This window comes from Pristiophorus japonicus, unplaced genomic scaffold, assembly GCF_044704955.1.
Source record: "Pristiophorus japonicus isolate sPriJap1 unplaced genomic scaffold, sPriJap1.hap1 HAP1_SCAFFOLD_277, whole genome shotgun sequence".
Taxonomy (NCBI): Eukaryota; Metazoa; Chordata; class Chondrichthyes; family Pristiophoridae; genus Pristiophorus; species Pristiophorus japonicus.
This window is the reverse complement of record NW_027252527.1, coordinates 697,393-841,571: the sequence shown is the minus strand read 5'-3', so window position 1 is coordinate 841,571 and position 144,179 is coordinate 697,393. Positions and strand designations below refer to the sequence as shown.

At 46.8% G+C, this 144,179-nt stretch overlaps 1 protein-coding gene across 4 annotated transcripts; it reads right to left on the bottom strand.

The window, feature by feature from the left end:
- Positions 1–27,577: 27,577 nt before the first annotated feature.
- On the bottom strand, positions 27,578–117,856 carry trit1 (tRNA isopentenyltransferase 1). Of its 4 annotated transcripts, XM_070871698.1 has the most exons (12): positions 117,667–117,856; positions 115,206–115,343; positions 102,806–102,904; positions 100,894–101,063; positions 94,126–94,268; positions 90,082–90,193; positions 83,005–83,114; positions 81,928–82,005; positions 72,892–73,001; positions 34,837–34,954; positions 29,041–29,108; positions 27,748–27,835 (listed from the first exon to the last, which is right to left on the bottom strand). In XM_070871698.1, exons 1-12 carry the CDS (start codon positions 117,784–117,786, stop codon positions 27,827–27,829), a joined length of 1,275 nt encoding a protein of 424 aa, XP_070727799.1. In that variant the 5' UTR covers positions 117,787–117,856; the 3' UTR covers positions 27,748–27,826. The 4 variants fall into 4 exon arrangements, with proteins under 4 accessions (XP_070727800.1, XP_070727798.1, XP_070727796.1 ...); XM_070871697.1 differs by lacking the exon at positions 29,041–29,108 and having other exon boundaries at positions 27,579–27,835; positions 102,806–102,884; positions 115,213–115,343; XM_070871695.1 differs by lacking the exon at positions 29,041–29,108 and having other exon boundaries at positions 27,580–27,835.
- Between the last annotated feature and the right edge of the window lie 26,323 nt (positions 117,857–144,179).

The window sequence follows — 144,179 nt, the reverse complement described above, 5'->3', positions numbered from 1 at the left end:
TGAATTCAACAGGCGAGATGATGCCCTCTCGCAACAGCCGGTCCAATTCGCTCTCGATTTTCTCCCGCATCACATACGGCACCGCTCTGGCTTTGTGATGCACTGGCCTGGCGTCCAGGGTGATGTGTATCCCCACTTTAGTGCCTTTGAAAGTCCCGATACCCGGTTGAAATAGTGACTCGAATTGTTGTCGGACTTGTGAACACGAACTTCGCTCCACCGAGGACATTGCGTGAACATCCCCCAATTTCCAGTTCATCTCGGCTAACCAGCTCCTCCCCAACAGGACGGGACCATTGCCCGGGACAATCCAGAGTGGCAGCCGGTTCACTAGCCCATTGTGTGTGACAGCCATCATTGCACTGCCTAGCACCGGAATGATTTCCTTGGTGCAAGTCCTTAATTGTGTCTCAATACGTTCTAATTTGGGTCTACTGGCTCTGAGTGGCCATAGCTTCTCGAATTACTATGAGTGACTGTTTGGCCCCAGTGTCCAGCTCCATGCATACTGGGATGCCGTTCAACAAAACCCTCATCATCATTGGTGGCGTTTTGATGTATGAACTGTGAATATTCGCCGCATGGACCCGCTGAACCTTGGCGTCCATCGATTTGCCCCAAAAGTCATCCTGCCTCAAAGAACCCTCTTCTGGTCCCTCTGTCTCATATATCGGTCTGGTTGCAGGTTTTCTACACATTCGAGCTAAGTGGCCACTGAGATTGCAGTTTCTGCAGACAAACTGTTGGAATCTGCAAGATCTGGCTGAGTGTTTTCCCCCACACCTCCAGCATGAGTTAAAGTTTCCATTGTTAGAGACAAAGGGACCATGGCCAGGAATTCCACGCAGACTGTCCCTTTGAGTACTCTTAAGTATCCTATTACTGGGTGTCAATGGCCCCATCCCGGGCCGCATTGTCCACTGTGATGGCGTGAACGTCCGTCAAGCCTGCCATTGTCTTGTTGAGAACCTGCTCTGGGATCTATTGCTGCCTGGTAAATGTCAGACTGCCCCTGCCTGCCTGCGGGGCTCCGAGTAGCATTTATGATGTTGACTCCCTAATCAATCGCCACGTTAGAGGCAGAATTGCGCATGTAAATCATTTTCATCTCTTCCTCCCCCTCCATGAAAGTTTAAGCTAACAACGCTGCCGCTTCCAAGGTCAAGTCCTTGGTCTCAAATAACTCGTGAAAAATTCCTGCATGACCAATGCCCTCAATAAAGAAGTCCCTTAGCATCTCCCCCCTGCAAGCGTCTGTGAACTTAGAGGCTGGCCAAATGCCGGAAGTCCGCTACAAAGTCTGGTATGCGCTGTCCTTCACAGTGTCGGTGAGTGTAGAATCTGTGTTGAGCCAGGTGTATGCTGCTCGCTGGTTTGAGGTGCTCCCCGATTAATTTGCTGAGCTGCTCAAAGGTTTTGTCCAACAGCTTTTCGGGTGCCAGTAAGTCCTTCATGAGCGCATAAGTCTTTGGCCTGCAGCTGGTCAGGGGGTGAGCCCTTCGCTTGTCGGCCGCTGCATCCCCCAGCCAGTCTTTAGTTACGAAGCTTTGCTGAAGCCTCTCGACAAAATCGTCCCAGTCTTCCCCAACTCAGTACCGTTCCTCTGTGCTACCGGTGGCCATTCTCGTGGGTCATGAATTCCCGTTTCTCGCCGCCAATGTAAAGTCCTTACTCTACAGCATGAAACCACACGAGACACATTCCAGGGACAAGGCCACTCTGTGACCTTAGCTCTTTATTACAGGACTCCAGAAGTGATGACCCTGCGTGGGACCTCCCTTTATATACCTGTGTGGTCAGGTAAGGAGTGTCTCCCACAAGTTCACCCCCTGTGGTTAAGGTGTGCATCTAAGCTGAATGCATACAGTAATACAGTGGTGTTACATTGTGGTTACAAACATGACAGAGTTAATCGTAACACTCGGGAAATGCTTGATCCCAGAGCTAACCGCTGTTGTACTGATGGGAGGAGGGACGATATCAAGGCAACGTTCTCCTTCTCACTTTAGTATTTCCCTCTAACCCTCCTATTAATATATTTATTACAGAGCATCAGAATCTGGGAACGCCTGCCACCACCATGGCTGAAGGTCCAAACAGGGGAGAAGATCCAACATCTTCAACCAGAATGAGAATGGACACAGGTAGGTTCACAAAATACTTTTCAATATAATTTCTCTCTTGACAAAGAGTCCAGATGTCGTGCAGGATCCTGAGCTCTTGGGTAGCGGGAACATAACGTAAGAAATAGGAGTCAGCCACTCGGCCCTGAGAGCCTGCTCTGCCATTCAATTTGATCATGGCTAGTCATCCACCTCAACTCCACATTCTCACCCTATCCCATATTCTCAGATTACCTTAATATTCCTAAAATCTATTGATTTCTGTCTTGCATATACTCAATGACTCAGCATCCACAGCCCTCTGGGGAAGATAATTCCAAACTTTCACAACACGGAGTGAAGATATTTCTCCTTGTCTCGGTCATTAATGGTTGATACCATAGTTCTAGACACGCCAGCCAGTGGAAATCACCTCCCATCATCTACCCTGTCAAACCCCTTCAGAATTTATGTTACAATGAGATCATCTCATGCAACAGGACAGCGGTTGAGTATAAAAAGAGGGGGTGAGTGACCATCGACAGGGACACTGCAGTCACAGGTAGAGGGAGCCAATGAGTCCAGTAGATACCTGGTATTGGGGACAGTAAAGTAGACAGAAACAGTAACTCAGAGGAGGGGCTTCCTGAGCAACAGTGTGACAATAGGAAGCAGGAGGCCACCCTGAGTGTTGTGGGCGAGAGATTGAGAGCAAGTAACCTACATGACTAGAAGATGCCTTGTTACATAGTTAGGGGAATAGGCTGCTTCTGGTGACAGAGGGAAGATCATCTTGGAACAGCTATGACCGTTTTCTGGGAAGGCAAGAAGAGCAGAAATACATTTTAGAAAATAATTTTCAATACATGAGCGTCGCTGGCAAGGCAGCATGTATTGCCCATACCTAGTTTCCCTTGAATAGATGGTGATGGGTCACCTTCAATCACGGCAGTCCAAATGGTGAAAGCACTCTTTCAGTGCTGTTGGGTAGGGAGTTCCAAGGTTTTGATCCAGCGATAATCAAGGAGTGCAATATATGTCCCAGTTCAGATGTGTGTCATTTTAAGGGGAACTTGGATGTGATGGTGTTCCCTTGCACCTGTTGCCCTCGTCCTTCTAGGTGGTGAAAGTCATGGGTTTGGGTTGTGCTGTGGCCAATACTTGGTGAGTTACTGGAGTGCATGCTGTAGACAACTCAATATAGTGTCCGGTACACCAGTGGTGGAGGGAGTGAATGATTAATCCAATGGATAGGGTACTGATCAAGCACACTGTGGGGAAGAGCAAAACTAGAGGCCATCTCTACAAGACTGTGAGAAGAACTTTCCGAGCTCCCAGAGCTGAAGACACACTGGAGAGAGTTTAAGAGAACATAAGAAATAGGAGCAGGAGTAGGCCGTATGGCCCCTCGAACCTGCTCCGCCATTCAATAAGATCATGGCTCAACTCTACTTTCCCACCCGATTCGCCATAGCCCTTGATTCGCCTAGACTTAAAAATGTATATCTCAGCCTTGAATATATTCAGAGACACAGCATCCACGGCCTTCTAGGGCAAAGAATTCCACAGATTTCCAACCCTCTGAGTGAAGAAATTCCTCTGCATCTGTCTTCAATGGCCTTCCCCTTATCTTGAAACTATGCCCCCTAGTTCTAGACACTCCAGCCAGGGGAAGCAAGCTCTCAGCATCAACCCTGTCCAATCCCCTTCAGTTCACCTACGCAGTGAGTGGAAAGGGGTTTCGGAAAGTATCCCACCCGCTGACATTGTGACCACGGGCCTTTGATTCCACTCATTTTCTTTAAACCTCTTTTTAAAGAAGAGAAAGACTTGCATTTATACACCACTTTTCACGACGACCAGACTTCCCAAAGTACTTTTGGAGTGTAGTCACTGTTGTAATGTAGGAAATGCAGCAGCCAATTTGTGCACAGCAAGCTCCCAAACACAACAATATGTTAATTACCTGATACTCTGTTTTAGTGATGTTGATTGTGGGATAAATATTGGCCCCAGGACACCGGGGATAACTCCCCTGCTCTTCTTTGAAATAGTGCCGTGGGATCTTTTATGTCCACCTTCTCTGTTTAATATCTCATTTGAAAGACGGCACCTCCAACAGTGTAGCACTCCCTCAGCACTGCACTGGCGTGTCAGCCTGGATTTTTGTGCTCAAGTCCCTGCAGTGGGACCTGAACCCACAACTTTCTGACTCAGGGTTAAGAGAGTGCTACCCACTGAGCCACAGCTGGCACTTAAAATCTGAGCCAGTGGGTTGTGAGTCGCAGAGCCCTGTGTCCAATGAGGGCAACAGCGGCCCACATCCTCCCCTGGCCCCAAGCCATGAACAAGGGATGGCACAAAGTCGCGTCCTGTGGCTCATTCAATCAGACGGCGCAAGTCCCACCCCTCGGGCTCTCTGATTGGTTGGAGGACCCGCCGCTGGCTCGTTCCTGCAGCCCAGCCCCATTTGCCATTGGTCGGAAGCTCCCGTCAATCAGACTGTGCGCCTGGGTCATGTGTCCCTCCAGCACACATCACCAAACTGACCAATCCCCGCGCAGGGTCTGCATGGGCGGACTCTTGGGTTTGGGTTTCCCTTTATTTTCCCCCCCCCCTCCCTCCCCCCGTGATTCCCTACACAACTCGCTTTGAGTCACAGATCACGGCTCTGTAACGGACACAAACGTTTTTCCCCGGAAGGCCCCGCACCGACTCCACACCACAGGATCCGAGCGCACAAGCGCAGCACCGAGTGTGGGGGTGGGCCGTTTAGTGTCCTCTGGGCATGCGCAGTTACTACCCTTGGCAGCAGAGAGGGAGCACTTTGCCGGACTCTCAGCTATCACTCACCCATGAGGCAGCGCGACCACTGCTAAGACCCAAGCAGTGCTGAGAAAAGGTCATCGACCTGAAGTATTAACTCCGTTTCTCTCTCCATTGCTGCTGCCTGACCCACTGACATTTCCAGCCTTCTCGGTTTTTATTTCTTATATTACAGGATAAGTAGGCAAAATTTTGAGATGGGTTTGGATTTCAGCACAGGAGAGGAGGGAGAGTGTGTGGGAGGGGGAGGGAGAGTGTGTGGGAGGGGGAGGGAGAACGTGTGGGAGTTCCGCAGGGGGAGAGGAGGAGAGAGAGTGTGTGGGACAGGGATGGGGGAGGGGGGGGAGGCAGAGGAGGGACAGTACGTGGGAGGGGGAGGGAGAGTACGTGAGAGGGGGAGGGAGATTTACAGCTTTGGGGGAACAAGAGAGGGCAGAATGTTCCATAGAAACTAGAATTGTCTGTTCTTAATTAATGATGTAATTGGCATCACAGAGACATGGCTCCAGGGTGACCAAGGCTGAGAACTCAACATCCAGGGGTATTCAACATTTAGGAAGGATGGATGAGAGGAAAAGGAGGCGTGGTGGCGCTGCTGGTTCAAGAGGAAATTAACGCAATAGTAAGGAAGGACATTAGCTTGGACGATGTGGAATCGGTATGGGTGGAGCTGCGAAATACCAAAGGGCAGAAAACGTTAGTGGGAGTTGTGTACAGACCACCAAACAGTAGTAGTGAGGTTGGGGACAGCATCAAACAAGAAATAAGGGACGTGCGAAATAAAAGTACAGCAGTTATCATGGGCGACTTTAATCTACATATTGATTGGGCTAACCAAACTGGTAGCAATGCGGTGGAGGAGGATTTCCTGGAGTGCATTAGGGATGGTTTTCTAGACCAATATGTCGAGGAGCCAACTAGAGAGCAAGTCATCCTAGACTGGGTGATGTGTAATGAGAAGGGACGAATTAGCAATCTTGTTGTGCGAGGCCCCTTGGGAAGAGTGACCATAATATTTTAGAATTCTTTATTAAGATAGAGATTGACACAGTTAATTTGGAAACTAGGGTCCTGAACTTTAGGAAAGGTAACTTCGATGGTATGAGGCGTGAATTGGTTAGAATAGACTGGCAAAGGATACTTAAAGGGTTGACGGTGGATAAGCAATTGCAAACATTTAAAGATCACATGGATGAATTTCAGCAATTGTACATCCTTGTCTGGAGTAAAAATAAAACAGGGAAGATGGCTCAACCATGGCTAACAAGGGAAATTAAGGATAGTATTAAAACCAAGGAAGAGGCATATAAATTGGCTATAAAAAGCAACAAACCTGAGGACTGGGAGAAATTTAGAATTCAACAGAGGACGACTAAAGGTTTAATTAAGAGGGAGAAAATAGAATACGAGAGGAAGCTTGCAGGGAACATAAAAACTGACTTCAAAAGCTTCTATAAATATGTGAAGAGAAAAAGATTAGTGAAGACAAACGTAGATCCCTTGCAGTCGGATTCAGGTGAATTTATAATGGGGAACAAAGAAATGGCAGCCCAATTGAACAAATACTTCTGTTCTGTCTTCACGAAGGAAGAGACAAATAACCTTCCGAATATACTAGGGGACAATGGGTCCAATGAGAAGGAGGAACTCCGTATAAAGTGGGAAATTGTGTTAAGGAAATTGATAGGATTGAAGGCCGATAAATCCCTGGGGCCAGATAGTCTGCATCCCAGAGTACTTAAGGAAGTGGCCCTAGAAATAGTGGATGCATTGGTGATCATTTTCCAACAGTCTATCGACTCTGGATCAGTTCCTATGGACTGGAGGGTAGCTAATGTAACACCACTTTTTAAAAAAAGGAGGGAGAGAAAACGGGTAATTATAGACCGGTTAGCCTGACATCAGTAGTGGAGAAAATGTTGGAATCAATCATTAAGGATGAAATAGCAGTGCATTTGGAAAGCAGTGACAGGATCGGTCCAAGTCAGCATGGATTTATGAAAGGGAAATCATGCTTGACAAATCTTCTGGAATTTTTTTGAGGATGTAACTAGCAGAGTGGACAAGGGAGAACCAGTGGATGTGGTGTATTTGGACTTTCAAAAGACTTCTGACAAGGTCCTGCACAAGAGATTGGTGTGCAAAATCAAAGCACATGGTATTGGGGGTAATGTACTGACGTGGATAGAGAACTGGTTGGCAGACAGGAAGCAGAGAGTCGGGATAAACGGGTCCTTTTCAGAATGGCAGGCAGTGACTAGTGGAGTGCCGCAGGGCTCAGTGCTGGGACCCCAGCTGTTTACAATATACATTAACGATTTAGATGAAGGAATTGAGTGTAATATCTCCAAGTTTGCAGATGACACTAAACTGGGTGGCGGTGTGAGCTGTGAGGAGGGCGCTAAGAGGCTGCAGGGTGACTTGGACAAGTTAGACGAGTGGGCAAATGCATGGCAGATGCAGTATAATGTGGATAAATGTGAGGTTATCCATTTTGGGGCAAAAACACAAAGGCAGAATATTATCTAAATGGTGGCAGATTAGGAAAAGGGGAGGTGCAACGAGACCTGGGTGTCATGGTACATCAGTCATTGAAAGTTGGCATGTAGGTACAGCAGGCAGTGAAGAAGGAGAATGCTATGTTGGCCTTCATAGCTAGGGGGATTTGAGTATAGGAGCAGGGAGGTCTTACTGCAGTTGTATAGGGCCCTGAGTGAGGTCTCACCTGGAATAGTGTGTTCAGTTTTGGTTTCCTAATCTGAGGAAGGATGTTCTTGCTATTGAGGGAGTGCAGCGAAGGTTCACCAGACTGATTCCAGGGATGGCTGGATTGACATATGAGGAGAGACTGGATCAACTGGGCCTTTATTCACTGGAGTTTAGAAGGATGAGAGGGGATCTTATAGAAACGTACAAGATTCTGATGGGACTGGGCAGGTTAGATGCAGGAAGAATGTTCCCAATGTTGGGGAAGTCCAGAACCAGACATAGTCTTAGGATAACGGGTAGGCCATTTAGGACTGAGATGAGGAGAAACTTCTTCACTCAGAGAGTTGTTAATCTGTGGAATTCCCTGCCACAGAGAGTTGTTGTGGCCAGTTCACTGGATATATTCAAGAGGGAGTTAGATATGGCCCTTACCGCTAAGGGGATCAAGGGGTATGGAGAGAAAGCAGGAAAGGGGTACTGAGGGAATGATCAGCCAAGATCTTATTGAATGGTGGTACAGGCTCGAAGGGCCAAATGGCCTACTCCTGCACCTATTTTTCTATGTTTCTTTATATGTTTCTATCCTGCACTTCCAGTGCTGACTTTTATAAATACACTTTACAAGGAAAACCCAAGAAAGAGTATTCCAGTGAACTGATTGGCTTTAACCAGTTACACAGCCTGAAAAAGCATCGCACCATTCACAGCGGGAAGAAACCGTACACTTGTGTGTGTGGACAAGGCTTCAACTAATCGTCCAACCTGGAGAGACACAAGGACACCTACACCACGGAGAAACTGTGGAAATGTAGGGACTATGGAAAGGAATTGAAATCCCCATCCTTGCTGGAAACTCATCGACGCAGTCACACTGGGGAATGCCCTTCAGCTGCTCCGTGGGTGCGAAGGGATTTGCTTGGTTATCCAACCTGCTGACACACACACACAAGCGAGTTCACACAGGGGACAGGCCATTCACCTGTGGGAAGGGATTCACTCTGTTAGTTTGTCTCCGGAAACACCAGCGCGTTCACACTGAGGACAGGCCATTCACTTGCACAGAGTGTGAGAAGGGTTTCACTCAGACATCAGGCCTCCAGAAACACCAGCGTGTTCACACCGGGGAGAGGCCATTCACCCACTCCGTGAGATTCCCAGATTCAGCAATCTGCGGAAAATGGAGATTGAGTATACCATCACGGACTTGGCCTTGAATGTGAGCTGGTTGGGCATGAAACGGAAACTCAGTCAGCCCTTTTCACACACTAACAATGAGCAATCAGGTGCTACAAAGGGATGGAGATCTTTGAGGGTAGCAGTTATGTCACTGGACTATTGGTACAGAGAATCTCAGTTCTGGGGACTCGTGATACAATTGGGATAGTTGTCCCACTTACTTGTCAAACCACAGCCTGACAGTCATATTCACAGAATCGTACCTTTCAGCCAATGTCCCAGACCCCTCCATGTCCCTGGGTATGTCCAGTCCCACCAATAGGACAAACACTGCAGAGATGGTAGAACAGATTAGGAGTGGCCGTGGGAGTCCTCAACATTGACTCCGGACCCCGTAAAGTCTCATGGATTCAGGTTAAGCACAGGCAAGGAAACTGCCTGCTGATTACCATCTTCCATCCTCAGCTGATGAATCAGTACTCCTCCATGTTGAACACCACTTGGAAGAAGCATTGAGGGTAGCAAGGGCACAGAATGTACTCTGTTTGGCGGCCTTCAATGTCCATTACCAAGAATGGCTCAGTAGCACTCTGACCGAGCTCGCCGAGTCCTGAAGGACATAGCTGCCACACAGGACCTCCAACACGAGGGAAAAACCTACTTGGCCTCATCCTCCCTATCTACCTGGCAGAGATTCATCTGTCCGTGACAGCATTGGTAGCAGTGATCACTGCACAGTCCTTGTGGAGACGAAGTTCCGTCTTCTCACTGAAGACGTTCTCCATTGTGTTGTGTGGCACTACCACCGTGCTAAATATGATAGATCTGTTCTGAATCTAGCAGCTCAAAACTGCATTCATGAGGCGCTGTGGGCCATCAGCAGTGGCAGAATTGTATTCCACCACAATCTGTAATCTCATGGCCCGGCATGTCCCCCCCGCCCCTCAAGCCAGGGGACCAACCCTGGTTCGATGAGGAGTGTAGAAGATCATGCCAGGAGCAGCACCAGTCGTACCTAAACGATGAGGTGCCAACCTGGGGAAGCTGCAACTCATGACTACATGTATGTTAAACAGCAGAAGCAGCATGCCATAAACAGGGCTAAGCGATCCTACAATCAACAGATCAGCTCAAAACTCTGCAGTCCTGCCACATCCAGTCATGAATGGTGGTGGACCATTAAACAACCAACGGGAGGAGGCTCCATGAACATCCCCATCCTCAGTAATGACGAAGCTCAGCACGTGAGTGCAAAAGACAAGGCAGAAGCGTTTGCAATCATCTTCAGCCAGATGTGTTCCCCCTAAGGTTCTCACCATCACAGAAGCCAGTCGTCAGCAAATTCGATTCACTCCATGTGATATCAAGAAATGGCTCAGCGCACTGGATACAGCAAAGGCTATGGGCTTCGATAATAATATACAGCTCATGTGCAGACGCAGAAAATCCTACCCAGACCTAGACATCATATACAAAGATGCAGACAGCTCATTTTAAAGACTCAGACAGCACCAACAAAACAGGAAGCTCCTACATCGATATAACAGGTCTTACAGGGACCCCAGACAGCTCCTATATAGACTCAGCTGCTCCACGGTGACACGTTGAGCTGCAACACAGGCTAAGACAATCCTATACAATCCCAGGGAGCACTGGGACTGACCCAGGACCTTCTACACAGACAAAGAAAGATGTACACAAGCCCAGACAGTTCTGAGAAAGGCTCAGATTAGAAACATGGAAAATAGGTGCATGAGTAGACCATTCTGCCCTTCGAGCCTGCACCACCATTCAATAAGATCATGGCTGATCATTCACCTCAGTACCCCTTTACTGCTTTCTCTCCATACCCCTTGATCCCTTTAGCCATAAGGGCCATATCTAACTAACTCTTCAATATATCTAACAAACTGGCCTCAACAACTCACTGTGGCAGGGAATTCCTCAGATTAACAACTCTGAGTGAAGAAGTTTCTCCTCATCTCAATCCTAAATGGCTTACCCTTTATCCTTAGACTATGTCCCCTGCTTCTGGACTTCCCCAACATCAGGAACATTCTTCCTGCATCTAACCTGTCCAGTCCCATCAGAATTTTGTATGTTTCTATGAGATCCCCTCTCATTCTTCTAAACTCCAGTGAATACAGGCACAGTCGATCCAGTCTCTCCTCATGTGTCAGTCCTGCCATCCCTGGAATTAGTCTGGTGAACCTTCGTTGCACTCCCTCAATAGCAAGAACGTCCTTCCTCAGATTAGGAGACCAAAACTGAACACAATATTCCAGGTGAGGCCTCACCAAGTCCCTGTACAACTGCAGTAAGACCTCCCTGCTCCTATACTCAAATCCTCTTGCTATGAAGGCCAACATACCATTCACCTTCTTCACCGTCTGCTGTACCTGCATGCCAACTTTCAATGGCTGATGTACCATGACACCCAGGTCTCGTTGCACCTCCCCTTTTCCTAATCTGCCACCACTCAGATAATATTCTGCCTTCCTGTTTTTACCACCAAAGTGGATAACCTCACATTTATCCACATTTTATTGCATCTGCCATGCGTTTGCCCACTCACCTAACCTGTCCAAGTCACCCTGCAGCCTCTTAGCTTCCTCCTCACAGCACCAACCAGCTTAGTGTCATCTGCAAACTTGGTGATTTTACATTCAATTCCTTCATCTAAATCGTTAATGTATATTGTAAACAGCTGGGGTCCCAGCACTGAGCCCTGCAGCACCCCACTAGTCACTGCCTGCCATTCTGAAAAGGACCCGTTTATCCCGACTCTCTGCTTCCTGTCTGCCAACCAGTTCTCTATTCACGTCAGTACATTACCCCCCAATACCAAGTGCTTTAATTTTGCACACCAATCTCTTGTGGGATCTTATCAAAAGCCTTTTGAAAGTCCAAATATGCCACATCCACTGGTTCTCCCTTGTCCAATGTACCAGTTGCATCCTCAAAAGATTCTAGAAGATTTGTCAAGCATAATTTCCCTTTCATAAATCCATGCTGACTTGGACCGATCCTGTCACTGCTTTCCTAATGCGCTGCTATTTCATCCTTAATGATTGATTCCAACATTTTCCCACTACTGATGTCAGGCTAACTGGTCTATAATTACATGTTTTCTCTCTCCCTCCTTTCTTAAAAAGTGGTGTTACATTAGCTACCCTCCAGTCCATAGGAACTGATCCAGAGTCGATAGACTGTTGGAAAATGATCACCAATGCAGCCACTATTTCTAGGGCCACTTCCTTAAGTACTCTGGGATGCAGACTATCCGGCCCCAGGGATTTATCAGTCTTCAATCCCATCAATTTCCTTAACACAATTTCCCACCTAAAGGATTTCCTTCAGTTCCTGCTTCTCACTGGACCCTCGATCCCCTAGTATTTCCGGAAGGTTATTTGTGTCTTCTTTCGTGAAGACAGAACCAATGTTCAACTGGTCTGTCATTTCTTTCTTCGCCATTATAAATTCACCTGAATCTGACTGCAAGGGATCTACATTTGTCTTCACTAATCTTTTTCTCTTCACATAGCTATAGAAGCTTTAGTCAGTTTTTATGTTCCCAGCAAGCCTCCTCCCATACTCTCTTTTCCCCCTCCTAATTAAACCCTTTGTCCTCCTCTGCTGAATTATAAAATTCTCCCACTCCTCAGGTTTGCTGCTTTCTCTGGCCAATTTATATGCCTCTTTCTTGGATTTAACACTATCCTTAATTTCCCTTGTTAGCCACGGTTGAGCCACTTCTCCCATTTGATTTTTACTCCAGACAGGGATGTACAATTGCTGAAGTTCATCCATGTGATCTTTAAATGTTTGCCATTGCCTATCCACCGTCAACCCTTTAAGTATCACTCGCCAGTCTATTCGAGCCAATTCACATCTCATACCATCGAAGTTACCTTTCCTTAAGTTCAGGACTCTAGTCTCTGAATTAACTGTGTCACTCTATCTTAAATGAAGAATTCTACCATATTATGGCCACTCTTCCCCAATGGCCTCGCACAACAAGATTGCTAATTAGTCCTTTCTCATTACACATCACCTAGTCTAGGATGGCCAGCCCTCTAGTTGGTTCCTCGACATATTGGTCCAGAAAACCATCCCTAATACACTTCAGGAAATCCTCCTCCACCGTATTGCTACCAGTTTGGTTAGCCCAATCTATATGTAGATTAAAGTCGCCCGTGATAACTGCTGTACCTTTATTGCACGCGTCCCTAATTTCTTGTTTGATGCTGTCCCCGACCTCACTACTACTGTTTGGTGGTCTGTACACAACTTCCACTGACATTTTCTGCCCTTTGATATTCCGTAGCTCCACCCATACCGATTCCACATCATCCAAGCCAATGTCCTTCCTTACTATTGCATTAATTTCCTCTTTAACCAGCAATGCCACCCCACCTACTTTTCCTTTCTGTCTATCCTTCCTAAATGTTGAATACCCCTGGATGTTGAGTTTCCAGCCTTGGTCACCCTGGAGCCATGTCTCTGTGATGCCAATTACATCATATCCATTAACAGCTATCTGCGCAGTTAATTCGTCCAGCTCATTACGAATACTCCTCGCATTGAGGCACGGAGCCTTCAGGCTTGTCTTTTTAACACACTTTGCCTCTTTAGAATTTTGCTGTAATGTGGCCCTTTTTGCTTTTTGCCTTGGGTTTCCCTGCCCTCCACTTTTACTTTTCTTCTATCTTCTGCTTCTGCCCCCATTCTACTTCACTCTGTCTCCCTGCATTGGTTCCCACCCCCTGCCATATTAGTTTAACCCCTCCCCAACAGCACTAGCAAACACTCCCCCTAGGACATTGGTTCCGGTCCTGCCCAGGTGCAGACTGTCCAGTTTGTACTGGTCCCAGCTCCCCCAGAACCGGTTCCAATGTCCCAGGAATTTGAATCCCTCCCTTCTGCACCACTCCTCAAGCCACGTATTCATCTGAGCTATCCTGCTATTCCTACTCTGACTAGCACGTGGCACTGGTAGCAATCCTGAGATTACTACCTTTGAGGTCCTACTTTTTAAACTTAGCTCCTAGCTCCCTAAATTCGTCTCCTATGCAGACCCAGTCAGTTCCATGCACAGAATCAGAAAACTCATTTCACAGACACAGAGGCCTACAAGATCCCACACAGACGCAGATATATCCTACAAAAACACACACTGCTCCAACACTGACACAGGTAGGTCCTACATAGACAATGGTAGCTCCTATACAGAGTCAGCAGTTTCTACATAGACCTAGACAGCTCCTATATAGAACCAGACAGCACCTACACAGATTAATGCACCTCTCATGCAGACTGAAACAGCGCCTTCACAGACAGAGGGAGATCCTACACAAACTCCAAAATAGACCCAGACTGCATCCTTCCTGTCCAAAGTACTTGAATGTGTTGTTGCCTCCCAAATCATCTTTCCATGAATTCAATGTTTGAATCTCTTCAATCTGGCTTTCGCCCTTGCCACAGTACCGAAACTGTTCTCATTAAAGTCACAAATGACATCCTTTGTGACCATGACAAAGGTAAGCTATCCCTCCTCGTCCTTCTGGACCTGTCTGCAGCCATTACCACAGTTGATCACTCCATCATCCTCCTGCAACGCCTCTCCACCATCGTCCAGCTGAGTGGGACTGCACTCGCCTGGTTCCATTGTTATCCATCTAATCGTAGCCAGAAAATCTCCAGCAATGGCTTCCCTTCCCGCCCTCACATCATTACCTCTGGTGTCCCCCAAGGATCTGTCCTTGGCCCCCTCCTATTTCTCATCTATATGCTGCCTCTCGGTGACATCATCCGAAAACATGGCGTCAGTTTCCACATGTACGCAGACAGCACCCAGCTCTACCTCACCACTTCTCTCAACCCCTCCATCTCTAAATTGTCAGATTGCTTGTCCGATATCCAGTACTGGATGAGCAGAAATTTTCTCCAATTATATATTATCTTTGGTCCCCGCCACAAACTGCATTCGCTAACCACTGACTCTATCCCACTCCCTAGCATCAATCTAAGGTTGAAGTCTGTTCGCAACCTCTGTCATATTTGACCCTGAAGTGAGTTTCCAGCCACATATCCGCGGCATAACTATAACCGCATTTTTCCACCTCCGTAACATTGCCCGCCTCCGCCCCTGCCTCAGCTCTTCTGCTGCTGAAACCCTCATTCATGCCTTTGTTACCCCTAGACTTGACTACTCCAACTCACTCCTGGCTGGCCTTCCACATTCCACACTACGTAAACTTGAAGTCATCCAAAACTCAGCAGCCCGTGTACTAACCTGCACCAAGTCATGATCACCCTATCATTCCTGTGCTTTCTGACCTAATTGGCACCTTGATTTCAAAATGATCATTCTTGTATACAAATCACTCCATGGACTTGCCCCTCCCTATCTCTGTAATCTTTTTCAGCCCCCGCCCCAAAATATCTGCACTCCTCAAATTCTGGCCTCTTGAACATCCCTCATAACTGCTCAACCTTCGGTGGTTGTGCCTTCAGCTGCCTGGGCCCTAAGCTCAGTAACTCCCTCCCTAAACCTCTCTGCCTCTCTACCTCTCTTTCCTTTAAGACGCTTGTTAAAACCTACCTCTTTAAAACAAGCTTTTGATCATCTGCCTTAATTTCTTCTGTGGCTTGATGTCAAATTTATCTGTTTGCCTGTAGCACTGCTGTGAAGCGCCTTGCAACTTCTTACTATGTTAAAGGCACTGTATAACTAAGTTATTATAATCTACAACGAGCTAGGCAGCTCATGGTTGGGAAACCCAGTCAGCTCCTAAAAAACATAGAAAGCTCCTATACATATATGGAGAGCTCCTACGCCGACAAACAGGTGGTGGATGGAAAAAGCACAGGAGATACAGCAGCTGGTCGATAAGGCATGATGTGCGAGGATTCTTCATCGCAGTCAAAGCCACCTACAGTCCAAACACCCAAGGCCCCACCCCACTGCTCACCAAGAACGGGGAAACACTCAATGACACCGAGGCAGTCAGGGCCCACTGGAAGGAACACTTTGAAGATCTCCTCAAATCGAGACTCTGCCTTTGACCAGAGTATTCTCGACTCCATCCCACAGCATGCTATTCGCCACCATCTCCGTAAAACCCCAGCACTGCATGAGTTAGAAAGAGCCATGACAACTTAACAAGGCTACGGGAGTGGATAGAATCCCTGCTGAGGCACTGAAGCATGGCGGAGAGGCACTGTTGGTGTGAATACATGACCTCATCTCTCTTATCTGGAGGGAGGAAAGTATGGTGGCAGATCTGAGATGCAGCGATCATGACCATCTTTTTAAAAAGGGACAAGTCCAACTGTGGCAACTACAGAGAAATCTCATCAGCCTCTGGGAAAGTGATCGCTAAAGTCCTCAACCATCTTCTCCCCGTGGCTGAGGAGCTCCTCCAGGAGTCACAGTGTGGATTTTGTCCCCGACGGAGCACAACGGACATGATTTTTGCAGCGCGACAGCTGCAGGAAAAATGCAGGCAACAACATGGCCTTCTTCGACCTTACAAAGGCCTTTGACACCGTCAACCACGAGGGTCTATGGAGTGTCCTCCTCCATTTCGGATGCCCCCAAAGGTTCATCACCATCCTTTGCCTGCTCCATGACGACATGCAGGCCGTGATCCTTACCAATGGATCAATCACAGACCCAATCCATGTCCGGACCAGGGTCAAACAGGGCTGCATCATTGCCCCAACCCTCTTTGCAATTTTCCTCACTGCCATGCTCCACCTCACAGTCAACAAGCTCCGCACTGGAGTGGAACTAAACGACAGAACCAGTGGGAACCTGTTGCACCTTTGCCATCTCCAGGCCAGGTCCAAGACCACCACAACCTCTGTCGTCGAGCTACAGTACGTGGATGACGCCTGCGTCTGTGCACAAAGTCTGCACTCCAGGACATAGTCGACGTATTTACTGAGGCGTACGAAAGTATGGGCCTTACGCTAAATATCCATAAGACAAAGTCCTCCACCAGCTTGTCCTCACTGCACAGCACTGCTGCCCAGTCATCATGATCTATGGTGCAGCCCTAGACAATGTGGACCATTTCCCATACCTCGGGAGTCTCTTATCAACAAGAACAGACATTGACAACGAGATTCAACACTGCCTCCAGTGCAGCCTTCAGCCGCCTGAGGAAAAGTGTGCCCTCAAAACTGCCACCAAGCTCATGGTCTACAGGGCTGTAGTAATACCTGCCCTCCTGTATGGCTCAGAGACATGGATCATGTACAGTAGACACCTCAAGTCCCTGGAGAAATACCAACGATGCCTCCACAAGATCCTATAAATCCCCTGGGAGGACAGACGCACCAATATTAGCGTCTTCGACCAGGCCAACATCCCCAGCATTGAAGCACTGACCGCACTTGATCAGCTCCGCTGCGCAGGCCACATCATTTGCATGCCAGACACGAGACTCCCAAAGCAAGCGCTCTACTCGGGACTCCTGCACGGCAAACGAGCCAAAGGCGGGCAGAGGAAACGTTACAAGGACACCCTCAACGCCTCCCTGAAGAAGTGCAACATCCCCACTGACACCTGGGAATCCCTGGCCAAAGATCACCCTAAGTGGAGCGAGGGCACTGAGCACCAAGTTTCATCGCCGACAGCATGCAGAAATCAAGCGCAGGCAGCGTAAAGAGCGTGAGGCAAACCAGTCCCACCCACCCTTTCCCTCAATGACTATCTGTCCCACCTGTGACAGGGACTGTGGCTCTTGTATTGGACAGATCAGCCACCTAAGTACTCAATTTAAGAGTGGAAGCAAGTCTTCCTCGATTCCGAGGGACTGCCTATGATGATGATGACAACAGTGAGCTCCTACACTGACAGTGAAACATAGAAATCTACAGTGCAGAAGGCAGCCATTTTGGCCCATCATGTCCACGTCGACCAACAAAGAGACACACGGCCCTCGGTCAACAGCCCTGAAGGTTACATATCAATCTATGTGATACACTCATAACAAAGGATGAAACGGAGTACTGTGTACAGTGAGAAAGTGTGACCTTAGATACTGTGTGCTTATATACTGTGTTCCCAAGGGATGCTGGGATCCCTTGGGATGCCAACAGGTGGGCCCACTGGTGGTCAGGTATCATGCAGGTTACAAGGGGTTAAATACATAACATCACTCCCCCGTGAAGTCAACAGTACACTTATTTACAAGGAGAGACGATCTGGGGCTTTACGCTCCCTTGTTGATCGTTTTGGTACAAATGCAGGTGTGGGTGGGTTGGTCAGTTCTTCACTGGGCTGTTGGGCAGCTGGCCTTGCCAGGCTGCAGGGGATGGCGAGTTCAGTTTCATGGTCAACCATGATGTCAGTTGCCACTTGTGTGTGTGTTGGAGGGTAACAAAGTTGGTGGTGTCTTCTTCTGGTTGTTCGTAGCTGTTGATGAACTGCAATTTGATTTGGTCCAAATGTTTTCTGTGAGTTTGCCATTGGCCAATTTGACCTGAAACACCCTACTGCCCTCTTTGGCAATGACCATGCCAGCGAGCCATTTGGGGCCATGTCCATAACTGAGTACACGGGATCATTGATCTCAATATCATAGAAATTAGGTGCAGGAGCAGGCCATTTGGCCTGTCGAGCCTGCACCGCCATTCAATAAGATCATGGCTGATCATTCAACCTCAGTACCCTTTTCCTGCTTTCTCTCCATACCCCTTGATCCCTTTGGACGCAAGGGCCATATCTAACTCCCTTTTGAATATATCTAACGAACTGGCCTCAACAACTTTCTGCGTGACAAATTTGCACGGTCATGGTACGCACTTTGTTGATGCCCCTTGCCCTCCATGTGATCATGGAGCTCAGGGTGGACAAGAGAGCGCCTTGTGTTAAGCACCCTTTTCATGAGCAGCTCGGCTGGGGAACCCCGGTGAGTGAGTGGGGTCTGGTGCGGTAGCTGAGCAGCACTCGGGACAGCTGGGTCTGCAGGGAGCCTTCCGACACACATTTCAAGCTTTGCTTGATGGTCTGAACTGCCCGTTCTGCCTGGCTGTTGGATGCGGGCTTCAACGGGGCAGATGTGACGTGTTTGATCCTGTTGCGGGTCATGAATTCATTGAATTCAGCACTGGTGAAGCACAGCCCATTGTTGCTGACTAGGACATCTGGCAAGTCGCACGTGGCAAATATGGCTTGCAGGCTTTTAATAATGGCCGTGGATGTGCTTAGACATTATTGCACACTCAATCCATTTTGGGTAAGTGTCTACGACAACCAAAAACATTTTGCCTAGAAATGGGCTCACAGTCTACGTGGATCCTTGACCACGGTTTGGAGGGCCACGACCACAAACTTAGCGGTGCCTCTCTGGGTGAGAGCAAGTGTTGCACTGGTGCACGCATGACTCTAAATGTGAGTCAATGCCAGGCCATGACACATGGGATCTGTCTATGGCTTTCATCATTACGATGCTTGGGTGGGTGCTGTGCAGTTCACATATGAACGTATCTCTGCCTTTCTTGGGTAGTGGGTAAAATTATGGAATCAATTATTAAGGATGTCATAGCAGCACATTTGGAAAAAGGTGACATGATAGGTCCAAGTCAGCATGGATTTGTGAAAGGGAAATCATGTTCGACAAATCTCCTGGAATTTTTTGAGGATGTTTCCAGTAGAGTGGACAAGAGAGAACCAGTTGATGTTGTGTATTTGGACTTTCAGAAGGCTTTCAACAAGGTCCCACACAAGAGATTGATGTGTAAAGTTAAAGCACATGGGATTGGGGGTAGTGTGCTGACATGGATTGAGAACTGGTTGGAGACAGGAAGCAAAGAGTAGGAGTAAATGGGTACTTTTCAGAATGGCAGGCAGTGACTAGTGGGGTACCGCAAGGTTCTGTGCTGGGGCCCCAGCTGTTTACATTGTACATTAATGATTTAGACGAGGGGATTAAATGTATTATCTCCAAATTTGCGGATGATACTATGTTGGGTGGAAGTGTGAGCTGCGAGGAGGATGCTAGGAGGCTGCAGAGTGACTTGGATAGGTTAGGTGAGTGGGCAAATGCATGGCAGATCAAGTATAATGTGGATAAATGTGAGGTTATCCACTTTGGTGGTAAAAACAGAGAGACAGACTATTATCTGAATGGTGACAGATTAGGAAAAGGGGAGGTGCAACAAGACCTGGGTGTCATGGTACATCAGTCATTGAAGGTTGGCATGCAGATACAGCAGGTAGTTAAGAAAGCAAATGGCATGTTGGCCTTCATAGCAAGGGGATTGGAGTACAGGGGCAGGGAGGTGTTACTACATTTGTACAGGGCCTTGGTGAGGCCACACCTGGAGTATTGTGTACAGTTTTTGTCTCCTAACTTGAGGAAGGACATTCTTGCTATTGAGGGAGTGTAGCGAAGGTTCACCAGACTGATTCCTGGGATGGCGGGACTGACATATCAAGAAAGACTGGATCAACTGGGCTTGTATTCACTGGAGTTCAGAAGAATGAGAGGGAATCTCATAGAAACGTTTAAAATTCTGACAGGTTTAGACAGGTTAGATGCAGGAAGAATGTTCCCAATGTTGGGGAAGTCCAGAACCAGGGGTCACAGTCGAAGGATAAGGGGTAAGCCATTTAGGACTAAGATGAGGAGAAACTTCTTCATCCAGAGAGTGGTGAACCTGTGGCATTCTCTACCTCAGAAAGTTGTTGAGGCCAATTCACTAAATATATTCAAAAAGGAGTTAAATGTAGTCCTTACCACTAGGGGGATCAAGGGGTATGGCGAGAAAGCAGGAATGGGGTACTGAAGTTGCATGTTCAGCCATGAACTCATTGAATGGCGGCGCAGGCTCGAAGGGCCGAATGGCCTACTCATGCACCTATTTTCTATGTTTCTATGACCATGAACAAGTCGGCTGGCTGTGCCATTTCCACCCTGGTTGATGCAGGCGAGGCCTTTCGAAGACTCCTCCAGCTCCTGCGTCATGTAGGCCGAGGTCAGGTTCAGCTTGGTGAATGTCTTCCCTCCAGCCAAGGTCACAAATAGGTCGTCTGTCTTGGGTAGCGGGTACTGGTCCTGCAGCGAAAAACGGTTAATCGTTACTTTATAGTCCCCACAAATTCTAACCGTGCCATCCTCTAAATACCAGGACAATCGGACTGACCCAGTCATTGAATTCCACCGGCACGATGATGTCTTCTCATTGCAGCTCAATTTCCACTTTTTCACGCATCATGTACGGTACCGCCCGGGCCTTGTGCTGGATGGGTCGCATACTGGGAACGAAATGGGTCTGCACTTTCGCCCCAGAGAAGCTTCCAATGCCTGGCTCGAGCGACGAGAACTTGCTCAGAACCTGGTCGACGGACGAAAGCGCTCAGATGTCGTCCCAGTTCCAGTGGATTTTTCCCAGCCAGTTTCTGCCAAACAACGTGGGGCCATCCCCTGGCAAACCCACAGCGAGAGTTTGTGTACTGCTCCATTAGAGGAGACTTTGACTTCTGCACCGCCAATTACAGGGATTAGTTCCGTGGTGTAAATCCTTAGTTTGGTGTGAATGAAGCTGAACAATGCCTGTGAGCCTTTTTTCCCTACAGCCTATCGAAGGCCTTTTTACTCATTATGGACTAACTTGCCCCAGTGTCCAGTTCCATAGATACTGGAATACCGTTCAGTTCAACTTTCAACATTATTGGTAGACATTTTGTGGTGAATGTGTGTACCCTGTACACTTCTGCCTCCTTGGTACGAGTCTCCAATTCAGGCTGATCCACAGTGGATCGATCTTCCTCTGCAACGTGGTGGTTTGCAGCTCACCTGCACATTTGCTGGAGGTGCTCATTTTGTTCCGCAACCATTGCACGCATAGTGCGTAAAGCAGCATTGATGGGGCCAATGATCACCTCCACAGTGCCAACAATGTGTGTTAACTGCCTCGTGTTAACGATTGATGGCGTACTCTGGGTCAATTGAGGGCGGGCCGCAGCAGCCGGTGTGTACGTTCTGCCATGTACATTTCTGCTCGAACCGACATTACTTTATGCACAGTACTGGCCGAAACTTCTTTACTCTGCAACATCTGTTTGGTGTGGTCGTTAGTGGACATAAATGCCTGGACTATCGTTATGGCTTCACTTAGATTCAGAGTTTCTACAGTCAACAGTTTGCGCAGGATTGTCTCATGTCCAATGATCAGTACAAAAAAGTCTCAGCATTTGTTCTAGGAATCCCTCAAACTCAATGTCCTGCGAGGCGCCTTAGTTTGAAGACATATCTCGCTACTTCCTGGCCCTCCGATCGTTGACACGTGTAGAACTGATATCTCGCCATCAAAACACTTTCCTTAGGATTTAGGTGCTCCCAGACCAGCATACACAATTCTTTGTAAGATTTCTCTGTTGGTTTTGTTGGGGCCAAGAAATTCTTCATGAGTCATAGGTTGTTGCCCCAGACGGTAAGGAGGATTGACCTTCGTTTGGTAGCGTTCTCGTCCCCTTCCAGCTCGTTGGCCATGAAGTATTGGTCGAGTCTCTCCACGAAGGCCTCCCAATCGCCCCCTTCGGAGAACTTCCCCAGGATGCCGACTTCTTTGCATTTTTGCGCGGTTGTTCGTTATCTCATCGCCAATTGATGCAGTCATAACAAAGGATGAAACTTGAGCACTGTGAACAATGAGCAAGTGTAACCTGAGCTCTTTTAATACCACTCCAGAGTGCAGGTACCTCATGGGTGGCTTGCTTATATACAGTGCTCCCAAGGGATGCTGGGATCCCTTGGGACTCCCAACAGGTGGGCCCTCTGGTGGTCAGGTATCATGCAGGTTACAAGGAGTTAAATAAAACTATGAACAATGAAGTAAAGGTAAAGAGCACTCGGCACAACCAGTCCGCCCCATACTACTGCGACACCACTTGCAGCGAAACATTCTACACTCCACGCCAACCGGAGCCATGTGATTTCCTGGGAGGCAAAAACCAGATAACCCAGACCAATTGGGGAAAAAAATCTGGGATAAATCCTCTCCGACTTATCCAGGCGATCGAAACTAGTCCAGGAGACCACCCTGGCCGTATTCTATTCCCTGCAGTACTTACCATCCTATCTGCACCGGCCAAGAGGTTATCCAGTCTAATCCCACTTACCAGCTCCATAACCCTGCAGGTTACGGCACTTTAAGTGCCCATCCAAGCACCTTTTAAATGTGGTGAGGGTTTCTGCATCCACCACCCTTCCAGGCAGTGAGTTCCAGACCCCCACAACCCTCTGCGTAAAGAAGCTCCCCCTCAAATCTCCTCTGAACCTTCCACCAAACACCTTAAAACTACGGCCCCTCGTAATTGACCCCTCCACCAATGGAAATAGGCCCTTGCTATCGTATGTCTGCCTCTGTCTCTGTCTGTCTCTTTTGTCTGTCTCCTCTCTCTCTCTCTCTCTGTCCAGTCGGTCCATGTGCAATACAAAGGACGGTGCAGTCTCCCCGTGTGTAATACATAAGAAATAGGAGCAGGAGTAGGCCATATGGTCTCTGGAGCCTGCTCCACCATTTAATACGATCTTGGCTGATCCAATCATGGACTCAGGTCCACATCCCCACCCGCTCCCCATAACCCCTTATTGGTGTAGAAACATGTCTATCTCGGTCTTAAATTTATTCAATGTCCCAGCTTCCACAGCTGACTGAGGCAGCGAATTCCTCAGGTTTAAAACCCTCGGAAGAAATTCCTCCTCATCTCAGTTTTAAATGGGTGGCCCCTTATTCTAAGATCATGCCCTCTAGTTCTGGACTCCCCCATCAGGAAACATCCTCTCTGCATCCACCTTGTCAAGTCCCCTCAATCTTATACGTTTCGATAAGATCACCTCTCATTCTTCTGAATTCCAATGAGTAGAGAGAGGCCCAACCTACTCAACCTTTCCTCATAAGTCAACCCCCTCATCTCCAGAATCAACCTAGTGGACCTTCTCTGAACTGCCTTCAAAGCAAGTATATCCTTTCGTAAATATGGAAACCAAACCTGCACGCAGTATTCCAGGTATGGCCTCACCAATACCCTGTATAACTGTAGCAAGACTTCCCTGCTATTATACTCCATCCCCTTTGTAATAAAGGCCAAAATTCCATCCGCCTTCCTGATTACTTGCGGTACCTACATACTAACCTTTTGTGTATCATGCACAAGTACCCCCAGGTCCCGCTGTACTGCAGCACTATGCAATTTTTCTCCATTTAAATATTAGATTTTTTCTGCCAAAGTGCATAATCTCACACTTTCCAAAATTATACTCCTTCTGCCAAATTTTTGCCCACTTAGCCTGTCTGTCCTTTTGCAGGTTTTTTGTGTCCTCCTCACATATTGCTTTTCCTCCCATCTTTGTACTGTCAACAAACTTGGCTACGTTACACTCAGTCCCTTCATCCACATCGTTAATATAGATTGTAAATAGTTGGGGTCCCAGCACTGATCCCTGCGGCATTTCACAAGTTACTGATTGCTAACCAGAGAATGAACCATTTATCCCGATTCTCTGTTTTCTGTTAGTTAACCAATCCTCTATCCATGCTAATATATTACCCCCAACCCAGTGAACTTTTATCTTGTGCAGTAACCTTTTATATGGCACCTTGTTAAATGCCACCTGGAAGTCCAAATACACCACATTCACTGGTTCCCCTTTATCCACCCCGTTTGTTACATCCTCAAAGAATTCCAGCAAATTTGTTAAACATGACTTCCCCTTCATAAATCCATGCTGACTCTGCCTGACTGAATTATGCTTTTCCAAATGTCCTGCTAATGCTTAATAATGGACTCCAATATTTTCCCAACCACAGATGTTAGGCTAACTGGTCTATAGTTTCCTGCTTTTTGTCTGCCTCCTTTTTAAAAATAAAAAAATAGGGGCGTTACATTTGCAGTTTTCCAATCTGCTGGGACCTCCCCAGAATCCAGGGAATTTTGGTAAATTACAACCAATGCATCCACAATCCCTGCTGCTACTTCTCTTAAGACCCAAGGATGCAAGCCATCAGGTCCAGGGGATTTATCTGCCTTTAGTCCCATTATCTTACTGAGTACCACCTCCTTAGTGATTGTGATTGTGGTAAGTTCCCCCCCCCCCCCCCATAGCCCCTTGACTATCTACTGTTGGGATATTTTCTATCATCCTCTATCATAAAGACTAATACAAAATATTTGTTCAGATTTTCTGCCATCTCCATGTTCCCCATCACGAATTGCCTGGTTTTGTCCTCTAAGGGACCAACATTTACTTTAGCCACTCTTTTCCTTTTTCTATATAACTTTAGAAACTCTTGCTATTTGTTTATATATTTCGTGCTTGTTTTAGTCATTATTTGCTGGCATTTAAAAGCTTCCCAATCTTCTGTCGTCCCACTAGTTTTGGCCACATTGTATGCCCTTGTTTTGAATTGGATACCGTCCTTTATTTCTTTAGTTAGCCACGGATGGCTTTCTTTTCTTTTACACCCGTTCCTCCTCACTGGAATATATTTTTCTTGAGTTATGAAATATCTCTTTAAATGTACGCCACTGTCCATCAACCGTCCTACACTTCAATTTAATACACAGGACGGTAGTCGGCCCTAGTTATTGGTGTATGTGGGAGTGTTAAGAGTGTCATACATCATTCTATAAACAGCTGACATCATTATTCAATTTTATTGATAAGTTAAAAGCGATAGGGAAATTAAATTGGTATTAAAATCTTCCGAGCCCTTGTGTGACGAGAATCTCTCCCTCCTTCACGGGGAGTTGACAATATTCATTAAAAGTACAAGACAATTCAGAAAAGAACACATGAAATTGAAGAGGAACATTCAACGGAGACGACCCACAAGGCAGCGTCTCATAGGCCGAGCCCACCTGCAGACAGAGGTTTCCCCATGTCAGTACTAACTGATGGGCTGTTCCTGCTTTCAGCCATCACTGTTCTTATACACACAGAGACATGGCACAGCTCGAGGGGGTTTGCTGCTACTGCTGCCAGCCTCTTCACTCATCTTGCTCTCTGTCACCAAGTGGATGAGGATGGCATCTGACACACAAGCTCAAAGAGCGATACAACACACCCAGACTTGAAAAATTTCTGCACACTCGCATCCAGCTGCATGAGTGGCATGTTTTACATCAATGATTGGCCACTGGATCCTCTTAGCGTACATACTTTGCAGGTGGAGGCTTCGTGGGACAGAGCCCTCAGTTCAAACATCACTCCTTTCCACCATCTTTACTCACTTACTGCGATCAGCTCAAGGCTGCCAATGTTCCGAGATAGGCCTGACGACTCAAGGACAAAGGATGAATCTCCAGCACACTGTCGCCAGCAAACCCTTGCGAAAGATCTTGAGTGTATTAAAACAATCCTTTTAATTTGCTTTGAACACTTTTTTAAAAAAACAATAATGGGAGAGAAAGGGCTTTTAGTGCAGATGGTGTGGCTGGAGGCAGGCGGCACATGACAAAACCTCCAGGAATACAATCAACCCCGTATCATGTATCTCTGAAATTCAATAACATTAGTAAAACTTCCTCCTAACATTAATCCAAGAGGAAGCACCCATTTTGCAAACCAGATACAATTTCGGGGCAATTTCTAGCCCACAGGCATGAGCAGAGTTATAGGCAGCAGCAGTTAGTCCTGTAACACCATGAGTGCCTCCAGCCCATGGAGCTGTGCTGCAGTAACTCTCAGATAGGTGGCATGGGTCACTCACTGCCCTCCCCCACCCCCATGGGTCACTCACTGCCCCCCCCCGCCATGGGTCACTCACTGTCCCACACCCACCTCCCATGGGTCACTCACTGCCCTCCCCCTCGGGTCACTCTCTGCCCTCCCCCATGGGTCACTCACTGCCCCCCCCCCCATGGCCATGGGTCACTCACTGCCCTCCCCCACCCCCATGGGTCACTCACTGCCCCCCCCCCCCACCATGGCCATGGGTCACTCACTGTCCCACACCCACCTCCCATGGGTCACTCACTGCCCTCCCCCTCGGGTCACTCACTGACCTCCCCCATGGGTCACTCACTGCCCCCCCCCCCCCATGGCCATGGGTCACTCACTGCCCTCCCCCACCCCCATGGGTCACTCACTGCCCCCCCCCCCCCCCCACCATGGGTCACTCACTGTCCCACACCCACCTCCCATGGGTCACTCACTGCCCTCCCCCTCGGGTCACTCACTGCCCTTCCCCTCGGGTCACTCACTGCCACCCCCACCCCCATGGGTCACTCACTGCCCTCCCCCACCCCCATGGGTCACTCACTGCCCCCCCCCCCCCCCCGCCATGGCCATGGGTCACTCACTGTCCCACACCCACCTCCCATGGGAAACTCACTGCCCTCCCCCTCCCCCATGGGTCACTCACTGCCCTCCCCCACCCCCATGGGTCACTCACTGCCCCCCCCACCCCCATGGGTCACTCACTGCCCTCCCCCACCCCCATGGGTCACTCACTGCCCCCCCCCCCCCCACCATGGCCATGGGTCACTCACTGTCCCACACCCACCTCTCATGGGTCACTCACTGCCCTCCCCCTCGGGTCACTCACTGCCCTCCCCCTCGGGTCACTCACTGCCCTCCCCCTCCCCCATGGGTCACTCACTGCCCTCCCCCTCGGGTCACTCACTGCCCTCCCCCATGGGTCACTCACTGCCCTCCCCCATGGGTCACTCACTGCCCTCCCCCTCCCCCATGGGTCACTCACTGCCCTCCCCCTCCCCCATGGGTCACTCACTGCCCCTCCCCCATGGGTCACTCACTGCCCCTCCGTCCTCCCCCATGGGTCACTCACTGTCCCACCCCTCTCCCATGGGTCACTCACTGTCCTCACACACGTCCCCATCACATCCCAGGGTTAGTTCCTCTACACAATTGTACACTGAGATCGACGCTACATCCCTTGTGAGATGTTTTTGGTGTCAGGGGAGCTGCGTGTATTTAACTGTGCCTCAGCCCTCTTCCTCCTCCTCAAATGGTGCTGGTGGTTCTTGGATTTCAGGTGAGCTGAAAGATAAACAAACCAAGCTCATTCAACTGCCTGCCCAATAATGCCAGCTTGAACAGGCAACACCTGCAAAATCCCAAAGTCTGCAGACAGGCTGCATTGACGTCCAGCTTACAGAATCTTTTGGATGAGACGTTAAACCAAGGTCTGTTCTCTCAGGGGGATGTAAAAGATTCCATGGGACTATTTTGAAGAAGAGCAGGGGAGTTATCCCTGGTGAGTTATCCCTGGTGTTCTGACCAATATTTATCCCTCAAACAACATAACAAAAACAGATTATCTGGTCATCATCACATTGCTGTTTGTGGGAGCTTGCTGTGCGTAAACTGGCTGCTGCGTTTCTCACATTACAAAAGTACTTCATTGGCTATAAGTCGCTTCGAGATGTCCGGTGGTCAGGAAAGGCTCTATATAAATGCAAGTCTGTCTTTGTCTTTCTTTCATGTAACTCTCAGTCAATCCCACTCCCCTGCCCTTTCCCCGGAGCCCTACAAAATGTTTCCTTCAGATATTTATCAAACTCCCTTTTGAAAGATAAGATTGAGTCTGCCTCTACCACCCTTTCAGGCCGTGCATTCCAGATCCCACACTCACTGTGTAAAAACGGTTTTTCTTACATCGCCTTTGGTTCTTTTGCCAATCATCTTAAATCTGTGTCCTCTGGTTCTTGACCCTTCCACCAATGGGAACAGTTTCTCTCGCTCTACTCTGTCCAAACCCCTCATGAGTTCAAACACCCCTATCAAACCTCCTCTCAACCTTCTCTGCTCCAAGAAGAACCACCCCAACTTCTCTGGTCTATCCACGTCACTGACGTCCCTCACCCCGGAACGATTCTCGTAAATCTTAGCTGCACCCTCTCTAAGGTCTTCACATCCTTCCTAAAGTGCGGTGCCCAGAATTGGACACAATACTCCAGTTGAGGCCAAACCAGTGTTTTATACATGTTCATCATAATTGCCACTCTTTTGTACTCTGTGCCGCTAAGCCCAAGATACCATATGGCTTTTGAACTGCTCTCTCAACCTGCCCTGCCACCCTCAATGATTTGTGCACAAATACCCCCAGGTCTCTGTTCATGCACCCACTTTAGGATTATACCCTTTAGTTTATATTGCCTCTCCTTGTTCTTCCTACCAAAATGTATCACTTCGCACGTTTCTGCGTTAAATTTCATCTGCTACATGTCCGCCATTCCACCAACCTGTCTGTCCTCCTGAAGTCTATCCCTCTCCTCCTCACGGTTCACGATACTTCCAAGTTTTGTCTCATCTGCAAATTTTGAAATTGTGCCAAGTCATTAATATATATCAAGAAAAGCCGTGGTCCCAGTACCGACCCCGGGGAACACCACTGTCCTTCCTCTTGTCCAAAAAACCCTTCACCACTAATCTCTGTTATTTGTCACTGAGCCAATTCCGTATCCATGCTGCTCCTGTCCCTTTTATTCCCTGGGCTTGAACTTTGCCAGCAAGCCTATTATGTGGCACTTTATCAAACGCCTTTTGGAATTCTATGTACACTACGTCAACTGCATTACCCTCATCAACCCTCTGTCACCTCAAATAACTCGATCAAGTAGGTTAAACACGATTGCCTTTAACAAATCCATGTTGCCTTTTATTTAATTAATCCACCCTTTCCAAGTGATTGTTAATTTTATCCCTGATTACTTTTCTAAAAGCTTCCCCACTACCGAGGTTAAACTGACCGGCCTGCAGTTGCTGGGTTTATCTTTACACCCTTTTTTGAACAATGGCGTAACACTTGCAATTCTCCAGCCCTCTGGCACCCCCCTGTACCTATGGAGGATTGGAAGATTACGGCCAGGACCTCTGCGATTTCTGCCCTCAATTCCCTTAGCATCCGCTCCTGGTGATAGATCTACTTTAAGTACAGCCAGTAGTTCTAATACCTCGATCAGTTTTTATCTTATCAAATGTCTCCACTACCTGCTCCTTCACTATGTCTGTGACAGCATCCTCTTCCTTGGTGAAGACAGATGCAAAGTACTCGTTTAATACCTCAGCCGTACACTGTGTCTCCATGCATAGGTCTCCTTTTTGGTCCCCAATTGGCCCCATCCCTCCTCTGACTACCCTTTTCCTATTGAAATGCCTATTGAGGAGTTTTGGATGACCTTTTATGTTGGCTGCCATTCTATTCTCATACCCTCTCTTTGCCCCTCTTATTTCCTTTTTCACTGCCCCTCTGCCCTTTCTATATATAGCCTGATTCGCAGATGTATCTGCAACCCGACATCTGTCATATGCGCTCTTTGTCTGCTTCATCATAATCTCTATCGGTTTTGTCATCCAGCGAGCCCGGACTTCAGTTGCCCTGCCTTTCCCTCGAGTGGGAATGTACCTCAACTGTACCTGGACTATTTCCTCTTTAAAGGCAGTCCATTGTTCATTAGAGTTTTGCCTGCCAATCTTTGATTCCAGTTTACACGGGCCAGATCTGTCTCATCCCACTGAAATTGGCCTCCCCCCAGTTAAATCAATGGATGTGGTGTACTTGGGACTTTCAAAAGGCTTTTGACAAGGTCCCACACAAGAGATTGGTGTGCAAAATCAAAGCACATGGTATTGGGGGTAATGTATTGACGTGGATAGAGAACTGGTTGGCAGACAGGAAGCAGAGAGTCGGGATAAATGGGTCCTTTTCAGAATGGCAGTGACTAGTGGGGTACTGCAGGTCTGTGCTGGGACCCCAGCTCTTTACATTAATGATTTAGATGAAGGAATTGAGTGTAATATCTCCAAGTTTGCAGATGACACTAATCTGGGTGGCGGTGTGAGCTGTGAGGAGGATGCTAAGAGGTTGCAGGGTGATTTTGACAGGTTAGGTGAATGGGCAAATGCATGGCAGATGCAGTATAATGTGGATAAATGTGAGGTTATCCACTTTGGTGGCAAAAACACGAAGGCAGAATATTATCTGAATGGCAGATTAGGAAAAGGGGAGGTGCAGCGAGACCTGGGTGTCATGGTTCATCAGTCATTGAAAGTTGACATGCAGGTACAACAGGCGGTGAAGGAGGGAAATGGCATGTTGGCCTTCATAGCTAGGGGATTTGAGTATAGGAGCAGGGAGGTCTTATGCAGTTGTACAGGGCCTTGGTCAGGCCTCACCTGGAATATTGTGTTCAGTTCTGGTCTCCTAATCTGAGGAAGGATGTTCTTGCTATTGAGGGACAGCAGCGAAGGTTCACCAGACTGATTCCTGGGATGGCAGGACTGACATATGAGGAGAGACTGGATCGACTGGGCCTGTATTCACTGGAGTTTAGAAGAATGAGAGGGGATCTCATAGAAACATATAAAATTCTGACGGGACTGGACAGGTTAGATGCGGGAAGAATGTTCCCGATGTTGGGGGAATCCAGAACCAGGGGTCACAATCTAAGGATAAGGGGTAAGCCATTTCGGACTGAGATGAGGAGAAACTTCTTCACTCGGTTGTTAACCTGTGGAATTCTCTTCCGCAGAGAGTTGTTGATGCCAGTTCGTTAGATATATTCAAGAGGGAGTTAGATATGGCCCTTACGGCTAAAGGGATCAAGGGATATGGAGAGAAAGCAGGAAAGGGGCACTGAGGGAATGATCAGCCATGATCTTATTGAATGGTGGTGCAGGCTCGAAGGGCCGAATGGCCTACTCCTGCACCTATTGTCTATGTTTCTATAAAATCTACAGATGAGAATGGCTTCGAGCTTCATCTCCGATCTGGGACAATTTACTGATCTCTGCTGGGAATTAGCATGCACACTCCAACTGACCTCTGCACCAATCAGGAACCAGCAAATAGGAAGTGGACGGAAATCAGACTTGCGATCACTATTCACGAAGTATCCAACTGGAGAATGGGAGTCGATAGGGTGATGTGAGCACTCACTGTCTAACTTCACACATGGATATTTGGGCAAAATACCCAGGAAGGAAACATAGAAACATAGAAACATAGAAAATATGTGCAGGAGTAGGCCATTCAGCCCTTCTAGCCTGCACCGCCATTCAATGAGTTCATGGCTGAACATGAAAATTCAGTACCCCCTTCCTGCTTTCTCGCCATACCCCTTGATCCCCCGAGTAGTAAGGACTTCATCTAACTCCCTTTTGAATATATTTAATGAATTGGCCTCAACTACTTTCTGTGGTAGAGAATTCCACAGGTTTACTACTCTCTGGGTGAAGAAGTTTCTCCTCATCTCGGTCCTAAATGGCTTACCCCTTATCCTTAAACTGTGACCCCTGGTTCTGGACTTCCCCAACATTGGGAACATTCTTCCTGCATCTAACCTGTCAGAATTTTAAACGTTTCTATGAGGTCCCCTCTCATTCTTCTGAACTCCAGTGAATACAAGCCCAGTTGATCCAGTCTTTCTTGATGGGTCAGTCCCACCATCCCGGGAATCAGTCTGGTGAATCTTCGCTGCACTCCCTCAATAGCAAGAATGTCCTTCCTCAAGTTAGGAGACCAAAACTGTACACAGTACTCCAGGTGTGGCCTCACCAAGGCCCTGTACAACTGTAGCAACACCTCCCTGCCCCTGTACTCAAATCCCCTCGCTATGAAGGCCAACATGCCATTTGCTTTCTTAACCGCCTGCTGTACCTGCATGCCAACCTTCAATGACTGATGTACCATGACACCCAGGTCTCATTGCACCTTCCTTTTTCCTAATCTGTCACCATTCAGATAATAGTCTGTCTCTCTGTTTTTACCACCAAAGTGGATAACCTCACATTTATCCACATTATACTTCATCTGCCATTCATTTGCCCACTCACCTAACCTATCCAAGTCACTCTGCAGCCTCATAGCATCATCCTCGCAGCTCACACTGCCACCCAACTTAGTGTCATCCGCAAATTTGGAGATACTACATTTAATCCCCTCGTCTAAATCATTAATGTACAATGTAAACAGCTGGGGCCCCAGCACAGAACCTTGCGGTACCTCACTAGTCACTGCCTGCCATTCTGAAAAGTACCTATTTACTCCTACTCTTTGCTTCCTGTCTGACAATCAGTTCTCAATCCACGTCAGCACACTACCCCCAATCCCATGTGCTTTAACTTTGCACATTAATCTCTTGTGTGGGACCTTGTCGAAAGCCTTCTGAAAGTCTAAATATACCACATCAACTGGTTCTCCTTTGTCCACTTTACTGGAAACATCCTCAAAAAATTCCAGAAGATTTGTCAAGCATGATTTCCCTTTCACAAATCCATGCTGACTTGGACCTATCATGTCACCTTTTTCCAAATGCGCTGCTATGACATCCTTAATAATTGATTCCATCATTTTACCCACTACTGAGGTCAGGCTGACCGGTCTATAATTCCCTGTTTTCTCTCTCCCTCCTTTTTTTTAAAAAAAAAAGTGGGGTTACATTGGCTACCCTCCACTCGATAGGAACTGATCCAGAGTCAATGGAATGTTGGAAAATGACTGTCAATGCATCCGCTATTTCCAAGGCCACCTCCTTAAGTACTCTGGGATGCAGTCCATCAGGCCTTGGGGATTTATCGGCCTTCAATCCCATCAATTTCCCCAACACTATTTCCCGACGAATAAAGATTTCCCTCAGTTCCTCCTCCTTACTAGACCCTCTGACCCCTTTCATATCTGGAAGGTTGTTTGTGTCCTCCTGAGTGAATACCGAACCAAAGTACTTGTTCAATTGGTCTGCCATTTCTTTGTTCCCTGTTATGACTTCCCCTGATTCTGACTGCAGGGGACCTACGTTTGTCTTTACTAACCTTTTTCTCTTTACATACCTATAGAAACTTTTGCAATCCGCCTTAATGTTCCCTGAAAGCTTCTTCTCGTACTCCATTTTCCCTGCCCTAATCAAACCCTTTGTTCTCCTCTGCTGAGTTCTAAATTTCTCCCAGTCCCCGGGTTCGCTGCTATTTCTGGCCAATTTGTATGCCACTTCCTTGGCTTTAATACTATCCCTGATTTCCCTAGATAGCCACGGTTGAGCCACCTTCCCTTTTTTATTTTTACGCCAGACAGGAATGTACAATTGTTGTAGTTCATCCATGCGGTCTCTAAATGTCTGCCATTGCCCATCCATAATCAACCCCTTAAGTATCATTCGCCAATCTATACTAGCCAATTCACGCCTCATACCTTCAAAGTTAACCTTCTTTAAGTTCTGGACCATGGTCTCTGAATTAACTGTTTCATTCTCCATCCTAATGCAGAATTCCACCATATTATGGTCGCTCTTCCCCAAGGGGCCTCGCACAATGAGATTGCTAATTAATCCTCTCTCATTACACAACACCCAGTCTAAGATGGCCTCCCCCCTAGTTGGTTCCTCGAAAGCGAGAGGGGGAGAGAAATAATAGCCTCACTGTGGGTGGAGAACGATCTGACCTGCTCGATACAGGGTGGAGCGACCAGATAACAAGATTAATGCGATTGTTTGTTCACAGTCTCACCAACTCATTGATTGAGGGTCAACAAGGCACTTTCCTCACCCCCATGCTCCCATTCCCCTCGTGGCCTCAACTTCACTCTAACTCCCATTGTTCCCGATGTTGGGGAAGTCCTGAGCCAGGGGTCACAGTCTAAGGATAAGGGGTAAGCCATTTAGGACCGAGATGAGGAAAACCTTCTTCACCCAGAGAGTTGTGGACCTGTGGAATTCTCTACCATAGAAAGTTGTTGAGGCCAGTTTGTTAGATATATTCAAAAAGGAGTTAGATGTGGCCCTAACGGCTAAAGAGATCAAGGGGTACGGAGAGAAAGTAGGAATGAGGTACTGAAGTTGCCTGATCAGCCATGATCATATTGAATGGCGGTGCAGGCTCGAAGGGCCTACTCCTGCACCTACTTTCTATGTTTCTATGCACTCACACCCCCTCACCTGACTCCCTCACCCCCCTGGCCCCCACCCCCTGACTCACATTGCACCCTCACCCACCCACATCCCTTTCCCTCTCACTCTTATGTTGTTACTCAGTCCCATTCCTCTTACCCTTCCATTCCCGGTCACCGATGATGATTTTGTCGCATAATTCACACACTTGCCGGTTCCTCTTGCCGTCACTCTGGTCACATTCCATCGTGAGGGGCAGTGCCTCGGGCTCATCTCCCTACAAACAAGGGAAGTAGCTTTCAGACAGGATATAAAGTGTTACCACCTCAAGTGCTGGTCACAGGTAGCGCAGCATGTTGGGATCAACGAGCTGAATACAACCAGCAGCTCCCATTCACTACATTCATGAATAAACTACAATCTCGATACTCTGGAGCAAAGCGCACTCAGTTTCTCTGGCACCGAAAGAACGAACTTGCATTTATATCGCACCCGTCACAACCTCAGGTCGTCTAAAAGCGCTTTATAGCCAATAAAATATCTTGGAAATGTGTACACTGTGATAATGTACTTATCTGTCAGTTGGCCTTTAAACTTCACCTCGCGATGTTCGCCACCTGCAGCTGTCGGTGTTGTTTCCTGGCGATGCTGCGGGGGCGGAACGCAAGTTGGGAGGTGGGGCGCTGCGTAGCGAGGGCATTCAGATCTCTGGGCACAGGAGAGCAAGCCCAACGCTACCATAAAACTCCCACCAAATTTAGCGGGGGTCGCTGATCTCGCCGCCCCTGGTGCGACCCGTTATCACCTCCCAGAAGCACGAGCGGGCAGCGCAAAGGAGCCCAAATTCTCCCCTCGTGTGGTGAGGTGGTGGAGGCAGGCGTCTGGAAACATTCACATGTGAACAACACAGCCACAAAATAAAGAGTAATTCAAGCATCAGGGCAGGGCCGATGGACAAATACTAAAGAAGAAAAAGAATAAATGAAGCAGCCGGACTCATGGCAGAGGGGCAGAAAGTGAAGCAGTGGGCAGGAGGCAGGGGAGCAGGGCAGAGGGGAACTTCAGATGGTGATACGATCAGGGAACTTGCAGACTCCATAATATTACATAGAATTCCATAGCAATTACAAAACAGACAGGCCATTTAGCCCAACTACTCCATGCCAGGGTTTATGCTCCACGCGAGCCTCCTCCAACCACGCTTCATCTGATCAACATATCCTATTCTTTTCTCCCTCATGAACCTACTAGCTTCCCCTTCATAGAATCATAGAAATTTACAGTGCGGAAGGAGGCCATTTCGGCCCATCGTGTCCACGCCGGCCGACCAAGAGCTATCCAGCTTAATCCCACTTTCCAGCTATTGGTCCGTAGCCCTGTAGGTTGCGGCACTTTTTAAAAAAAAAATACTTGGATGTGCACTTAATGTGGTGAGGGTTTCTGCCTCTACCACCCTTTCAGGCAGTGAGTTCCAGACCCCCACCACCCTCTAGTTCAATAAATTCCTCCTCAGATCTCATAAGAACATAAGAAATAGGAACCGGAGTAGACCATACGGCCCCTGGAGCCTGCTCCGCCATTCAATAAGATTATGGTTGATCTGATCATGGACTCAGCTCCACTTCCCTGCCCGCTCCCCAAAACCCCTTATCCCCTTATCGTTTAAGAAACTATTTCTGTCTTAAATTTATTCAATGTCCCAGCTTCCATAGCTCTCTGAGGCAGCGAATTCCACAGATTTATAACCCTCAGAAGAAATTTCTCCTCATCTCAGTTTTAAATGGGCGGCCCCTTATTCTAAGATCATGCTGTTGTAGAGAGTAGAAACCCATATATAACTAGGCATTAGGCACCTGCTAGATATTTAAAACTCACATAAGTTTAAAGTGGCCACACATAAAATGGCTACCCAGGCATGATGGGAAATCAGGTAGTCAAGTTGTGAACTGTTGAACGTTCAATGACCGAGCAATAACCCTGTGAGGCCCACTATAGGAATGCCTGGGATGCGGGAAGACAGAGATAAGAGGGAAACCATCTCCTGTAAACAAGGTTATAAACCAATTATTTCTCCCAGATGAAAGAACTAGGGAGAGAACCTATCTCCCGTAATAAAGTCATCGATCAGCCCAAGCTGACAATAACTGAACATATGGTTCCCGGGACACTAGGGGAATTCTATTGGGTTAAAAGAACCTATATGTAATCTATAATCGTTGTGATTGGCTTGTGTCCAGCCGTGATGGGCTGTGTAGCTGTAGTAAACTGTTTTGTAACTGTTGTGAAACATATAAAGGTGCATGTAACCCTTTGTTCTGTGGAGAGAAACCTGGATACGGTCCTGAGTTTTCCTCCCCGCTGAGCGTAATACAGGCCGCCAGGCGTTGGAACCGACTGTGTGTTGAGTGATTCTTCTGAGAAAACACTAACGGTAACATTGGCGTAGTCGGCAGGATTCCCCGAAGTCGCTGAACGCACTTGGAGTAAACCCGGGTGAGTATAAACACAGACGATTTTTAATTATAAAAGTGCGGAAGGTGGATGCTGGTTGATCGACACGAGGGAACGGTCCAATATCTCAAACACCAAGCCCGAGCCTGAATTAAGAGGACAGTATTCCCACGTAATGGCCAGGAATTAAGTAGGTGCCGGGAACACACTTGGACCGTGGGATCGTGATACCGAAAGGCACCTTCCGGACCCAGTAGTGTAATTGGAGATATACCCCGGGGTAGAACCAAGCGGTGTGGAGCGGCGAACGGAATCCAAACCTGTGAAAAGGGTCGGACCAACGGGCCGAGCGGTGGAAGGTAGTCGTTAAGGATACGTAGAGCACTGCGGGAATTGCTTAAACGCGTTTTTAAGAATTGTATAAGTTTGTGTAACAGCAGAACTTGTGACCTGACAGTAGCCAAGAGACAGTTTACTACAAGTCGTGCTAGAAAGAAAGCGGACCTCAGAGTAGATTCCTAACGGTACTAGTCCTACCCAGGAATGGCCATGGAAACAAGTAAACTCGAGTGGGACCAGAAGGGTCACTTACCCGCCACCTGGCGGAAAAACAAAAGAAGCTAATCGAAAAAATGATTAAAGCAGGGTGGAATCCTCAGGAACTACCAGCAAAGCAAAGGGAATGGTGGGAGAAGGAAAAGAAAGATAAAGAGGAAAAGGCAGTAATTTTGATACTGCGAGCGCATGTAAAGTTAACAGAAAAGGTTAACCGGTATGTGCAAATAAAAAGGAAGCAAGTAGATGTTGAAAACGAACAGACAGTTTTGCCAGTCCTGGCAATAAATAGCCCAAGTGCACCACCTAGTGAGGAAGACTGGGAATGCCTAGAGAATGAAACGGATAGTTGCAACTCCATTAAAGGGGGCGTCTTACCACCCCCATATAACACGATTAACCCGGCTCAGGTCGCCCCGCTAAAGGTAGAACACATACCCAGGATCCCAGCCGGGACAAGACGTCATGGCAGTCCCGCCATACCCGTGCAGACACGAGTAACATACTTATCGCTGACCCCAGGGGACACGATGCAGTTGTTAGAGAAACTGCCACCCCTAGTGCCCCGCCATAACAACGCAACCTTCTGGCAGAAGCTCAAAGAAATGATAATTTGCCACCAGCTCCATAACCGAGATGTCGCCGGTATAGTTAGGATTAAAATGCCAGAGAGTTACTGGGACAGACTAGATAATGATCACCAAGACAGTACCTGGTGTGCCGACCTGTCCTCTACAAAAGAGGAGCAGGAGGATTCCATGATAGAATTTAAAGCAAACGTGATACGCGTTTTAGGCCAGGTCCCCGTAAACTGGAACGCTATAGTGGGAGTAGTACAGAAGAAGGATGAACGGGCACCAGAATACGGGGCAAGGAAATTTGAGGCGTTCTTAGCACATGGCGGAATACCCGGAGCCGACCGGCAGAACCCGGCTTTCATACAGTTGTATAAGGACGGACTAAGCCCTGCACACCAAGCCATCCTAAAAACAGACTTGGTGATGTATAATAACTTTGATGACCTGGAAAGATGGGCGACCTCGGTAGATAATCAACAAAGGTCCAAGGTAGCCGCAAGTACAGCGGAGGTCTGTGCAGCCGAGGTCTGTGCAGCCACTGACACAAAGGCGGCTGAGACATGCTATAATTGTAACAAGTCGCCGCGCCGAGTGTAGAGCCCCAAAACGCAACGGACGCAAAAAGTGTAGTAATTGTGACAGACTAGGCCATGAGGCAAAGGACTGTTGGGCCAAGGGAGGTGGCAAAGAAGGGAAGGGACCTAGATCGGGAAAAACCATCAATGAAAGAGCCCCGGACGTTAGTGCCCTTGGGAACCAGCAGCTGCTGGACATTATACAGCAGCTGACCCAGAAGCAGGCGAGTCCCCAATGAATCGCATCGGCCCCCAGCCAAGAACCCGATCCCCGTATGTGGATCAACGCATCGTTAGGGGGCTGGCGATGCGATATGTTGATAGACACCGGGGCGTCGGTATCAATAACGAATCTCGACCTACCCACTACCCGAAGATCCATCACGATCCAAGGGGTAGGGGGGGACAGGACCACCGCATATCAAAGTGAAACCCAAGTGCTAGAGGTGGACGGGATAATGATGCCGGTCCAGTTCTGGGTATGTCAAAACTCAGAGGGCACTATACTAGGGATGGACCTACTCCGCGAATTAGGAACAATAGTGGATGCGCAGCGAAGACGGGTAACCTGGAAAAGTACGAAAGGGTATAAGGATAAAGTGGCCAGGAAATGGGCCCTAGTAAAGAACATAGCCACATTAGGTAAAACGGATACTCTGACGAGGGACTGGTCTAAGGACGGGATGTTGGGATTACTGTGTCAGGCTATCCCGGGAGTTTGGGCAAAAAGCAAACAGGACTGCGGGCTTGTTGACATGACACCGGAGAAGGTCACGGGACCGGTACACCCCCCCCACAAGCAGTACTCTATCAAACCAGAGGCCTTGCGAGCCACTGAGGGGAAACTAGAAGCCCTGGTAGAACAGGGCATACTACGACAGACCGTGTCAGTCACAAACTCCCCGATGTGGCCAGTTAAAAAGCCGGATGAAAGCTACCGACTAACGATAGATTACACAGCCCTGAATAAAGTTACACCCAGGGAACACCCGATTGTGGCCAGCCCAGCGACTATCTTCAACAGTCTGAATCCGGAACACAGGATTTTCACCGTTTTAGATATTGCTAACGGATTTTGGTCAATCCCGCTGGACCCCGAGTCTCAGGAGAGATTCGCATTTACATCCAGAGATAGACAATACACATGGACCCGACTCCCTCAGGGATTCCATAACAGCCCGAACATTTTCCACCGAGTCATGAGTAACGCCTTGGAACAATGTAACCTAACCCCGTATAATAGTACAATCCTTCAGTACGTGGACGACATCCTGATAGCCTCATCAAGTGACCGAGAGCATTTAGGGGCCGTAGCCATGGTTCCAAGGACTCTAGATAAGGCAGGGTTTAAAATAAATCCACAAAAGGCGCAGATCGGGCAAGCCACGGTTCGATATCTGGGACACGATATCAGTCAGGGGAAAAAGACTCTTCCGACAGACCGAAAGACAGCCATCGCTGATATGCCCCGACCAACTACGGTCCGGGCAGTGCGACGGGTGATGGGCTTGTTCAACTATTGCAGGAATTTCATTCCTCAATTTGCAAACATAGCCGAACCCATTCAGCGACTAGTGAAGGGAGAAAAACCAGGAACAGAGCAGGTAGACTGGGGATCGGAGCAAGAGGAAGCCTATGGGAAATTAAAAGCCGAATTGGTGGCAGCCCCGGCGCTGAAGCTACCTGATATGACAAAGCCGTTCCATGTATATTATGATCTCGATGGAGGTTTTTATAGCGCAGTCATAACCCAGGAGAAAGGGGGGGGGTAATGAGACCAGTAGCGTATTACTCAACACAAGAGTCCCCAGTAGTGAAAGGACTTCATCGGTGTGTGGCTGCCCTCGACTGCGCCGCTTGGGCTGCAAGAATATGCGAACCAGTCACAATGTCGGGGCAGATAATCTTACACACGAAGCACACCATAGTGGAATTGCTAAATACCGGGAGGTTAAAAACAGTATCAGATGCGTGACAAGCTACCTGGGAGGCAGTACTATTACCAAAAGATCAGTCCATACAAATAATCAGGGATATAGGCTTCAATCCCACAGAGGGAATAGTGACCGAAGGTGAACCCCATAGCTGCAAGACTGAAATGAGAGGGTGGAACAGCTTAGAGGGGTGATGAAGGGGTTATTGGAGAGGGTGGAGCAAAACCAGGAAGACCAAGGCAACCTAGGAAAAGAAGGTGCCGAAATCCAGTTGGATGGCATCTCAGTCTTGGAAGCTCACGTCAGAACCATAAATCATCTCATTGATAGAGAAAAAAAAGATACAGAAAAGCAAAGACAGGGGCAACTCTGTCACGCTTATGGTCTGTGGATGGTGGGACAGATCCGCCACAACCTCGACCAGATCCAACGCGGGGAAGTACCCGATTGGATAGACAGTTCACATTTAGCTCAGTTGGCGAACCAAAGGGGGACACTGGATAATTGTACTCTGAAGGGACTGACCCAAGTATACCCAGCAATTCCAGATTGCCAGATGGGTAGGACTACCGGGATAGGGATAGTCCTGATGATCCCTATAGCCACGCCGGACTCAGGGCCGTTCCCCCTATACCAACTAGAGAATATCGGAGTAATACGGGAAAATGTCTCCATACGCTACTACCTGACCACCACCTCTGCCGTTCGTCGAAACAACATACTTACCGGGATTTCCCTAGCAGATTGCAAGCAAAAGGGGGAAATCACAGTATGCCCTCACCCGGTGGGCCGAGGTGAGCTAGACGAGTGCGGGTTTAACCGAACCGACGGGTGTGTACTAGAAATAGTGCCCGCAAAAATGCACTTCGCGAGGGCAGGCTACGGAGGGAAGGGAAGATACTGCGTCTCTACCACAGAGCATTCATACCAGTATAATGACCTGCAGTGCCCTATACCACAGCCAAACTTTTGCTTTACACCACTACGACCTGTCGCGATCGGGCAAGCGCATATCACCCAGGTTAGGCGCCGGAAGTCTGAAGTTATTGAAGTAACCGATCAGCTCCATGTTCATTTACAGGATTATGACGAGCCAGATCAGGTCCCTGTCCCACATCTAACCGAGGTATTACGAGAGTTGAGGCTCAGAGTGGGTCAATCCGTAAAGCTCTACCACCAACTGCAAACTAAAATCAAAGAACTGGAAGAAGATATCGATGTAGACTTACAAAGTCAGAGTTGGTGGAGAAAGGCCTGGGACTGGGGAATAAATGTGAACATCCACCCATGGATTCGAATAATTTCACACATACTGGTCGGGGTACAATTGATCTTAGGAATAACATGGGGCGTGATGGCCTGCCAGGCATGCAGGCGCCACAAACGGCGGAGACGGACCAATCACCGTTCCCCGGATATTAAACAAGCCTGTTTGATAAGGGAACGGGAGGAGTTAGCCTTTGTTAATTTGATCTAAGCAACCGGGACTCCTGAAACCGCGTGACTGGCCAGCACGTTGAGGCAGGGAGTAACGGGCCGTGCACAAAAATCTGATAAAGGCAGTACGGTCGGTTAAAAGGGGACTAGGACTAGTCCCTTTACCGAAAGGGGAAATTGTTGTAGAGAGTAGAAACCCATATATAACTAGGCATTTGGCACCTGCTGGATATTTAAAACTCACATAAGCTTAAAGTGGACACACACATAAAATGGCTGCCCAGGCATGATGGGAAATCAGGTAGTCAAGCTGTGAACTGTTGAACGTTCAATGACCGAGCAATAACCCTGTGAGGCCCACTATAGGAATGCCTGGGATGCGGGAAGACAGAGATAAGAAGGAAACCATCTCCTGTGAACAAGGTCATAAACCAATTAATTCCCCAGGAAGAAAGATAAGAGGGAAACCATCTCCTGTAAACAAGGTTATAAACCAATTATTTCTCCCAGATGAAAGAACTAGGGAGAGAACCTATCTCCCGTAATAAAGTCATCGATCAGCCCAAGCTGACAATAACCGAACATATGGTTCCCGGGACACTAGGGGAATTCTATTGGGTTAAAAGAACCTATATGTAATCTATAATCGTTGTGATTGGCTTGTGTCCAGCCGTGATGGGCTGTGTAGCTGTAGTAAACTGTTTTGTAACTGTTGTGAAACATATAAAGGTGCATGTAACCCTTTGTTCTGTGGAGAGAAACCTGGATACGGTCCTGAGTTTTCCTCCCCGTTGAGCGTAATAAAGGCCGCCAGGCGTTGGAACCGACTGAGTGTTGAGTGATTCTTCTGAGAAAACACTAACGCTAACAATGCCCTCTAGTTCTAGTCTCCCCCATCAGTGGAAATATCCTCTCTGCATCCACCTTGTCAAGCCCCCTCATAATCTTATACGTTTCGATAAGATCACCTCTCATTCTTCTGAATTCCAATGAGTAGAGGCCCAACCTACTCAACCTTTCCTCATAAGTCAACCCCCTCATCTCTGGAATCAACCGAGTGAACCTTCTCTTAACTGTCTCCAAAGGAAGAATATCCTTTCGTAAATATGGAAACCAAAACTGCATGCAGTATTCCAGGTGTGGCCTTACCAATACTCTGTATAGCTGTAGCAAGACTTCCCTGCTTTTATACTCCAACCCCCTTTGCAATAAAAGGTCAAGATACCATTGGCCTTCCTGATCACTTGATGTACCTGCATACTACTCTTTTGCGTTTCATGCAAGTACCCCCAGGTCCCGCTGAACTACGACCCACTGCAATCTTTCTCCATTTAAATAATAACTTGCTCTTTGATTTTTTCTGCCAAAGTGCATGACCTCACACTTTCCAACATTATACTCCATCTGCCAAATTTTTGCCCACTCACTTAGCCTGTCCTTTTGCAGATTTTGTGTGTCCATATTGAGTACACATTGCTTTTCCTCCCATCTTTGTATCGTCAGAAAACTTGGCTACGTTACACTCAGTCCCTTCTTCCAAGTTGTTCATATAGATTGTAAATAGTTGGGGTCCCAGCACTGATCCCTGCAGTACCCCACTAGTTACTGGTTGCCAACCAGAGAATGAACCATTTATCACGACTCTCTGTTCTGTTAGTTAACCAATCCTCTATCCATGCTAATATATTACCCCCAACCCTGAGAACTTTTATCTTGTGCAGTAACCTTTTATGTGATACCTTGTCAAATGCCTTCTGGAAGTCCAAATACACCACATCCACTGGTTCCCCTTTATCCACCCTGTTCGTTACATCCTCGAAGAATTCCATCAAATTTGTCAAACATGACTTCCCCTTCATAAATCCACGCTGACTCTATCTGACCGAATTTTGCTTTTCCAAATGTCCTGCTACTGCTTCTTTAATAATGGACTCCAACATTTTCACAACCACAGATGTTAGGCTAACTGGTCTATAGTTTCCTGCTCTTTGTCTGCCTTCTTTTTTAAATAGGGGCGTTACATTTGCAGTTTTCCAATCTGCTGGGATCTCCCCAGAATCCAGGGAATTTTGGTAAATTACAACCAGTGCATTCACAATCTCTGCTGCAACTTCTCTTAAGACTCTAGGATGCAAACCATCAGTTCCAGGGGATTTATCTGCCTTTAGTCCCATTATCTTACTGAGTACCACCTCCTTAGTGATTGTGATTGTGTTAATTTCCTCCCCTCTTATAGCCCCTTGACTATCCACTGTCGGAATATTGTTAGTGTCCTCTACCGTAAAGACTGATACAAAATATTTGTTCAGAGTTTCTGCCATCTCCATGTTCCCCATTACTAATTCCCCGCTCTCGTCCTCCAAGGGACCAATGTTTACTTTAGCCACTCTTTTCCTTTTTATATAATCGATAGAAACTCTTGCTATCTGTTTTTATATTTTGTGCTAGTTTACTTTCATAGTCTATCTTCCCTTTCTTAATCATTTTTTTTTTTAGTCGTTCTTTGCTGGTTTTTAAAAGCTTCCCCCAAATTACTTTAAATCTATGCCCTGGGTTGCTGATCCCCTACCAAGGGAAAACAGGTCTTAGAATCAGAGAAGTTTACAGCATGGAAGGAGACCATTTCGGCCCATTGTGTCCATGCCAGCCAACAACTTGCAACATCCCCACCGACTCCTGGGAATCCCTGGCCAAAGACCACTCAAAGTGGAGGAAGAGCATCCGGGAGGGCGTTGTAGCATCTCGAGTCCCATCGCCGAGAGCAAGCAGAAACCAACAGTAGACAGCGGAAGGAGCGTGCATCAACCCAGGCTCCCCGACCACCCTTTCCTTCAACCACTGTCTCGGATTGGACTCCTCAGTCACCTGAGAACATTTAGATGGAAGCAAGTCATCCTCGATTCCAAGGTACTGCCTATGATGATCCAGCATGTAGGTCCTTCCTATTCACTCGATCCAGGCCTCTCAATTTTATATACCTCAATCAGGTCTCCCCTCAACCTCCTTTATTCCAAAGAAAACAGACCCAGCCTATCCAATCTTTCCTCAGTCAAAATTCTCCAATCAGGCAACATTCTTGTAAATCTCCTCTGCACCCTTTCCAGTGCAATCACATCTTTCCTGTAATGTGGTGACCAGAACTGCACGCAGTACTCCAGCTGTGGTCTAACCAGTGCTTTATACAGTTCAAGTATAACCCCCTTACTATTGTATTCTGTGCCTCACTAATAAAGGAAAGTATTCCGTATGCCTTCTTAACCACCTTATATACCTGGCCTGCTACCTTCAGGGATCTGTGGACCCACACCCATTGGTCCCTTTGTTCCTCTACACTTCTCAGTGTCCTACCATTTAATGTGTATTCCCTTGCCTTGTTAGCCCTCCCCAAATGCATTACCTCACACTTCTCCAGATTGAATTCCATTTGTCACTGTTCTGCCCACCTGACCAGTACATTGATATCTTCCTGCAGTTTACAGCTTTCTTCATCATCAACCACACAGCCTATTTTAGTGTTTTCTGCAAACTTCTTAATCATACCCCCAACATTCAAGTCCAGGTCATTGATATATACCACAAAAAGCAAGGGACCCAGCACTGAGCCCTGTGGAACCCCACTGGAAACACCCTTCCAGTCACAAAAACACCCATCAACCATTACCCTTTGCTTCCTGCCTCTGAGCCAATTTTGGATCCAACTTGCCACTTTGCCCTGGATCCCATGGGCTTTTACTTTCATGACCAGTCTGCCATGCGGGACCTTATCAAAAGCCTTGATAAATTCCATATACACTACATCATACGCACTGCCCTCATTGACCCTCCTCGTTACCATCTCGAAAAATTCAAATCAAGTTAGTCAGACACAACCTTCCCTTAACAAATCCACTCTGACTGTCCTTGATCAAGCCATGTCTTTCCAATTGAAGATTTATCCTGTCCCTCAGGATTTTTTTCTAATAATTTTGAGGTTAGGCTGACTGGCCTGTAATTACTCGGTCTATCCCTTTCTCCCTTTTTAAACAAAGGTACAACATTAGCAGTCCTCCAGTCCTCTGGCACCGCACCTGTAGCCAGAGAGGAAAATGATGGTCAGAGCCTCTGCTATTTCCTCTGTTGCTTCTCTCAACAGACTGGGATACATTTCATCCGGGCCTAGGAATTTATCCACTTTCAAAGCTGCTAAGCCCCTTAATACTTCCTCTCTCACTATGTTTATCTTGTTTAACATTTCACACTTGTCCCTCATTGCAACGTCTGCATCGCCACTCTCTTTTGTGAAAACAGATGCAAAGTATTCATTATCATACCCACGTCTTCCGCCTCCACACATATTTCCTTTATGGTCTCCAATAGGCCCTCGTCTTTCTCCAGTTATCCTCTTACTCAATGTATTTATAAAACATCTTTGGGTCTTCACTGATTTTACTTGCCAACATTTTTTCATGCTCTCGCTTTGCTTTCCCGATAGCTTTTTTTAAATTGCACCCCTGCACTTTTTAAACTCCTCTAGAGTTTCTGCAGTATTTAGTTCTCAGTATCTGTCATAAGCTTCCCTTTGACATCCAGATTTGTTAACCCCACCCTTTTTTTTTAAAAAAGGGAACATACTTGCTCTGTACCCTCAGAGTCCCCTCCTTGAATGCCTCCCACTGCTCTGACACTGATTTACCATCAAGTAGCCGTTTCCAGTCTACTTTGGCCAAATCCCATCTCACCTCAGCAAAATTGGCTTTACCCGATTGAGAACCGTTATTCCTGGTCCCCTTTTGTCCTTTTCCATAACGACCCTAAGTCTTATTGAATTATGGTCACGAGCACCAAAGTGCTCTCCCACTGATACCCCTTCCATCTGCCCCTCTTTATTCCCCAAAACCCAGTCCAGACCTACCCCTCCTCCCTTAAAAGCATCCATGCTCTTTGCCACACTCACACCACTCAAAGTTTCTCCTCAATTCCCGATTGGACTTTATAGCGACTATCTTACATTTAATGGGCTCAATTTCCCCCAAAGCTTTTTGTTGGCTTATTTGAAGAGTTATCCCCATTTTTCTTGAGGTCCCAAGTACGGCAAAAAAAATGTTTCAAGTGTCCCCGTTTGATTTCTTCATTTTGACGCAGCCTAGCCTATTCTTTAGTTTTAGGGATGGAGCATTGATCTGTGAGCCACGGTAACCAGGGATACACTGTGGGCTGAGGCTGGAAAGTGCTCATACAGCCAGCTCGCAACCTGCACAACCGTAAAATACATTGCAGCAACTTACTTCCATTAAATTATTAAAGATCCCCCCCTCCTCCCCGATGCCGGTGCCGATCCCCGCCCCTATCCCAGGCCGCAAAGACTCACGGTCCGCTCCCCCGTACCTATCCCAGGCTGAATGGCCTCCTCCCTCCCGGTCCCAGCACCCAACTATACCTGAAAGGCTTCCCTCGCCTCTTTCTTACCTTTCCTGCTGCTGCAGTCTGGGCATTTGCTGCACTTACCTGTGCCGATTTCCTTAACTCACCAGAAAGTTTTTCTGCAGAGGCCACATATACTGGCCTTAGTAGAAACATAGAAACATAGAAAATAGGTGCAGGAGTAGGCCATTCAGCCCTTCGAGCCTGCACCACCATTCAACGAGTTCATGGCTGAACATGCAACTTCAGTACCCCATTCCTGCTTTCTCGCCATACCCCTTGATCCTCCTAGTAGTAAGGACTACATCTAACTCCTTTTTGAATATATTTAGTGAATTGGCCTCAACAACTTTCTGTGGTAGAGAATGCCACAGGTTCACCACTCTCTGGAAGAAGCAGTTTCTCCTCATCTTAGTCCTAAATGGCTTACCCCTTATCCTTCGACTGTGACCCCTGGTTCTGGACTTCCCCAACATTGGGAACATTCTTCCTGCATCTAACCTGTCTAAACCTCAGAATTTTAAACGTTTCTATGAGATCCCCTCTCATTCTTCTGAACTCCAGTGAATACAAGCCCAGTTTCTCCCGGGAATCAGTCTGGTGAACCTTCACTGCACTCCCTCTATAGCAAGAATGTCCTTCCTCAAGTTAGGAGACCAAAACTGTACACAATAATCCAGGTGTGGCCTCACCAAGGCACTGTACAACTGTAGCAACACCTCCCTGCCCCTGTACTCAAATCCCCTCGCTATGAAGGTCAACATGCCATTTGCTTTCTTAACCACCTGCTGTACCTGCATGCCTGCATCATCTTCTCTACATCTACCCTATCAAACCCCTTCATCATTTTAAAGACCTCGATTAGATCACCTCTCACCTTTTTGTTTTCATTCACCTGCAGAACTGGAGTAACTCTCAGCTGGCCAAACTTGCTGAAATGGCCAGAATTGGCACGGACGGCAGGTTACGCACCCTTTGGCTAAAAAAAAAACTGACCTAAAAAAAAATCGTAACTCACTGGGAAAATTGAGCCCATTGTCCTTAGTACTGGTTTGCCCCACAAGTGGAAACATCTTTTCTACCGGTTAAGCAACACTCAATTTAAAAATTCTACATCTACCCTATCAAACCCCTTCATCATCTCTACATCTACCCTATCAAACCCCTTCATCATCTTCTCTACATCTACCCTATCAAACCCCTTCATCATTCTAAATACCTTGATTAGATCACCCCTCACCTTTTTGTTTTCATTCAAAACTCTGCTGCCCGTATCCTCACTCACCCATCACCCCCCGGCCTCACTCGCACCAAGGCCCACTCAACCCCGGCCTCACTCACACCAAGGCCCACTCAACCCCGGCCTCACTCACACCAAGTCCCACTCACCCATCACCCCCCGTACTCACTCACACCAAGTCCTACCCACCCATCACCCCTGTGCTCGCTGGCCGATATTGGCTCCCAGTTAAGCAACACTCAATTTAAAAATTCTCATCCTGGTTATCAAATCCCTCCATGGCCTCGCCCGTCTCTATCTCTAATCTCCTCCAGCCCTCCCCACCCACAATCTCTGCGCTCCTTCAATTTTGGCCTCTTGCATGTCCCTGATTTTAATTGCTCCACCATTGGTGGCAGTGGGTTCCAACTCCAGAATACCCTCCCTCAACTTCTCCACCTATCTTCCACTCTCTCATCCTTTTAGACCAAGCTTTTAGTTATCTGCCCTAATATGGCTCGGTGTCTAATTTTGTTTTATAATGCTCCTTGGGACATTTTACTATGTTAAAGGAACTATATAAATATAATTAGTTGTTGTAGAGAAAAGAGCCCCAGCCTGTTCAGTCTCGCCTGAAGATTCTTCATCGCCGTCAAGGCCACCTACGGTCCAAACTCCCCAGGCCCCACCCCACTGCTGGCCAAGAACGGGGAAACACTCATCAAAGACACCGAGGCTGTCAGGGCCCGCTGGAAGGACCACTTCGAACATCTCCTCAATCGAGACTCTGTCTTTGACTCGAGTGTTCTCGACTCAATCTCGCAGCATGCTACCCGCCACCACCTCAGTGAGACCCCAACATTGCATGAGGTAGAAAAGGCCATAAGACAGCTAAAAAACAACAAAGCTACGGGTGTGGATGGAATCCCTGCTGAGGCATTGAAGTATGGCGGAGAGGCACTGCTGGCACGAATCTCTCTCATCTGGAGGGAGGAGAGCATGCCGGAGGATCTCAGAGATGCAGTAATCGTGACCATCTTTAAAAAAGAGGCAACTACAGAGGAATCTCATATAGACAAAGAAAATAGGTGCAGGAGTAGGCCATTCGGCCCTTCGAGCCTGCACCACCATTCAATAAGATCATGGCTGATCATTCCCTCAGTACCCCATTCCTGCTTTCTCTCCATACCCCTCGATCCCTTTAGCCGAAAGGGCCATATCTAACTCCCCCTTGAACATATCCAATGAACTGACCTCAACAACTCTCTGCGGCAGGGAATTCCACAGATTAACAACTCTCTGAGTGAAGAGGTTTCTCCTCATCTCAGTCAGAAATGGACTACCCCTTATCCTTAGACTGTGACCCCTGGTTCTGGACTTCCCCAACATCGGGAACGTTCTTCCTGTATCTAACCTGTCAGAATCTTATACGTTTCTAAGAGATCCCCTCTCATCCTTCTAAACTCCAGTGTATAAAGACCCAGTTGATCCAGTCTCTCTTCATATGTCAGTCCAGCCATCCCTGGAATCAGTCTAGTGAACCTTCGCTGCACTCCCTCAATAGCAAGAATGTCCTTCCTCAGATTAGGAGACCAAAACTGAACACAATATTCCAGGTGTGGCCTCACTAAGACCCTGTACAACTGCAGTAAGACCTCCCTGCCCCAATACTCAAATCCCCTAGCTATGAAGGCCAACATGCCATTTGCCTTCTTCACCGCCTGCTGTACCTGCATGCCAACTTTCAATGACTGATGAACCATGACACCTAGGTCTCGTTGCACCTCCCCTTTTCCTAATCTGCCGCCATTCAGATAATGTTCTGCCTTCGTGTTTTTTGCCACCAAAGTGGATAACCTCACATTTATCCACATTATACTGCATCTGCCATGCATTTGCCCACTCACCTAACCTGTCCAAATCACCCTGCAACCTCTTAGCATCCTCCTCACAGCTCACACCACCACCTAGTTTAGTGTCATCTGCAAACTTGGAGATATTACACTCAATTCCTTCATCCAAATCATTAATGTATATCGTAAAGCGCTGGGGGCCTAGCACTGAGCCCTGCGGCACTCCACTAGTCACAGCCTCCTATTCCGAAAAGGATCGGTTTATCCCGTCTCTCTGCTTCCTGTCTGCCAACCAGTTCTCTATCCACGCCAGTACATTACCCCCAATACCATGTGCTTTGATTTTGCACACCAATCTCTTATGTGGGACCTTGTCAAAGGCCTTTTGAAAGTCCAAATACACCACATCCACTGGTTCTCCTTTGTCCACTCTGCTAGTTACATCCTCAAAAAATTGCAGAAGATTTGTCAAACATGATTTCCCTTTCATAAATCCATGTTGACTTGGACCGATCCTGTCACTGCTTTCCAAATGCGCTACTATTTCATCCTTAATAATTGATTCCAACATTTTCCCCACTACTGTAGTCAGGCTAACCGGTCTATATATACCCGTTTCTCTCCCTCCCTTTTAAAAAAGTGGTGTTACATTAGCTACCCTCCAGTCCATAGGAACTGATCCAGAGTCGATAGACTATTGGAAAATGATCACCAATACATCCACTATTTCTAGGGCCACTTCCTTAAGTACTTTGGAATGCAGACTATCAGGCCCCAGGGATTTATCGGCCTTCAATCCCATCAATTTCCCTAACACAATTTCCTGCTTAATAAGGATATCCTTCAGTTCCTCCTTCTCACGAGACCCTCGGTCCCCTAGTGTTTCCAGAAGGTTATTTGTGTCTTCCTTCGTGAAGACAGAACCAAAGTATTTGTTCAATTGGTCTGCCATTTCTTTGTTCCCCATTATAAATTCATCTGAGTCCAACTGCAAGTGACCTACATTTATCTTCACTAATCTTTTTCTCTTCACATATCTATAGAAGCTTTTGCAGTCAGTTTTTATGTTCCCGGCAAGCTTCCTCTCGTACTCTATTTCCCCCTCCTAATTAAACCCTTTGTCCTCCTCTGCTATATTCTAAATTTCTCCCAGTCCTCAGGTTTGTTGCTGTTTCTGGCCACTTTATATGCCTCTTCATTGGATCTAACACTATCCTTAATTTCCCTTGTTCGCCACGGTTGAGCCACCTTCCCTGTTTTATTTTTACTCCAGACAGGGATGTACAGTTGTTGAAGTTCATCCATGTGATCGATAAATGTTTGCCATTACCTATCCACCGTCAACCCTTGAAGTATCATTCGCCAGTCTATTCTAGCCAATTCACGCCTCATACCGTCGAAGTTACCTTTCCTAAAGTTCAGGACCCTAGTTTCTGAATTAACTGTGTCACTCTCCATCTTAATAAAGAATTCTACCATATTATGGTCACTCTTCCCCAAGGGGCCTCGCACAACAAGATTGCTAATTAGTCCCTTCTCATTACACATCACCCAGTCTAGGATGTCCAGCTCTCTAGTTGGTTCCTCGACATATTGGTCAAGAAAACCATCCTTAATACACTCCAGGAAATCCTCCTCCACTGCATTGCTATCAGTCTGGTTAGTCCAATCTATACGTAAACTAAAGTCACCCATGATAACTGTACCTTTATTGCACACATCCCTTATTTCTTGTTTGATGCTGTCCCCAACCTCACTACTAATGTTTCGTGGCATGTACACAACTCTCACCAGTGTTTTCTACCCTTTGGTATTCCGTAGCTCCACCCATACCGATTCCACATCATCCAAGCCAATGTTCCTCCTTACTATTGCATTAATTTCCTCTTTAACCAGCAACGCCACCCCGCCTCCCTTTCCTTTTTGTCTATCCTTCCTAAATGTTGAATACCCCTGGATGTTGAGTTCCCAGATTGATCCTGGAGCCATGTCTCCGTGATGCCAATTATATCATATCCGTTAACTGCTATTTGTGTAGTTAATTCGTCCACCTTATTGTGAATACGCCTCGCATTGAAGCACAGAGCCTTCAGGTTTATCTTTTTAACACACCTTGCCCCTTCAGACTTTTGCTGTAATGTGGCCCTTTTTATTTTTTGCCTTGGGTTTTTCTGCCCTCCACTTTTACTATTCTCCTTTCTATCTTTTGCCTCTGTCTCCCTTTTATTTCCCTGTGTCTCCCTGCATAGGTTCCCATCCCCCTGCCATATTAGTTTAACTCCTCCCCAACAGCACTAGCAAACACTCCCCCATGGACATTGGTTCTGGTCCTACCCAGGTGCAGACCGTCCGGTTTGTACTGGTCCCACCTACCCCAGAACCGGTTCCAATGTCCCAGGAATTTGAATCCCTCCCTTGTGCACCACTCTTCAAGCCACGTATTCATAGAAACATAGAAAATAGGTGCAGGAGTAGGCCATTCAGCCCTTCTAGCCTGCACTGCCATTCAATGAGTTCATAGCTGAACATGCAACTTCAGTACCCCCTTCCTGCTTTCTCGCCATACCCCTTGATCCCACTAGTAGTAAGGACTTCATCTAACTTCCTTTTGAATATATTTAGTGAATTGGCCTCAACTACTTGCTGTGGTAGAGAATTCCACAGGTTCACCACTCTCTGGGTGAAGAGGTTTCTCCTCATCTTGGTCCTAAATGACTTATCCCTTATCCTTAGACTGTGACCCCTGGTTCTGGACTTCCCCAACATTGGGAACATTCTTCCTGCATCTAACCTGTCTAAACCCGTCAGAATTTTAAACGTTTCTATGAGGTCTCCTCTCATTCTTCTGAACTCCAGTGAATACAAGCCTAGTTGATCCAGTCTTTCTTGATAGGTCAGTCCCACCATCCCAGGAATCAGTCTGGTGAATCTTCACTGCACTCCCTCAAGTTAGGAGACCAAAACTGTACACAATACTCCAGGTGTGGCCTCATCAAGGCCCTGTACAACTGTAGTAACACCTCCCTGCCCCTGTACTCAAATCCCCTCACTATGAAGGCCAACATGCCATTTGCTTTCTTAACCGCCTGCTGTACCTGCATGCCAACCTTCAATGACTGATGTACCATGACACCCAGGTCTCGTTGCACCTTCCCTTTTCCTAATCTGTCACCATTCAGATAATAGTCTGTCTCTCTGCTTTTACCACCAAAGTGGATAACCTCACATTTATCCACATTATACTTCATCTGCCATGCATTTGCCCACTCACCTAACCTATCCAAGTCACTCTGCAGCCTCATAGCATCCTCCTCGCAGCTCACACTGCCACCCAATTTAGTGTCATCCGCAAATTTGGTGATACTACATTTAATCCCCTCGTCAAAATCATTAATGTACAATGTAAACAGCTGGGGCCCCAGCACAGAACCTTGCGGTACCCCACTAGTCACTGCCTGCCATTCTGAAAAGTACCCATTTACTCCTACTCTTTGCTTCCTGTCTGACAACCAGTTCTCAATCCACGTCAGCATACAACCCCCAATCCCATATGCTTTAACTTTGCACATTAATCTCTTGTGTGGGATCTTGTCGAAAGCCTTCTGAAAGTCCAAATATACCACATCAACTGGTTCTCTCTTGTCCACTTTACTGGAAACATCCTCAAAAAATTTCAGAAGATTTGTCAAGCATGATTTCTCTTTCACAAATCCATGCTGACTTGGACCTATCATGTCACCTCTTTCCAAATACGCTATGACATCCTTAATAATAGATTCCATCATTTTACCCACTACTGAGGTCATAATTCCCTGTTTTCTCTCTCCCTCCTTTTTTAAAAAGTGGGGTTACATTGGTTACCCTCCACTCGATAGGAACTGATCCAGAGTCAATGGAATGTTGGAAAATGACTGTCAATGCATCCGCTATTTCCAAGGCCACCTCCTTAAGTACTCTGGGATGCAGACCATCAGGCCCTGGGGATTTATCGGCCTTCAATCCCATCAATTTCCCCAACACAATTTCCCGACTAATAAGGATTTCCCTCAGTTCCTCCTTCTTACTCGACCCTCTGATCCCTTTTATATCTGGAAGGTTGTTTGTGTCCTCCTTAGTGAATACCGAACCAAAGTACTTGTTCAATTGGTCTGCCATTTCTTTGTTCCCAGTTATGATTTCCCCTGATTCTGACTGCAGGGGACCTACGTTTGTCTTTACTAACCTTTTTCTCTTTACATATCTATAGAAACTTTTGCAATCCGCCTTAATGTTCCCTGCAAGCTTCTTCTCGTACTCCATTTTCCCTGCCCTAATCAAACCCTTTGTCCTCCTCTGCGGAGTTCTAAATTTCTCCCAGTCCCTGGGTTCGCTGCTATTTCTGGCCAATTTGTATGCCACTTCCTTGGCTTTAATACTATCCCTGATTTCCCTTGATTGCCACGGTTGAGCCACCTTCCCTTTTTTATTTTTACGCCAGACAGTAATGTACAATTATTGTAGTTCATCCATGCGGTCTCTAAATGTCTGCCATTGCCCATCCACAATCAACCCCTTAAGTATCATTCGCCAATCTATCCTAGCCAATTCACGCCTCATACCTTCAAAGTTAACCTTCTTTAAGTTCTGGACCATGGTCTCTGAATCAACTGTTTCATTCTCCATCCTAATGCAGAATTCCACCATATTATCGTCACTCTTCCCCAAGGGGCCTCGCACAATGAGATTGCTAATTAATCCTCTCTCATTACACAACACCCAGTCTAAGATGGCCTCCCCCCTAGTTGGTTCCTCGACATATTGGTCTAGAAAACCATCCCTTATGCACGCCAGGAAATCCACCGTATTGCTTCCAGTTTGGCTAGCCCAATCTATGTGCATATTAAAGTCACCCATTATAACTGCTGCACCTTTATTGCATGCACCACTAATTTCCTGTTTGATGCCCTCCCCAACATCACTACTACTGTTTGGAGGTCTGTACACAACTCCCACTAACGTTTTTTGCCCTTTGGTGTTCTGCAGTTCTACCCATATAGATTGCACATCATCCAAGCTAATGTCTTTCCTAACTATTGCATTAATCTCCTCTTTAACCAGCAATGCTACCCCACCTCCTTTTCCTTTTATTCTATCCTTCCTGAATGTTGAATACCCCTGGATGTTGAGTTCCCAGCCCTGATCATCCTGGAGCCACATCTCCGTAATCCCAATCACATCATATTTGTTAACATCTATTTGCACAGTTAATTCATCCACCTTATTGCGGATACTCCTTGCATTAAGACACAAAGCCTTCAGGCTTGTTTTTTTTAAACACCCTTTGTCCTTTTAGAATTTTGCTGTACAGTGGCCCTTTTTGTTCTTTGCCTTGGGTTTCTCTGCCCTCCACTTTTCCTCATCTCCTTTCGCCTCCTTTTTGTTTCCCTCTGTCTCCCTGCATTGGTTCCCATTCCCATTCATCTGAGCTATCCTGTGATTCCTACTCTGATTAGCACGTGGCACTGGTAGCAATTCTGAGATTACTACTTTTGAGGTTCTACTTTTAAAATTTAGCTCTTAGCTCCCTAAATTCGTCTCGTAGGACCTCATCCTGTTTTTTACTGATATCGTTGGTACCTATATGCACCACGACAACTGGCTGTTCACCCTCCCTTTTCAGAATGTCCTGCACCCACTCCGAGACATCCTTGACCCTTGCACCAGGGAGGCAACATACCATCCTGGAGTCTCGGTTGCGGCCGTAGAAACGTCGATCTATTCCCCTTACAATTAAATCCCCTATCACTATAGCTCCGCCACTCTTTTTCCTGCCCTCCTGTGCAGCAGAGCCACCGAAGGTGCCATGAACTTGGCTGCTGCTGCCTTCCCCTGATGAGTCATCCCCCCAACAAAGCGGTGTATCTGTTTTGCAGGGGGATGACCACAGGGGACCCCTGTACAAACTTTCTTGCACTGCTCTTACTTCTGGTCACCCATTTACTATCTGGCTGTGTACACTTTACCTGCGGTGTGACCGACTCACTAAAGGTGCTATTCACGTCATTCTCAGCATCATGGATGCTCCAGAATGAATCCACCCGCAGCTCCAGTGCTGCAATGCGGTCTGTCAGGAGCTGCAGGCGGATACACTTCCCACATACATAGTCATCAGGGACACCGGAAGCGTCCCTGACTTCCCACATAGTACAGGAGGAGCATATCACGCTTCCCAGCTCTCCTGCCATGACTTAACCCTTAGACAAACTAAACTGGTCAATAACAATGCTAAAGGTTACTTACTGATAAAAGAAAAAGAAAAACTATTTACCAATCACCAGCCAATCACTTACTCCCTTGGCTGTGACGTCACCTTTTGATTTCTTTCTACTTCTTTTTTGCCTCCCTGCTGCAGCTGCACCGGCTGGGCCTTTGGTAGGCCTCCCGACTCCTGGGCCTTTGGTAGGCCTCTCAACGCTCCCCACTCCGCCTCCTCGCTGAACGCTGCCCGAACTCCCAGGCCTCCCGACTCCTGGGCCTTTGGTAGGCCTCTCAACGCTCCCCACTCCGCCTCCTCGATGAACGCTGCTCGAACTCCCGGGCCTCCCGACTCCTGGGCCTTTGGTAGGCCTCTCAATGCTCCCCACTCCGCCTCCTCGATGAACGCTGCTCGAACTCCCGGGCCTCCCGACTCCTGGGCCTTTGGTAGGCCTTTCTCGACGCTCCCCGCTCCGCCTCCTTGACGAACGCTGCTCGAACTGCTATCAGTAGGTCCTCCTCAACCGTCTTCCCCATGGCCGAGGAGCTCCTCCCGGAGTCAGTGTGGATTTTGACCCCGATGGGGCACAACAGACATGATTTTTGCAGCGTGACAAATACAGGAAAAATGCAGGGAACAGCGCCAGCCCTTATACATGGCCTTCTTAGACCTTACAAAGGCCTTTGACACGGTCAACCATGAGGGTCCATGGAGCGTCCTCCTGTGTTTCGGATGCCCCCAAAAGTTCATCACGATCCTCCGCCTGCTCCATGACGACATGCAGGCCGTGATCCTCACCAGCGGTTCCATTACAGACCCAATCCATGTCCGGACCGGGGTCAAACTGGGCTGCGCGCCAATTCTCTTCTCAATCTTTCTCACCGCCATGCTCCACCTCGCAGTCAACAAGCTCCCCGCTGGAGTGGAGCTAAACTACAGAACTAGTGGGAACCTGTTCAACCTTCGTCGTCTCCGGGCCAGATCCAAGACCACCCCAAACTCTGTCGTTGAGCTATAGTACGCGGACGACGCCTGCGCACAGAGGCTGAACTCCAGGAAATAGTCGACGTATTTACTGAGGCGTAGGAAAGCATGGGCCTTATGCTAAACATCCGTAAGTCAAAAGGTCCTCCACCAGCCTGTCCTCACCGCACAGCACTGCCCCCCAGTCATCAAGATCCACGGCGCGGCCCTGGACCACTTCCCATATCTCGGGAGCCTATCAACAAGAGCAGGCATCAACGACGAGATCCAACACTGCCTCCAGTGTAGCCTTCGATCGCCTGAGGAAGAGACTGTTTGAAGACCAGGCCCTCAAAACTGCCACCAAGCTCATGGTCTACAGGGCTGTAGTAATACCCGCCCTCCTGTATGGCTCAGGGACATGGACCATGTACAGCAGACCACATCCAGGCCAACATCCCCAGCACTGAAGCACTGACCACACTCGATCAGCTCCGCTGGGCAGGTCACATAGTTCGTATGCCAGACATTAGACTCCCAAAGCAAGCACTCTCCTCTGAGATCCTTCACGGCAAACGAGTCAAAGGTGGGCAGCGGAAACATTACAAGGACACCCTCAAAGCCTCCCTGATAAAGTGCGACATCCCCACCAACACCTGGGAGTCCCTGGCCAAAGTAGAGAAGTGCATCAGAGAGGGCGCTGAGCACCTCAAGGCTCAACGCCGGGAGCATGCAGAAATCAAGCACAGGCAGCAGAAAGAGCCAGGCCCACCCACCCCTTCCCTCGACGAATGTCTGTCCCACCTGTGACAGAGCCTGTGGCTCTCGTATTGGACTGTTCAGCCACCAAAGAACTTACTTCAGGAGTGAAAGCAAGTCTTCATCATCATAGGCAGTCCCTCGGAATCGAGGATGACCCTCTCAGTTCTGGGATCATCCTTGCACTGTGCACAATTCTCCAACAGTGGGACTAACCAAGGTTATATACAAATTTAAATAACTTAGAATCACAGGAGGACGTCAGTCAATTGTGCGTGCTCTTTGGCGTCGCTGAGGCGAGAGTCCAGGGTCGGAGAGGCCTGTAACGGCCGCGAAATCAGGAGTCGGGATGTGCGTCGCTGTGGCGAGAGTTCGAGGACTTGGAGAGGCGTGCTGGTGCAGCTGCAGGGAGAAGGTAATAAAGAAGTAGAAAGAAATCGAAAGGTGACGTCACAGCCAAGGGGGTAAGTGATTGGTAAGTAGCTTCTCTTTATCCTTCTATATCAGTAAGTAACATTTAACATTGTTTTTGCCAAATTAAGTTTATCTAAGGGCAAGTCATGGCAGGAGAGCTCGGACACGTGTTATGCTCCTCTTGTATTATGTGGGAAGTCAGGGACGCTTCCGGTGCCCCTGACGACTACGTGTGTGGGAAGTGTATCCGCCTCCAGCTCCTGACGAACCGCATTGCGGCACTAGAGCTGCGGGTGAATTCACTCTGAAGCATGCACGATGCTGAGAATGATATGAATAGTACGTTTAGTGAGTTGGTCTTACTGCAGGAAAAGGGTCCATAGCCAGATAGGGAATGGAAGACCAACAGGAAGAGCAGTGCAAGGAAGGTAGTGCAGGGATCCCCTGCGGTTATCCCCCTGCAAAACGGATACACTGCTTTGAGTACTGTTGAGGGGGATGACTCATCAGGGGAGGGCTGCAGCAGCCAAGTTTATGGCACCGTGGGTGGCTCTGCTGCACAGGAGAGCAGGAAAAAGAGTGGGAGAGCTATAGTGATAGGGGATTCAATTGTAAGGGGAATAGATAGGCGTTTCTGCGGCTGCAACCGAGACTCCAGGATGGTATGTTGCCTCCCTGGTGCAAGGGTCAAGGGTGTCTCGGAGCGGGTGCAGGCCATTCTGAAAAGGGAGGGTGAACAGCCAGTTGTCCACATAGGTACCAACGATATAGGTAAAAAAACAGGATGAGGTCCTACGAGACGAATTTAGGGAACTAGGAGCTAAATTAAAAAGTAGAACCTCAAAAGTAGTAATCTCAGGATTGCTACCAGTGCCACGTGCTAGTCAGAGTAGGAATTGCAGGATAGCTCAGATGAATACGGGGCTTGAGGAGTGGTGCAGAAGGGAGGGATTCAAATTCCTGGGGCATTGGAACCGGTTCTGGGGGAGGTGGGACCAGTACAAACCGGACGGTCTGCACCTGGGCAGGACTGGAACCAATGTCCGGAGGGGGGGGGGGGTGGGGGGGGGGGGGGGGTGGGGAAGTGTTTGCTAGTGCTGTGGGGGAGGAGTTAAACTAATATGGCAGAGGGATGGGAACAAATGCAGGGAGGCAGAGGGAAGCAAGAGGGAGACAGGAGGCAAAAGATAGAAAGGAGAATAGTAAGAGTGGAGGGCAGAGAATCGCAAAGCAAAAAACAAAAAGGGCCACACTACAGCAAAATTCTAAAGGGGCAAGGTGTGTTAAAATGACAAGCCTGAAGGCTCTGTGCCGCAATGCGAGGAGTATTCGGAATAAGGTGGACGAATTAACTGCGCAGATAGCAGTTAATGGATATGATGTAATTGGCATCACAGAGACATAGCTCCAGGGTGACCAAGGCTGGGAACTCAACATCCAGGGGTAGTCAACATTTAGGAAGGATGGACAGAAAGGAAAAGGAGGTGGGGTGGTGTTGCTGGTTAAGAGGAAATTAATGCAATAGTAAGGAAGGACATTAGTTTGGATGATGTGGAATCAGTATGGGTGGAGCTACGGAATCCCAAAGGGCAGAATACGCTGGTGGGAGTTGTGTACAGGCCACCAAACAGTAGTCGTGAGGTTGGGGGACAGCATCAAAGAAGAAATAAGGGATGTGTGCAATAAAGGTACAGCAGTTATCATGGATGACTTTAATTTACATATAGATTGGGCTAACCTAACTGGTAGCAATGCGGTGGAGGAGGATTTCCTGGAGTGTATTAAGGATGGTTTTCTTGACCAATATGTCGAGGAACCAACTAGAGAGCTGGCCATCCTAGACTGGGATATGTGTAACGAGAAGGAACTAATTAGCAATCTTGTTATGCGAGGCCCCTTGGGGAACAGTGACCATAATATGGTAGAATTCAATATTAAGATGGAGAGTGACACAGTTAATTCAGAAACTAGGGTCCTGAACTTAAGGAAAGGTAACTTCGAGGGCATGAGACGTGAATTGGCTAGAATAGACTGGTAAATGTTACTTAAAGGGTTGACGATGGATAGGCAATGGCAAACATTTATAGATCACATGGATGAACTTGAACAGTTGTACATCCCTGTCTGGAGTAAAAATAAAACAGGGAAGGTGCCTCAACCGTGGCTAACAAGGGAAATTAAGGATAGTGTTAGATCCAAGGAAGAAGCATATAAATTGGCCAGAAACAGCAACAAACCTGAGGACTGGGAGAAATTTAGAATTCAGCAGAGGAGGACAAAGGGTTTAATTAGGAGGAGGAAAATAGAGTACGAGAGGAAGCTTGCCAGGAACATAAAAACTGACTGCAAAAGCTTCTATAGATATGTGAAGAGAAATAGATTAGCGAAGACAAACGTAGGTCCCTTGCAGTCGGTGAATTTATAATGGGGAACAAAGAAATGGCAGACCAATTGAACAAACACTATGGTTCTGTCTTCACGAAGGAAGACATAAATGACCTCCCGGATGTACTAGAGGACCGACGGTCTAGTGAGAAGGAGGAACTGAAGGAAATCCTTATTAAGCAGGAAATTGTGTTAGGGAAATTGATGGGATTGAAGGCCGATAAATCCCCGGGGCCTGATGGTCTGCATCCCAGAGTACTTAAGGAGGTGGCCCTAGAAATAGTGGATGCATTGGTGATCATTTTCCAACAGTCTATCGACTCTGAATCAGTTCCTCTGAACTGGAGGGTAGCTAATGTAACACCACTTTTTAAAAAAAAGGATAGAAAATGGGTAATTATCGACTGGTTAGTCTGACATCAGTAGTGGGGAAAATGTTGGAATCAATTATTAAGGATGAAATAGCAGCGTATTTGGAGAGCAGTGACAGGATCGGTCCAAGTCAGCATGGATTTGTTAAAGGGAAATCATGCTTGACAAATCTTCTGGAATTTTTTGAGGCTGCAACTAGTGGAGTGGACAAGGGAGAACCAGTGGATGTGGTGCATTTGGACTTTGAAAAGGTATTTGACAAGGTCCCACATAAGAGATTGGTGTGTAAAATCAAAGCACATGGTATTGGGGGTAACGTACTGGCGTGGTTAGAGAATTGATTGGCAGACAGGAAGCAGAGAGTTGGGATAAATGGGTCCTTTCACAATGGGAGGCAGTGACTAATAGAGTGCCACAGGGCTCAGTGCTGGGACCCCAGCACTTAACATTATACTTTAATCATTTGGATGAAGGAATTGAGTGTAATATCTCCAAGTTTGCAGATGACACTAAACTGGTGGCGGTGTGAGCTATGAGGGGGATACTAAGAGGCTGCAGGGTGATTTGGACAGGTTGGGTGAGTGGGCAAATGCATGGCAGATGCAGTATAATGTGAAGTTATCCACTTTGGTGGGAAAAACACGAGGGCAGAGTATTATCTGAATGGTGGCAGATTAGGAAAAGGGGAGGTGCAACGAGACCTGGGTGTCTTGGTTCATCAGTCATTCAAAGTTGACATGCAGGTACAGCAGGCGGTGAAGGAGGCAAATGGCATGTTGGCCTTCATAGCTAGGGGATTTGAGTATAGGAGCAGGGAGGTTTTATTGCAGTTGTACAGGGCCTTGGTGAGGCCTCACCTGGAATATTGTGTTCAGTTTTGGTCTCCTAATCTGAGGAAGGACGTTCTTGCTATTGAGGGAATACAGCGAATGTTCACCAGACTGATTCCAGGGATGGCTGGACTGACATATGAGGAGAGACTGGATCAACTGGGCCTTTATACACTGGAGTTTAGAAGGATGAGGGGGATCTCATAGAAACGTATAAGATTATGACGGGACTGGACAGGTTAGATGCGGGAAGAATGTTCCCGATGTTGGAGAAGTCCAGAACCAGGAGACACAGTCTTAGAATAAGGGGTAGGACATTTAGGACTGAGATGAGGAGAAACTTCTTCACTCAGAGAGTTGTTAACCTGTGGAATTCCCTGCCGCAGAGAGTTGTTGATGCCAGTTCATTGGATATATTCAAGAGGGAGTTAGATATGGCCCTTACAGCTTAAGGGATCAAGGGGTATGGAGAGAAAGCAGGAAAGGGGTACTGAGGGAATGATCAGCCATGATCTTATTGAATGGTGGTGCAGGCTCGAAGGGCCGAATGGCCTACTCCTGTACCTATTTTCCATGTTTCTATGTAATTAGTCCCACTCTCCTCTCTTTCCCCATAGCCCCAAAACCTTTTTCCTTTCAAGTATTTATCAAATTCCATTTTGAAAGTTACTTCTGAATCTGCCCTTTTAGGCCACGTGTTCCAGATCACAACTCGCTGCATTATTTGTAATTACTTTTACAAAAGTCTGTGATCTCTGGTCACCGACCCTCCTGCCCCTGAAATCAGTTTTTCCTTATTTACTTCATCAAAAACATTTCATGATTTTGAACACCTCGATCAAATCTCCTCTTAGTCTTCTCTGCTCCAAGGAGAACAACCCCAGCTTCTCCAGTCTCTCCACATAACTGAAGTCCCTCATCCCTGGTATCATTCTAGTAAATTGCCTCTACCTTCTCTCCAAGGCCTTGACATCGTCCTAAAGTGTGGTACCCAGAATTGGCCACAATACTCCAGCTGGGGCCTAACCAGTGATTCATAAAGGTTTAGCACAACACCCTTGTTTTTGCACTCTGTCTCTATTTATAAAGCCAATGATCCCATATGTTTATTAAGAAAAACAGCCTCGCTGCTTTTTAATTCTATCGCTCTAGAAATGAACCCCAGTACTTTGTCAGCTTTTTCTCAGATTGCCCTTGATACAGCACCTTTACTGGCAGCAGTTAAGGCTGGCCCACGATGTTACAGGGGCCCGGTGCTCCAGTTCTTTATACACCTGACCTGCGGTGGTGACCTCTCGCAGGTCGCGATTGACCTTTACTGGCAGCAGTCAAGGTTGGCGCAACACATTGTGGACGTTTTAGCACCAAGTGATGGCAGAGTGTGGGACCCCAAATATCAATGGAAATGTGGCCTTTGAGTGAAGTTTATTTATCTCCCTATCTTACTGTAAGAGGAAAATTTGGCATTAGGGGTACTAGCGGGACAAGGGTTAAAGTGCTGGTTCCTGCACTGGCCCATAAGGAGGTAAAGATCTTTCTTCTCACGCCTTGTACATTCCAGCACCAAGGCTCCAGTAGGTACTGTTATGGGTTGGGATACCAGATAGTATTCCAACATGGAATGTCAATAGGAGAGAACCTAAACAGACCGCTGATAAGGACGTGAGAAGAGACCCGAGATAGACTTCATGGCACCAAAGGAAATGTATAACAAATTCCACCCTCGAGATACCATTCTGGGAACAGTCTAAGATGGTCACGAGATCATGGCCTGTCAGTCAGAGCTCATGACCTGTCAATCCGGAGTAGTACTGATAAGGTAGTCCAATTAGAGAAGTAGCACTGATAAGGTAGTCCAATTAGAAATCTAGGGAGGTCTCGTCCGGGAACAGAGGGGTTTTTGAAATGTATAAAAGTTGTATGACTGTGCTGTTCGGAGAGCATCTCCACTCACAGGCGGCTGTGATGAGGGATGTTCCCGGAGGTTCGTAATAAAGATCGTTATACTTTGCCATCCGTCTATGTCTGCTAACTTCGAGAATTGCTACGTGGGCTGGGGCGAGCGTCGACCCTCTATATCAGTGGGCCCGCGCGTGGGAAAAGAAGCCTTCCCAATTTTCCGCTTACATTTGGCGCTGCGAGCAGGGTACGGACTTCCCGAACGGAACAATGACCCAGCTGTTGGGGTGAGTATGTTTTAATTTACCACCTTCAAGTTAGAGCTGTGGCATTGCAAACCGCAAGGGAAGAACATCCGTACAAAAGAACCATGTAGTGAGTCCCGGAGGGATGGAGACGGAGGACAAGGACGATCTAGGGGTGAAAGGGGGTCAAAAGGTGCATCCTAAAACGCGCAGGTGGAGGTAGCATGGCAGTGCGAGGGTACAACGCAAGGGAAGATATAGGGGAAGGTCTATTGACCCAAAGCGGTACGAGCGCACGGTGCAGGGACGAGAGAGTGAGGACATGGAGACAACGTCCCTGCAGTGACGGGATATATTGACCCAAAGCGTGGCAGTACGAGTGTACGGCGCCAAGGGAAGACAGAGATATAAATAACGTCCTGCATACCTAACACGAATTTAAGGGAGTACCCAAGACCCTCATAGCCCGAAGAAGATGGGTAACACGGCTATTAAAAAGGCGAATAAAACCAATTGTAACTACGTAATGAATAAAAAAGCTGATAGTGACTATCTTAAGTGACATATGGATCCAAAAATAGAGCCGGCCAAACAATTAATAAGCTTTGTTGAATGAAGAGAGACTTTTGTGAATGTCTGTCGTTAAGTGAGAGTCCTTGTGTGATTTTTTGACTGCGGAATGAATTTTTCATGTTTCTGAAAGCCTGTTTGGAAAAATAGTGCAGCTCCACCCACTTTTCCAAACAGAGTGAAAGTTTTTTTTAACCCTTTGTAGCGTTGTCCTGTATGTGGGAAGTTTTAAGACATTTTAAGTTCGAAACGCAGGTGTGGATTTATTCGGATGATAAGTTACGGAGCTAGGAAATGCACAAAGGATCGGTTTGTTGAGCAAAAGATAAAAAATACATGGTCCCGGTGGTTAAAAAAAATAATTTATTTGACACGCTCACTTACTTGTCGAAAGAAAAAAGAAGAAATAAAACTAAAAGGTTTGGAAACAAGGAAATGCTCAAAGGATAGGTTCGTTGAGCAAGAGATAAAAAATGCATGGTCCCGGTGGTTTAAAAAAAAAGAATTTATTTGACACGCTCACTTACTTGTCGAAAGAAAACACGTAATCATTGATTACATTGGGTTGAAATTTAGTCTAGGAATAGGATAAAGAATGCCTTTTACAAAAAAGGCCTGTGAGGATCTCTCGTGGCTGCGGGCTGGGGAAGTACACTCCCATTTTCCTTTGTGTAAAACTTTTACGCAAAAGCTTCTAGCTCAATTTAAAAAAAGAGTTTCAAATAAAGATTGAAATTACAAAATTTGAATTCGGATTTTGAGATATTAAGAGAAGGCACAGCAAAATACTGAGATGGATTCAAAGTAAAAAAAATAATTAATTATTAAATTAATCTCAAAGAAAAAAGGAGAAATAAAACTAAACGGTTTGGAAACAATCTAGAAATACCTTCACGGATCAGGTCAAACTCCTGGGCGAGTGGCAAGCTGTGAAGGTGTAAAAGGGACTTTTGAAAATGTTAAAACAGCAGTTTAGAAAAAGGGACATTCTAACGACCTTGAAACTGGAACATTTGAGATAACGAAAAGCAGCTCTCAAAGCCTACGTGCTAGACTCCTTTCTAGTTATGGAGCAAAGAAAAAAGATAAAGACGCAACTTTGAAAGAAAACAAATTGAACGATTTGAAAGAAAAAGTTTCTTCGATTGTCTGATGATTTTAAATTAACAAATTTACGGAGTCACGTAAAATACAAAACCTAATTTGAAGAAAAGTGATCTGAAAAAAAGGTAGTAACGCACTAATTAGGTGCTGGAAAAAAAAAAGGGTGTTTGCGATGGAAAAAGACATAACTTACTAAATACTAGTTGATATCGGCTGTGAAAAAGATATTGGTTTAATTGGGGGAAAAAAAAGAATTTGAAGAGGTAAAAGACACTCTCCATTGATAATGATTTTAAATTACGAGAAAGTTTCACTGCAGTTTGAAAGATTTCCAAAATGGACGTTGTTTATCAAGAAAAGTCCCCAACAGTCTAAACAAGCAGGAGGGTTTTGAAAATAACGAGGAGAAACGATCTAAGCTCAGAAAGAAAAAACTGGTACTTAGAGAATCTTACTGAATTTTTAAATTCTTATAGAAAATGGAACTGGCACGGATGTTTAGATTTTGTGCTGAGAGAGAAATAAAACACAAGATTTGCCCAGTGAACGGGACCGTAAAATAAAACGAAATGTTGGAATGTATACAGCGTGTGTGAAAATTGGATTTCAGTAAACAAAATAGCTATTAAATCAATTAAAAAAAAAAATCTTTGGCAAGTACTTGAATTAGAAGTTAAGAAAAAATTGGAGTTTAATCTAAAATGCCGTCTTTCCTGATGAGAAGACTTTTATTATGATGGCTTTACTAATTATTTCTGCTGTTTTAACGGATTCCTAATTTCTAAGCAAGTTTTGAAGGCACAAAGACTTAAAGAATTTTTTGGATGATTACCCGAAGTCACGTAATGATATCAGGCTTTCTTACAAACCTGTAAAGGAGTTAACCCTTTCCATTGACAGCTGTTTTATACTGGACATTATTAATTTGGATTTCTAAATAGAATAAAAAAGACTCACCTGACAGACAGAGGAAATGGTGCGATAGTCAGAATAAAAATAAAACAGAACTAGCCTATGTAATAATACTCGCCTGATACAAATAAAAGATACTCAAACAAAACAAATTCAAGAGTTAAAAGTGAAGATAAATAAGCTGGAAGAGATTTTTTTTTAAATGGGACCAGACGTGCGCAGCCATAGCACCATCACCTATGGCAATAGAGCCAATGTACCCCACAAACCCAACCTAACCCTTACCTCCGATTTCACAGAGCGACCGTGACATGCTTGGATAAAAGATGAGTAGACCAGAACCTAACGCCTGGTGACGACCAGGATCTGTTTAAAATTTGCAGATAAAACACTCACCGAGATGGGACTGCAGCGGCTACTTCGACTCTGGAGACTCAGGATACTGGGAACCTCAAGGCCCACGCAAGCACTGGATAATACAGATGGACTACGAGAGATACAGCACACGCAGGAAAGACACAACTACATGAACTAGCTTTGTTTAATTTAACTGCCGAAATATGCATCCCAGCAGCCAGGAACTGGAGCAAGGACAGAACTTATTTTAACGCATGGCTATGTATAGCGTATTAAGTAAGGTTGTAATGCAGCAGGCTGCCGATGCCATGGGCGCCAGTAGATTCCGTGCACAGGAGCTAGTTCATAGGACCTAAAGGGGAAGGGCGCAGAAATCCAACTGGATGGAATTTCAGTTCTAGAAGCTCATGCCTGGGCGGACCAAGCTGCAAACAAGCAGCCAAATCCCCCCCGCAAAAAACAGAAGGGTGGGAACAGAACGGAGCAAAAAGGGGGGCTAGTAATAAAAGAATCTAAAGAAAGGATATAATTGGGGTGCGTCAGCGACTAGTTAACCTAAATCTAATGTATATCATTCTTCCTAGCTTCTGCGGGAATGAAACTATAAGTCTATACCAGAACCTGGCACAACGGATCCTTGAAGGCCCAGAATCCACTACCCTGAGATTTAATGTCAGAAAGGGAACAGGACAAGGTTGAACAAAAAGAGGAATACTGGAAACACTAGGCACGGGTTATGTGGCAGGGGTTACGACGATGAATTCCATAGACCTGTATGCAATACGACCGGGTTAACAACTTAACGTAAATCTTAAGGGGTTTACTGGGGAGGGACATGGATAACCAAGCCCTACAAGCACGGTTGGGAGATGGTGCGGAAGGGGAACTGTTACAGGTGGCCCATACATTACAGAAACATGCCAAGACAATAAATTTGATCCACGCAATGGGGAACGACATAAGTAAATGATTACAAGCTGAGATAGTTTGCTCCGGGTATGGGGCCTGGATTAAGTGAAGTACAACATAACTTGGAGCAACTCCAGAATGGGGACATACCAGACTGGATTCCGAACAGCATACTTAACAATTGGACTCTCGATAAATTGAGTAACACATGTGAGGTACGAAGGAATAGTCACGCATGGGTGCCGAAATTCAGATGTATTACTGGGCGGGTGAATATGATTGGATTTGTGTTGTCCATACCACAGTATGATGTAACAAAGGGAGACCCCTTATACCAGATCGATAATATCGGTGAAGTAAGAAACCAAACTCGGTTGCGTTACCTGCCAGATGGGTGATTAAAATTAAATTAGTACGAAAGGCATTGACATAACTGATTGCTATAAAAATAATCAAGTGGTTTTATGTCGAGGTACGCCACGAATGACGAATGATGATTGCAGATTCCACCAAACAAACGGATGCATGCTGAGTATCACTCCTCTCGAACATGATTCCGAAACAATCGCTGCTCCACAAGGGAATGGAGATTGGTGAGTGAGCACAGGAGCAGCCAACCCGACGATTAAGACCAGGGGAGGAGTCACCCCCTGTGTCATCACCAACCCTAACTTCTGTTTCAGGTCCATGGGAAAAATAGACATAAATGGATACCAGATACATCCCAAGACAACGGAAATCATCCACGGAACGGTCACAGATACCCTCCGAGAAGGGTACGAATAGGCGGTATGGGAACCGCAAGGCACCGGAATTAAATGAGGAACAATTACATTTGGTGCAAAGAATCCAGAATCAAAGACGACAGTATATCCAGCTGATGGAAGAAGTAAACAACCTACAGAGAGACACTAACGCGATGCTGGCTGATCAGCTCTGGTACTCAAAGCTGTGGGACATTGGACTTAATATTCAGATCCACCCATGGATAAGAATAACATCACATGTACTTGTAGTAATACAGGGCCTGGTTCTGATGGTCATGATTGGATTAACATGTGCATGAATTAAACAGGCCAAACGATATGTCAGGGCACGCACTATGATTAAGGCCATAAGGGATGAAAATTTAAGCAGTCCTACAGGAAGGACTTACCTTTTTTAACTCTGCAGGAAAAGTCTCAGAAGGTCCCGAAGCTTGGGAGATGGCCACCCAGGTGAACTGATCTATTTGGAACTTGCCTACAGGGAGATAGTTATCGGAAAATATGGCCAGCTTGGCGTATAGTCAAGGGCCAAAAGAGGGGATATGTAAGAGGAAAATTTGGCATTAGGGGTACCAGCGGGACAAGGGTTAAAGTGCTAGTTCCTGCACTGGCCCATAAGGAGGTAAAGACCTTTCTTCTCACGCCTTGTACATTCCAGCACCAAGGCTCCAGAAGGTACTGTTATGGGTTGGGATAGTATTCGAACATGGAATATCAATAGGAGAGAACCTAAACAGATCGCTGATAAGGACGTGAGAAGAGACCAGAGATAGACTTTATGGCACCAAAGGAAATGTATAACAAATTCCACCCTAGAGATACCATTCTGGGAACAGTCTAAGATGGTCACGAGGTCATGGCCTGTCAGTCAGAGCTCATGACCTGTCAATCCGGAGTAGTACTGATAAGGTAGTCCAATTAGAGAAGTAGCACTGACAAGGTAGTCCAATTAGAAATCTAGGGAGGTCTCGTCTGGGAACAGAGGGGTTTTTGAAATGTATAAAAGTTGTATGACTGTGCTGTTCGGAGAGCATCTCCACTCACAGGCGGCTGTGATGAGGGATGTTCCCGGACGTTTGTAATAAAGATCGTTATACTTTGCCATCTGTCTCTGTCTGCTAACTTCGAGAATTGCTACGTGGGCTGGGGTGAGCGTCGACCCTCTATATCAGTGGGCCCGCTCGTGGGAAAAGAAGCCTTCCCAATTTTCCCCTTACACCTACCCTTCTTTCTCTGTGATCCAGGGGCTTGAGGTTGATTAATTTCTACCACGATATGTTTTGCTGAGGGCTACAGACAGCAGAGCAGGTGAGGGAGGTGCATGCTCATCAAATTGGAAAGAAACAAAGACTTGTATTTCTACAACACCTTCTACTACCTCCGGATGCCCCAAAGAGCTTTACGGCCAACAAAGCACTGTTTGAAGTGTAGTCACTGTTGTAATGTAGGAAACGCAGCAGCCAATTCGGGCACAGTAAGCTCCCACATACAGCACTACGATAATGACCAGATCATGTGTTTATGATGGTGATTGAGGGATAAATATTGGTGAGAACATAGAGGACAACTTCCCTGCTCTTCTTTGAATAGTGCCTTGGGATCTATATGTCCATGTGAGAGATCAGACAGGGCCTCGGTTTGATGTCTCATCGGATAGACGGCTCCTCTGACAGTGCAGGGTATTCACTAAGGACACAAACAACCTTCCGGATATAAAAGGGGTCAGAGGATCTAGCAAGAAGGAGGAACTGAGGGAAATCCTTATTAGTCAGGAAATTGTGTTGAGGAAATTGATGGGATTTAAGGCCGATAAATCCCCAGGGCCTGATCGTCTGCATCCCAGAGTACTTAAGGAGGTGGCCTTGAAAATAGCGGATGCATTGACAGTCATTTTCCAACATTCCATAGACTCTGGATCAGTTCCGATGGAGTGGAGGGTAGCCAATGTAACCTCACTTTTTAAAAAAGGAGGGAGAGAGAAAACAGGGAATTATACACCGGTCAGCCTGACATCGGTAGTGGGTAAAATGATGGAAACAATTATTAAGGATGTCATAAGCAGTGCATTTGGAAAGAGGTGACAAGATAGGTCCAAGTCAGCTTGGATTTGTGAAAGGGAAATCATGCTTGACAAATCTTCTGGAATTTTTTGAGGATGTTTCCAGTAGAGTGGACAAGGGAGAACCAGTTGATGTGGTGCATTTGGACTTTCAGAAGGCTTTCGACAAGATCCCACACAAGAGATTAATGTGCAAAGTTAAAGCACATGGGATTGGGGGTAGTATGCTGACGTGGATTGAGAACTGGTTGTCAGACAGGAAGCAAAGAGTAGGAGTAAAATGGGTACTTTTCAGAATGGCAGGCAGTGACTAGTGGGGTACTGCAAGGTTCTGTGCTGGGGCCCCAGCTGTTTACATTGTACATTAATGATTTAGATGAGGGGTTTAAATGTAATATCTCCAAATTTGCGAATGATATTATGTTGGGTGGCAGTGTGAGTTGCGAGGAGGATGCTCTGAGGCGGCAGAGTGACTTGGATAGGTTAGGTGAGTGGGCAAATGCATGACGGTATAATGTGGATAAATGTGAGGTTATCCACTTTGGTGGTAAAAACAAAGAGACAGACTATTATCTGAATGGTGACAGATTAGGAAAAGGGGAGGTGTCATGGTACATCAGTCATTGAAGGTTGGCATGCAGGTACAGCAGGCGGTTAAGAAAGCAAATGGCATGTTGGCCTTCATAGCGAGGGGATTTGAGTACAGGGGCAGGGAGGTGTTACTACAGTTGTACAGGGCCTTGGTGAGGCCACACCTGGAGTATTGTGTACAGTGTTGGTCTCCTAACTTGAGGAAGAACATTCTTGCTATTGAGGGAGTGCAGCGAAGGTTCACCAGACTGATTCCCGGGATGGCGGGACTGACCTATCAAGAAAGACTGGATCAACTGGACTTGTATTCACTGGAGTTCAAAAGAATGAGAGGGGACCTCATAGAAACGTTTAAAATTCTGACGGGTTTAGACAGGTTAGATGCAGGAAGAATGTTCCCAATGTTGGGGAAGTCCAGAACCAGGGGTCACAGTCTAAGGATAAGGGGTAAGCCATTTAGGACCAAGATGAGGAGAAACTTCTTCACCCAGAGAGTGGTGAACCTGTGGAATTCTCCACCACAGAAAGTTGTTGAGGCCAATTCACTAAATATATTCAAAAAGGAGTTAGATGTAGTCCTTACTACTAGGAGAATCAAGGGGTATGGCGAGAAAGCAGGAATGGGGTACTGAAGTTGCATGTTCAGCCATGAACTCATTGAATGGCAGTGCAGGCTAGAAGCGTTGAATGCCTACTCTTGCACTTATTTTCTATGATTCTATGTTTACTCAGCACTGCACTTGGTGTGTCAGCCTAGATTTTTTTATTAAGGAAGGATCTGCTAATTGGACCAGAGTGCTTCACATTTTGCTCACTAAGCAATGCCTCATGTGTTCTGTACCTTTAAGAAGCTCTCGAGGATCTGCATCGCAGGTTGCAACACGGCCTCCTCCCATTGGCTGACATCCGTCACATCGAGACCATACACTGGTGGAATATTAGCACCCGGCCCTTTGAAGTAAAATCATACACAAGGTGGTCAAAGAATGTCTCGTTATTTTACAGCATGGTTAGTGTGTGTCTGTTCCTGACCTTCTGTAGTTTTAAGGGAGCCAATTGCGCTTTTGTTTAACTGCTCTTCCTGTGTCACTGACACACTTAATTGTTAATATCGCGGTTATAAAACAGCACATCCTGTCTGTGAACCATGAACTGTGCTGTGGGAGATCTGCTGGTTACGTATTCATTGCCTAAACACTACGTAACCTTTGTGGCAACAATGGAACGCTGTTGCCAGATTACATGCCGCAGTGCCATGGTGAGGATTCGGGATCACCAGATCCGAGTGCACCTGTTGCCCCATTAACAGCGCTCGCCAAGCTCTGCACAGCTTCAACAAGAACTCAGTTTCAGAAACACTCAGGAACATATTTCATTCCAAGATTTTTCAGAACTCGGTTGATAATCAAGGACATTAAACTCTGGGTGCATAGCACAGGGGTGAGTGCAAGTGGGAGTGTGTGGGGTAGTGTGTGATATATTACGTTAATAGCTTGACATAGCTAAGGCACATTCTGAGTTAGTATGGGGAACTAGAGTGACTGTAGAGACACACTAACTGAATCCTGCTGAATATACACAACAGGCTGCATGAGAAAGAATTAATATAAAAACAGAAGTAAAATCAACAGGCATGAATGTAACCAATAGCAGTACTGACTAAAACTACCATTAAGTAGAATGCTTAGCTTCGATGGAACTTATATCACATGACTATGATGGAGTAAGGGTCAATGTATGCCTTGACTGGATGGGAAAGTGCAGAAATGTGCTCAGCAGAGGAATGCAAGGGAAACATGATAGAGACTTGGAGGTAAAGCAAGTGGACAGTCTTAAAACAAAGGGAAAGCACATGCAGCTTGAGTCCCACATGTCCTGAGATGAGGAGGAATTTCTTCTCAGAGGGTTGTAAATCTGTGAAATTCTCTGCCCCAGAGAACTGTGGAGGCTGGGCCATTGAATATATTTAAGGCGGAGATAGACAAATTTTTGAACGATAGGGAGTAAAGTGTTATGGGATGCGGGCAGGGAAGTGGAGTGGAGTCCATGATCAGATCAGCCATGATATTGAATGACGGAGCAGGCTCGAGAGGTCAAATGGCCTAATCCTGCTCCTATTTATGTTCTTATGTCTTGTGACCAAAGTAGGTGGCGTACAGGTAGAAATGCACCCTTGATGAGACTCAAGATTGCGACTGTGTCAGCTGGTATGTCCCCGATAGGTATTTAACCTGTGAGGATACAGACGGATTGCTTGCATATACCACTCAGTGTGTTAACTTTAACAAACATTTTTCAGATATATCACTGACAGGGGTTTTCAAATCTTCGAATGAAATAAAGGATAAGAATAAGGAGCTGGTGAACCAGGCTATAAAATCCAGAGAGTGTAATATCGGCTAACTGGAGCCTAGGAACAGGAGTAGGCCATTTAGCTTGTTCCAACATTCAATGAGATCATGGCTGATCAGCGACCTAACTCCATCTCTTAATACCTTCGGTTAACAAAAAGCTATCAATCTCAGAATTAAAATTAATTAATCTAGCATCAATTGCCGTTTGCGGAAGAGAGCTCCAAACTTCTCCACTCAATAGAGCAAGAATGGTACCAGATCTCTTTAAATGGCGGTGATCAGTAGCAGTGTTTGGGGAGTTGGTACACAGCGAGCACTGATACACCTCAAACCACAGCATAAACTATTTCTTGCAAGTTCCTCGCTTTCTGTAATGCATGAAATTAGGGAATGAGAAGTGCAGTTGTTAGTTTTTACACAAGATACTCTCCCTTGAATTCAGTGTCACAGGCCTGTCCTGCAAGTACATGGCCACTAACCACAGTGTTTCTTTACTCCCAATATCCAAGTGCACGCAGTATTCCAGATGTGGTCTCACCAGTACACTGTATAGCTGTAGCAAGACTTTCCTGCTTTTATCCAGGAGTCAAGCAGAGAACCCGCATCACTGTACTCCAGCTTCCTGAAAGACTTGTGTCCCGCCTCTATTATCATCTCAACTTCCTACGACAGAGCAATATCAGACTGGGACTCAGACTACTGTCCAGCACATTTACAGAGTTACACAGTATTTACAGCACACAAACAGGCCATTCAGCCCAACAGGTCCAAGCCAGGGTTTATGCTCCACAAGAGTCTCCTCCCACCCACCAACATATCCCACTATCCTTTCTCCCTCATGTGCTTATCTATCTTCCCCTTAAATGCATCAATACTATTTACCTCAGCCACTCCGTGGTAGTGAGCTCCACGTTCTAACCACTCTCTGGATAAAGAAGTGTCTTATATTTCGGCCCATAGATCTGGTCTCATCCGCATCTGGAAACATCTCTACATCTACTCTATCAAACCCTGCATAATCTTAAAGACCCATCAGGTCACCCTTCAGTCTTCTCTTTTCTAGAGTGAAGAGCCGCGGACTGTTCAATCTTTCCTCGTGGTGCAAAAAAGATTTACTTTCTCCAGTGACTCTATATCCTTTTTATAATATGGATGCCATAAATGTTCACAGTGCTCCAAGTGTGGTCAAACCAAGTGGCAGGTTGGGGCCATAAAAGGAGTAGCGAGGCGACATACCACTGCAAGGTATAGCGTGAGCAGGAGGGAGACGACAGCGAAGAGGGTGACTGGATTGAATGTCATCAAAGTCCAAGTTGGTGATTGGAGCGTGGGCAGGTACAGCAGGAGCGACGAGGTCAGGACAAAGTGGCGGCGAGTGAGCGTGGAGCGACGTGATTGGGGCTCAGAATAGACGAGGGCCCGGGGCCAGCCCACACTGCGATGTGTGCGCGCACTAGGTCCATGCAGCAGAACTGGCCTCCAGTCGTGTTGGTTAATCCTTGTCACTGTACCAAGTCCTAGCTCTGTCAAGCCCGTGTGGTGGCTGGTGTGCAACGGTCACCCGTTAAAAAAATCCACGCACAGGCATCAGGTCCTTCATTGAAACACCTGTAAACACATCGCTTTTTGGCATAGAAGCAAGTCATCCTCGATACGAGGGACTGCCTATGATGATACAAGTTCAACATAACTTCTTTCCAACTCTATCCCTCTAGAAATGAACCCTAGTGCTTTGTTTGCTTTTAAAAGGCCTTATTAACCTGCATCACCTTTTGGTGATGTGTGTATCTGTACCCCCAGATCCCTCTATCCCATTTTCCAAGGCCTCTTAATCCTCCCACACTTATCTGCACTGAATTTCATTGGTCAATGACATGCCCATTCTGCAAGTTTATTCATGTCTTCCTAGATTTTGTTTCAGTCCTCCTTTTTAAATATACCTCCCAGTTTGGTGTCATCTGAAAATTTTGAAATTCCACTTGCGATTCCAGAGTCCAAATGGTTTGTGCAAATAGTGAACAGTAGTGGTCCCAGCACTGACCACTGTAGAATACCACTTACCAGTCTCAGCAACTACCTTTAACCCCTACTGTTTACGGTTTAGTAGCAGCTAGCTATCCATTCTGCTACTTATCCTCTGACTCCACATGGTCTGACCTTAGTCATGAATCTACTATGCGGTACCTTATTGAAGATTTCCTTTTCTACACTTTCGGTTACTTCGTTAAAGAATTAAATAAGGTTGGCCTTCCCTTTGGAAATCCACATTGACTATTCATTATTATATTTTCAGTTTATAGATGTTTTTCTATTATATCCTTTGGCTGCGGAGTCTAGAACCAGGGGTCATAGTCTCAGAATAAGGGGTCGGCCAATTAGGACTGAGATGAGGAGAAATTTCTTTACTCAGAGGGTGGTGAATCTTCAGAATTCTCTATCCTAGAGGGCTGTGGAGGCTTAGTCTTTGAGTATATTCAAGACAGAGATCAATACATTTTTGAACAGTAAGGGAATCAAGGGATATGGGGACAGTGCAGGAAAGTGGAGTTGAGGTTGAAGATCAGTCATGATCTCATTGAATGGCGGAGCAGGCTCGAGGGGCCGAATGGCCGACTCCTGCTCCTAATTCTTGTTAAGAATTCCATTATCTTTCCTACTGCACACATTAAGCTAAATATGCTCTATAGTTCCCTAGACTTGTTCTATCTGTTTTCAAATATAGGAATCACAATAGCTGTCTGGCTGTCCCCTGGCACTGTTCCAATTTCTAATGTTTTTTTTAAACATACATGCAGCGTGGAGAGGCATATAAAAGGCCCCACAGTTCGAAAGGCAGGAGTTCGTGGAGCGGGAGTCCGGGGCAGCATCAGAGAGGCCGACAGATAACTGTTAACGGATACGATGTAATTGGCATCATGGAGACATGGCTCCAGGGTGACCAAGGCTGGGAACTCAACATTCAGGGGTATTCAACATTCAGGAAGGATAGACAGCAAGGAAAAGGAGGTGGGGTAGCGTTGCTGGTTAGAGAGGAAATTAACGCAATAGTAAGGAAGTACATTAGCTTGGATGATGTGGAATCGGTATGGGTAGAGCAACAGAATACCAAAGGGCAGAAAACGCTAGTGGGAGTTGTGTACAGACCACCAAATAGTAACAGTGAGGTTGGGGACAGCATCAAACAAGAAATTTGGGATGCGTGCAATAAAGGTGCAGCAGTTATCATGGGTGACTTTAATCTACATATAGATTAGGCTAACCAAATTGGTAGCAATACGGTGGAGGAGGATTTTCTGGAGTCTATTAAGGATGGTTTTCTTGACAATATGTCGAGGAACCAACTAGAGGGCTGGCCATCCTAGACTGGAAGATGTGTAATGTGAAAGGACTAATTAGCAATCTTGTTGTGCGAGGCCCCTTGGGGAAGAGTGACCATAATATGGTAGAAGTCTTTATTAAGATGGAGAGTGACACAGTTAATTCAGGATCCTGAACTTAAGGAAAGGTCATTTCAATGGTATGAGACATGAATTGGCTAGAATGGACTGGCAAATGATACTTAAAGAGTCGATGGTAGATAGGCAATGGCAAACATTTATAGATCACATGGATGAACTTCAACAATGGTACATCCCTGTCTGGAGTAAAAATAAAACGGGGGGAAGGTGGCTCAACCGTGGCTAACAAGGGAAATTAGGGAAAGTGTTAAATCCAAGGAAGAGGCATATAAATTGGCCAGAAAAAGCAGCAAACCTGAGGACTGGGAGAAATTTAGAATTCCGCACAGGAGGACAAAGAGTTTCATTAGGAGGGGGAAAATAGAATATGAGAGTAAGCTTGCTGGGAACATAAAAACTGACTGCAAAAGGTTCTACAGATGTGTGAAGAGAAAAAGATTAGTGAAGACAAACAAAAGTCCCTTGCAGTAGAATCAGGTGAATTTATAATGAGGAACAAGGAAATGGCAGACCAATTGAACAAATACTTTGGTTCTGTCTTCACGAAGGAAGACACAAATAACCTTCCAGAAGTACTAGGGGACTGAGGGTCTAGTGAGAAGGAGGAACTGAAGGATATCCTTATTAGGTGGAAAATTGTGTTGGGGAAATTGATGGGATTGAAGGCTGATAAATCCCCAGGGCCTGATAGTCTGCATCCCAGAGTGCTTAAGGAAGTGGCTCTAGAAATAGTGAATGCATTGGTGATCATTTTCCAATAATCTATCAACTCTGGATCAGTTCCTATGGACTGGAGGGTAGCTAAAAAAGGGAAGAGAGAAAACGGGTAATTATAGACCAGTTAGCCTGACATCAATAGTGGGGAAAATGTTGGAATCAATTATTAAAGATGAAATAACAGCGCATTTGGAAAACAGTGACAGGATCTGTCCCAAGTCAACATGATTTATGAAAGGGAAATCATGCTTGACAAATCTTCTGGAATTTTTTGAGGATGTAATTGGTAGAGTGTACAAGGGAGAACCAGTGGATGTGGTGTATTGGGACTTTCAAAAGGCTTTTGACAAGGACCAACACAAGAGATTGGTGTGCAAAATGAAAGCAGATGGTATTGGGGGTAATGTACTGACGTGGATAGAGAACTGGTTGGCAGACAGGAAGCAGAGAGTCGGGATAAACGGGTCCTTTTCAGAATGGCAGGCAGTGACTAGTGGGGTGCCGCAGAGCTCAGTGCTGGGACCCCAGCTATTTACAATATACATTAATGATTTGGATGAAGGAATTGAGTGCAAGATCTCCAAGTTTGCGGATGACACTAAGCTGGGTGGCGGTGTGAGCTGTAAGGAGGACACCAAGAGGCTGCAGGGTGACTTGGACAAATTAGGTGAGTGGGCAAATGCATGATAGATGCAGTACAATGTGGGCAAATACACAAAGGCAGAATATTATCTGAATGACAGATTAGGAAAAGGGGAGATGCAACGAGACCTGGGTGTTATGGTTCATCAGTCAATGAAAGTTGGCATGCAGGTACAGCAGACGGTGAAGAAGGCAAATGTTATGTTGGCCTTCATAGCTGGGGGTTTTAAGTATAGGAGCAGGGAGGTCTTACTGCAGTTGTACAGGGCCTTGGTGAGGCCTCACCTGGAATATTGTGTTCAGTTTTGGTCTCCTAATCCGAGGAAGGGCGTTCTTGCTATTGAGGGAGTGCAGCAAAGGTTCACCAGACTGATTCCCGGGATGGCTGGACTGACATACGAGGAGAGACTGGATCAACTGGGCCTTTATTCACTGGAGTTTAGAAGGATGAGAGGGGATCTCGTAGAAACATAAAATTCTGACGGGACTGGACAGATTAAATGCAGGAAGAATGTTCCTGATGTTGTGGAAGTCCAGAACCAGGGGACACAATCTAAGGATAAAGGGTAAGCCATTTAGGACTGAGATGAGGAGAAACCTCTTCACTCAGAGAGTTGTTAACCTGTGGAATTCCCTGCCGCAGAGAGTTGTTGATGCCAGTTCATTGGATATATTCAAGAGGGAATTATATATGGCCCTTATGGCTAAAGGGATCAAGGGGTATGGAGAGAAAGCAGGAAAGGGGTACGGAGGTGAATGATCAGCCATGATCTTATTGAATGGTGGTGCAGGCTTGAAGGGCTAAAATGGCCTACTCCTGCACCTATTTTCTATGTTTCTATGCTTCTATCCTCCGTCTGCTCCAGGACAACATGCAGGCCGTGATTCTGACCAGTGAATCCACCACAGACCCAATGCACGTACGGACCGGGGTCAAGCAAGGCTGCGTCATCACACCAACCCTCTTTTTGATCTTCCTTGCTGCAATGCTGCATCTCACCCTTAGCAAGCTCCCGCCAGAGTGGAACTAAATTATAGAACAGAGAGGAATCTGTTCAACCTCCGCCGCCTCCAGGCCAGATCCAAGGTCGTCCCATCCTCTGTCATTTAACTATAGTACACAGACAACACCTACGTCTGCGCACACTGAGGCCAAACTCCAAGCCATCGTCAACACCTTCGTCAAGGCGTATGAGAGCATGTGCCTTACACTAAAATCCGTAAAACAAAGATCCTCTCTCGCCACACAGCACTGCCCCCCGATCATCAAAATCCACGACAAAGCCTTGGACAACGTGGACCATTTTCCATACCTTGGGAGCCTACTGTCAGCAAGAGCAGACATTGAAGACGAGGTCCAACATCGCCTTCAGTACGCCAGTGCAGCCTTTGGTCGCCTGAGGAAGAGTGTGTTTGAAGACCAGGACTTCAAATCCGGCACCAAGCTCATGGTCGACAGGGCAGTAGTGATACCCGCTCTCCTGTATGGCTCAGTGACATGGACTATGTATACAGACATCTCAAAACGCTGGAGAAGTACCACTAGCGCTGCCTCAGCAAGATCCTGCAAATCCACTGGGAGACAGACGCATCAACGTCAGTGTTCTCATTCAGCATCTAGCAGATGCCTCTTTCTTGTTTCAATATTGTCCTTACTTCTTTATTCCTCCATGGGGTGTCATCACTGGCTAGTTTGTTCTTGCTTTTTAGTGGGATATATTTCTCCTGGCTACTCAGTAAAATCTTTGCACTTTATTTTCCCGAGTTCCATTGTTATCCCCTTACACTCGGCTTTATTCCAATTTGTTACTTTGGTCGGTCTTACTTATGTCCTTCTCAATCTTTATTTTAAACCTGATTATGTTGTGATAATTTATTTAACATTAAACAGGTAAATGAACAGTCACAGTATATTTACAACAAAACTAGTCTGTTATCAGTTAATTATCACGTCCCATACCTTGGGAGTCTACCATCAGCAAGGACAGACATTGATGACTCACCCACCCGCTCCACCAACATCAGCACCGTCTGTGAGAGACTGTACATCCCACATTGGGATCAGTCACCTTACAACTCATTTTAGTGTGGAAGCAAATCATTCTGGACTCCGGGGGACTGCCTGAGAAGAAGATTATACTGTTTTGTGAGTTCATAGAATCAAACAACAGGAGGCCATTCAGTCCATCTTGCCTGAGACGACTCTGTGAAGGAGCTAACCAATTCGTCCCACTCCCCTGCTCTTTTCCCAAAGTCCTGCAAATCCTTCCTTTTCAAGTATTTATCCAATTACCTTTTGAAAGTTATTATTGAATCTGCTTCCACCGCCCTTTCAGGCAGCGTGCTCCAGATCACAACTCGCTGTGTAAAATAAAAAAATGTAATCTCCCTTCTGCTTCTTATGGAATGGATGCCCCTGGATACTTGGGCTAGGTTTTAATTACGCTGGTCAAAGAATGAATGGAAATTATACAAGATCATTGTATTGATTAAAGATTCCTTTCCATCAGCCTCGGTCCATTCCCATTTGAAATGGAAGCTTGTGTGTCTTTCTGTTGCAGAAACATCTAGTTAATTGGAGATAGTATGCTGTCGGGATTGCATCTATCCATAAAAACCCAGAATGAGGCATATGTGATCTTTTAATATTCTAGTGTGCTCACCACAACCCTTGGTTTGTTCTTCAGCTCTCGTTCTGCTACTTACTTTTCAGGAAACGATTCCGGACCCATTTGTTTTGCTTTCTTGCATAACGCTTTGAGACTTGCTTTAGTGCAGTGATACCTAGTGGGAGAAGGACAGGGTGTAAACCAACCAGACACACACTCACTCACACACATAATAAACACTGCAGAGTCAGAGAGAGCTTTCATTGTGTAAATCATAGAATCATAGGAATTTACAGCACGGAAGGTCGTCATTTCGGCCCCTCGTGTTCATACCGGCCGACAAAGAGTTATCCAGCCTAATCCCACTTTCCAGCTCTTGGTCCGTAGCCCTGTAGGTTACAGCACTTCAGGTGCACATCCAGGTATTTGTTAAATGTGGTGAGGGTTTCTGCCTCTACCACCCTTTCAGGCAGTGAGTTCCACCCCAGACCCCCACCACCCTCTGGGTGAAGATATTTCCCCTCAAATCCCCTCGGCCTCCTCCCAATTATTTTAAATCTACGCCCCCTGGTTGTTGACCCCTCCGCTAAGGGAAACAGGTCCTTCTTATCCGCTCTATCCAGGCCCCTCATAATTTTATACACCTCAATCAGGTCTCCCCTCAGCCTCCTCTGTTCCAAACAAAACAAACCCAGCATATCCAATCTTTCCTCAGAGACGGGGGGGGGGGGGGGGGGGGGGGGAGGACCTGAAGATCCTTGTGCTAATGGTCACTGGCTAACTACACACTCATGGAATGGATACTTTGCGATTGATGGGTGCTACAGTATTGTGGGTAAACTCCTGTTTCCTGTTGTCCATGGGGAAACCGATGAAGGTGCTTGCTCTGTCAAACAATGAGTCAGAGATCTAACTGATCCTTTTGTGGATTGCAGATTGGCTGATATTATGGATGTCCCCTGTGACCATTACTACAAGAGGCAGTGTGTAGTTTGCCCTGGGGCTCGGCTGCACATGTAGCACAAGTGCATCACTCTCTGGTGGAGCGTAGCCTCCACATGCATTGCTCTCCAGTCAAGCTTTCTTTGGCTTGTGCACTGAGATGGGAGTGTTACACAGTATTGTTATACGCAGTACAGCATGGCTATACCCAGAGTGTTACATCACATTGTACCTTGGCTCAGCAGTTTCTCCCTCGTTTCACTGCAGCTGCTGGTGGAGATCAGATATTGGTGGAATTCCTTGAATCCGATGGACTGGAAGATGCCATGCTGATAGTCCTGGCTGTGTCGCAATGGAGAAAGGCCCAGATACAAATAACCAATTATTAATCTGCCAATTCATCGAACAGAAAGGCTGGCACAGCAAAACGATTCACCAACTACAAGACTCCACAACCCCTCAGCATGGCAACACCCCCTGGGCTGGAGACATACTTCTTCACAGGCAGGGAGACACACCTCTCACTGATGGATCTCCTTGCCTCTGAGGGAAAGGTCAGATATTCTCTATTATAAGGCAATAGTGCTCTATCGTTTCCTTATTATCGCAATTTATTTTGTGAAAATGGAACAAGAAGCGGGAGTGTCGGAGGGGCCGGGCTCCCTGGTCCGGCGGGGACCCCCCCCCCTAGTGCTGGCGGAGAGGGGTGGGGTCACCCCCCGGTAAGGGGTGGTGCCAGGCGGGGCCCCTCCCAGTGCCGGTGGGGAGGGGCAAGGTCACCCCCCCCGGTAAGGGGCGGTGCTAGGCGGGGCCCCTCCCAGTGCCGGCGGAGAGGGGCGGGGTCACCCCACGGTGAGAGGCGGTGCCAAGCGGGCCCCCCCCCCGCGGTGTACGAACTGTGCTGATTTGCTCACCCTTTGGGTAGTCTTGTCAGACCAGACATGACTATTAGCAAGGATGCCAGCTTGCGAGAGCCCTGGTGTCCCTTACAGCCCTCAGCTGACCCTACCACCCCAGCAAGAGCCCTCAGCTATTTAACAACAACAACAGAGCTTTTATAAACACAAAAAAGAACAACTTAGACATGGAGGGGGCTAGCTTGTACTTCAGTGAGAGAATGGCAGAGGTGCAGAGCGAGTGTTGAGGGAAATTAAAGTATGACTGTTGCCATAGATATTTGAAAGGGAACGCTATTAAAGGTAACCGGACTAAATTCATCAGTTCCAAATGTTATCCATGGCAGAATATGGAAGAAGGTTGGGAAGATATAGCAGAAACATGATTCACAATTTAAGGAATAGTGTTAAAAGAATGGAAGGTGGAAAATGTTCAGCAAAGGGAATGGGATTCCCCGCCCCCTCCTGCAAATGAAGCCAATTTGTCTTACATCAGTTGTAACTCACCGAGAGGCCCCAATATGTGAGCAAAGCAGCCAACACTCAAAGATAAAATAAGAACATAAGAGCATAGGAAATAGGAGCTGGAGTGGGCCATTCGATCCCTCGAGCCTGCTCCGCCATTCATCAAGATCATCGACCTCATCTCCCACCTTCCCACACTATTCCCCCAAATTTAAATCGACTTCAGTTTTGAATATACTCAACGACTGAGCATTCACAGCCCTCTGGGGCAGCGAATTCCAAAGATTCACAGCCCTCGGAGAAGAAATTTCTCCTCATCTCAGTCCTAAATGTCCTTATTCTTAAGACTGTGACCCTGTGTTCCAGTCTCCCCAACCAGGGAAATCTTTTCTCAGCATGAACCCTGTCCACACCTGGAGTACTGTGTAGTTTTGGCCTCGTTATTTAAGGAGGGATATACTTGCATTGGAGGCAATTCAAAAAAGGCTCACTTAGTTGATTCCTGAGATGAAAGGGTTGTCTCATTGAAGTTTAGAAGAATGAGAGGTGAACTTATTAAAACAGAAGATTCTGAGGGGGCTGGACAGGGTAGATGCAGAGAAGATGTTTCCCTTCGTGGGGGAATCTAGAACTAGAGGGCACAGTTTCAAATTAAGGGGGCGCCCATTTAAAACAAGATTAGGAGGAATTTGCTCTCTCAGAAAGCCTTGAATATTTGGTATACTCTATCCCAGAGAGCTGTGAAGGCTAGGTCATTGAACATATTTGAGGTGGAAATAGAGAGATTCTTGAGAGATAAGGGAGTAAAGGGTTATGGGGAAACAGGCAGGGAAGTGGAGTTGAGGCCAAGATCAGATCAGCCATGATCTTAGTGAATGGCCCCGAGGGGCCAAATGGCCGACTCCTGCTCCTACTTCTTATGTTCTTATGGTCACTGATGGGCTGAGGAAGTGAAAGGAGGAGCTCCACGTAGACATGACACGAGGTATTTAAAGAAATGGCTAGTGAAATTGCTCACAGAATTACCACTATCTTTAGAGAATCAGCGGGAGTTGTGCCCGAGTATTGGGAGACCCGAAAGAACAGGGGCAAAGGGACAAGCCAGGAATCTACAGGCTCGAGGCAGTTGTGGGCAAAACATTAGAAGGCAGGCTTAAAAGGGAGGAATTGAAAGATATGATGGTGTGGGATGGGAGGAGAGAGTCTGTGTGGATTTATCAGAGGGCAGACTTAGCCAACTAATTTACTGCAGCTCAAGCAAATGACAGACCTTGTTGACGACAGTAATTGTGTGGTTGTTGCACTACAGCGGCGGGATTCAATAAGGGAAAAGCAGAGGCAGGAGTCAGAGAGGCGGGAGTCCGGGGAGTCGGAGGCCTATAAAAGGCCCGCGAGATCAGGAGTTCGGGCAGCGTTGGAGAGGCCAGCTGATGCAGGGGCAGGGACAGAAGGTAAACAAAGAAGTAGAAAGAAATCGAAAGGTGATGTCACAGCCAAGGGAGTAAGTGATTGGTGAGTAGTTTTTCTTTTTCTTTTCCTTTATCAGTAGGTAACCTTTATCATTGTTGTTGCCAAATTAAATTAATCTAGGGAGAGCTCCGACACGTGTCATGCTCCTCCTGTGCTATGTGGGAACTCAGGGACGCTTCTAGTGTCCCCGATGACATGTGCGGGAAATGTATCCTGCTGCAGCTCCTGACAGACCGCATTGCAGCACTGGAGCTGCAGGTGGATTCATTCTGGAGCATCCGCGATGCTGAGGCTGCCGTGAATAGCACGTTTAGTGAGTTGGTCATACCACAGGTAAAGGTGAAACAGACAGATAGGGGATGGGTGAGCAACAGGAAGAGCAGTGGAAGTAAGGTAGTGCAGAGGTCCCCTGCGGTCATCAACCTCCGAAAAAATACACCGTTTTGGGTACTGCTGGGAGGGATGGCATCAGGGGAGGGCAGCAGCAGCCAAGTCCATGGCACCGTGGGTGGCTCTACTGCACAGGAGGGCAGGGAAAAAAAAAAAGAGTGGGAGAGCTACAGTGATAGGGGATTCTATTGTAAGGGGAATAGATAGACGTTTCGGTGGTCGCAATTGAGACTCCAGGATAGTATGTTGCTTCCCTGGTGCAAGCGTCAAGGATGTCTCGGAGTGGTTGCAGGACATTTGGGAGGGGGAGGGTGAACAGCCAGTTGTCGTGGTGTATATAGGTACCAAGGATATAGGTAAAAAACGGGATGAGGTCCTACAAGGTGAATTTAGGGAGCTAGGACTTAAATGAAAAAGTAGGACCTCAAAAGGTAGTAATCTCAGGATTGCTACCAGTGTCACGTGCTGGACAGAGTAGGAATCGCAGGATAGCTCAGATGAATACGTGGCTTGAGGAGTGGTGCAGAAGGGAGGGATTCAAATTCCTGGGATATTGGAATAGGTTCTGGCGGAGATGGGACCAGTACAAACCGGACGGTCTGCACCTGGGCAGGACCGGAACCAATGTCCGAGGGAGAGTGTTTGCTAGTGCTGTTGGGGAGGGGTTAAACTAATATGGCAGGGGGATGGGAAACTATGCAGGGAGACAGAGGGAAGTAGAATGGGGGCAGAAGCAAAAGATAGAAAGAAGAAAAGTAAAAGTGGAGGGCAGAGAAACCCAATTCAAAAAGCAAAAAGGGGCCACCTTTCAGCAAAATTCTAAAGGGGCAAAATGTGTTAAAAAGACAAGCCTGAAGGCTCTGTGTCTCAAGCGAGGAGTATTCGTAATAAGGTGGACGAATTAACCTCGCAGGCAGCAATTAATGAATATGATATAATTGGCATCACAGAGACCTGGCTCCAGGGTGACCAAGGCTGGGAACTCAACATTCAGGAAGGATAGACAGAAAGGAAAAGGAAGTGGGGTAGCATTGCTGGTTAAAGAGGAAATTAACACAACAGTAAGGAAGGACATTAACTTGGATGAGGTGGAATCTGTATGGGTGGAGCTGCGGAATACCAAAGGGCAGTAAAGGCGAAAAGGAGTTGTGTACAGACCACCAAACAGTAGCAGTGAGGTTGGGGACAGCATCAAAGAAATTAGGCTTGCGTGCAACAAAGGTGCAGCAGTTATCAAGGGCGACTTTAATCTACATATGGATTGGGCTAACCAAACTGGTAGCAATACGGTGGAGGAGGATTTCCTGGAGTGTATTAGGGATGGTTTTCTAGACCAATATGACGAGGAACCAACTAGAGGGCTGGCCATCCTAGACTGGGTGATGTGTAATGAGAAAGGACTAATTAGCAATCTTGTTGTGCGAGGCCCCTTGGGGAAGAGTGACCATAATATGGTAGAATTCTTTATTAAGATGGAGAGTGACAGTTAATTCAGAGACTAGGGTCCTGAACTTAAGGAAAGGTAACTTCGATGGTATGAGATGCGAACTGGCAAGAATAGACTGGCAAATGATACTTAAAGGGTTGACGGTGGATAGGCAATAGCAAACATTTAAAGATCACATGGATGAACTGCAACAATTGTACATCCCTGTCTGGAGTAAAAAATAAAACAGGGAAAGTGGCTCAACCGTGGCTAACAAGGGAAATTAAGGAAGAGGCAAAAAATAAACCCAGCAAACCGGAGGACTGGGAGAAATTTAGAATTCAGCAGAGGAGGACAAAGGTGTTAATTAGGAGGGGGAAAATAGAATATGAGAGGAAGCTTGCCAGGAACATAAAAACTGACTGCAAAAGCTTCTATAGATATGTGAAGAGAAAAAAATTAGTGAAGACGAACGTAGGTCCCTTGCAGTGAAGATGAACGTAGGTCCCTTGCAGTCAGATTCAGATGAATTTATAATGGGGGAACAAAGAAATGGCAGACCAGTTGAACAAATACTTTGGTTCTGTCTTCACGAAGGAAGACAAAAAATCTTCCGGAAATACTAGGGGACCGAGGCTCTAGTGAAAAGGAGGAACTGAAGGAAATCTTTATTAGGCGGGAAATTGATGGGATTGAAGGCCGATAAATCCTCGGGGCCTGATAGTCTGCATCCCAAGGAAGTGGGATGTACTTAAGGATGTGGCCCTAGAAATAGTGGATGCATTGGTGATCATTTTCCAACAGTCTATCAACTCTGGGTCAGTTCCTATGGACTGGAGGGTAGCTAATGTAATACCACTTTTTAAAAAAGGAGAGAAAACGGGGTATCATAGACTGGTTAGCCTGACATCAATATTGGGGAAAATGTTGGAATCAATTATTAAAAATGAAATAGCAGCACATTTGGAAAGCAATGACAGGAACGGTCCAAGTCAGCATGGATTTATGAAAGGGAAATCATGCTTGACAAATCTTCTGGAATTTTTTGAGGATGTAACTAGTAGAGTGGACAAGGGAGAACCAGTGGATGTGGTGTATTTGGACTTTCAAAAGGCACATGGTATTGGGGTAATGTACTGACGTGGATGGAGAACTGGTTGGAAGACAGGAAGCAGAGAGTCGGGATAAACGGGTCCTTTTCAGAATGGCAGGCAGTGATTAGTGGGGTGCCGCAGGGCTCAGTGCTGGGACCCCAGCTGTTTACAATATACATTAATGATTTCGATGAAGGAATGGAGTGTAAGATCTCCAAGCTTGCAGATGACACGAAGCTGGATGGCGGTGTGAGCTGTGAGGAGGACGCTAAGAGGCTGCAGGGTGACTTGGACAGATTAGATGAGTGAACAAATGCATGGTAGACGCAATATAATGTGGATAAATGTGAGGTTATCCACTTTGGTGGCAAAAACACGAAGGCAGATTATCTGAATGGGAGATTAAGAAAAGGGGAGGTGCAACGAGACCTGGATGTCATGGTACATCAGTCATTGAAAGTTGCCATGCAGGTACAGCAGGCGGTGAAGGCGGCAAATGGTATGTTGGTCTTCATAGCGAGTGGATTTGAGTACAGGAGCAGGGAGGTCTTACTGCAGTTGCACAGGGTCTTGGTGAGGCCCCACCTGGAATACTGTGTTCAGTTTTGGTCTCCTAACCTGAGGAAGGACGTTCTTGCTATTGAGGGAGTGCAGCGAAGGTTCACAAGACTGATTCCCAGGATGGCTGGACTGACCTATGAGGAGAGACTGGATCGACTGGGCCTTTATACACTGGAGTTTGGAAGGATGAGAGGGGATCTCATAAAAACGTATAAAATTCTGACGGGACTGGACAGGTGAGATGCAAGAAGAATGTTCCCGATGTTGGGGAAGTCCAGAACCAGAGGACACAGTCTAAGGATAAAGGGTAAGCCATTTAGGACTGAGATAAGGAGAAACTTCTTCAGTCAGAGAGTTGTTAACCTGTGGAATTCCCTACCGCCGAGAGTTGTTGATGCCAGTTTATGGGATATATTCAAGAGGGAGTTAGATATGGCCCTTATAGCTAAAGGGATCAAGGGATATGGCGAGAAAGCAGGAAAGGGGTACTGAGGGAATGATCAGCCATGATCTTATTGAATGGTGGTGCAGGCTCGAAGGGCCGAATGGCCTACTCCTGCACCTATTTTCTATGTTTGTAAAAGGGGAACCAAACTCATCCCCAGCTTCAGGTATTGCAACTTTGAGAAGCTTTGGGATTGTTTACTCTGGAGAAGAGAATTATTCGAGCCCCATTCATGCTTTTGTCACCTCTAGAATCAGTTATTCACATTTTCTCTTGGCCGACCTCCCACCCACCACCCTCTAAACTTCAGCTCATTTAACACTCTGGTGGCCGTACTCTATCCCACTTCAAGTCCCACTGACCCATCACCCTTGGCATTGACCTAAATTGCTTCCCTGATCCCGAAACACTTGAAATTTAAAATTTGCTTCTTCATGTTTAAAATCTCTTCATAACCTCAACCCTCCCTACTTCTGTAGCCTCCTCCAGCCTTACAACATTGGCAGCAACTTTGAACGTGATGCCCTAACAGGACATATTTTTCTGCTTGACTGTGTCTGACCTGTTCTCGGCTATTTTCCGTTGGTTGTATTGAGTGTGAAAATCACTCAGTTCTTGCAGAAGGCCAGCAGCTAGCATGTCATCGACCCGGTCATCCAAACGCTCATCGAGAACTACAGACAAAAAGTACAGAACTATCAGCTTCGCAGCACGTTGCGTGAAGATTTTACAACAAATTATTGCATGAGAAAAAGATAATAGGAGCCTCGAGTGAAACACTAATTATCGACACCACCAGATCTGGTCCAACCCCTTGAGCTGCATCACCTCAAGATATCCACCTCTTCCTCTCCACAGCCCCGCGGATCATCTGATTAAACAGGACATTACCCCCTGTGCTCACTGACCTGCATTGGCTCCTGGTTAAGCAATGCCTCTATTTTAAAATGCTCATCCTGGTTTTCAAATCCCTCCATGGCCTCTCCCCTCCCTATCTCTAATCTCCTCCAGCCCCACAACACCCCCCACCCCCCGAGATCTCAGCGCTCCTCTAATTCTTGTCTCATGAGCATCCCAGATTTTAATTGCCCCACCATTGGTGGCCGAGCCTTCAGCTGCCGAGGTTCTAAGCTCTGGAACTCGCTGCCTAAACCTCTCCCCCATCTGTCCTCCTTTCAGACACTTCTTAAAACCCATCTCTTACTTGTCCTAATATATCTATGTGGCGTAGTGTCAAATGTTGTTTGCTAGCGCTCCTGTGAAGCGCCTTGGGATGTTTCACTATATTAAAGGTCCAATCTCACCATTGATCGTAGATGTGGGGATTTCATAGAACATAAGAACATAAGAAATAGGAACAGGAGTAGGCCATCTAGCCCCTCGAGCCTGCTCCGCCATTCAACAAGATCATGGCTGATCTGGCCATGGACTCAGCTCCACTTACCCGCCCGCTCCCCGTAACCCTTAATTCCCTTATTGGTTAAAAATCAATCGATCTGTGACTTGAATACATTCAATGAGCTAGCCTCAACTGCTTCCTTGGGCAGAGAATTCCACAGATTCACAACCCTCTGGGAGAAGAAATTCCTTCTCAACTCGGTTTTAAATTGGCTCCCTCGTATTTTGAGGCTGTGCCCCTAGTTCTAGTCTCCCTGACCAGTGGAAACAACCTCTCTGCCTCTATCTTGTCTATCCCTTTCATTATTTTAAATGTTTCTATAAGATCACCCCTCATCCTTCTGAACTCCAACGAGTAAAGACCCAGTCTACTTACCACTAGGGGGATCAAGGGGTATGGCGAGAAAGCAGGAATGGGATACTGAAGTTGCATGTTCAGCCATGAACTCATTGAATGGCAGTGCAGGCTAGAAGGGCTGAATGGCCTACTCCTGCACCTATTTTCTATGTTTCTATATCTACTCAATCTATCATCATAAGGTAACCCCCTCATCTCCGGAATCAGCCTAGTGAATCGTCTCTGTACCCCCTCCAAAGCCAGTATATCCTTCCTTCAGTAAGGTGATCAAAACTGCAGGCAGTACTCCAGGTGCGGCTTTACCAATACCCTATACAGTTGCAGCAGGACCTCCCTGCTTTTATACTCCATCCCTCTCGCAATGAAGGCCAACATTCCATTCGCCTTCCTGATTACCTGCTGCACCTGCAAACTATCTTTTTGGGATTCATGCACAAGGACCCCCAGGTCCCTCTGCACCTCAGCATGTTGTAATTTCTCCCCATTCAAATAATATTCCCTTTTACTGTTTCCCCCCCCCCGCCAAGGTGGATGATCTCACACTTTCCGACATTGTATTCCATCTGCCAAACCTTAGCCCATTCGCTTAACCTATCCAAATCTCTTTGCAACCTCTCTGTGTCCTCTACACAACCCGCGTTCACACTAATCTTTATGTTATCTGTAAATTTTGTTACACTACACTCTGTCCCCTCTTCCAGGTCATCTATGTATATTGTAAACAGTTGTGGTCCCAGCACTGATCCCTGTGGCACACCACTAACCACCGATTTCCACCCCGAAAAGGACCCATTTATCCCGACTCTCTGCTTTCTGTTCGCCAGCCAATTCTCTGTCCATGCTAATACATTTCCTCTAACTCCGCGTACCTCTATCTTCTGCAGTAACCTTTTCTGTGGCACCTTATCGAATGCTTTTTGGAAATCTAAATACACCACATCCATCGGTACACCTCTATCCACCATGCTCGTTATATCCTCAAAGAATTCCAGTAAATTAGTTAAACATGATTTCCCCTTCATGAATCCATGCTGCGTCTGCTTGATTGCACTATTCCTATCTAGATGTCCCGCTATTTCTTCCTTAATGATAGTTTCAAGCATTTTCCCCACTACAGATGTTAAACTAACCGGCCTATAGTTACCTGCCTTTTGTCTGCCCCCTTTTTTTAAAAACAGAGGCATTACATTAGTTGCTTTCCAATCCGCTGGTACCTCCCCAGAGTCCAGAGAATTTTAGTAGATTATAACGAATGAATCTGCTATAACTTCCGCCATCTCTTTTAATACCCTGGGATGCATTTCATCAGGACCAGGGGACTTGTCGACCTTGAGTACCATTAGCCTGTCCAGCACTACCCCCTTAGTGATAGTGATTGTCTCAAGGTCCTCCCTTCCCACATTCCTGTGACCAGCAATTTTTGGCATGGTTTTTGTGTCTTCCACTGTGAAGACCAAAGGAAAATAATTGTTTAAGGTCTCAGCCATTTCCACATTTCCCATTATTAAATCCCCCTTCTCATCTTCTAAGGGACCAACATTTACTTTAGTCACTCTTTTCCGTTTTATATATCTGTAAAAGCTTTTACTATCTGTTTTTATGTTTTGCGCAAGTTTACCTTCATATTCTATCTTTCCTTTCTTTATTGCTTTTTTAGTCATTCTTTGCTGTTGTTTAAAATTTTCCCAATCTTCTAGTTTCCCACTAACCTTGGCCACCTTATACGCATTGGTCTTTGATTTGATACTCTCCTTTATTTCCTTGGTTATCCATGGCTGGTTATCCCTTCTCTTCCCACCTTATCATAGGGGGAGAAATTTGTACTGAAGACGGCCGCAATGCTAACAGGGCAAAGTTGATCTGGGGAGGGCTGGAGGTTGTTGGTGCCGTGTTTACCTGCTGGGGACATCGACACGAAGCATGTGTGCAGGTGTGGCGTTCCAGGCTCGCAGTCTCTGGGAGAGGGGCAGTGGAGCTCGCAGGCAATTGTGGACAATGAAGCAGCCTGAGCATTAAAGGGGTCATGCACTCTGAAGTAATACACATTAAAATGAAGTGATACAATGCAGTTTTCAGCTCTTTCTGCATTAAAAAAAATTATTAAAAAGTTCCAAATGTGAATATTCAGCTGTAGAGCTGGATATCCTTCCTAACCTCAAAATGTGACGTGTGCCTCAGCATGCCTGGGAAGGGGCACCCAGGGTGGCGCATGCAGCACTCCAGTTTTACACAGGGGGTTACAGGAACAGGAGGAGGCCATTCAGCCCCTCAAGACTGTTCTGCCATTTGATGAGTTCCTGGCTGATCTGCGATCTAACTCCAAATACCCGCCTTTGGCCCATATCCCTTAATACCTTTGGTTAACAAAAAGCTATCAATCTTCAATTTTAAATTAACAATTGATCGAGCATCAATTGCTGTTTGCGGAAGAGAGTTCCAAACTTGTCCCACCCTTTGTGTAGAAGTGTTTTAGACTCTGCCCCCTCGTCCTGGAATTCCCACCAGTGGGAATGGTTTATCTCTATCCACCCTACCAGCTCCCCTTAATATCCTGAAAATAGGGCCCCCAGCACATCCGCTGGGGGAGCGGGCCCAGGACATTCACCTGCTGGGGGGGGGGGGTCACAGCATGTCCACCCGGGTGGGGGGGGGGGCCACAGTACATCCGCCCAGGGGGCCGGGGGGGAACCAACACCACAGCTGGACATCCACCACCATGAAAAGGGCTTGAGGCGCATACACAGTCCACAATTGTTAATATTTAAAGCCCACCCCCATCACGCGGAGTGAATATCGACACATGGTATAAATGCAGTCATCCAGCAGATTTGCTCGTTGACACGGTCTTACCCGACAGGTCTGCGTACAGCCAGAGTATGCAGGACTGTGGGAAGCGCAGTGCTCCCCCGAGGGGCCCGCCCCCCTCCTCCTCACACTGCTGCCGGAGAAGCTGACTGTGGGGAACGCCGATCTCCTCATAGACCTGCAGACTCCTGCTCACAGAAAGGTTGCATGTTACTGAGATGCCAACAGGCTGGTCACTGTGACTGACATACAGCCTTCAACCTTTAACTTTAACACACTGTTAAAATGTTTCCATTTGTGCGGAAGTCCAAAACTAGGGGCCATAAATAAGATAATCAGTAATAAACCCAAGAAGGAATTGAGGAGATATTTCTTTACTCAGAGTGGTGAGATTGTGGAACTCAATACTTTGGGTCCCTTACAGGATGAGACTTACAATAGTTGGAGGAAGGATAAGAGGGTTACAATATAGTCCCAAGAGCTGGAGAGTGGGATTAGGCTGGATAGCTCTTTTGGCCAGCACAGGTACGATGGGCCGAACGGCCTCCCTCTGTGTTGTAAACTTCTATGATTTTAAGGAGTACTTGGGGTGAATAGCATCGATGCACATAAGGGGAAACTGGATAAGTGAGTGAAAAAGGACTATCGGATTAGATAGAGAGGGTTAGGAAGAGCCTCTTGCGTAGCAGAAACACCAGCATGTACCGTCGATGTTGGACCAAATGGTCTGTAAATTCTATGTAATTTTGCACCTATAGCACGGCTGGGCATTAAGCACTGGCCGGAATCACCTCAGGCATAGTTAGAGTAAGCTGTTCCCATTAAACGAAGGCAGCACTTGAACAGCACGCTGTCAGTAACAGTGTGTCCCCAGTGACTGTGGTCAATGCGCTGATAGTCACTGAGACACAGTCTGTGGTCAGTGTGCTGACTTACGAGGATCTATGAGTGACCCTATAGACAGAAATATCTTGTATTTGTAGGTCTGGAAGAGCAGCATCAGAGGATGCACGACATAGTTAAATGCTCCAGTAGACCTCGATTTGTGTGTAAAGGGACATACTCTTGTACCTGGACATACTCAATGATACCCATTTGCACAGACAAGGGAGTGTGATGGAATACTGCTGCACCACCGAACACCATCCAGGACAAAGCAGCCCACTTGATTGGTTCTCCATCCACCACCGTCAACGTTCACTCCCTCCACCACCGGTGCACCGTGGCTGCAGTGTGTACCATCTACAAGATGCAATGCAGCAACTCGCCAAGGCTTCTTCGACAGCACCTCCCAAACCTGCGATCTCTACCAGGACAAGGTGGCAGATGCACGAGACCACCACCACCTTGTTCCCCTCCAAGTCTCACACCATCCCTACTTGCACACAACCTCATTCGTCATTGTTACTGGGTCTAAACCCTGGAATTCCCTACCTAACAGCACTGTGGGTGATTGAGTAAATAATGCCTTTACTGTCTGAAGTTTAGAAGAATGAGGGGTGATCTCTTTGAAACGTGCAAATTCTGAAGGGGATTGACAGGATAGAAACAGAGGTTGTTTTCCCCGGGCTGGGGAGTCTAGAACTAGGGGGCACGGTCTCAGGATAAGGAGTCGGCCATTTAAGAATGGGATGAGGAGGAACTTCTTTATTCAGAGGGTAAAGGCTGTGGATGCTCAGTCGTTGAGTATATTCCAAGGCCGAGAGAAATAGGTTTTTGAACTCTATCCTACAATACAAGTGACTACACTCCAAAAGTACTTCATTGGCTGTAAACTGCTTTGAGGCGTCCAGTGGTCGTGAAATGCGCTATATAAATGCAAGTCTTTCTTTCTAGCAGAATCGAGGGATATGAGGATCGGGCGGGAAAATGGAGTTGTGGTCGAAGATCAGCCATGATCTTATTGAATGGCGGAGCAGGCTCGAGGGGGCGTATGGCTGACTCCTGCTCCTAATTCTTAGGTGCATATGTAACTTCATCACAGACTAGTGGTTCAAGGCAGCTCACCACTTCCTGCTCAAGGACAATAAATGCTGACATTGCCAACGATGCTTATATCCACAGAATGATTTTTTTTTTTTTAAAAAGCAGACCGTCACAGAACTGTGTACAATCATACAGCCAGAGTTGGCACCACTCGGTCAGTGCCTGTGAGCATTACAGCTTCGTTGAAATGTTATACAGCTGACTCTTTGCGAGGAACCACAGGGGATCAGTCACTTCCCCCAACATTCAGAGCACATTCGAATCAGGCAGTGCGCTCACTCATTGCTCGCCAGGGAGTTAACTTCATTAGGGTTTGTTCTGGAGAGTAGCCAGCAGCAGGAATTAGCACTCCCCTTCTACAATCGATATTAATGAAGGGACAGTGCAATGTAGCCAAGATGATAGGTGGGAAAGCAAATTGTGAGGAGGACACAACAAATCTGCAAAGGTAAATAGAAAGGCTAAGTGAGTGGGCAAAATTTTGGCATTGGAGTATAATGTGAGGTTATTAACTTTGGCAGAAAAAATAGAAATGCAAATTATAATTTAAATGAAAAAAAATTGCAAAGTGTTAGTATGCAGGTACAGCAAGTAATCAGGAAGGCAAATGGAATGTTGGCCTTTATTGCAAGGGGGATAGAGTATAAAAGTCCTGCTACAACTGTACAGGGTATTGGTGAGGCCACACCTGGAGTACTGTGTACAGTTTTTAAGGAAGGATATACTTGCATTGGAGGCTGTTCAGAAGGTTCACTAGGTTGATTCTAGAGATGAGGGGGTTGACATATGAAGATAGGCTGAGTAGATTGGGTTTATACTCATTGGAGTTCAGAAGAATGAGTGGTGATTTATCGAAACATAAGATAATGAGGGGGCTCGACAAGGTGGATGCAGAGAGGATAATTTCCACTCATAGGGGGAACTAAACCTAGGGGACATGGTCTCAGGATAAGGGGCCTCCCATTTAAAACTGAGATGAGGAGGAATTTCTTCTCTCACAGGGTTGTAAATCTGTGGAATTCTCTGCTCTAGAGAGCTATGGAGGCTGGGTCATTGAATATATTTAAGGCAGAGAGAGAGACAGATTTTTGAGCAATAAGGGAGTAAAGGGTTATGCAGAACAGGCAGGGAAGTGGAGCTGAGTCCATGATCGGATCAGCCATGATCATATTAAATTGCGGAGCAGGCTCGAGGGGCCGAATGACCTACTCTTGCTCCTAGTTCTTTGGGTCTTCTGACAGGAAGACCCAGAGTACAGTGCAAGAGGCCATTCACACCTTACTCCCAAAACTACTCCATTTATAATGGAACGAGCTCCCACTGCATGACCATGGAGAGGAAATTACACACATGAATAACCTCTACCCAAAAGTGCCAGGTAGATGGGGCATCAGCAGAACATCTTTCATTACCGCAGGATGTTCCAACGCGCTTTACAGTCAATTAAGTACTTTTAAAGTTCAATCACTGTTGTAATATTGGAAATGCCGATTTGCACACATCATGATCCCACAAACAGCAATGTGATAATGACCAGCTATTTTAAGTGATGTTCGTTGGAGGATTAATATTGACCACAGCATCATCATAGGCAGTCCCTCAGAATCAAGGAAGACTTGCTTCCACTCCTAAAGGGAGTCCTTTGGTGGCTGAACAGTCCAACACGAGAGCCACAGACTCGGTCACAGGTGGGACAGATATTCGTCCGGGGGGGGGGCACTGATTTACCACATGCTCCTTCCGCCTGACCTCTTCATGCTCGCAGCGTTGAGATTCGAAGAGCTCCCGGATGCACTTTCTCCACTTAGGGCGGTCTTCGGCCAAGGTCTCCCAAGCGTCAGTGGGGATGTTGCACTTCACCAGGGAGGCTTTGAGGGTGTCCTTGTAACATTTCCGCTGCCCACCTTTGGCTCGTTTGCCATGAAGGAGCTCCGCATAAAGCAGTTGCTTAGGGAGTTTCATGTCTGGCATGCGGACTAAGTGGCCTGCCCAGCGAAGCTGATAGTGTGGTTAGTGCTTCAATGCTGGGGATGTTAGCCTGGGTGAGGACACTGATGTTGGTGTGTCTGACCTCCCAGGGGATTTGCAGGACCTTGCGGGGACATCGTTGGTGATATATCTCCAGCGATTTGATGTGTCTTTTATAAGTCGTCCATGCCTCAGACCCATACAGGAGGGTGGGTATTACTACAGCCCTGTAGACCATGAGCTTGGTGGGAGGTTTGAGGGCCTGGTCTTCGAACACTTTTCCTCAGGCGGCCAAAGACTGCACTGGCGCACTGGAGGCGATGTTGAATCTCTGCATCAATGTCTGCTTTTGTTGATAGGAGGCTCCCAAGATATGGGAAATGGTCCACGTTGTCCAGGCCCGCGCCGTGGATCTTGATGACTGAGGGGGCAGTGCTGTGCGGCGGTGACAGGCTGGTGAAGGGCCTTTGTCTTACAGATGTTAAGCATAAGGCTCATGCTTTCATATGCCTCGGTGAATACATCGACTATATCCTGGAGTTCAACCTCAATGTGTGCAGACGCAGGCGTCGTTCGTGTACTGTAGCTCGACGACAGAGTTTGGGGTGGTCTTGGACCTGGCGTAGGTTAAACAGGTTCCCACTGGTTCTGTGGTTTAGTTCCACTCCAGCGGGGAGCTTGTTGACAATGAGGTGGAGCATGGCAACGAGGAAGATTGAGAAAAGGGTTGGAATGATGATGCAGCCCTGTTTGACCCCGGTCCTGACGTGGAATGGGTCTGTAATGGATCTGCTGGTAAGGATCATGGCCTGCATGTCGTCGTGGAGCAAGCGAAGGATGTTGACAAACTTTTGGGGGCACCCAAAACAGAGGAGGACGTTTCATAAGCCCTCACGGTCAACAGTGTCAAAGGCCTTTGTAAGATCGAAAAAGGCCATGAATAAGGGCTGGCGCTGCTCCCTGCATTTTTCCTGCAGTTGTCGTGCTGCAAAGTTCATGTCCGTTGTTCCCCTTATGGGACCAAATCTGCACTGTGACTCCGGGAGGAGCTCCTCGGCCACAGGGAGAAGACGGTTGAGGAGAACTCTAGCGACAATCTTCCCAGTAGTTGATAGCCGGGAGATTCCCCTGTAGTTGCCGCAGTCGGATTTGTTCCTTTTTAAAAATGGACATGATCACTGCATCGGAGATCTCCCGGCATGTTCTCCTCCCTCCAAATGAGAGAGATGAGGTCATGTATCCACGTCAAGAGCGCCTCTCTGCCATATTTTAGCGCCTCAGCAGGAATTCCATCCGCACCCGTAGCCTTGTTATTCATGAGCTGTTTTATGGCTTTGCCTACCTCGTGAAGCATTGGGGTTTCACTGAGGTGGTGGCGGGTTCCATGCTGCAGGATGGTGTTGAGAACACTCGAGTCAAAGGCAGAGTCTTGATTGAGGAGATCTTCAAAGTGCTCCTTCCAGTGGGCTGTGACAGCCTCGATGTCCTTGATGAGTGTTTCCCAGTTCTTTGCCAGGAATGGGGCGGGGCCTTGGGAGTTTGGACCGTAGGTGGCCTTGACTGCAGTGACGAATCCTCGTATGTCCGGAACCAATGCGCCAGTCATCAGTGCATACGCCCCAACACTCGATGCAACGGATGAGGCTAAAGAGGGTTTTTATTCCAACCTCGAGACATCCCTGTCCTGCGTTCCCAAGGACAACAAATTGCTCCTCCTAGGAGACTTCAATGCCAGGGTCGGCAAAGACACAGCCCTCTGGGGAGGCGTGATTGGCAGAGAGGGGGTAGGGAAATCCAACTTCAACAGCACCCTACTCCTGACAAAATGTCTAGAACACGAACTCATCACCCTGTTCCGCCAGAGGGACAAACACAAGGCATTGTGGCAACACCCTCGCTCCAAACATTGGCACCTGCTTGACTATGTCATTGTCCGAGCCAAGGATCGCAAGGGTATGCGCATCACCCGCGCCATGACAGGAGCTGACGACTACTGGGCGGACCACCGCCTATTCCGATCCATCATCAATATTAACATAGCCCCAAAGCAGAGGTGACAGCAGAAGCAGTGCCGCAAAAAAATTAATGCCGGGGCACTTAAAGACCCAGCTAAGACAGCCCGATACAGTCAGCACCTCACAGCCAATCTGGTGTGCCTTGATGACCCTGAGATGCTCAATGTCCACAGCGCTTGGTCTGCCCTCCAGGCCTCCATAACCAGTGCCTGTGAAAAGACTCTTGGATACTCAACCAGGACTGGTTTGATGAAAACGATCAGGAGATCCAATAGCTAATAGATCATAAGCGCAGAACACTTTTGAGCCTCAAGCAACAACCAAACTCGGGAGCTGCAAAGCAACGTTACAGACGGCTCAAGGCTGAGGTCCAACAAAAAACCTGGGACCTAAAGAACAGGTGGTGGATGGAGAAAGCGCAGGAGATACAACAACTATTGACCATGACACCTGAGAGAACTCCTCAGCTCTTTTATGTCCACCTAAGAGGGCGGGATGAGGGTTCTGTTTAATATCCAAAAGATGGGACTTTCAGCACTGCACTGGATTGACAGCCTAGGTTCTGTGCTCAAGTCCCAGGAGTGGGGCTTGAACCCACAACCTTGTGACAGAGCTGAGTGCGCTACCACTGAGTCACAGCAGACACTCCTGCCTAGTACGAGACAGCTTGTGTGTGTGTCTCAGTGTCTGCTCCAATACAGCGACAGATCTTGAAGTTGAATGAAGACAAGCAGCAAGAATACAGTACATGTACCGGACTGAGTCTGGAAATCGTTCAGTAAACTGCATCTGATGGACGAGGTAATGATGTTCGGTCTACAACTGACACTCAGATTAAGCTAACCTTGCCACCTTGCGTTTGTCGTGTGGGTGTAATTTTTCTGCCATTTCAGGGTCAACTTCAGCCAGGCGTCTGTAGAGCTCCTGACAGTTAAGTTTTTCCATTTCTTCCTTCCTGCTGGGCGATGATGCTCGATTCCCAACTGTCCCGTCTGTAGGACAAACCTTCCCTTCCTATAGGGCAGAGCATAGCACAAATTAATATCAAGTGAGAGTCAGAGCGTTAAAAATTTGGCAAAACCCTTCAGGAGTTCAGTGGCGTCAGTCGCTCCCATAATCATATTTTTATGGGACGCCACTCACACTACTCTATACTCAACTGTACATGAGTAATGCGAGGAAATAACAAAGCACCCCAGGTGTAGCCTGGACTGTACATTCCATATAGCTCTTCAAAGCCACACTGAACACTTGGAGAGAGGAGGCTTGATAGGAATCAACTAGTATTATAGAATCAGAGAAATTTACAGCACGGGATGAGGCCACTTCAGCCCATCATGTCCGCGCCGGCCGACAAAGCTATCCAGCCTAATCCCACTTTCCAGCTCTGGGTCCGTAGCCCTGTAGATTATGGCACTTTAAGTGCTCATCCAAGTACTTTTTAAATGTGGTGAGAGTTTCTGCCTCTACCACCCTTTCAGGCAGTGAGTTCCAGACCTCCACCATCCTCTGGGTGAAGAAATTTCTCTTCAAATCTCCCCTATACCTCTCCCCAATTACTTTAAATCTATGCCCTCTGGTTGTTGACCCCTCTGCTAAGGGAACTAGGTCCTTCCTATCTACTCTATCTAGGCCTCTCATAATTTTATACAACTCAATCAGATCTCCCCTCAGCCTCCTCTGTTCCAAAGAAAACAGACCCAGCATTTCCAATCTTTCCTCATAGCTAAGATTTTCCAGTCCAGGCAACATTCTTATAAATCTAGTCTGTAGTCTGTAGATTGCTCTACACTTCTCAGTGTCCTACTATTTAATGTGTATTCCCTGGACTTGTTAGCCCTCCCCAAACGCATTACCACACACATCTCCGGATTGAATTCCATTTGCCACTGTTCTGCCCACCTGACCAGTTGATTGATATCTTCCTGCAGTCCGCAGCTTTCTTCTTCATTATCAACCACACAGCTTATTTTAGTATCATCTGCAAACTTATCATACCCCCAACATTCAAGTCCAAGTCATTGATATATACACTACAAAAAGCAAAGAACCCAGCACTGAGCCCTGCGGAATCCCACTGGATACAGCCGTCCAGTCACAAAAACACTCATCAACTTTTGCTTCCTGCCTCTGAGCCAATTTTGGATCCAACTTGCCACTTTGCCCTAGATCCCATGGGCTTTTACTTCCGTGACCAATCTGCCATGTGGGACCTTATCAAAAGCTTTGCTAAAATCCATATACACTACATCAAATGAACTGCCCTCATCGACCCTGCTTGTTACCTCCTCGAAAAATTTAATTATCAGACACGACCTTCCCTTAACAAATCCACGCTGACTGTCCCCAATTAATCTGTGTCTTTCTAAATGAAGATTTATCCTGTCCCTCAGAATTTATGGAATAATGTTCCCAGCACCAAGGTTAGGCTGACTGGCCTGTAATTACTCGGTGTATCCCTTTCTCCCTTTTTAAACAAGGGTACAAAGTTAGCTGTACTATTTGCCCCTTATGTAATAATGCAAAACTAATGATTAGGTATACTCCCCCACATCTGTAGGTCTTCTTACATGACTTAAATAGAATTTCCATTTTGTCCTTCAGCCAACATCACCACAGTGCACCCGCCCCCACACCCCTCCACTGTGATACAATACTCAGCAGACCTCCCCCCCCCCCCCACTCCCAGTGACACAATACTCAGTGACCACCCCCCTCCCCACTGTGATACAATACTCAGAGACGCTCCCCAGTACCTTCGTGTCCAACAGCACGTTCCAAAGCAGTGATTCGATGTAGTAATTCGTTCCTCCGACAATGATTGGGATCTTCTGCCTGTCCATGATATTGTCAATGTGAGAAGTTAATGAAAATCTCCAATGGTTAAAGTTTAAGGACTGCAATCAAGATAAACATTAAAATGCCCAGGGCTTTGATCATGGATAAGCCTGGCCCAATGTGTAGCATGAGGAAGTAGATATTTTAAATCTAGTATTGTGCAATAAGAAAAGGTTAATTAATAACCTTGTAGTAAAGGGGCCTTCAGGGAAGAGTGACCATAATATGACATCATTCTGTATTGAGTTTGAAAGTTTTTTTTAGTTAAATTCAAAACTAGGGTCTTAAATTAAAACAAAGCAAACTACGTAGGTATGAGGGGAGAGTTGGCCAAGGTATATTTGGAAACTACATTAAAAGGCATGACAGTAGACAAGCAATAGCTAGCATTTAAATACATAATTTACAATAAACATATAGAATGGAAGAGCTATAGTGGTAGGGGATTCAATAGTCAGAGGAGCAGACAGGTGTTTCTGTAGCTGCAGACATGACTCCAGGATGGTATGTTGCTTCCCTAGTGCCAGGGTCAAGGATGTCACCGAGCGGCTGTAGGGAATTCTGGGGGGAGAGGGTGAACAGCCAGAGGTCATGGTCCATATTGGGACCAATGACAGATAGAAAAAGAGGGATGAGGTCCTGCAGACAGAGTTTAGGGAGCTAGGAGAGAGATTAAAAAGCAGGACCTCAAAGGTAGTCATAGGCGGTCCCTCGAATTGAGGATGACTTGCTTCCACGCCAAAAAGGGATGAGTTCACAGGTGTTTCAATGAAGGACCCAATATTCCAGATCCTGAACTACATGTTGAAGGGGAGAAGATGCCTGCGCGTGGATTTTTTTTAATGTGGGGTGACCGTTGCACACCGGCCACTACACGGGCTCGACAGAGCGAGGTCTTGGTCCAGTAGCAAGGATTACCCAGGACGACTAGAGACCAGCTCTGCTGCACGGACCTAGTGCGCACACATATCGCAGTGTGGGCTGGCCCGTGCTGCCCCTGGGCCCTCGCCACTTCTGGGCCCGATCACATCCCTCTACAGTCTCTCACCGCTCCTTCGCCCCGATCTCGCCGCTCCGATCAGCGACCTGCACCTTGATGACGTCCCTCTTCGCTGCAGTCTCCCTCCTGTACCAGCTCGCGCTGTACCTTGAAGTGGTACGCCTCCGGGCTGTCAAGTAGCCGCCGCTCGCTGCTCCTTTTGTGGCCCCGACTTGCCGCTGATGGTCTCTCGCAGGTCAGGGCCGCCACGCTGTCCAGGGTAGCGGCTCCTTTCTCCGGATTACTCCCTGTGCCACAAGCTAGTGACTACAGAAATAAGAGGATAGAGCAGATGAATGTATAGCTGGAGAGATGTTTCAGGCAGGAGGGCTTTAGATTCCTATGGCATTGGGATCGCTTCTGGGATAGGTGGGACCTGGTTGCACCTCAACAGAACTGGGACCAATATCCTTAGCTAGTGCTGTTGGGGAGGGTTTAAACTAGCTTGGCAGGGGGATGGGAACCTGAGAATAGATTCAGTAGGGAGGGGAGTAAAGCTGGAATTGGAAAGCAAAAATGTACAAAGTGAATTTGAAGGAGAGGAAACAAGGGTGAGAAAGTAGTCAACAAGGAGGTCTGGCTGTACTAAATGGTATATACTGCAATGCAAGGAGTATAGCGAATAAGGCAGATGAGCTGAGGGCACAGGTAGACACTTGGGAGTATGATATTATAGCTATTACAGAGACATGGCTAAAAGAGGAGCAGGTATGGCAGCTCAACATTCCTGGTTACAGGATCTTCAGATGGGATTGGGGGTGGGGTGGAAAAAAAAAAAAGAGTTCATGGCATTGATTAAAGAAACTATTACAGCGGTGAGGAGGGATATGTTATGTTAGAGGGATCATCAAACCAGGCCATATGGGTCGAACTGAAAACAAAAAAGGACGATCACACTGTTGGGTGTGTACCGTGGACCCACAATCAGTGAGGAGGAGATAGAAGAGCAAATATGTAGGCAAATGTCTGAGGAGTGAAAAACCAAAGAGTAGTAATAGTAGGGGATACCAACTATAATAATATTGTCTGGGACAAAATTAGTGTGAAGGATATAGAGGGTGCGCAATTCCTAAAATGTAATCATAAGAACTTTTTAGCCAGTATGTAGCAAGCCCAACACGGGAGGGAGGATTCTGGATTTAGTTTTAAGGAATGAAGTTGGGCAGGCGGAAGGGGTATCAGTGTTAGGTGCCAGTGACCATAATTCAGTCAGATTGAAGGTAGTTATGGAAAAGGACAAGGATAGACCAGGAATTGCTTTTGGCCAGCTTTTGATAAGTTCCCACATGGCAGACTGGTCACAAAAATAAAAGCCCATGGGATCCAGGGCAAAGTGGCAAGTAGGATCCAAAATTGGCTCAGAGGTAGGAAGCAAAGGGTAATAATAGTTGATGGGTGTTTTTGTGACTGGAAGGATGTTTCCAGTGGGGTTCCACAGGGCTCAGTACTGGGTCCCTTGCTTTTTGTGGAATACATCAATGATCTAGACTTGAATATAGGGAGTATGATTAAGAAGTTTGCAGATGGCACTAAAATTGGCTGTGTGGTTGATAATGAAGAAGAAAGTTGCAGACTGCAGGAAGATATCAATGAACTGGTCAGGTGGGCAGAACAGTGGCAAATGGAATTTAATCCAGAGAAGTGTGAGGTAATGCATTTTGGGAGGACCAACGAGGAAAGGGAATACACATTAAATGGTAGGACACTAAGTGTAGAGGAACAAAGGGACCTTAGAGTGCAGGTCCACAGATCCCTGAAGGTAGCAGGCCAGGTAGGTAAGGTGGTTAAGAAGGCATACGGAATGCTTGCCTTTATTAGCCGAGGCATAGAATATAAGAGCGGGGGGAGGGGGGTTATGTTTGAACTGTATAAAACACTGGTTAGGCCACAGCTGGAGTACTGCATGCAGTTCTGGTCACCACATTACAGGAAGGATGTGATTGCACTGGAGGGGACAGAGGAGATTTACTAGGATGTTGCCGGGACTGGAGAATCTAAGCTATGAAGACAGATTGGATAGGGTGGGTTTGTTTTAATTGGAACAGAGGAGGCTGAAGGGAGACCTTATTGAGGTGTATAAAATTATGAGGGGCCTGGATATAGTGGATAGAAAGGGCCGATTTCCCTTAGCAGAGGGGTCAACAACCAGGGAACATCAATTTAAAGTAATTGGTAGAAGGTTTAGAGGAGATTTGAGGGGAAATGTCTTCACACAGAGAGCTGTTGAGGTCTGGAACTCACGGCCTGAAAGGGTGGTAGAGGCAGAAACCCTCACCACATTTAAAAAGTACTTGGATGTGCACCTGAAGTGCCGTAACTACAGGGCTACGGACCTAGAGCTGGAAAGTGGGATTAGGCTGGGTAGCTCATGGTCGGCCGACGCGGACACGATGGGCCGAAATGTCCTCCTTCCGTGCTGTAAACATCTATCATTCTATAAATGGGAAATAAGGAAATGGCAGAGAAATTAAACAAATACTTTGTGTTTTTCTTCACGGAAAACACAAAAAACCTCCCGGAAATAGTGGAGAATGAAGAGAATGAGGAACTGAAAGAAATTAGTATCAATAAAAATAGTACTGGAGAAATTAATGGGACTGAAAGGCGATAAATCCTCTGGAGCTGATGGCCTACATCCTAAGGTTTCCAAAGAGGGGGCTATAGAGATAGTGGATGTATTGGTTGTCATCTTCCAAAATTCCTTAAATTCTAGAACGGTTCCCACAGATTGGAAGGTAGCTAACGTAACTCCGTTAGTTAAGATAGGAGGGAGAAAGAAAACGGGGAACTAGACCAGTTAGCTTGATATCAGTGGTAGGGAAATGCTAAAATCTATTATTAAGGATGTGGCAACAGGGTACTTCAAAAATAATAATAGGATTGCAGAGTCAACACGGATTCATGAAAGGGAAATCATGTTTGAAAAATCGGTTAGCAAGTTTTTTGAGGTTGTAACTAGCAGAATAGATAACAGGAGGGGGGAGTGGAACAGTGGCCTTTATTGCAAAGGGGATGGAGTATAAAAGCAGGGAAGGCTTGCTACAGTTATGCAGAGTATTGGTGAGGTCACACCTGGAATAATGCATGCAGTTTTGGTTTCCATATTTACGAAAGGATATACTTGCTTTGGAGGCAGTTCAGAGAAGGTTCACTCAGTTGATTCCGGAGATGAGGGGGTTGACTTATGAGGAAAGGTTGAGTAGGTTGGGCCTCTACTCATTGGAATTCAGAAGAATGAGAGGCGATCTTATCGAAACGTATAAGATTATGAGGGGGCTCGACAAGGTGGATGCAGAGAGGATGTTTCCACTGATGGGGGAGACTAGAACTAGAGGGCATGATCTTAGAATAAAGGGGCCGCCCATTTAAAACTGAGATGAGGAGAAATTTCTTCTCTCAGAGGGTTGTAAATCTGTGGAATTCGCTGCCTGAGAGAGCTGGGACATTGAATAAATTTAAGACAGAAATAGACAGTTTCTTAAACGATAAGGGGATAAGGGGTTATGGGGAGGGGGCAGGGAAGTGGAGCTGAGTCCATGATCAGATCAGCCATGATTGTATTAAATGGTGGAGCGGGCTCAAGGGGCCGTATGGCCGACTCCTGCTCCTATTTCTTATGTTCTTATGTGGCGCATTTGGATTTTCAGGTGGCATTCAATAAGGTGCCACACACAAGAGGTTATTAAACAAAATTAGGGTTCATGGGATTGGGGTAATATACTAGCATGGATTGAGGATTGGTTAATTGCCAGAAAACAGAGAGTCGGAATAAACGGGTCATTTTCTGGTTGGCAGGCTGTAACTAGTGGGGTACCACAAGGATCGGTGTTTGGGCCCCAGCTATTCACAATCTATATCAATGATTTGGATGAGGGGGACCAAATGTAATATATCCAAGTTTGCTGATGATACAAAGCTAGGTGGGAATGTAAGTTGCGAGGTGGATGCAAAGAGACTTCAAGGGGATATAGACAGGCGAAGTGAGTGGGCAAGAACATGGCAAATGGAATATAATGTGGAGAAATGTGAAGTTATCCACTTTGGTAGAAAAAATAGAAAGGCAGAGTATTTTTTTTTTTTAAATGGTGAGAGATTGGGAAATGTTGGTGTTCAGAGAGACCTGGGTGTCCTTGTACACCAATCACTGAAAGTTAACATGCAGGTACAGAAAGCAATTAAGAAAGCAAATAGTATGTTAGCCTTTATTACAGGAGGATTTGAGTATAAGAGTAACGACGTCTTACTGCAATTATATAGGGCCCTGGTGAGACCACACCTGGAGTATTGTGTGCAGTTTTGGTCTCCTTACCCAAGGAAGGATATACTTGCTATAGAGGGAGTGCAACGAAGGTTCACCAGACTGATTCCTGGGATGGGGGCATTGTCCTATGAGGAGAGATTGAGTAGACCAAGCCTATATTCTCTCGAGTTTAGAAGAATGAGAGGTGATCTCATTGAAACATGCAACATTCTTATAGGGTAGATGCAAGGAGCAACCGGGACTACAAAAACAGCGCCCGAGGCCGGGGGCTGAAAGTGGGGGCAGTGCGAACGGACCTGTGAGGGGAAAAAAAAAATCAAAGTGTGAGGTCACTGGAAAGCAGATAAGTGTTTGGTTGGTATTTCTCTTTTTTCTAAACTTGCGCATTGGTTCAAATTAAGAGCCGTGATTACAGATTAAAAACTATGCAGATAATTTAAATTTCAAAACTTAAACCTAATTAAATAAAATACAATAGAAATAGCAGGGCAGGCGATGTGTTGCAGCTGCAGCATGTGGTAGCTGGTGGGCACCAGTGTGTTCCACGGCGACCATGCAGCAAATGGTGCGATACTGAAAACTGCAGAGGACGAATTGGGTGCAGGTCCACAGATCCCTGAAAGTAGCAGGCCAGGTAGATAAGGTGGTTAAGGCATATGGAATACTTTCCTTTATTAGTAGAGGCATAGAATACAAGAGCAAGGAGGTTATGCTTGAACTGTATAAAGCACTGGTTAGGCCACAGCTGGAGTACTGCATGCAGTTCTGATCACCATATTACAGGAAAGATGTGATTGCACTGGAAAGGGTGCAGAGGAGATTTACAAGAATGTTGCCTGGACTGGAGAATTTTGGCTGTGAGGAAAGCTTGGAGATGTCAGTTTTATTTTGAAGAGAGGAGGCTGAGGGGAGATCTTATTGAGGTGTATACAATTGTGAGGGGCCTGGATAGAGTGGATAGGAAGGACCTGTTTCCCTTGGCAGAGGGGTCAACAACCACGGGACATGAAATTAAAGTAACTGGGGGGAGGTTTAGAGGAGATATGAGGGGCATATTTTTCACCCAGAGGGTGGTGGAGGTCTGGAACTCACTGCCTGAAAGGGTGGTAGGGGCAGAAACCCTCACCACATTTAAAAAAATACTTGGATGTGCACTTAAAGTGCCGTAACCTACAAGGCTACGGACCAAGAGCTGGAAAGTGGGATTAGGCTGGATAGCACTTGGTGGGCCGGCGCAGTCACAATGGGCCGAATGGCCTCCTTCCGTGCTGCAAATTTTTATGATTCTATGAACTGCAGTAAGTGTTGGCGGCTCGAGAAACTTTGGCTCAGAGTTGATGAGCTAGAGTCCAAGTTTCAGACATTGCGATACATCATGGAGGGGGAGAGTTACCTGGATGCTGTGTTACAGGAGACAGTCACACCCCTTAGGTTAAATACTTCAAATTTGTTCCGTGGTCAGGGACAGGAGGGTGTGACTATGAGTGAGGCAGGAATGGGGATCCAGAAGGTAGGAATTGTCCAACAGGTTCGAGGCTCTTACTCCGTGTGGACGAGGGCAGGGACTGCAGGGAGGATGAGCAAACTGACCAAAGCACCGTGGTACAGGGGGCCATTCAAGTGGGAGGAGTAAAAAGAAATGTAGTAGTAATAGGGGACAGCATCATTCGGGAGATAGACACTGTTCTCTGCAGCCGACAGCGTAAGTCCCGAAGGTTGTGTTGCCTGCCCCGGTGCCAGGGTTAACGATATCTCCTGTGGGCTGGAGGGGAACTTGGAGTGGGGGGTGGGGGGGAAGGTGTGGGGAAGATCCAGTTGTCGTGGTCCACGTGGGTACCAACAATATAGGTAGGACAAAGAAAGAGGTTCCACTGAGGGAGTATGAGCAGCTAGGGACAAAATTAAAAAGCAGAACCACAAAAGTAATAATCTCTGGATTACTACCTGAGCTACGAGCAAATTAGCATAGGGTCAATCAGATCAGAGAGTTAAACACATGGCTCAAAGACTGGTGTGGGAGGTATGGGTTTTGGTTCCTGGGACACTGGCACCAGTACTGGGGTAAGAGGGAGCTGTTCTGTTGGGACGGGCTTCACATGAACCGTGCTGGGACCAGTGTCCAGGCGAATTGAATAACTAATGCTGTAGAGAGGGCTTTAAACTAAATAGTGGGAGGGATGTTCCGGTGAGGGGAAATTTAAAAAGTCAGAGAGAAAGGAGAAGGCAATAGAGCAGGGGTAGTGATAGGGGTAATGAAAGCCAGAGTGTGACAGGAAGGGACAGAGCATATAGACATAAGAGTGCCTCAGAAAGTAGCCAGAGTAGGAAAAATGGTAAAAAGACAAAATTAAAAGCTCTTTATCTGAATGCACGCAGCATTCGTAACAAGATAGATGATAAACGGCATAAATAGAAGTAAATGGGTATGATCGGATAGCCATTACAGAGACGTGGTTGCAAGGTGACCAAGGCTGGGAACTGAATATTCAGGGGTATGTAACATTTCGGAAGGATAGGCAGAAAGGAAAAGGAGGTGGGGTAATTCTGTTAATAAACGATGTTTATTAGTGCTGTAGTGAGAAATTATATTAGGTCAGAAGATCAAGATGTAGAATCAGTTTTGGTGGAAAGAAAGAAAGTCACTGGTGGGAGTAGTCTATGCGCCCACTAACAGTAGCTACACTATAGGACAAGTATAAATCAAGAAATAATGGGGGCTTGTAAGAGAAGTACTGCAATAATCGTGGGCGATTTTAATCTTCATATAAATTGGACAAATCAAACTGGCCAAGATAGCCTTGATGACGAGTTCATAAGAGTGTATTCGGGATGGTTTCTTAGAACAATACGCTGTGGAACCAACTGTGGGAGCAGGCTAATTTAGATCTGGTAATGTGTAATGAGATACGATTAATTAATGATCTCATAGTAAAAGATCCTCGAGGGAAGAGCATATTAGAATTTCAGATTCAGTTTGAGGGTGAGAAACTTGTGTCTCAAACTAGTGTCTTAAACTTAAATAAAGGCAATTACAAGGGTATGAAGGCAGAGTTGACTAAAGTGGACTGGGAAAATAGATTATAGGGCAAGACAGTCATAATCATCATCATCATAGGCAGTCCCTTGAAATCGAGGAAGACTTGCTTCCACTAAGTGAGTTCTTAGGTGACTGAACAGTCCAATACGGGAATTACAGTCTCTGTCATAGGCGGGACAGAAAGTCGTTGAAGGAAAGGGCGGGTGGGACCGGTTTGCCGCACGCTCCTTCCGCTGCCTGCGTTTGGTTTCTGCATCCTCTCGGCGATGACACGCGAGGTGCTCAGCGCCCTCCCGGATCCACTTCCTCCACTTAGGGTGGTCTTTGGTCAGGGACTCCCAGGTGTCGGTGGGGATGTTGCATTTGATCAAGGCTTTGAGGGTGTCCACCTGGGGCTCGCCTGCCGTGTAGGAGTTCAGAGTAGAGCGGTTGCTTTGGGAGTCTTGTGTCCGGCATGCGGACAATGTGGCCCGCCCAACAGAGCTGGTCGAGTGTGGTGCTGGGGATGTTGGCCTGTTCGAGGACACGAACGTTGCTGCGTCTGTCCTCCCAGGGGATTGGCAGGATCTTGCGGAGGCATAGTTGGTGGTATTTCTCCAACGATTTGAGGTGGGTACTGTATATGGTCCACGTCTGAGCCATACAGGAGGGCGGGTATTACTACAGCCCTGTAGACCATGAGCTTGGTGCCAGATTTGAGGGCCTGATCTTCAAACACTCTTTTCCTCAGGCAGCACTGGAGGCGGTGTTGAATCTCATTGTTGATGTCTGCACTTGCTAATAGGCGTCCGAGAAATGGAAAGTGGTCCACGTTGTCCAGGGCCGCACCGTGGATCTTGATGTCTGGGGGGCAGTGCTGCAAGACCCATGCTTTCGTACGCCTCAGTGAAGATGTTGACTATGACTTGGAGTTCAGTCTCTGAATGTGCGCCAACACAAGCGTCGTCCACATACTGTAGCTCGACAACAGAGGATGGGACGACCTTGGATCTGGCCTGGAGACGGCGAAGGTTGAACAGGTTCTCACTGGTTCTGTAGTTTAGTTCCACTCCAGCGGGGAGCTGGTCGAGTGTGAGGTGGAGCATGGCAGCGAGGAAGATTGAGAAGAGTGTTGGGGCGATGACGCAGCCCTAATTGACCCCGGTCTGGACGTGGATCCTTTGGTCAGGATCACGGCCTGCATGTCGTCGTGGAGCAGGCGGAGGATGGTGACGAACCTTTGGGGGCATCCGAAAGAGGAGGACGCTCCATAGTCCCTCACGGTGTCAAAGGCCTTTGTCAGGTCGAAGGCGGCCATATACAAGGGTTGGTGCTGCTCCCTGCATTTTTCTTGCACTTGTCGCACTGTAAAAATCATATCCGTTGTGCCCCGGAGGGGACGAAATCCACACTGACTCCAGGAGGAGCTCCTCAGCCTCGGGGAGAAGACGGTTGAGGAGGACTTTCCCAGCGGCTGATAGCAGGGAGATTCCTCTGTAGTTGCCGCAGTCAGACTTGTCCCCTTTTTTTAAGATGGTCACAATCACTGCATCTCTAAGATCTCCCGGCATGCTCTCCTTCCTCCAGATGAGAGATGAGGTCGTGCATTCGTGCCAATAGTGCCATACTTTAGTCCCTCAGCAGGGATTCCATCCGCTCCGGTTGCCTTGTTGGTCTTGACGGATGGCCTTTTCTACCTCGTGCAGGGCTGGGGTTTTGCCAAGATGATGGCGGGTAGCATGCTGCGGGATAGAGTTGAGGACACTCGAGTCAAAGGCAAAGTCTCGGTTAAGGAGATCTTTGAAGTACGCCTTCCAGCGGGTCCTGACTGTCTCGATGTCCTTGATGAGTGTCTCCCCGTTCTTGGCCAGTAGCGTGGTGCGGCCTTGACTACAGTAAAGAATCCTCACACATCATGGCTGTCGGCCAGCTGCTGAATCTCCTGTGCTTTCTCCACCCACCATCTATTCTTTAGATGCCGGGTTTTTTGTTGGACCTCGGCCTTAAGATGTCTGTAAAGCTGCTGAGTTGGGTTGTTTTAGGTTCAGAAATGCCCTGCGCTTGCGATTTATTAGCTCCTGGTCATTCTCATCAAACCAGTCCTGGTGTTTCCTGGTTGAGTGACCGAGCGTCTCTTTGCAGGCACTGGTCATGGAGGCCTGGAGGGCAGACCAAGCGCTGTGGGCATCAAAGGTTGCCAGGTTAGCTGTGAGGCACTGGCTGTATAGGGTTCTCTTGGCTGGTCTTTGAGTGCACCAGCATTGACATTTTTGCAGCATTGCTTCTGCTGTTGTCGCCGCTTTGGGGTTATGTTGATGTTGATGATGGAACAGATTCGGTAGTGGTCCATCCAGCAGTCGTCAGCTCCCGTCAGGGCGCGGGTGATGCGCACATCCTAGCAATCCCTGGCTCGGACGATGACATAGTCGAGCAGTTGCCAGTGTTTGGAGCGAGGGTGTTGTCACGATGCCTTATATTTGTCCCTGTGGCGGAACAAGGTGTTGGTGATGACAAGGTCATGCTCGAGGCATATTGTCAGGAGTAGGGTACCGCTGGAGTTGGTTTTCCCCAACCCCTCTCTGCTGATCACACCTCCCCAGAGGGCGATGTCCCTGCCGACCCTGGCGTTGAAGTCGCTGAGGAGGATCACTTTGTCATCCGTAGGGACGCGGGACAGGGATTGTTCGAGACTGGAGTAAAACCCCTCTTTGTTCCCATCTGTTGTATCGAGTGTTGGGGCGTATGCACTGATAACTGGCTCCGGAGTAGGGTGAGTCGGAGAGTCATGAGACATTTGCTAATCCCGCAGGGGGAGTGTCTGAGGCTGTCGACCAGCTCGTTCTTGATAACGAAACGGACTCCATGGAGGCAGCGTTCTTCCTCTGGTTTTTCTTTCCAGAAGGTGGTGCAACCTCCACCTTGTTCCTTAAGCTGGCCTTCCCCTGCCCGCCGAGTCTCGTTGAGGGTGGCGATGTCAACATCGAAGCTTCCCGGGCAACGATGGCGCTGCGGCGTTCCGGCCTGTCACTGTTGAGGTTGTCCATGAGGGCTCTGATGTTCCAGGTCCAGAACTTCATAGTGAAGGGTGGAAGATGCCTGTGCGTGAGTTCTTTTAACGTGGGTAGCCGTTGCACACCGGCTACCACACGGGCTTAGCTGAGCAAGGTCTTGGTCCAGTGGTAAGGGGGTCCAAGACGACTGGAGACCAGGCACTGCTGTATGAGCCTAGTTGCCGACAGCGAGATGCAGGCCGTAAGCTCGGCGCTGAGCAGTACCCTTCGATGAAATGGTAAATGATCCGAGGCTTGTCTGGGGACAGGCATTGAGAAGGTCAAAGGTCCATTTTGTGGAAGGAGGAGGGGTCGGGGTGTTCACAACCATTGTGCTCACCGCATGCTGCAGGAAAAGGGGCCCGGCCGCCGACGGGTGGGGGAGGGAGGGAGGTCCGGAGGGAAGGCTCGCATGTGGTAGGCCCAAACCTGTTTTTGTAGCTGGTTGAAGGTTCACCGGGGGTCGCCTTGATACACTGGAGTTTAGAAGGATGAGCAGGGATCTCATAGAAACGTATAAAATTCTAAAGGGACTGGACAGGTTAGATGCAGGAAGAATGTTCCCGATGTTGGGGAAGTCCAGAACCAGGGGACATAGTCTTAGGATAAGGGGTAAGCCATTTAGGATCGAGATGAGGAGAAACTTCTTCACTCAGAGAATTGTGAACCTGTGGAATTCTCTGCTGCAGAGAGTTGTTGATGCCAGTTCATTGGATATATTCAAGAGAGTTCGATATGGCCCTTACGGCGAAAGAGATCAAGGGGTATGGGGAGAAAGCAGGAAAGGGGTACTGAGGGAATGATCAGCCATGATCTTATTGAATGGTGTGCAGGCTCGAAGGGCCGAATGGCCTACTTCTGCACCTATTTTCTATATCCTCCTCCCCCACCCCCCCGTACAGGCCGCCTCTCCCTCACCCTCACCCTCACCCCAGACATCATAAAAGGATATTACAGACAGCGCCTTATTCCTGAAGTCCAAGACAGAGGAGGAGACCAGGGGGTCGAGGTAACTGATCATGTGATGAGTGCACAGTCGCTCCTCCTCAGGAGTCACCTTGTTTGTGATGATGTCCAAACCTTTGTAAACCTGTAGTACACACATCAACAATATCAGCAATGCTACTGCGCTACACGACCTTTGAGCTTTGCTGCCCTACGGCTCCCCTCCAGTACTTTACCCAACGTCATTATTCATGCTGACCTCCTATGGATTGCCACTTCCTCTCCCTGACCTCTCCATCTTTGACCGACTCAACTATTACAGCCTAGCTATACGCAAACTTCTGGAACACAGTGGGGAAGCTCAGCTCGAAGGGAGCGCTTGTCAGAGATATGGATATAACATTGTAATCCCAATTCTCGGAACACGATGCACGAGTGCAGTTCCCTGCTGGAAGTTTGGAGTATTCTCTTTCTTCACTCTGACCCTCATTCCCTTGCTTTAACCCTTCCCTCCCTCATATGTTTTCCTTCTTTTCATATGATTCATTTATTTTCAATGCCAGACTGAGATGGTCTCTTTACATCACTTTCTCTTTGTGCTGTGTTTTCAATAACCTGTTCACAGGCTAATCATTCTGTTTCTTTTTATTGCCCCAGAGACAGTGTCCTGATAATTGTGCCCCTGTGACAGAAGTCAGCTACCTCGCCTGACTTTTTAAATCAGTGTTCGTTCTCTCTCGTTCTGATAAATCCCCAGGGCCTGATTGTCTGCATCCCAGAGTACTTAAGGAAGTGGCCCGAGAAATAGTGGATGCATTGGTGATTATTTTCCAATAGTCTATCAACTCGGAGTGCCGCAGGGCTCAGTGCTGGGACCCCAGCTATTTACATTATACATTAATGATTTGGATGAAGGAATTGAGTGTAATATCTCCAAGTTTGCAGATGACACTAAACTGGGTGGCGGTGTGAGCTATGAGGAGGATGCTAAGAGGCTGCAGGGTGACTTGGACAGGTTAGGTGAGTAGGCAAATGCATGGCAGATGCAGTATAATGTGGATAAATGAGGTTATCCACTTTGGAGGCAATAACACGAAGGCAGAATATTATCTGAATGGCGGCAGATTAGGAAAAGGGGAGGTGCATGGTGTCATGGTTCATCAGTCATTGAAAGTTGACATTCAGGTACAGCAGACGGTGAAGGCGGCAAATGGCATGCTGGCCTTCATAGCTAGGGGATTTGAGTATAGGAGCAGGGAGGTCTTACTGCAATTGTACAGGGACTTGGTGAGGCCTCACCTGGAATATTGTGTTCAGTTTTGGTCTCCTAATCTGAGGAAGGACTTTCTTGTTATTGAGGGAGTGCAGCGAAGGTTCACCAGACTGATTTCAGGGATGGCTGGACTGACGTATGAGGAGAGACTGGATCAACTGGGCCTTTATACACTGGAGTTTAAAAGGATGAGAGGGGATCTCAGAAACGTATAAGATTCTGACGGGACGGGACAAGTTGGATGCGGGAAGAATGTTCCCGATATTGGGGAAGTCCAGAACCAGTGGACACAATCTTAGGATAAGAGGTAGGCCATTTAGGACTGAGATGAGTAGAAACTTCTTCACTCAGAGTTGTTAACCTGTGGAATTCCCTACCGCAGAGAGTTGTTGATGCCAGTTCATTGGATATATTTAAGAGGGAGTTAGATATGGCCCTTATGGCTCAAGGGATCGAGGGGTATGGAGAAAAATGGGGTACGGAGGGAATGATCAGCCATGATCTTATTGAATGATGGTGCAGGCTCGAAGGGCCGAATGGCCTATTCCTGCACCTATTTTCTATGTTGGTTCTCTCTCAATCTCTCCCCTCTGAATGCAGGCGATGGAAGTACTAATGGGAATGTGCTACTCATGGTCTCCCTATCTGTGACACCCCACTGATTCTTTATAGATTGGTGTTTACAGATGCCTGATTCGCAGCAACCCAACTCTGTTATGCCACACAACATAACTCCAGCTCGCACACGATAAGCCCAAAGCCTTATGTCTTGTCATTTTTCTATGATCCTATAAACACACTTTTAAAGGGTATCCAAATATGTACACAAATACAAGACCATCAAAATCATTGCTGCCAATCGCTGGCTGCCTGATCTAATGCACAGAAGTAGCTGCACCACATTTTGCAGTAACACCGAAAACAATTTATCTCATCATTTATTTAATTGCTGTTTGTGGGAGCTTGCTGTGCACAAACTGGCTGCACTGACTACACTTTGGGGCGTCCGGAGGCCAGAAATCCACAGATCTAAGATGCGCCACATCAAACTCAACGGGACTTCTTGCAGCAAATCCTATCACCATGGTAATGCTGGGCTGCTGGTGCACCACAAATAGTGCTAATGCCCAGCCACCCAGTCTCATCGTGCGGCTCTCCTCCCCCGCTCTAGGCCCGGATCCCCGGCCTCGATTACCTGCATGGAGTCGGCGCTGACGATCTCCCCGCGGATTCTGCGGCCCAGCTCCAGCGCGAGCCGCGACTTCCCGGTCCCGGTGGCCCCGAGAACCACAACCAGCGGCGGCAGGCGGGCCATGGGGAGCGGGAGCGGGAGCGGCCTGGACCCGAGAGCGAGCAAGGCCCTGGCTCCAGAGACCGGATATTAGTGACTGGGGACCGGATATAGGGGACTGGGGACCGGATATTAGGGACTGGGGATCAGATATCGGGAACTGGATATAGGGGACTGGGGACTGGATATAGGGGACTGGGGATCAGATATCGGGAACTGGAAATAGGGGACTGGGGATCAGATATCGGGAACTGGATATAGGGGACTGGGGACTGGATATAGGGGACTGGGGATCAGATATCGGGAACTGGAAATAGGGGACTGGGGATCAGATATCGGGAACTGGATATAGGGGACTGGGGACTGGATATAGGGGACTGGGGATCAGATATCGGGAACTGGATATAGGGGACTGGGGATCAGATATCGGGAACTGGATATAGGGGACTGGGGACTGGATATAGGGGACTGGATATAGAGGACCTTTACCTCAGCACGTGTACTGCCTCCCACAGCCGAAGTCCAGTACCCCAGCGTAAGTGTGTCCCTCCGCCAGCTTACCCCTCGCCGCCCCCCGCCCCATCGATGGGGCATTGTGTGCGGAATGTTAACAAGTTTATTGGGTATGAAGTGAATAGTGACAGTGTCGTGACTTCTGGATTTCATCCACCCCAGCGATGTCCCTTGTAACATACGCACCGAGCTTGCACGCACCAGGGGTTTGGAAGAACTTGATCCGTCTTCTGAGTTTCCTCTCTCCTTTCCGATTCCCACCTCCCCCAACCTGTGTCTCTTTCGCTTTCCCCTCCCCCCCCCCCACCCCCGCCCAGTCAAGCTCTCCCTCCCCACTGCCTGCTCTCCCCGTTTAAAACATAAATTGTTGGGCTTGCTTCAAGCTGGGAAATGTGGCTCTGATCCACAGTTTCTAACATCTGTGTGGAAATGAATTGGCCAACAGCTTCAGTCGGGAGAGAGAAAGACTTGCATTTATATAAGAACTAGGAGCAGCAGTGGGCCATTCGGCCCCTCGAGTCCGCTCCGCCGATCAATAAGATCATGGCTGATCCGATCATGGACTCAGCTCCACTTCCCCGCCGCTCTCCATAACCCTTTAGTCCCTTATTGCTCAAAAATCTGTCTATCTCTGCCTTAAATATATTCAATGACCCAGCCTCCACAGCGCTCTGGGGCAGAGAATTCCACAGATTTACAATCCTCTGAGAGATGAAATTCCTCCTCATCTCAGTTTTAAATGGGCGGCCCCTTATTCTAAGACTATGTCCCATAGTTTTAATTTCCCCGAGGAGTGGAAATATCCTCTCTGCATCCACCTTATCGAGCGCCTTCATTATCTTATGTTTCAATAAGATCACCACTCCTTCTGAACTCCAATGTTTATAGGCCCAACCTACTCAACCTATCCTCATAAGTCAACCCCCTCATCTCCATAATCAACCTAGTGAACATTCTCTGAACAGCCTCCAATGCAATTATATCCTTCCTTAAATACGGAGACCAAAACTGTACGCAATACTCTAGGTGTGGCCTCACCAATACCCTGTACAGTTGTAGCAGGACTTCTCTGCTTTTATACTCCATCCCCCTTGCAATAAAGGCCAACATTCCATTTGCCTTCCTGATTACTTACCGTACCTGCATACTAACCTTTTGTGTTTCATGCACAATGCCCACTCATTTAGCCTGCCTATATCCCTTTACAGATTTTTTGTGTTCTCACAATTTACTTTCTCACCCATCTGTGTATCATCAGCAATCTTGGCTACATTACACTCGGTCCCTTCATCCAAGTCATTAATATAGATTGTAAATAGTTGAGGACCCAGCACCGATCCCTGCGGCACTAGTCACTGTTAACCAACCAGAAAATGGCCCATTTATCCCAACTCTCTTGGGTTAGCCAATCCTCTATCCATGCTAATATATTACCCCCAACCCCGTGAGTCTTTATCTTGTGCAGTAACCTCTTATGTGGCAGCTTATCGAATGCCTTCTGGAAATCCAAATACACCACATCCACTGGTTCCCCCTTATCCACCCTGCTCGCTACATCCTCAAAGAACTCCAACAAATTTATCAAACATGATTTCACTTTCATAAAACCATGCTGACTCTGCTTGATTGAATTGTGCTTTTCCAAATGTCTTGCTACTGCTTCCTTAATAATGGACTCCAACATTATTCCAACGACAGATGTTATACTAACTGGCCTATTGTTTCCTGCTGTCTGTCTGCCTCCTCTTTTAATTGGGGGCGTTACATTTGAGGTTTTCCAATCTGCGTCTTTCACGACTACTGGACGTCTCAAAGTGCTTTACAACCAATGAAGTACTTTTGGAGTGTAGTCACTGTTGTAATGGGGGCGGGGGGGGGGAAGAGGGGGAACTGGTTGAGGGAGACACCATGGGCTGGGCTACCTGCCCTATGAGTGCTGTGTCCCGCAGTGGCTGTCTGGGTGACAGGGTTACCCCAACCTTCCCAAGAACTCATTGCGAAAGGGTCCTGCTCAGTTCCCCCGTTACCCACAGGGGGAACTGAACAGGGAAAATTCATCTTCAACATCTGGCTCTGGTTACACTACTGTGTATAAAGTCAGTGTTCCATTCAGCCAGTTTTGTGTAAGTGATGGAACCGGTGTTTAGATAGTTGGCCGGATCTATGACTTTCACCTCATGGCCTGCAGTGGATCTTGGCTGCTCCAATCCAGCCTCTGGATAATCTGCTTCATACTTTGCTGAATGCCAGTCTCTTAAATTCAGGGTTGGAACGGCATACCGCAGACTCCAGGCAAAATGTATCTGGGAGAGTGGCCCAGGACCAGAGACTGGTTCTTTCACACTGAGGTGCAGGGACCTCCCGTTTTTGTCTGCATTTTTCTGAGCCAGCCATATCCATTCCCCAGGGACTGGTCCAAACACATTGCCTCCGATCTTGACTCACATTCTGCTGCTCTGGGTCTGGCTCTTTCACCTCAGGTCCTAACTTTAAAACAGAGCAGACCACAATGCCATCCAAGGAAACCAAGACATGGACCCAAAGGAATACAGGAAATGGCAACCCGATGTGTTCCTGCGATAGATGGTGAACCGATATGTTTCTGCGATAGATGGTGAACAGATATGTTCCTGCGATAGATGGTGAACCGATATGTGTCTGCGATAGATGGTGAACCGATACGTTTCTCGATAGATGGTGAACAGATATGATCCTGCGATAGATGGTGAACCGATATGTTCCTACGATAGATGGTGAACTGATATGTTCCTGCGATAGATGGTGAACTGATATGTTCCTGTGATAGATGGTGAACCGATATGTTCCTTCGATAGATGGTGAACCGATATGTTCCTGCGATAGATGGTGAACCGATATGATCCTGCAATAGATGGTGAACCGATATGTTCCTGCGATAGATGGTGAACCGATGTGTTCCTGCGATAGATGGTGAACCTGCGATAGATGGTGAACCGATGTGTTCCTGCGATAGATGGTGAACCGATATGTTCCGGTGATGGTGAACCGATGTGATCCTGCGACAGATGATGAACCGATATGTTCCTGCGATAGATGGTGAACCGATATGTTCCTACGATAGATGGTGAACCAATATGTTCCTGCAATAGATGGTGAACCGATATGTTCCTGCGATAGATGGTGAACTGATGTGTTCCTGTGGCAGATGGTGAACCGATATGTTCCTGCGATAGATGGTGAACCGATATGTTCCTGCGATAGATGGTGAACAGATATGTTCCTACGATAGATGGTGAACTGATATGTTCCTACGACAGATGGTAAACCGATATGTTCCTGCGATAGATGGTGAACAGATATGTTCCTGCAATATATGGTGAACCGATATGTTCCTGCGATGGATGGTGAACCGATATGTTCCTGCGACAGATGGTGAACCGATATGTTCCTGCGATAGATGGTGAACCGATATGTTCCTGCGATAGATGGTGAAACGATACTTTTCTGCGATAGATGGTGAACAGATATGATCCTGCGATAGATGGTGAACCGATATGTTCTTACGATAGATGGTGAACTGATATGTTCCTGCGACAGATGGTGAACCGATATGTTCCTGCGATAGATGGTGAACCGATATGTTCCTGCGATACATGGGGAACTGATATATTCCTGCGATAGATGGTGAACCGATGTGTACCTGCGATAGATGGTGTACCGATAAGTTCCTGCGATAGATGGTGAACCGAGATGTTCCGGTGATAGATGGTAAACCGATGTGATCCTGCGATAGATGGTGAACCGATATGTTCCTGCGATAGTTGGTGAACCGATATGTTCCTGCGATTGACGGTGAACCGATATGTTCCTGCGATAGATGGTGAACGGATATGTTCCTGCGATAGATGGTGAACCGATGTGTTCCTGCGATAGATGGTGAACCGATGTGTTCCTGCGATAGATGGTGAATACCGATGTGTTCCTGCGATAGTTGGTGAACCGATTTATTCCTGCGATAGATGGTGAACCGATGTGTTCCTGCGATAGATGGTGAACCGATAAGTTCCTGCGATAGATGGTGAACCGATATGTTCCGGTGATAGATGGTAAACCGATGTGATCCTGCGATAGACGGTAAACCGATATGTTCCTGCGATAGTTGATGAACCGATATGTTCCTGCGATAGATGGTGAACCAATATGTTCCTGCAATAGATGGTGAACCGATATGTTCCTGCGATATATGGTGAACCGATATGTTCCTGCGATGGATGGTGAACCGATATGTTCCTGCGATAGATGGTGAACCGATATGTTCCTGCGATAGATGGTGAACCGATATGTTCCTGCGATACATGGGGAACTGATATATTCCTGCGATAGATGGTGAACCGATATTCTTCCTGCGATCGATGGGGAACAGATATGTTCCTGCAATATATGGTGAGACGATATGTTCCTGCGATAGATGGTCAACTGATATGTTCCTACGGTAGATGGTGAACCGATATGTTCCTGCGATAGATGGTGAACCGATATGTTCCTGCGATAGATGGTGAGCCGATATTCTTCCTGCGATAGATGGGGAACGGATATGTTCCTGCAATATATGGTGAGACGATATGTTCCTGCGATAGATGGTCAACTGATATGTTCCAGCGATAGATTGTGAACCGATATGTTCCTGCGATAGATGGTAAACCGATATGTTCCTGCGATAGATGGTGAACCGATATGTTCCTGCGATAAGTGGTGAACCGATATGTTCCTGCGATAGATGGTGAGCCGATATTCTTCCTGCGATAGATGGGGAAAGGATATGTTCCTGCAATATATGGTGAACCGATATGTTCCTGCGATAGATGGTGAACCGATATGTTCCTGCGATAGATGGTGAACCGATATGTTCCTACGATAGATGGTGAACCAATATGTTCCTGCAATAGATGGTGAACCGATATGTTCCTGCGATAGATGGTGAACTGATGTGTTCCTGTGGCAGATGGTGAACCGATATGTTCCTGCGATAGATGGTGAACCGATATGTTCCTGCGATAGATGGTGAACAGATATGTTCCTACGATAGATGGTGAACTGATATGTTCCTACGACAGATGGTAAACCGATATGTTCCTGCGATAGATGGTGAACAGATATGTTCCTGCAATATATGGTGAACCGATATGTTCCTGCGATGGATGGTGAACCGATATGTTCCTGCGACAGATGGTGAACCGATATGTTCCTGCGATAGATGGTGAACCGATATGTTCCTGCGATAGATGGTGAAACGATACTTTTCTGCGATAGATGGTGAACAGATATGATCCTGCGATAGATGGTGAACCGATATGTTCTTACGATAGATGGTGAACTGATATGTTCCTGCGATAGATGGTGAACCGATATGTTCCTACGATAGATGGTGAACTGATATGTTCCTGCGATAGATGGTGAACTGATATGTTCGTGTGATAGATGGTGAACAGATATTTTCCTGCAATATATGGTGACCCGATATGTTCCTGCGATGGATGGTGAACCGATATGTTCCTGTGATAGATGGTGAACCGATATGTTCCTGCGACAGATGGTGAACCGATATGTTCCTGCGAGAGATGGTGAACCGATATGTTCCTGCGATACATGGGGAACTGATATATTCCTGCGATAGATGGTGAACCGATGTGTACCTGCGATAGATGGTGTACCGATAAGTTCCTGCGATAGATGGTGAACCGAGATGTTCCGGTGATAGATGGTAAACCGATGTGATCCTGCGATAGATGGTGAACCGATATGTTCCTGCGATAGTTGGTGAACCGATATGTTCCTGCGATTGACGGTGAACCGATATGTTCCTGCGATAGATGGTGAACGGATATGTTCCTGCGATAGATGGTGAACCGATGTGTTCCTGCGATAGATGGTGAACCGATGTGTTCCTGCGATAGATGGTGAATACCGATGTGTTCCTGCGATAGTTGGTGAACCGATTTATTCCTGCGATAGATGGTGAACCGATGTGTTCCTGCGATAGATGGTGAACCGATAAGTTCCTGCGATAGATGGTGAACCGATATGTTCCGGTGATAGATGGTAAACCGATGTGATCCTGCGATAGACGGTAAACCGATATGTTCCTGCGATAGTTGATGAACCGATATGTTCCTGCGATAGATGGTGAACCAATATGTTCCTGCAATAGATGGTGAACCGATATGTTCCTGCGATATATGGTGAACCGATATGTTCCTGCGATGGATGGTGAACCGATATGTTCCTGCGATAGATGGTGAACCGATATGTTCCTGCGATAGATGGTGAACCGATATGTTCCTGCGATACATGGGGAACTGATATATTCCTGCGATAGATGGTGAACCGATATTCTTCCTGCGATCGATGGGGAACAGATATGTTCCTGCAATATATGGTGAGACGATATGTTCCTGCGATAGATGGTCAACTGATATGTTCCTACGGTAGATGGTGAACCGATATGTTCCTGCGATAGATGGTGAACCGATATGTTCCTGCGATAGGTGGTGAACCGATATGTTCCTGCGATAGATGGTGAGCCGATATTCTTCCTGCGATAGATGGAAAACGGATATGTTCCTGCAATATATGGTGAGACGATATGTTCCTGCGATAGATGGTCAACTGATATGTTCCAGCGATAGATTGTGAACCGATATGTTCCTGCGATAGATGGTAAACCGATATGTTCCTGCGATAGATGGTGAACCGATATGTTCCTGCGATAAGTGGTGAACCGATATGTTCCTGCGATAGATGGTGAGCCGATATTCTTCCTGCGATAGATGGGGAAAGGATATGTTCCTGCAATATATGGTGAACCGATATGTTCCTGCGATAGATGGTGAACCGATATGTTCCTGCGATAGATGGTGGACCGATATGTTCCTGCGATACATGGGGAACCGATATATTCCTGCGATAGATGGTGAACCGATGTGTTACTGCGATAGATGTTGAACAGATAAGTTCCTGCGATAGATGGTGAACCGATATGTTTCTGCGATAGATGGTGAACAGATATGTTCCTGCGATAGATGGTGAACCGATATGTGTCTGCGATAGATGGTGAACCGATACGTTTCTGCGATAGATGGTGAACAGATATGATCCTGCGATAGATGGTGAACCGATATGTTCCTACGATAGATGGTGAACTAATATGTTCCTGCGATAGATGGTGAACTGATATGTTCCTGTGATAGATGGTGAACCGATATGTTCCTTCGATAGATGGTGAACCGATATGTTCCTGCGATAGATGGTGAACCGATATGATCCTGCAATAGATGGTGAACCGATATGTTCCTGCGATAGATGGTGAACCGATGTGTTCCTGCGATAGATGGTGAACCTGCGATAGATGGTGAACCGATGTGTTCCTGCGATAGATGGTGAACCGATATGTTCCGGTGATGGTGAACCGATGTGATCCTGCGACAGATGATGAACCGATATGTTCCTGCGATAGATGGTGAACCGATATGTTCCTACGATAGATGGTGAACCAATATGTTCCTGCAATAGATGGTGAACCGATATGTTCCTGCGATAGATGGTGAACTGATGTGTTCCTGTGGCAGATGGTGAACCGATATGTTCCTGCGATAGATGGTGAACCGATATGTTCCTGCGATAGATGGTGAACAGATATGTTCCTACGATAGATGGTGAACTGATATGTTCCTGCAATATATGGTGAACCGATATGTTCCTGCGATGGATGGTGAACCGATATGTTCCTGCGATAGATGGTGAACCGATATGTTCCTGCGATAGATGGTGAACCGATATGTTCCTGCGATAGATGGTGAACCGATACGTTTCTGCGATAGATGGTGAACAGATATGATCCTGCGATAGATGGTGAACCGATATGTTCCTACGATAGATGGTGAACTGTTACGTTTGTGCGATAGATGGTGAACAGATATGATCCTGCGATAGATGGTGAACCGATATGTTCCTACGATAGATGGTGAACTGATATGTTCCTGCGATAGATGGTGAACTGATATGTTCGTGTGATAGATGGTGAACCGATATGTTCCTGCGATAGATGGTGAACCGATATGATCCTGCAATAGATGGTGAACCGATATGTTCCTGCGATAGATGGTGAACCGATGTGTTCCTGCGATAGATGGTGAACCTGCGATAGATGGTGAACCGATGTGTTCCTGCGATAGATGGTGAACCGATATGTTCCGGTGATGGTGAACCGATGTGATCCTGCGACAGATGATGAACCGATATGTTCCTGCGATAGTTGGAGAACGGATATGTTCCTGCGATAGATGGTGAACCGATGTGTTCCTGCGATAGATGGTGAACAGATATGTTCCTGCGAAAGATGGTGAACCGATATGTTCCTGCGATGGATGGTGAACCGATATGTTCCTGCGATAGATGGTGAACCGATATGTTCCTGCGATAGATGGTGAACCGATATGTTCCTGCAATAGATGGTGAACCGATATGTTCCTATGATGGATGGGGAGCCGATATATTCCTGCGATAGATGGCGAACCGATATGTTGCTTCGACAGATGGTGAACAGATATTTTCCGCTGATAGATGGTAAACCGATGTGATCCTGCGATAGATGGTGAACCGACATGTTCCTGCGATAGATGGTGAACCGATATGTTCCTACGGTAGATGGTGAACCAATATGTTCCTGCAATAGATGGTGAACCGATATGTTCCTGCGATAGATGGTGAACTGATGTGTTCCTGTGGCAGATGGTGAACCGATATGTTCCTGCGATAGATGGTGAACAGATATGTTCCTACGATAGATGGTGAACAGATATGTTCCTGCAATATATGGTGAACCGATATGTTCCTGCGATGGATGGTGAACCGATATGTTCCTGCGATAGATGGTGAACCGATATGTTCCTGCGATAGATGGTGAACCGATATGTTCCTGCGATAGATGGTGAACCGATATGTTCCTCCGATACATGGGGAACCGATATATTCCTGCGATAGATGGTGAACCGATGTTTTCCTGCGATAGATGATGAACCAATGTGTTCCTGCGATAGATGGTGAACCGAGATGTTCCGGTGATAGATGGTAAACCGATGTGATCCTGCAATAGATCGTGAACCGATATGTTCCTGCAGTAGTTGGTGAACCGATATGTTCCTGCGATTGACGGTGAACCGATATGTTCCTGCGATAGATGGTGAACAGATATGTTCCTGCGATAGATGGTGAACCGATGTGTTCCTGCGATAGTTGGTGAACCGATGTGTTTCTGCGATAGATGGTGAACCGATGTGTTCCTGCGATAGATGGTGAACCGATAAGTTCCTGCGATAGATGGTGAACCGATATGTTCTGGCGATAGATGGTAAATCGATGTGATCCTGCGATAGATGGTGAACCGATATGTTCCTGCGATAGTTGATGAACCGATATGTTCCTGTGATAGACGGTGAACCGATATGTGTCCTGCGATAGATGGTGAACCGATATGTTCCTGCAATAGATGGTGAACCGATGTGTTCCTGCGATAGATAGTGAACCGATGTGTTCCTGCGATAGATGGTGAACCGATGTGTTCCTGCGATATTTGGTGAACCGATATGTTCCTGCGATAGATGGTAAACCGATATGTTCCTGCGATTGATGGTGAACCGATATGTTCCTACGGTAGATGGTGAAACGATATGTTCCTGCGATAGATGGTGAACCGATATGTTCCTGCGATAGATGGTGAACCGATATGTTCCTATGATAGATGGGAAACCGATATATTCCTGCGATAGATGGCGAACCGATATGTTCCTGCGATAGAAAGTGAACCGATGTGTTCCTGCGATAGATGGTGAACCGAAGTGTTCCTGCGATAGATGGTGAACCGATATGTTGCTTCGACAGATGGTGAACAGATATTTTCCGCTGATAGATGGTAAACCGATGTGATCCTGCGATAGATGGTGAACCGACATGTTCCTGCGATAGATGGTGAACCGATATATTCCTACGATAGATGGTGAACCAATATGTTCCTGCAATAGATGGTGAACCGATATGTTCCTGCGATAGATGGTGAACTGATGTGTTCCTGTGGTAGATGGTGAACCGATATGTTCCTGCGATAGATGGTGAACCGATATGTTCCTGCGATAGATGGTGAACAGATATGTTCCTACGATAGATGGTGAACTGATATGTTCCTGCGACAGATGGTAAACAGATATGTTCCTGCGATAGATGGTGAACAGATATGTTCCTGCAATATATGGTGTACCGATATGTTCCTGCGATGGATGGTGAACCGATATGTTCCTGCGATAGATGGTGAACCGATATGTTCCTGCGATAGATGGTGAACCGATATGTTCCTGCGATAGATGGTGAACCGATATGTTCCTGCGATAGATGGTGAACCGATATGTTCCTGCGATGGATGGTGAACCGATATGTTCCTGCGATAGATGGTGAACCGATGTGTTCCTGCGATAGATGGTGAACCGATGTGTACCTGCGATAGATGGTGAACCGATAAGTTCCTGCGATAGATGGTGAACCGAGATGTTCCGGTGATAGATGGTAAACCGATGTGATCCTGCGATAGATGGTGAACCGATATGTTCCTGCGATACTTGGTGAACCGATATGTTCCTGCGATTGACGGTGAACCGATATGTTCCTGCGATAGATGGTGAACGGATATGTTCCTGCGATAGATGGTGAACCGATGTGTTCCTGCGACAGATGGTGAACCGATGTGTTCCTGCGATAGATGGTGAATACCGATGTGTTCCTGCGATAGTTGGTGAACCGATTTGTTCCTGCGATAGATGGTGAACCGATGTGTTCCTGCGATAGATGGTGAACCGATAAGTTCCTACGATAGATGGTGAACCGATATGTTCCGGTGATAGATGGTAAACCGATGTGATCCTGCGATAGACGGTGAACCGATATGTTCCTGCAATCTATGGTGAGACGATATGTTCCTGCGATAGATGGTCAACTGATATGTTCCTATGGTAGATGGTGAACCGATATGTTCCTGCGATAGATGGTGAACCGATATGTTCCTGCGATAGGTGGTGAACCGATATGTTCCTGCGATAGATGGTGAGCCGATATTCTTCCTGCGATCGATGGGGAACGGATATGTTCCTGCAATCTATGGTGAGACGATATGTTCCTGCGATAGATGGTCAACTGATATGTTCCTATGGTAGATGGTGAACCGATATGTTCCTGCGATAGATGGTGAACCGATATGTTCCTGCGATAGATGGTGAACCGATATGTTCCTGCGATAGGTGGTGAACCGATATGTTCCTGCGATAGATGGTGAGCCGATATTCTTCCTGCGATAGATGGGGAACGGATATGTTCCTGCCATATATGGTGAGACGATATGTTCCTGCGATAGATGGTCAACTGATATGTTCCAGCGATAGATTGTGAACCGATATGTTCCTGCGATAGATGGTGAACCGATATGTTCCTGCGATAGATGGTGAACCGATATGTTCCTGCGATAGGTGGTGAACCAATATGTTCCTGCGATAGATGGTGAGCCGATATTCTTCCTGCGATAGGTGGGGAAAGGATATGTTCCTGCAATATATGGTGAGACGATATGTTCCTGCGATAGATGGTCAACTGATATGTTCCAGCGATAGATTGTGATCCATGTTCCTGCAATAGATGGTCAACTGATATGTTCCAGCGATAGATGGTCAACCGATATGTTCCTACGATAGATGGTCAACCGATATGTTCCTGCGATAGGTGGTGAACCGATATGTTCCTGCGATAGATGGTGAGCCGATATTATTCCTGCGATCGATGGGGAACAGATATGTTCCTGCAATATATGGTGAGACGATATGTTCCTGCGATAGATGGTCAACTGATATGTTCCTACGGTAGATGGTGAACCGATATGTTCCTGCGATAGATGGTGAACCGATATGTTCCTGCGATAGATGGTGAACCGATATGTTCCTGCGATAGGTGGTGAACCGATATGTTCCTGCGATAGATGGTGAGCCGATATTCTTCCTGCGATAGATGGGGAACGGATATGTTCCTGCAATATATGGTGAGACGATATGTTCCTGCGATAGATGGTCAACTGATATGTTCCAGCGATAGATTGTGAACCGATATGTTCCTGCGATAGATGGTGAACCGATATGTTCCTGCGATAGATGGTGAACTGATATGTTCCTGCGATAGGTGGTGAACCGATATGTTCCTACGATAGATGGTGAACCAATATGTTCCTGCAATAGATGGTGAACTGACATGTTCCTGCGATAGATGGTGAATTGATGTGTTCCTGTGGCAGATGGTGAACCGATATGTTCCTGCGATAGGTGGTGAACCGATATGTTCCTGCGATAGATGGTGAACCGATGTGTTCCTGCGATAGATGGTGAACCGATATCTTCCTGCGTTAGATGGTGAACCGATATGTTCCTCCGATACATGGGGAACCGATATATTCCTGCGATAGATGGTGAACCGATGTTTTCCTGCGATAGATGGTGAACCAATGTGTTCCTGCGATAGATGGTGAACCGAGATGTTCCGGTGATAGATGGTAAACCGATGTGATCCTGCAATAGATGGTGAACCGATATGTTCCTGCAGTAGTTGGTGAACCGATAAGTTCCTGCGATTGACGGTGAACCGATATGTTCCTGCGATAGATGGTGAACGGATATGTTCCTGCGATAGATGGTGAACCGATGTGTTCCTGCGATAGTTGGTGAACCGATGTGTTTCTGCGATAGATGGTGAACCGATGTGTTCCTGCGATAGATGGTGAACCGATAAGTTCCTGCGATAGATGGTGAACCGATATGTTCCGGCGATAGATGGTAAACCGATGTGATCCTGCGATAGATGGTGAACCGATATGTTCCTGCGATAGTTGATGAACCGATATGTTCCTGTGATAGACGGTGAACCGATATGTGTCCTGTGATAGATGGTGAACCGATATGTTCCTGCAATAGATGGTGAACCGATGTGTTCCTGCGATAGATAGTGAACCGATGTGTTCCTGCGATAGATGGTGAACCGATGTGTTCCTGCGATATTTGGTGAACCGATATGTTCCTGCGATAGATGGTAAACCGATATGTTCCTGCGATTGATGGTGAACCGATATGTTCCTACGGTAGATGGTGAACCGATATGTTCCTGCGATAGATGGTGAACCGATATGTTCCTGCGATAGATGGTGAACCGATATGTTCCTATGATAGATGGGGAACCGATATATTCCTGCGATAGATGGCGAACCGATATGTTCCTGCGATAGAAAGTGAACCGATGTGTTCCTGCGATAGATGGTGAACCGAAGTGTTCCTGCGATAGATGGTGAACCGATATGTTGCTTCGACAGATGGTGAACAGATATTTTCCGCTGATAGATGGTAAACCGATGTGATCCTGCGATAGATGGTGAACCGACATGTTCCTGCGATAGATGGTGAACCGATATGTTCCTACGATAGATGGTGAACCAATATGTTCCTGCAATAGATGGTCAACCGATATGTTCCTGCGATAGATGGTGAACTGATGTGTTCCTGTGGTAGATGGTGAACCGATATGTTCCTGCGATAGATGGTGAACCGATATGTTCCTGCGATAGATGGTGAACAGATATGTTCCTACGATAGATGGTGAACTGATATGTTCCTGCGACAGATGGTAAACAGATATGTTCCTGCGATAGATGGTGAACAGATATGTTCCTGCGATAGATGGTGAACCGATATGTTCCTGCGATAGATGGTGAACCGATATGTTCCTGCGATAGATGGTGAACCGATATGTTCCTGCGATAGATGGTGAACCGATATGTTCCTGCGATAGATGGTGAACCGATATGTTCCTGCGATAGATGGTGAACCGATATGTTCCTGCGATACATGGGGAACTGATATATTCCTGCGATAGATGGTGAACCGATGTGTTCCTGCGATAGATGGTGAACCGATGTGTACCTGCGATAGATGGTGAACCGATAAGTTCCTGCGATAGATGGTGAACCGAGATGTTCCGGTGATAGATGGTAAACCGATGTGATCCTGCGATAGATGGTGAACCGATATGTTCCTGCGATACTTGGTGAACCGATATGTTCCTGCGATTGACGGTGAACCGATATGTTCCTGCGATAGATGGTGAACGGATATGTTCCTGCGATAGATGGTGAACCGATGTGTTCCTGCGACAGATGGTGAACCGATGTGTTCCTGCGATAGATGGTGAATACCGATGTGTTCCTGCGATAGTTGGTGAACCGATTTGTTCCTGCGATAGATGGTGAACCGATGTGTTCCTGCGATAGATGGTGAACCGATAAGTTCCTACGATAGATGGTGAACCGATATGTTCCGGTGATAGATGGTAAACCGATGTGATCCTGCGATAGACGGTGAACCGATATGTTCCTGCGATAGTTGATGAACCGATATGTTCCTGCGATAGACGGGGAACCGATATGTTCCTGCGATAGATGGTGAACCGATATGTTCCTGCAATAGATGGTGAACCAATGTGTTCCTGCGATAGATAGTGAACCGATGTGTTCCTGCGATAGATGGTGAACCGATGTGTTCCTGCGATAGTTGGTGAACCGATATGTTCCTGCGATAGATGGTAAATCGATATGTTCCTGCGATTGATGGTGAACCGATATGTTCCTACGGTAGATGGTGAACCGATATGTTCCTGCGATAGATGGTGAACCGATATGTTCCTGCGATAGATGGTGAACCGATATGTTCCTGCGATAGGTGGTGAACCGATATGTTCCTGCGATAGATGGTGAGCCGATATTCTTCCTGCGATCGATGGGGAACGGATATGTTCCTGCAATCTATGGTGAGACGATATGTTCCTGCGATAGATGGTCAACTGATATGTTCCTATGGTAGATGGTGAACCGATATGTTCCTGCGATAGATGGTGAACCGATATGTTCCTGCGATAGATGGTGAACCGATATGTTCCTGCGATAGGTGGTGAACCGATATGTTCCTGCGATAGATGGTGAGCCGATATTCTTCCTGCGATAGATGGGGAACGGATATGTTCCTGCAATATATGGTGAGACGATATGTTCCTGCGATAGATGGTCAACTGATATGTTCCAGCGATAGATTGTGAACCGATATGTTCCTGCGATAGATGGTGAACCGATATGTTCCTGCGATAGATGGTGAACCGATATGTTCCTGCGATAGGTGGTGAACCGATATGTTCCTGCGATAGATGGTGAGCCGATATTCTTCCTGCGATAGGTGGGGAAAGGATATGTTCCTGCAATATATGGTGAGACGATATGTTCCTGCGATAGATGGTCAACTGATATGTTCCAGCGATAGATTGTGATCCATGTTCCTGCAATAGATGGTCAACTGATATGTTCCAGCGATAGATGGTCAACCGATATGTTCCTACGATAGATGGTCAACCGATATGTTCCTGCGATAGGTGGTGAACCGATATGTTCCTGCGATAGATGGTGAGCCGATATTCTTCCTGCGATCGATGGGGAACGGATATGTTCCTGCAATATATGGTGAGACGATATGTTCCTGCGATAGATGGTCAACTGATATGTTCCTACGGTAGATGGTGAACCGATATGTTCCTGCGATAGATGGTGAACCGATATGTTCCTGCGATAGATGGTGAACCGATATGTTCCTGCGATAGGTGGTGAACCGATATGTTCCTGCGATCGATGGTGAGCCGATATTCTTCCTGCGATAGATGGGGAACGGATATGTTCCTGCAATATATGGTGAGACGATATGTTCCTGCGATAGATGGTCAACTGATATGTTCCAGCGATAGATTGTGAACCGATATGTTCCTGCGATAGATGGTGAACCGATATGTTCCTGCGATAGATGGTGAACCGATATGTTCCTGCGATAGGTGGTGAACCGATATGTTCCTACGATAGATGGTGAACCAATATGTTCCTGCAATAGATGGTGAACCGATATGTTCCTGCGATAGATGGTGAATTGATGTGTTCCTGCGATAGATGGTGAACCGATATTTTCCTGCAATAGATGGTGAACCAATGTGTTCCTGCGATAGATAGTGAACCGATGTGTTCCTGCGATAGATGGTGAACCGATGTGTTCCTGCGATAGTTGGTGAACCGATATGTTCCTGCGATAGATGGTAAATCGATATGTTCCTGCGATTGATGGTGAACCGATATGTTCCTACGGTAGATGGTGAACCGATATGTTCCTGCGATAGATGGTGAACCGATATGTTCCTGCGATAGATGGTGAACCGATATGTTCCTGCGATAGGTGGTGAACCGATATGTTCCTGCGATAGATGGTGAGCCGATATTCTTCCTGCGATCGATGGGGAACGGATATGTTCCTGCAATCTATGGTGAGACGATATGTTCCTGCGATAGATGGTCAACTGATATGTTCCTATGGTAGATGGTGAACCGATATGTTCCTGCGATAGATGGTGAACCGATATGTTCCTGCGATAGATGGTGAACCGATATGTTCCTGCGATAGGTGGTGAACCGATATGTTCCTGCGATAGATGGTGAGCCGATATTCTTCCTGCGATAGATGGGGAACGGATATGTTCCTGCAATATATGGTGAGACGATATGTTCCTGCGATAGATGGTCAACTGATATGTTCCAGCGATAGATTGTGAACCGATATGTTCCTGCGATAGATGGTGAACCGATATGTTCCTGCGATAGATGGTGAACCGATATGTTCCTGCGATAGGTGGTGAACCGATATGTTCCTGCGATAGATGGTGAGCCGATATTCTTCCTGCGATAGGTGGGGAAAGGATATGTTCCTGCAATATATGGTGAGACGATATGTTCCTGCGATAGATGGTCAACTGATATGTTCCAGCGATAGATTGTGATCCATGTTCCTGCAATAGATGGTCAACTGATATGTTCCAGCGATAGATGGTCAACCGATATGTTCCTACGATAGATGGTCAACCGATATGTTCCTGCGATAGGTGGTGAACCGATATGTTCCTGCGATAGATGGTGAGCCGATATTCTTCCTGCGATCGATGGGGAACGGATATGTTCCTGCAATATATGGTGAGACGATATGTTCCTGCGATAGATGGTCAACTGATATGTTCCTACGGTAGATGGTGAACCGATATGTTCCTGCGATAGATGGTGAACCGATATGTTCCTGCGATAGATGGTGAACCGATATGTTCCTGCGATAGGTGGTGAACCGATATGTTCCTGCGATAGATGGTGAGCCGATATTCTTCCTGCGATAGATGGGGAACGGATATGTTCCTGCAATATATGGTGAGACGATATGTTCCTGCGATAGATGGTCAACTGATATGTTCCAGCGATAGATTGTGAACCGATATGTTCCTGCGATAGATGGTGAACCGATATGTTCCTGCGATAGATGGTGAACCGATATGTTCCTGCGATAGGTGGTGAACCGATATGTTCCTACGATAGATGGTGAACCAATATGTTCCTGCAATAGATGGTGAACCGATATGTTCCTGCGATAGATGGTGAATTGATGTGTTCCTGCGATAGATGGTGAACCGATATGTTCCTGCAATAGATGGTGAACCAATGTGTTCCTGCGATAGATAGTGAACCGATGTGTTCCTGCGATAGATGGTGAACCGATGTGTTCCTGCGATAGTTGGTGAACCGATATGTTCCTGCGATAGATGGTAAATCGATATGTTCCTGCGATTGATGGTGAACCGATATGTTCCTACGGTAGATGGTGAACCGATATGTTCCTGCGATAGATGGTGAACCGATATGTTCCTGCGATAGATGGTGAACCGATATGTTCCTGCGATAGGTGGTGAACCGATATGTTCCTGCGATAGATGGTGAGCCGATATTCTTCCTGCGATCGATGGGGAACGGATATGTTCCTGCAATCTATGGTGAGACGATATGTTCCTGCGATAGATGGTCAACTGATATGTTCCTATGGTAGATGGTGAACCGATATGTTCCTGCGATAGATGGTGAACCGATATGTTCCTGCGATAGATGGTGAACCGATATGTTCCTGCGATAGGTGGTGAACCGATATGTTCCTGCGATAGATGGTGAGCCGATATTCTTCCGGCGATAGATGGGGAACGGATATGTTCCTGCAATATATGGTGAGACGATATGTTCCTGCGATAGATGGTCAACTGATATGTTCCAGCGATAGATTGTGAACCGATATGTTCCTGCGATAGATGGTGAACCGATATGTTCCTGCGATAGATGGTGAACCGATATGTTCCTGCGATAGGTGGTGAACCGATATGTTCCTACGATAGATGGTGAACCAATATGTTCCTGCAATAGATGGTGAACCGATATGTTCCTGCGATAGATGGTGAATTGATGTGTTCCTGCGATAGATGGTGAACCGATATGTTCCTGCAATAGATGGTGAACCAATGTGTTCCTGCGATAGATAGTGAACCGATGTGTTCCTGCGATAGATGGTGAACCGATGTGTTCCTGCGATAGTTGGTGAACCGATATGTTCCTGCGATAGATGGTAAATCGATATGTTCCTGCGATTGATGGTGAACCGATATGTTCCTACGGTAGATGGTGAACCGATATGTTCCTGCGATAGATGGTGAACCGATATGTTCCTGCGATAGATGGTGAACCGATATGTTCCTGCGATAGGTGGTGAACCGATATGTTCCTGCGATAGATGGTGAGCCGATATTCTTCCTGCGATCGATGGGGAACGGATATGTTCCTGCAATCTATGGTGAGACGATATGTTCCTGCGATAGATGGTCAACTGATATGTTCCTATGGTAGATGGTGAACCGATATGTTCCTGCGATAGATGGTGAACCGATATGTTCCTGCGATAGATGGTGAACCGATATGTTCCTGCGATAGGTGGTGAACCGATATGTTCCTGCGATAGATGGTGAGCCGATATTCTTCCTGCGATAGATGGGGAACGGATATGTTCCTGCAATATATGGTGAGACGATATGTTCCTGTGATAGATGGTCAACTGATATGTTCCAGCGATAGATTGTGAACCGATATGTTCCTGCGATAGATGGTGAACCGATATGTTCCTGCGATAGATGGTGAACCGATATGTTCCTGCGATAGGTGGTGAACCGATATGTTCCTGCGATAGATGGTGAGCCGATATTCTTCCTGCGATAGGTGGGGAAAGGATATGTTCCTGCAATATATGGTGAGACGATATGTTCCTGCGATAGATGGTCAACTGATATGTTCCAGCGATAGATTGTGATCCATGTTCCTGCAATAGATGGTCAACTGATATGTTCCAGCGATAGATGGTCAACCGATATGTTCCTACGATAGATGGTCAACCGATATGTTCCTGCGATAGGTGGTGAACCGATATGTTCCTGCGATAGATGGTGAGCCGATATTCTTCCTGCGATCGATGGGGAACGGATATGTTCCTGCAATATATGGTGAGACGATATGTTCCTGCGATAGATGGTCAACTGATATGTTCCTACGGTAGATGGTGAACCGATATGTTCCTGCGATAGATGGTGAACCGATATGTTCCTGCGATAGATGGTGAACCGATATGTTCAAGCGATAGGTGGTGAACCGATATGTTCCTGCGATAGATGGTGAGCCGATATTCTTCCTGCGATAGATGGGGAACGGATATGTTCCTGCAATATATGGTGAGACGATATGTTCCTGCGATAGATGGTCAACTGATATGTTCCAGCGATAGATTGTGAACCGATATGTTCCTGCGATAGATGGTGAACCGATATGTTCCTGCGATAGATGGTGAACCGATATGTTCCTGCGATAGGTGGTGAACCGATATGTTCCTACGATAGATGGTGAACCAATATGTTCCTGCAATAGATGGTGAACCGATATGTTCCTGCGATAGATGGTGAATTGATGTGTTCCTGCGATAGATGGTGAACCGATATGTTCCTGCAATAGATGGTGAACCAATGTGTTCCTGCGATAGATAGTGAACCGATGTGTTCCTGCGATAGATGGTGAACTGATGTGTTCCTGCGATAGTTGGTGAACCGATATGTTCCTGCGATAGATGGTAAATCGATATGTTCCTGCGATTGATGGTGAACCGATATGTTCCTACGGTAGATGGTGAACCGATATGTTCCTGCGATAGATGGTGAACCGATATGTTCCTGCGATAGATGGTGAACCGATATGTTCCTGCGATAGGTGGTGAACCGATATGTTCCTGCGATAGATGGTGAGCCGATATTCTTCCTGCGATCGATGGGGAACGGATATGTTCCTGCAATCTATGGTGAGACGATATGTTCCTGCGATAGATGGTCAACTGATATGTTCCTATGGTAGATGGTGAACCGATATGTTCCTGCGATAGATGGTGAACCGATATGTTCCTGCGATAGATGGTGAACCGATATGTTCCTGCGATAGGTGGTGAACCGATATGTTCCTGCGATAGATGGTGAGCCGATATTCTTCCTGCGATAGATGGGGAACGGATATGTTCCTGCAATATATGGTGAGACGATATGTTCCTGCGATAGATGGTCAACTGATATGTTCCAGCGATAGATTGTGAACCGATATGTTCCTGCGATAGATGGTGAACCGATATGTTCCTGCGATAGATGGTGAACCGATATGTTCCTGCGATAGGTGGTGAACCGATATGTTCCTGCGATAGATGGTGAGCCGATATTCTTCCTGCGATAGGTGGGGAAAGGATATGTTCCTGCAATATATGGTGAGACGATATGTTCCTGCGATAGATGGTCAACTGATATGTTCCAGCGATAGATTGTGATCCATGTTCCTGCAATAGATGGTCAACTGATATGTTCCTGCGATAGATGGTCAACCGATATGTTCCTACGATAGATGGTCAACCGATATGTTCCTGCGATAGGTGGTGAACCGATATGTTCCTGCGATAGATGGTGAGCCGATATTCTTCCTGCGATCGATGGGGAACGGATATGTTCCTGCAATATATGGTGAGACGATATGTTCCTGCGATAGATGGTGAGCCGATATTCTTCCTGCGATAGGTGGGGAAAGGATATGTTCCTGCAATATATGGTGAGACGATATGTTCCTGCGATAGATGGTCAACTGATATGTTCCAGCGATAGATTGTGATCCATGTTCCTGCAATAGATGGTCAACTGATATGTTCCAGCGATAGATGGTCAACCGATATGTTCCTACGATAGATGGTCAACCGATATGTTCCTGCGATAGGTGGTGAACCGATATGTTCCTGCGATAGATGGTGAGCCGATATTCTTCCTGCGATCGATGGGGAACGGATATGTTCCTGCAATATATGGTGAGACGATATGTTCCTGCGATAGATGGTCAACTGATATGTTCCAGCGATAGATTGTGATCCATGTTCCTGCAATAGATGGTCAACTGATATGTTCCAGCGATAGATGGTCAACCGATATGTTCCTACGATAGATGGTCAACCGATATGTTCCTGCGATAGGTGGTGAACCGATATGTTCCTGCGATAGATGGTGAGCCGATATTCTTCCTGCGATCGATGGGGAACGGATATGTTCCTGCAATATATGGTGAGACGATATGTTCCTGCGATAGATGGTCAACTGATATGTTCCTACGGTAGATGGTGAACCGATATGTTCCTGCGATAGATGGTGAACCGATATGTTCCTGCGATAGATGGTGAACCGATATGTTCCTGCGATAGGTGGTGAACCGATATGTTCCTGCGATAGATGGTGAGCCGATATTCTTCCTGCGATAGATGGGGAACGGATATGTTCCTGCAATATATGGTGAGACGATATGTTCCTGCGATAGATGGTCAACTGATATGTTCCAGCGATAGATTGTGAACCGATATGTTCCTGCGATAGATGGTGAACCGATATGTTCCTGCGATAGATGGTGAACCGATATGTTCCTGCGATAGGTGGTGAACCGATATGTTCCTACGATAGATGGTGAACCAATATGTTCCTGCAATAGATGGTGAACCGATATGTTCCTGCGATAGATGGTGAATTGATGTGTTCCTGCGATAGATGGTGAACCGATATGTTCCTGCAATAGATGGTGAACCAATGTGTTCCTGCGATAGATAGTGAACCGATGTGTTCCTGCGATAGATGGTGAACTGATGTGTTCCTGCGATAGTTGGTGAACCGATATGTTCCTGCGATAGATGGTAAATCGATATGTTCCTGCGATTGATGGTGAACCGATATGTTCCTACGGTAGATGGTGAACCGATATGTTCCTGCGATAGATGGTGAACCGATATGTTCCTGCGATAGATGGTGAACCGATATGTTCCTGCGATAGGTGGTGAACCGATATGTTCCTGCGATAGATGGTGAGCCGATATTCTTCCTGCGATCGATGGGGAACGGATATGTTCCTGCAATCTATGGTGAGACGATATGTTCCTGCGATAGATGGTCAACTGATATGTTCCTATGGTAGATGGTGAACCGATATGTTCCTGCGATAGATGGTGAACCGATATGTTCCTGCGATAGATGGTGAACCGATATGTTCCTGCGATAGGTGGTGAACCGATATGTTCCTGCGATAGATGGTGAGCCGATATTCTTCCTGCGATAGATGGGGAACGGATATGTTCCTGCAATATATGGTGAGACGATATGTTCCTGCGATAGATGGTCAACTGATATGTTCCAGCGATAGATTGTGAACCGATATGTTCCTGCGATAGATGGTGAACCGATATGTTCCTGCGATAGATGGTGAACCGATATGTTCCTGCGATAGGTGGTGAACCGATATGTTCCTGCGATAGATGGTGAGCCGATATTCTTCCTGCGATAGGTGGGGAAAGGATATGTTCCTGCAATATATGGTGAGACGATATGTTCCTGCGATAGATGGTCAACTGATATGTTCCAGCGATAGATTGTGATCCATGTTCCTGCAATAGATGGTCAACTGATATGTTCCAGCGATAGATGGTCAACCGATATGTTCCTACGATAGATGTTCAACCGATATGTTCCTGCGATAGGTGGTGAACCGATATGTTCCTGCGATAGATGGTGAGCCGATATTCTTCCTGCGATCGATGGGGAACGGATATGTTCCTGCAATATATGGTGAGACGATATGTTCCTGCGATAGATGGTCAACTGATATGTTCCTACGGTAGATGGTGAACCGATATGTTCCTGCGATAGATGGTGAACCGATATGTTCCTGCGATAGATGGTGAACCGATATGTTCCTGCGATAGAAGGTGAACCGATATGTTCCTGCGATAGATGGTGAGCCGATATTCTTCCTGCGATAGATGGGGAACGGATATGTTCCTGCAATATATGGTGAGACGATATGTTCCTGCGATAGATGGTCAACTGATATGTTCCAGCGATAGATTGTGAACCGATATGTTCCTGCGATAGATGGTGAACCGATATGTTCCTGCGATAGATGGTGAACCGATATGTTCCTGCGATAGGTGGTGAACCGATATGTTCCTACGATAGATGGTGAACCAATATGTTCCTGCAATAGATGGTGAACCGATATGTTCCTGCGATAGATGGTGAATTGATGTGTTCCTGTGGCAGATGGTGAACCGATATGTTCCTGCGATAGGTGGTGAACCGATATGTTCCTGCGATAGATGGTGAACCGATAAGTTCCTACGATAGATGGTGAACCGATATGTTCCGGTGATAGATGGTAAACCGATGTGATCCTGCGATAGACGGTGAACCGATATGTTCCTGCGATAGTTGATGAACCGATATGTTCCTGCGATAGACGGGGAACCGATATGTTCCTGCGATAGATGGTGAACCGATATGTTCCTGCAATAGATGGTGAACCAATGTGTTCCTGCGATAGATAGTGAACCGATGTGTTCCTGCGATAGATGGTGAACCGATGTGTTCCTGCGATAGTTGGTGAACCGATATGTTCCTGCGATAGATGGTAAATCGATATGTTCCTGCGATTGATGGTGAACCGATATGTTCCTACGGTAGATGGTGAACCGATATGTTCCTGCGATAGATGGTGAACCGATATGTTCCTGCGATAGATGGTGAACCGATATGTTCCTGCGATAGGTGGTGAACCGATATGTTCCTGCGATAGATGGTGAGCCGATCTTCTTCCTGCGATCGATGGGGAACGGATATGTTCCTGCAATCTATGGTGAGACGATATGTTCCTGCGATAGATGGTCAACTGATATGTTCCTATGGTAGATGGTGAACCGATATGTTCCTGCGATAGATGGTGAACCGATATGTTCCTGCGATAGGTGGTGAACCGATATGTTCCTGCGATAGATGGTGAGCCGATATTCTTCCTGCGATAGATGGGGAACGGATATGTTCCTGCAATATATGGTGAGACGATATGTTCCTGCGATAGATGGTCAACTGATATGTTCCAGCGATAGATTGTGAACCGATATGTTCCTGCGATAGATGGTGAACCGATATGTTCCTGCAATAGATGGTGAACCAATGTATTCCTGCGATAGATAGTGAACCGATGTGTTCCTGCGATAGATGGTGAACCGATGTGTTCCTGCGATAGTTGGTGAACCGATATGTTCCTGCGATAGATGGTAAATCGATATGTTCCTGCGATTGATGGTGAACCGATATGTTCCTACGGTAGATGGTGAACCGATATGTTCCTGCGATAGATGGTGAACCGATATGTTCCTGCGACAGATGGTGAACCGATATGTTCCTGCGATAGATGGTGAACCGATATGTTCCTGCGATAGGAGGTGAACCGATATGTTCCTGCGATAGATGGTGAGCCGATATTCTTCCTGCGATAGATGGGGAACGGATATGTTCCTGCAATATATGGTGAGACGATATGTTCCTGCGATAGATGGTCAACTGATATGTTCCAGCGATAGATTGTGATCCATGTTCCTGCAATAGATGGTCAACTGATATGTTCCAGCGATAGATGGTCAACCGATATGTTCCTACGATAGATGGTCAACCGATATGTTCCTGCGATAGGTGGTGAACCGATATGTTCCTGCGATAGATGGTGAGCCGATATTCTTCCTGCGATCGATGGGGAACGGATATGTTCCTGCAATATATGGTGAGACGATATGTTCCTGCGATAGATGGTCAACTGATATGTTCCAGCGATAGATTGTGATCCATGTTCCTGCAATAGATGGTCAACTGATATGTTCCAGCGATAGATGGTCAACCGATATGTTCCTACGATAGATGGTCAACCGATATGTTCCTGCGATAGGTGGTGAACCGATATGTTCCTGCGATAGATGGTGAGCCGATATTCTTCCTGCGATCGATGGGGAACGGATATGTTCCTGCAATATATGGTGAGACGATATGTTCCTGCGATAGATGGTCAACTGATATGTTCCTACGGTAGATGGTGAACCGATATGTTCCTGCGATAGATGGTGAACCGATATGTTCCTGCGATAGATGGTGAACCGATATGTTCCTGCGATAGGTGGTGAACCGATATGTTCCTGCGATAGATGGTGAGCCGATATTCTTCCTGCGATAGATGGGGAACGGATATGTTCCTGCAATATATGGTGAGACGATATGTTCCTGCGATAGATGGTCAACTGATATGTTCCAGCGATAGATTGTGAACCGATATGTTCCTGCGATAGATGGTGAACCGATATGTTCCTGCGATAGATGGTGAACCGATATGTTCCTGCGATAGGTGGTGAACCGATATGTTCCTACGATAGATGGTGAACCAATATGTTCCTGCAATAGATGGTGAACCGATATGTTCCTGCGATAGATAGTGAATTGAT

Excerpts from the sequence above, each read along its gene's own strand:
- trit1 (XM_070871695.1), bottom strand. The coding sequence starts at position 117,786 with ATGGCCCGCCTGCCGCCGCTGGTTGTGGTTCTCGGGGCCACCGGGACC. Across the intron at positions 83,115-90,081 it reads CGGAAAATAGCCGAGAACAG|CCAGGACTATCAGCATGGCA; the intron begins GTCAGACACAGT and ends ATTGCGACACAG. Across the intron at positions 34,955-72,891 it reads TCCTCGAGAGCTTCTTAAAG|GGAGATGAGCCCGAGGCACT; the intron begins GTACAGAACACA and ends CCTTGTTTGTAG.